Source organism: Numenius arquata, chromosome 3 (assembly GCF_964106895.1).
Source record: "Numenius arquata chromosome 3, bNumArq3.hap1.1, whole genome shotgun sequence".
In the NCBI taxonomy this organism is placed as follows: domain Eukaryota; kingdom Metazoa; phylum Chordata; class Aves; order Charadriiformes; family Scolopacidae; genus Numenius; species Numenius arquata.
In genome coordinates this window covers 29,756,770-29,882,548 of record NC_133578.1, presented here as the reverse complement: position 1 = coordinate 29,882,548, position 125,779 = coordinate 29,756,770, and the positions used below count along the sequence as shown (strand labels likewise).

General features: G+C 46.9%; 1 protein-coding gene across 1 annotated transcript; it reads left to right on the top strand.

The window, feature by feature from the left end:
- Positions 1-64,113: 64,113 nt before the first annotated feature.
- KLF7 (KLF transcription factor 7) lies at positions 64,114-125,118 on the top strand. The gene is made up of 4 exons (XM_074145399.1): positions 64,114-64,215; positions 96,402-97,014; positions 115,468-115,591; positions 123,457-125,118. Exons 1-4 carry the CDS (start codon positions 64,114-64,116, stop codon positions 123,506-123,508), a joined length of 891 nt encoding a protein of 296 aa, XP_074001500.1. The 3' UTR covers positions 123,509-125,118.
- Positions 125,119-125,779: the final 661 nt, after the last annotated feature.

Here is a 125,779-nt window from a genome sequence, read left to right as displayed (position 1 = left end):
CACACAGAAGAAAACTAACCTAACAAAAAAGCATGGTTTTCTCCTGGGTTAGTGATTTCACCTGGCTCATTAGATTTTACATACAATCAACACTACAGCCAACGTAATGGATGGCCAAACACACACAACCAAGGAAGAAGGAACGAAAAAGATGTCTGTCTCTTGACAGCCACATAAAGTTGTATCAGCTCAGATGAAACCAGAGCAACAGATTTCTATTAGTATTATGCTGTGGCATTAGTACACAGTGCCCTTTTTCACATCTTCCCTCCCTTGGTATCTCCTAGAATTTTCCTATCAGCACAAAAGAGAAGAATTTGGATGACTTTCATGAAGAGGGGCAGGGGTCCTACATCTATAGTAACGACCTAGGCTTTTTTTCCCAAGAGAAGCTCTCTGCAATCTACAAAGGCATAAATTTCCAAACCCTGCTCATATTGCATGTCACTTGGAGGAACGGGCAAGCACCAGCAGAGTTTGAGGCTGAGCCAGCTACACAGAGCCAGAGGAAGAGTCATCAGAAAAAGCCAAGAAAATAATGCTTCCCATCCATTATTCCATGCGGTATAAAAGATAAGCTAGATGAGAAGAGATTTTACATTCAAAGCCTAGGAAAGGTGCAAGGGAAAACAAAATCTAACTGATATTGGAATAGCAGTAGTTGAGAACGAGAGAAGATTTAGGGTAGGATCTATCAGAAAAATGCACGTAATATTGGAGCCAAAATGTCGCAGGAGGTTGCAGAGTTGCTGGAGAGATGACTAAGAAGATTGCAGCAAAGAGCTGCAGAGAATGGTGAGGGGAGGTTAGAACAAAACATATGAGAACAGGACTGAGGAAGTGAACATAATAGTTAAAAAAACCCACACACAAAAGGTGTTTAAGCCAAGTAAATAAGTAGCACAACAAACAGTATGAGCTCATGTTCATTTGCTCATATTTAGCACACACAAAAACTTAAACTTGGCTAAATGATCCAGCGCTCCAGCAAGAAGAACCAGAACAGGATCTATGCCATCCAGCTCAGTTATAAACATAGCAATAATTTAAAAATTTTAATGTAGGCTGCATTTCCTCATTTAGCAGCGCTGCTGTTTGAGCGGCCCTTATCTTCCTGCTCATCCAGCCCCATCCCTTCTGCTTATTATGCTGGTATGGATACTGTGCAACTATGCAGCAACCAGGGGAGGGAATGATCCAGGTGAAAAATAATCAGGCTCCCCACCCCTCACCCTGCTGGATCATTTCCCCAGTCAGGTCTACCATGCAGCAGCCCAAACTTCTGTGCCAGAGCAATGAAGAAGATATGAACAGATCACCAGACATGGAAGATGCTTCAGCCAACATTACTGTCAAAAAACGTATGCGGAACTATGGTTTCAATCCATCAGGCAGCAGATAAACTTCAGAAACTCCTGGATTTCTCAGGCCACCTTTTTTTTTTTCTGTCTGCTCAAGAAAAGAACCTGCTCTTTTCTGAGTTTAGAAAGCTATCTGAAAAAGTTTCTGCCAAAAGAGGAAGATACAACTCAGCTTTACAGTTTTTCCAAATGCAGGGAAAAAAGTTTTGGTGATAACCTCATTGACCAAACAAGCTATCGCTGGAACAACACTTAGAGCATCAGAGATTTTTTTTATGTATCACTTGAACTCTCCCCTCCAAAAAGTATAAAAACATCAAGGGTAGACATTTTTGTTTCAGTTTCCCACATGAAGGTAGCTTCAAAAGAGTTCATTACAAGGCTTCCTGCAGCTTTGTCTATAGCTACTGAAGTCTTGTGTCAGAGACCAACTGAAAGGTAATGAAATCCAGAACAGCAATTGGCAGCACTCTCCTATCTTTGGAACTGTTTTTCCATCTTTCACCTAACGGGCTTGATTTACGACAAACATCAAATCTCACAATACTCTCAGGAGAAAAACAGGTATGCTTATTATCTTAAATGGTAACAGAAACCCTGTATCTATGCAGTTTGCCCAAAATCATTAAGAGTACCTAACAATCATCAGTGCTGCTTTAAACTTGCATGTATGCATACGTTTTACATATAAAACATATACATGCATCCAAACAGGAACACACTTCCTCCAAATTCTTTGCCCTCTCCCCTTTAAGTGGCTCTTCCACCACTTAGTTTTCTATTTTCTCCACTTTGCATAGGATATTCTAAATCCAGCACTGCCAGAAAAAAAACAGCAGCAGCATGAAATGAGAAAATCCTTTTATGTCTTCAAATGCTTTTTTGCCTAAAACACCAACTAAACCCTGGCACATCTTCATCTGCACAGCTGACAAGGCCGTTCTAGAAACAGCAGGTGCCACATTTGTTCTCACTCACCTTTTTAATTGTGGTACAACCAAGTGATTTAAAAGTTTTGAAGAATAAAATAGGTATAAATGCCTTCATGTTGAGTGATGTACAAAAATCATTAACTGCAGATTGCTCAGGTTTTCACAAATCACCATGAAATATGACTGCAAATGAGGCAAGACAATTCTTGATTCAGAGAAAAATCTCTGCCTTGTCATGAAACTTCAACTGTACACAGGCAGGGCACCAGAGAGCTCAAATCGAATTCAGAAGGGTTGTTTCTGTAGGTGAGGATTGCTGTCATGTCCCACGAAACTAACTTTAGATTAGTGGCAGAAAGCTAGCATGGCCTTCTCACTGCAGAAGAGCCTTGAGAAGTGCGGCATGAGTAACTGATCTCCGCTTGCTTCCAGAGATCCGAAAATAGAAGTGAAGTGTGAATATCCCATTTGTTTCAAAAGGCTGTCAACAGAAATTCCTAGTCAGTGCCTTGTCTACTATCAAAATCTGTACCTACGGAGCTGTAGCTGCACTTAGGCAAGAAGAGGCTATTTTGCTTCTTACTGCAGCAGAGCAGCTACTTTCCAGAATAAGATTAGCTTCTACAGAATATTTTATATTTGACATCAGTACCAGCAATAGCTACGCTGGTGCAGGCTTCCAGGAAACAGACAGATTGATGACTTGATAGTCTAAATGAGATGTTTCTAAATTTTCTGTATCAGCAGACCCCTCTCCCCTTTCAGACCTTTGGGGTTCTTTTTTTCCACCCAGGGTATCAGACACCCTTTTCAACAAAAGTATGGGAGAAAAAAAAATAATATAGAGATCAGATTCAGACGCAGACAGAAAGCTGAGAGTACTAATCTAAACATTAATGTTCTATCAATGAAATTAAAGCATTAAAAATGATTACACTCTTCTTTCATATGTGCCAATATTTCATTTTAGGTCATCTGTAAGTGATACTTAGCAAATACATAACCACCTCTCTGTTCCTTTTTCTCTCTGATCTGTGAGGATACAAAGCTGGTGAGGATGCAGAGATCTGTGTCAGAAAATACGGATCTGAAAGTCTTTCACTCTATTATGAAATAGAATAAAATAAAATGTTGTGTTTCTAAAGCTACAAAAAACAACAAGCAAGGATTTACTGTCGCATTTTTGTATTTAAAATTAAGTGCATCAAACCAAGAATGAATGAAATACACCAATGACTACATTCTCTTTAATGACTATCAACAGCTACATTGCTTACTGAAGTCCTCAGACGTCTATTAATCAGTTACAACTTTAGAAACCCTCTTATCTTGTTGGTATTATTCAGAGTGAAATGATGTAGAGCACCTTTGCATTCATTTCAAAAGAAGTGGTGGAAGTGACAGAAAACAGAAATTCACATACAAGGAAGGACAAGCCTGTCTACACATGTGAAATACCCATCTTGAATAAAAACTTTTTTCAGTGACTTCACATTTTACTGTAAAAATCCACATTTGTTGATACAGAGAAAGGAAGCAAGCAGAGTCTCAGAATTCCTGCATTCTGAAACTGTTCGGTGGTCACAATGGGACTAAACAAAGACATCTGATATTCCTAAATAAGTCTCTAGTCCTTTATTTAAGAAATAGAAAACTTGTTTCTAGTCCCAGAAAATAAAAAATAATTAATGACGGATGTTATTCCAGAAGCAGATTACGTGCAGGCATTTGAATATTTAAGAGGGAGAAGAAACCAAAAAAAAAAATAAAATTAATGTTTTCAGGAAGCAAAGTCCTATGACCTATAAAAATCTTTTATCATCTTACACGTTTGAGAGGTGTAAAAATCTTTGGTTAAAATACAGGGTTTTTTTTTAAGACGACTGCCAAATCACTTTTGCTTATTACTGTACACAAAACTGCAGATATCCAGGCTTCGAAAGTAGAAATGAAGTCAAAATAATGTCTTCTACTCTAGGCACCAAAATGGGAAAAAAAAAAAAGCCCCACAGCTCCAGCAAGGCAAGGAGGGCGTAAGGTGGAAGAGGCAGCCGAGCTGACATTTGCTATCAAAGCAGGGAGAGGGGTCAAATCCTGCTCCCTGTCCAGCACCTAGGGGTCCGTGGAAAACTGGCAAAAGCAAATCCCAAACCGAGATTCGCCAGCCACGGCCAGGCTCGAGTTCGCTGTGGGTTAAAAATACTTAAGGGAGAAGAAACAACGCAGCGAGGGGGAACCGTATCTCCGTTACGTGATCCGCGCACCGGGCGCGCAGCTCTTCCCGCCGGCATTTCCCCGGCGTTGGGTGACCGAGCGCCGTTCCCCCTTTCGCAGCCTCCCGGGGACGGCCCTGCCCCTCGCTGCGAATAAAAGCCACCACCAAGACCAAGCGCCGGCCCCAGCTTCTGTGCACAGATTTTTATTAAAAACCTCCTCGTTACAGAGCCTGGGAGCGCCCCACGAACTCCCCTCCGCCACGGCAAGAGTTTGTTTATTTATTTATACAGCGCACTCGGGTCACCAGGGAAGCGAAACTCTCGGGGCGCGGGGGGCCGGGACGGCCCCGGCAGGAGGGCTGCCCGCCGGCCCCGCTGCCGCCACCGCTGCCGGCCCCGGAGCTCGGCGGGGCCGGGAGGCCGCGCCCGGGGGCCGCCGCCGACCGAGGCGGGCAGCGCCGAGGGGAGGAAGCGGGACGCGCTGCGGCGGCGGCGGGGGGAAGCGGGGACCGAGGCGCGCACGGAGGGGGCGCCCCGCCGCTGAGGGGGCGCGGGTGGGTGCGCGGCCGCCCCCCTCCTCCGCCGCTCCCCCCTCGTCGTCTTCCTCCGCCGCCTCCTCCTGGGGCCGGGGGGCGCGATCCCCCGTCCCCGCCGCGGTGAGCGCCGCCGCTGGCTGCCGCCAGAGTCGCCGCCGCCGCCCGGCCGTGGCGGCTGCCGCCGCCGCCGCCGGGGCCCGGCTCCCATCCGCCATTATCCTTTGTTCGCGGCGCGGCGGCGGCGGGGATGTTGCAGGGCTCGGCTCCATCTTTAAAGCGGGCGCCCCTCCCGCGGGCGGTGCAAGGCCGGGCCCCCGCGTCCTGCCGCCCGGCGGCTCCCCTGGTCCCCGCCGGGCTCCATTTCCTTCCCTCCCCCCCGCCCCTGTTTGCTGGGCGCCTTCCTCCTCTTACCGGTTACCAGGCTGCTCCGTCACTGCTTTCGTTCGCGCCTAGGATCTCGCCGCAGTTTTATTCTCTCCCCCACGTAACACACCGCGTCAAACTACACCTCCGCCGCGTCACTCACACACACACAGGCGCTCCCAGCCCGGCGACAGGCAGGCAGCGGCCGACTGAGGAGCGCCAGCCAGGGAGCAAGCGCCGAGCGCGCCGCGGCCCGCACGGAAATCGCCGAGCGCTCACGGAAAAAACCGAGCGCCCGGCAGGCGGCGGGAACGGCCGAGCGCGCAGCCGGCCCCCGCGGAAAGAGCCGAGCGACCGCGGAAACGAACGAAGCCGGCCCGGAGGGGGGAGGCGGAAAGAGCCGAGCGGCCGCGGGAAGGCGCGAACGGCGCTTCCGCCCCGGGGCGGCCCGCGCGGAAAGCGCCGAGCAGGGGGAGCGAAGAGGCCGGGACAGCGGGAGCGAGCACAGGGACGGGCTAGCGGCCACCCGTCTCCCCCAGAGACCCCGCTGAGGGCGACGGGCCCACCCGGGTTCGCCACCCATGTCCCCTGGCACACCCTGACGCCCCGGGGGGACCTGCCCACCTTTCCCCCTCGGGCATCCACTGTCTGGGTGCCCTTCTGCTGCCCGGACCCCTTAACTCAGGCCCTGTTTCTCACTCCAAGCCCCTCGTCTTCACAGGCACAACATGGTGGGTGAGGTGCCGTGTCCAGGCCGTGCTGCCCATCCTTGATGCCTCCCGGCTGGCGGGGGTTTCCCGCTGTGGTGAACCGCTCATGTGCCTCGTGTTGCTCCTCTAAACCTTCCTCTGCTGCCTGGTTTTCCCTCGGGGCTGCAACTCCCCGTCCCGCTCCCTGCCCTCTCCGGCCCTGTGGCCAGCCAGCCATGGCGGCCCAAACCCAGGTGCAAGGTGGTAGCTCCTCCGTCGTGACACAAATATCCCCATGAAATCCCCCAGCCCCGAGCAACCGGTCTTCCCCAGCGCTGGAGGGACAAACCTGTTTTGGCAGAGGTGCAGACACCAGGCACTGACGCCGTAAAAAGCGCAAGCCCAGAGAAGGGCAATGAAGCCGGTGAGGGGTTCAGAGAACAAGTGAGGAGCGGCTGAGGGAGGAACTGGAGTTGTTCATCCTGGAGAAAAGGCGGCTGAAGGGAGACTTTATTGCTCTCTACAACTACCTGAAAGGAGGTTGTAGCGAGTTGGGGGTCGGTGTCTTCTCCCAAGTAAGAAGTGATAGGACAAGAGGAAATGGCCTCAAGTTGCACCAGAGGAAGTTTAGATTGGGCATTAGGAAAAAATTTGATAACCCCGAAAGGGTTATCAAGCATTGGAACAGGCTGCCCAGGGAAGTGCTGGAATCACCATCCCTGAAGGTATTTAAAAGATGGGTAGACGTAGTGCTTAGTGACATGGTTTAGTGGTGGTTTTGGCAGTGTTAGGTTGATGGCTGGACTCGATGATCCGAAAGGTCCTTTCCAACCTAGACAATTCTATGATTCTAAAACCCAATTTTCAGAGCAGCTGTGGCCAAGGCAGCAGTTTGCACCCATGGTGCCAGCCCCGTGCCTCAGAAGGGACAGATGTCATGACAGGGCAGGGGATGTGATAAAGGTTTGTGTTTCATTGGAGAAGGGGAGCAGCCGTGTGCTGTGGCCCTCGCCCTCATCTGCAGCACCAGAGTAACGTCCCTCACTAGAGGGTTTAAACGCTGGATAGGTGAACTTCTTCTAGAAAAGGTTTTTCAAAGAGTTGATGCCACCATGGAGCAGGGAACGGGACAGTGGTGCTCCGTCGGGGTGAGTCTGGCCCCATCTTCTCCAGTTCACAAACACAGTTGAATGCACCAGATCATACACCCTGAAGAATGAACTTCTCAAACTACAGCCAGATAAAAGCTATACGTAGCCTTGGAGAAACCACTTTTCGTTTCACAAAACCTCAAGATGGCACTACATAACAAGATTTGGAGCTCCAAACCTGGTTCATTTTTGCAGCTGGCCTGGCTTGGCCGCCCTGTGAGACACCACATCAGACGACACTGGTGTGCAGCATAAATTAGTTTTACTCTTGTGAAGTCTTATTTCTCAAGAAGGTTGAACTGATTTTACTTAGGCTGAATTTCATCTAACTCCATCAAAAATGACAAGAGGCAGTGCAGAGAGTGTTGACAGGTTTACTTTGCCTTTGATTTTGTTGATTACAGTTATTCTAAAATAAACTGAAAAAACCCCACCTTTGGTATTTAAAAAGAAAAAAAGGCAGCACAAGTTAAACAGATAAAACATTGTTTTATTGACAACACATACTATGTCTTGGGCCACGGCTCATTTTCTGTATCTGCCACGTGTTTTCCCTCTGCCCTGCCTGCAGACAAGCTCCAAAGTTGCAGCCCAGTGTGGCCTCCATGACTGCCCTCCCTGTGCCCGCTTCGCCCCCCGGTGTTGTGGACCTGCGCTGTGCCTTTGGCTCATACCCAATCCTGGCTGCAGTGTACAGCTGACATCATTTTTGGAAATGATTTTCTCTTTTTGGAGTCTGCTAGGATATGAAATCTTGATCCACTAAATAAGTCTTTTACAACTGCTATTGGGAGCAGATTTTTTCTGCCATTTAAAGCTTCTGAGACAGGCGAGAAATCTAAAATCAGTGTGTCTAATTTGGTCTATTCATTGACAGTGAATGGAAACACTTCTCACTCCAAATCGCCGGTAGAGGTGTGAAAGGCTTGTCTCACAATCATGTCCTTCTCATTTCACTCCACTAGACACTGAGGTAGAGGGTTGTTTTTGATAGTGTTTTGACTTTTGTCCTCTAGCCCCATTGCATAGAGTTTTAGTATTTTAATATGTGTTTAATAACATATCTTCTGTGCATTTTGTTACCATATACAGATGTAAATTAAACTAGGTAATAAAAATATGCTTTAATTCAGCTAAAACATGGACATTTTGCTGTGTGGATTTTAAAGTTTGCTAGAACTTCTGCCTTTCAAGGAGTGGTTCTAAGATCAAAGTGTAAGGGATCAGCCTTTGTGCTCCTCTTAAGAGGAGTGACGTACTTTCTACGAGAAAATACTTATAATGAGCAGAACAAATGTAGCCATCTGAGTGTCTCTTGTTTGACTCATGCATTTCTTTATCTGTTTTCCCATCCATCTCTTTCCTGTTTGTGTTAATGTTTGTGTTGCATCAGCTTCTCTTGCTCCCCAAAATGACCAAAATCATACACATTCTCCACCTGTGCATGTTTCCCAGAACTGGATTGCTTGCCCTTGCCCAGCAAGCCTGAAGAATTGCAGCAAGAATCGCAGCAATAAACCTCTAAGGGAATAAGCTCTGGTCCTGAAAGGCAACTAAAATGCACTAACCAGGTCTCAGTGAACGGCTCCCATCAGAAACCTGGGCGACACTCTCAACCTGAGTGATGAGAGTGCTGCTGGCGGTCCCCCAGACCAGCCAGGGCTGCCCTTACGGAGCTTGGCAGCTCATTGTGTGGCTCTGATCCCACTGCCCATGTAGGGCATGGCTGGTACCCTGGCACCCTGCTGAAAGCCATGCTTTCACCCACAGCTCTCCAGCCGGCTCCTCAGCACTTCTCCGAAAGTCTGCCAGCTCACTGATGAGTTTGCAAAGGTCGTCTTGCAGTGGCGGCTACTTCTCTGTCAGCCAGTGTAGGCTCCCTGTATAACAGACAACTCAAGAGAGCCGTTTATCTCAAACTAAAACAGATGCCTGGGATAGGCCAGATGCCTGAAGTGATTTGAGATTATGCCCAGTGTTATGCATCTTTGGTATCTTCATCTCTTGCCCCCTGGCTGAGGCTTAGACCATATGTGGATGGGAGCTGGATTCAGCCCTGACTCATACCAGTTCAGTGGCAGGGCTGGGTGAACATCTCATACACAGCTGCTGTGAAACCTTCTGACGGCTCTCTTGAACGTTCCTCCTTCCCTTACAGCTTTTCTGTTGGTCTTTTTTTTTTTTTTTCCCTCTCACCAAAGCTGAGCAAAATCAGGACATTAAGCAAACCACAACTTTTTTGGGAGTGGGAGTGAAAGTCTGAGCTGCAAATCCCCCTTCTCTCACTGACATCTAGGCATTCCTTTCAATGTTTCCTCTTGGGGAATCTGCAGAAAATGGGATAGTAATGATGTGCCAATTACCCACAAAGTCCAACAGGGAGCGGCTGACTGGGGGAGTGAACTGGAAAACTGGACAGTTTTCTTCTTCATCAGCAAAAGTTTGCTTGATGATGAGTAAAACCCAGCAAGATGAATTACTTTTCTTACAATTAAGCCTCAGAGGCAAATTCATTAGCTTTGCAGCTTCCAGGTTGGTTATCCTGGGTAGTGGACTCATTGCCTACAGCGTTGCAGGTTGCTTGCCCACGGTCCAGGGTTCGTAGAGGCTAATGGGTGATCAGGAAAGGTTGGTGCTTGGTTCTAAGGTGTTGCAGAGCCACAATGCGTACATGGCAATCTGGAGCAGTCAACTCTGCTGACACTGGCAGCATGCAAGATAATATTTATTGTGGAAACACAGATACACATGCATTTTCAGTCTACACACACTGTAAAGAGAGCAACACAAAAGTATGTTTTACAGGCCATAGCCACTTCTGGGAGTGATTTATAACAAAATAATCTTTCAGCATCAAATACTCGCTGACAATTTCTGGGGGACCAGTGTGGCCTTGCAGTGCAGGGACAGGGAGAGGGTGTTTTGTACAAGGACGACACTAAGCTCAAGTATTGCTGGGGAGAAGAGGAGCCAGAGTGTGCTCTGGTGCTTCGCAGCTACATTCACTAATGGGTATTCTCCCAAGGAAAGGGAGAAAAGGAGAGTGTTTGCATATGATGAATGTGGAGGGGGACAGATGTTACGTGAGACGGTTAGTAAAGTGTCCAGCACTTTTGAGTGTAAAGAGTATTGTCTTGCACTTTCCAACCTATACAGAGCAACTGATTTTACAGCAGATGTAGGGGGAGGCAGGGGGTGCCACCATACTCCTGTGATGGACGTGGCCATTCAGTAGCACTGACAAAACGCTGAACTGATGATGGCTTTCTGAGGAGAAGATGAAGATAATAAAAAAGGTGTTATTCTGAAACCCAATGGCAAAGAAATGTCAGTCCTCCATTTCGGTCTCTGCATCTGAGATAGATGAAGGCTTAACTTCAAGCTCTGATACAGAGCAGTCTTCTATCATTTCATAGCCTCTCAGGACCAGCTAAAACTGCTTACTCATCAGGATAAGGACAAAACCCTACAGGTTTAGTATCTGCCAGAGAGAACAAGATTCACTGGCCTCCCTGAGCACTTTATTACAGAAGTAGGTCTAAATTCACAGTTAACCCAGAACAAAATACCAAAAATAGAAACGGTTTTTCAACATCATCCCACTTAAAGTTAATGAACTGCAGCTCAGGTCTGCCCTCACTGCTCTTGGACATTCATCATTGCTAAAAGTAATAAATCTTCCTGGCCAAATACAGGCTTCACAAGCAGGCAGATTGCATGCTCAATTAGTCCAAGGAAATTGGTCACTTTGCTTAACCCCTGCCGTTTGAAATATGGAGCCCCGCTGCCGCACCATCCTGCCGGAGCAAGATCATGTCACTTGTACTGACAGAATAACCAGGGAGGGGAAATCCTCCGTCCCGAGTCAGGGACACAGCCGTTTCCCGCTGTGCCTTACCTTGTGTAGAGCAGAGGAGCTTCCCTGGCTCACAGGCTGCTAAAGCGGGATTTGCCTGCTCTGGCTGGTGTAAAAATTGATTTCTGAGCCCCCAACACTTTTGGTTATATTCTCTGCTAAATAACAGCCCATTTCTCAATTCTCAGATATCAACCCCCCCAGGAAGAAGAGGGGATGTTTCAAGGGCAGGAGTGCAGGAACAGATGAGCGGAAGCAGCTTTTCAACGCTTTGACGATGTGCTGTGTTGTCTAGGCACAGACAATAAAATACATCTTCTGGCTCCCCCAGCACACTGCAGCAACCACAGCCTAGCCCACCGTCTGAACCACTCCTGTGTAGACTAGGGAGAAGTCTAGGCTTTTCCTTCAGTTGATGAAAAATGCCTCTTCAAAGTCATTGTTTTCTTGCCCCTATAGCTTCACTTTTCTCTGTCTCCCACATGAAGCTGAATTTCTTCTCACTTTGCTTGACCCCCACTTAACCATTTCTATTTTTGCTTACTTTGTTCTGAGTTAATTGTGAATTTAAACCAAATTCTTCACACAACGTTGTCTCATTGCAGACACATCTTGGCTCATGTAGTCTCAGTGGCTTCTGAGGGCCCTGCTCTTTATCCACAGATAAACGGTGCATTGTGTTCCCACTAAACCCCCTTCCCACCAGGCTGCCTCCTTTGCCCCCATCTCGCTCCCCTCCATGACTTAGCGAAGGTGTGACTTTGCCTTGGCGCTGCGGTGCAAGCTCAGGTACAGCCTTTCAGCCTCCCTCCTCTGTGCTGCTTTCCTTGCCCTGGGATCGGCAGATGATGGCCCTGCAAAAGCTTGGGGTTTTGTCGTTATTTCATCTTATGGCAAGTCCCTCGTGTGCGAGATGTCAGCAAAACTGCTCTGGGCTGAACCTCTAAAGGTCACATAAGCTCTGAAGAACATCTTGTGTTTTCACATGACAGACAGTCACCCAGAAGGAAGAAATAAAATGAATTGCTGGCCAGGGAGGGCCTTAGACATGCTATAAATACCTGTTTATGCTCCAAACAATGATGATGCTTTGCTTGCCTATTAAGCCCTTTTATCTCATACTTCACAGATTGTGGGCCTCCTATACTCAAAAACTTTCTGTTGCTTTAAGAGCTAAAAAAAAAGGATGAATGATATTGTCAGCACTCACTAAAGTACCAGACATGGCAAATGTAATACACATGGGATAGTGACCTGGAGTAGATGGGCACTGCGGGTACAGAGCGTTTCAGACAGCTTTCACCTAGGCATTAGGATAGTTGTAGCAGCACAGGGCTGATTGCAGACTGTGGCACACACCTCAAAAAGTAAATCCTGGATCCATCAGTCCAGGGACAGCATTTAGCTCCCTTGTTCGAAGCTATGTCCACAGTTCCCGCCTTGATTGCCATGAGGATGTTCCCACACTGAAGAGAAGCAATGAATTCCTTCAACAGATACATGGCAAAAGCTTTGGGCAACAGCAGCAGGGTGGCAAAGCTCTGTATTTGCCTTGCTGCAGATGAAGAAGGTGATGAACAAAAACACGGATGGCAGCACCAAAGTGAAAAGTGTGTTTGCTGTCATGGTGTTTGTGGTACCAACATGATGGGAAAACTGACCTGCAGGGAGATGTGACGGATCAAAACGGGGGGGAGCAACCCTGCCACCAAGGGAGCAGGACTGGTGCATGGGCTGGGGACAGATCAGCATCCAGGACCTTGCACGCCATGAAGCAACTGCTGTGATGAGGCAGCATTGGCCCTATGCATGAGGGAGAAAGAGTTTGGGCTTCCCAGTAACTGGCCGGTTGGAGAGATTTTCCTTTCAAATGGGAATGGTATTTCATCTGCCACACATGAAGGAAAAAGCTGTTGGATGAGGCGCAGTGGAAGTCAAAGCTGAAATAAAACCCAACCAAACCCGGTAACTGCTGTCAGAGTGAAATTGGGAGGAGGAGGGGAAATTGTTGGGGAATAATTCTTGGAAATACTATCATCTTTGGCACTGAGTGCCCACATTTTAGCTTAAAGGTGAGTGCTGGGGGTGGTATATTCTACATCGCTCTGCTGGTAAATACCCCATTTCTGTCGGCACAGCCTGCTGGTTTTGAGTCAGTTCCTACTGTATAGAAAATGTTATTTAGACTGACTTTCATACTTCGCAAAAATAAACCTCATACCTCCCTAGCTGCCTTTCTGCCACGTGACAAGCTGGCAAATACTCACTTAGTGAATAATTTCGGTGGTGGCAGGAGGAGGGGAGCCTGCCTGTGGTGCTTGGTTTCAGGATCGCTATCTCACCCTCTCAGTTTAACAAGTGTCTGTGTATGTTGAGCAGCTCCAATTTTTAGCACATTCGTTTACTACAAAGTCAGATTGAAGGAATTGTGGAAAGGAGGGAAAGGTTGTTCAGAAGTGAAAAAAACCAAACAGTAGAAACACTTAAAAAGTGGTGCAGGTCAAGCTGAAGCAAAACATGGGAATAAAAGAGGGTGGGTGGAAGAGAGGAATCATTACCATTAGCCTTCTTCAGTTTCCATTGCAGGCGCGTGCTATCTATTACTAATTTAGCTACAGGAGGGAGCCACAATTTTTTTAAAACTTGCCAGGGCTCCGGTCTGTCTCCCAGCCTGTAGTATCCAAACAACAAATTGGGTCCCAGCTGGGCTGTGTTTGTTGGCTGAAAAGGAACTGATTTTCTTTTCCACAATCAGGAGGAACTGAGATTGACTTCCTCTCTCAAACTCCCTGCAAATGGGCAATTTCAACCATCTGCTTGTCCAGGTACCAATTTTGGCTCTGCTGGCTTTGACTGTGCCCTGTAACTGGTGGCACATCCCCATCATCCACCCCCATCTCCATTGTCCATCCTCATCCCCATCATCCATTCCACCAGCAGGGTCCATCATCCACTTTTATCCACCACTGCCATCTTCTGCACAAGTAATTATGCTTTGACCTCTTTGCCCAGATGCATTGGCTTAAGTGAAAATGACTCTAAGCTGATTTGAATTGCACTTAAACAGGCAAGCAGGAAGCCTTGGCTCAAATAACTAGGTTTAGCCTTTTTTTGTGCTTGTTCTTGCCTATTGTCTTTCAGGTCGATTTTCATGGACTGCTAACTATTAAAGCACGGTGATTTGTACAATACTTCCACTAGTCTTGCTATTATGTGTAGGTAAGAATGAGATACTGTATCTAATCACAAGTATTTATTTATCCTATTATGTAACATATTTACTTGTGTGGCTATATAACATATAATTTAATTTGTTCTATGAAAATAGTGAGCCTTCCATACTAGATTTGTGTCAAACCATCTGAACATAAATTGGAATTCAAATAAAAAATCACATTACTTTAAAGTATTCTTATTTAACTATTGATAAAATAGCTCAGATGGGCACAGTGTAAATGACAGTAAAATTGGCATTTACAACAGACCTATTAGACAGAAGGGAATTGGACTGAGAAAACAAATCGATTTTTTTCTACACTGTGCTTGAAGTAAAAACTGTGCATACAGAAGGGATCTACTCATTTAAAAAATCTCAGTCAGTTATCGGGGGACAAATGTTTGCTTTCTCCCTCCGTCTCTCCCCCTGGGGGTAATCTCCCAGGTGAGAGCTGCGGTGGAAAGTGGCCTCCAGCCCTCCCCAAGGCGCCTGTCTGACCTGGTGTCCCCTTCTTTGGGATGATGGCCCTCAGTCCCACTGATGTGACCCCCACATGCCACTGCTGGGAACACACTCAGCAGCATTTTCAGTGCTGCCCGGGGGGGCTCCCGATGCTGCATCGTGCTCCCTCCTTGTTGGCTGTTCCCAGTGAGCCCCAGTGAGAAGCTGCTGAGGGTTGGGGAAATGGCTCCTGGACCATCTGCATGAGAAACAAGTGTCTGAAGAGCAGCTCCTCGTGCGCGACTTAAATACAAAGCATAATTCTTTTTGGAAAGACCTGTCCTTAACAGTTGTGGAAGCTGTGACAGGCTCCCCTCCTGCTCTGCTCTTCTGCCTAACCCTGAAGGCTACAAATGTTTCATGATTCCAACCCACAGCCATGACCAACAGCCCTGAGATGCTGGTGGTTCCTGGGGAGCTGCAAGTCAGCAACTGACTGCAGAGCGCTCTGCAGGGGGCTGGCTGGCCCACAGGATCCCCTCTCCTTGGGACTGTGTGTCCTGGCCAACTTTTTGGGTTGCAGAGCAGCAAGCTTCATGGCACACTCACCCTGGCCAGGCAGAAGGCAGCCTGTGCCCACGCGAGCTGTCACATCAGCCCTGCTCGCAGAAAAACTGGAGGCTATTGACTTTAGATCCCTTTGGCAAGATAACTATCGATTGCCCCCCCTTCCCCCCTGCCTTAACTGGTAAGATTTGATATAAATGAGTTGCCACACAGAGCTATATACAAAAGGATATTATACAATAGGGAAAAGGCAAAGCCAAGCATTTGGCTGAGTTTAGGCTGTTCTGTGCCTTTCCAAGCACGATAAAATTAACAGTATTATCTCTGTGTGTGTGCTAGCACTTGCGGAAGGCTAATGGTGTCAAAACAGCAAAAGAAAATGAGAACAGGTTTGGGAAGACAGCAGAGTATTATCCCTAGAAGAGAAGATTTGTGGTTTAATTTGAATAATGTCATGTTGGAAAGACTCTGCCCTGGATGGAGGGTAAATTATTCTGAGAGAGGAACTCTCCTGCCCATTTCTATCTGTAGGAAGAGATTAAGGAGGACAGCGGCAAGGATGCTGCTGGAGAGCCGCACACTGGGGACCTGAGGTTGCTTAGTGGAGAATATTTCCTCACGTTTATTTAGCACCGGGGCATGGGTGATCTCTAGCCCTCTGCCCACCACACCTGTCTCAATCTGCCAAATACACTTAGCTCTTCTGTGAGCATAAGCAAACAAATAAAAGATCCATGGCAACAGTTTGGTTTCATTCATGGATGCTTTTAGCAGAGAAAGAACAAATTTGACACTATGTAGGTTTCTTGCTGAAATTTGGATTTTTCAGTGAACCGCATCTGGGTGAATCTTGATTTCTGCAAAATGGAAACACAGTAGAAACATTGTAGGTTGCAAAGCCATCGCCAGGTCTGAGCTCCCTCCTGATGTCTCCCACTGCAGATTCTCATGGTTGACATGAGACCAGCTCCCCCCCTGCCCCAAGTTACAGCAGTTTTTATGCTCTTGAGCACTGACTTTCATCCTCCTCTCATTCTCTGGGTTGACCTTCACCAGCTACATCATGGCTACAACATCAACTACGACACGTCAAACAAGAAGGTGGGATAAATATCCCAAAGCTGCTTTTGGCTTTGAGGCTTGGCAGCCCTTAAAATTACTGTGATTTGTGAGGAACGGGAGGGATCATGAGCTACACAGTGAGAAAACAATGCAGCAGGGTACTATTTCAGTGCCAAATTTTCATGGGTTGGCTGACACAAACATCTCAGCAAGGCAGAAGCATGAGAGCCACAGAAACCTGAAAAACGCAAGAGAAAGCACCATGCTATGGCACTAATTCCTGGGAAATGCAGTTTCTGTAAGCACAGCACCGGAGCTCTATTAGAGCACACTGACCCCAGTCCAAGAGGAATAACCTCAGGTTAAACAGCTGTGAAGTGTAGATAACCTGGGGTTAGCTTCATCTGTGGAGGGTGCTGGTGTTGGATGCAGGTTACTTAACCAAGTTAAAATACAGATGATGGTGTCTGCTCTGTTGGGCTAGCTGACATGAACTACCCCAGGTCAGCCACCTTGGGGGCCAAGTCTTTTTTTCCCCAGTATTGATTTCTTTGTGCTGTATCCCTGCTTGATAAGGACACCTCACACGTGGGCTGCTATGAAGCCATGAACCCTTTGGTGCTTTGGAGCAGTGTCTGCCATGCCTACATTTGGAATGATAGCTCAGCTGCCAAAAATCCTGATAATAATGTTCTTTGATCATTCCTTTCCCCATCATTCCTCTCACGTCATCTCTGTGGGGAGGTATCTCTAGTGATGAAAGCTTTATAGGCAGAGGTGATATTTCTGATCTGAACAAAGGATGCAGTTGGGAAAACCAGGCGAACTCCGGGCCAAGCCCTTCTCCATGCTGCTGTACAGCATGGGGCAGTGGTGACTACTGAGGGGCCTGCGGGAGCCCAGAGGTCCCAAAACTCCTCTGTCTGCTTTAACTGCAGCACCGGGTCCAACCGGGGAGGTATCACCTTTCCCTGCAGATCGGGTCTTGCTTTTGGGAGGCCACGAGTAGGTTTGAAAGACAGAGCCCAAGCAGAGGCAAGACCCAGCTTCCCCCACCCTTCCCGCAGCTGCCCCCATTCCTGGGACTGGAGGAGCCTGGCTGGGGGCGGCTGGAGGGACACCCTCCTGCTGGGGCTCTGTGCCGGGGCACGCTGTCCTGCTCCCCCTCGAATGGCCGTGCCCAGTGCTGAGCGGGATGGGGCTGCCGCCCTGCTGGGGCACCGCTGCAATCTCCCCACCTGGCACCACGACACAGCTTCTGGGAGACCAAGAGTGTTATTTTTTCCCTCGTTTTAAATCTTCCAAGCAAGAACTTATGTGCAGCCTAAGCAAAAAGTCCTGAGGCTGCAACTGGCAGAGAAAAGAGATATAATGACTGCATATGTTTAATGGTAGATCGTAAATGACTGGTGATGTGTCAGCTGGAGGTCTTCAGCAGAGCAAGACTTGATCTCAAAATGGTAGCTGCCACCCGTTATCTGCAATGAAATGAATGGAAATACTTTTGTGTCTTTGCTTGATGCCTTTTTTATGTTCCAAGTTGGGAGATTTTCCTTGTTCCTGTGAAGCAGACTGTGCTGACAAAAAGGAAAATCGCTTGCAGCCGGCTTCTGTGAGGTGACTCCGAGCTGCTCATGCAGCCTGAACGCTCCCAGGCTGCTTTCTGGGGCTTGCTCTCAGCTCGGTGTCTGCTGCCCTGCTTCCACTGCAGCCAGGAAAGGTGAGGGTCTAAAGACAGAGAGGCAAGCTCCTTCATCTCTTGCTCCTTCACGTCTTGCTCCTTCACCTCTTGCTCCTTCCTAACTCCTTGTGTGGACAGTACAGTCACAAGGGGATAGTGCTGGCCGACAGCCTACTTCAGCCAAACGCAGGTACTGGCAATAGCATCTGCTGTAACCTTGGTCAGACCAGGTTATCTCTGTTCCCTTTATTTGCCTGCCTACCTTTGACCTTATCCACCTAGATTAGTGCTCGTAAAGAAAAGAGTGATTTCTTACTGTGTGTTTTCTTTTCTGCAGTCTGTGGAGTCATACAGACAGTGCATTTTCTGACCAAGTCAGGGAAAAAGATGTAGTTTAGATCAATCCACATTGTTTTGGCTGGGACTACCCCTCATGGCTTGGAGTTATTTCACCCTTTCTAAAAAAAAATTACCCTTTCCAAAAAATTCCTGCTATATCCAATGCAACGACAACAACAAAAATGCTTTGAAGAAAAATCAAAATAATTTGATGCTTTCCCATTTGCTCTGTCACTATAAATGCTCTATAAGCGTAATTCAAACATCTTGGGACTTTAGACACTTTTTTCTCGGGTGCTGATTGTGGGCTGGTGTCTCTCCGGTGCAGGTCCCTGGCTCGGCAGCCAATGCCTGCTCCCGGCACAGGATGGGGTGCAGCCAGGATGGGGTCTGCCTGCAGGAGGCTTTGTGGGGGTGGGGGTTACCCCAGCAGGGCTGCCCCTGCGCAGCCCTGCTGCACATGCATTATCAGGGCAGAGCTGAAGATGGCAGCAGGAATTTGGTTTCCCTCACCGCGTTTTGTCTCCTTGGGGAGCTCCGCCGCACGAGGGGCGGCTGCCAAGTGCAAATGGGGCTGTGATAAGGCCTTAATGACGTTGCTCCTGGGGTCACCGCAGAGAAAGACAAACTTTTTTCCCCTTGTATTTAACCCTATTTCATGCACAAAGAACACTGAAGAAATACAGAAATCTCCATGTGGGTCTTGAACTGAGGTGACTGCCTTTTCTAGGGATCCTTCATCTGGTGCAGGGACCACAGGCTGTACCCCCAGGCCTACAAGCTGCCTGCTCACCCGCGCTCCCGAACGGAGTGACGTCTCCATGCTACCTCCCATGGCCTTCAGGAACAGGCACCACGTGGTTTTGCAGTGCACAGCTAGAAAAAGAAAAAAATAATCAAGATAGATATCACTTTGCATGCTGGACACCTTGCTTACAGGGACTGATTGCCAAGGGGATGGCTGTAGGTGGCTGGGGAGAGGGCACTGCCAAGAGCCCTGGGCGCTGGGGTTTTGCTGCTCTACCGAAGGGGAATCATGGCATGAGATTTGCCCATTTTATAGCAGTAGGCAAAGAAGAGATGGCTGGTGCTCTGCCAAGTATGCAGTTGTGAGCACTGGACTCTCGAGCCAATGAGAGAGAGGCCAAGGAAGACAGCAGGAACTTTATTCTGCATCTTAATTTATAGATGTTTCCTTAATCCTCTCACAGACCTCATCTGTTTGAGAAATCAGGTTCATATGTCATCTGTAATGTCTCCTTCCAGACAAATAGCACCACAGGATCTGCAATTTCCATAAGTGTGTTGCACTTTGAAGGCGGAGATACATGGGACACTTCAGCATAGCTTGCTTTTAAGCGCCGCAGGATTTGCCTCATCAACATGAAGGTCTATTTGCCATTCAGTGCATGCTGGTATTAGTTTCAAGTTGCTCAGATGCATCAAGAGCAGAAGAGCACATTGCTCCAGGAAGGCACTGTCAGCTGATGCATTGCCCAGATCCTCATTTAGGAGGCAGAAATTGAGAGGAGGCCTCAAAAAAGGGAAAAAAAAAAAAAAAACTAAGCAAAAAAAAAAAGCAACCCCCTAAACTTTACATAATTTCCTGGGTTTCATTCATTTTGCTGTAATTTTACACGTCTTCACATTAAGTGCTTATATTGTCAGAGAAGCACTCAGGATAAGTAATGTCACTCAGCGAGTCACAAATGGAAGCCATGTCAGCCGGCATTGCAAAATGGATCTCTAACTGGCTTTTTGTCCCTCAATTTGAGATGATCTAATTCGATTTCCGTGATTTATGGCTAGGAGGAGGACGCTCACCATCCTCCTGCTCCCTCCATGCGCCCGGGCTCGATGTCTTCCCCTCTTCTGAATATCCCAGGTTTTGGAGGTAATTAGTCTCTGAAAGGGGAGTGCACATATTTCCTGCCTAAACCGATTTGTGTACCAGTAACTGGAAGAGTGAATTTTTTTTACCTGTCCATGCTGACATCCCAGGATAACAAGTATCACTCATGCCAGCCCTGAATTTGGAGATCATGGTGAAACTGCATTTGTAAGAAAAACGAGCGAGGTGTTTGGGGTGAGTTATGGAGACCTGCAAGAATTTACCGCCGCAACATGGAGGCGCCAGTGACGGCAGCGGCACCCGGTGCCAGCCCAGGCGGCTGCTGCCTGAAAGCCTCCTCTCCATGTGTTTATTTACTCCCTGTAGCTCTGACACAAAACCTCCTGCATCACTGGGTTTCCGTGGGTTTCAGCAGGCTTCGGATCAAAGCTGTGACGTATCAAAATAAACCGTCTATAAAATCTCACAAGCTACTACTCTGGCAAAGAAAGAATCATCGCTTGATGTGCTGTGTCTGGTTTAGCAAAAGAGGTGTTGCATCTCAGTATCAAATACGACTGATACTCCGATAACCATGGACACATGGCAGAAGGCCAACACATTCATCTTTGTGGTCGCAGTGTTGAGGTCCCCGGAATGAATGAGCTATCCCGAGGCTCCGGCTCCTGGGCTGCGAGGCCAGCGCTGGCCGTGCCGTGGTTGCCTGTAGGCTCTGTGGTGACCTTGTGAACCAGGATTTTAGGAAAGAAGCATGCACCCTGTGTCCCAGCCACCCACCAGGCCCCCACGCTACGCTCCCCTAAAATTTGGGCAAAATTTGCTGCTGGCTGTCAGCAGTGGTAGGACAGACAGACTCCTGCCACAACCCTGGCGGGTCACTCACGGCTTCCTGGCACCCTCTTCCCTCGCTGCATCATGCTCGAGTCATGAATATATGTATTAACTACAGAATAGTCTTAAGCAAACATTTATCTTTCAGAGCAATGGCCGTTGATAAAGACTGCGGGGATGGATATTTAGGAAAACAAGCCCATTCGAGCGCAGTGCTGGAAATGAGGATGTTCTTACAATAATTTTTTCCTTGGGTTAACAGTTTCCAAATAAGCAGGTGAAATGGTCTGAGGTGATTAAAGCAATAGAGAAGATTAGTTTTGTTATATATAATCACCTTTGCTTCTCTTTTATGTGTGGAGTGATTTTCTCAGCAGGATGCCTTATCTATTTTAGGGAATGCTAGACTTTTTTTTCTTCTCTTTTTTTTTTTTCTTTTTTAAATGTAAATCAGGTTTTAATCTTTTTGTGTCAATTTGATGGACTGTAATAGCAATTCTGTTTGGTAGTAGTTTGCCCCGCTCCCCAAGCACTTCTTTGCCTTTAATTGCCTTAATTGTTCTAATTTAAATAAATCCAGGATCACACCTTGGCTTGTGGAAACTTGCTGAGGATCTGCAGTGTTCAGCGTGGTGCTGATCCTTCAGACCTTTCTGTCAGCTCGCTTGGGTTGCGGTGTGAGGTGTGGGGGGTAGGTGAGAAACCCAGGCGGTGTCTGATCTCAGCAGAAAGAGGATACAAATGCTGGAGCTCCTCTAGGATGGGTTACGGCTTCATCTCAACTCTATTTCACTTCTGCTTCTACAGGGAGCAGACACCTCCTTCCTCCTGGCTGCCCCCATCTTCTCAAAGAGATGAAGTTTTGGGTTAAAAGAAGGCAACTCTCAAAATTCACATGTGCTTTTTTTGACCATTGCAACTTTTTCTAGCGGCACAGTGCTGGGGCACTCGCTTCTGCAGGTTTTCCTCTCCCCGTGCCTCAGAGGAAGGCTCCAATTTTAAATGCTGACTGGCGCAAAGCAGCAGCAGCCTTCTTCAATGGAGCTCGGCTCTGCTGCCCCCAGCCTTCTCCTCATTTTGGGGGGAGGACACGGCTGCCCCTAAGGGGATGTTCCCATCCAAACCCCGTGCTGCTCGCTGCCTCGGGGAGCTGAAGACCCTCAGCTGCCTCTCTGCTTCGGATTACTGCCAGAAAGAAGGGAAAGGTGTAATCCCCATGCATTTTATTGGTGAGCCGAGATAATTTTCACCCTGGTGAAATACATCCCTCTCTCGGTCCCTGGGCCTTGGTGGGGCATCCTTGCCGAAAGATGCAACGTGGAGAAATGCCTCCATCAGTACAGGATGTATTCGTGACGGCGCGTGAGCCGATACAGCCTGTCAGGTATACGACAGGGTGCAGAAGAGCCTGAGAAATTATTTCATATACACCACTTGGAAAACAGTCCCCGGAGCAGCCTGGATGAGAAAGGCTCCCTCGGGAGTGCTGGGAAATGAGCCTTCATCTGTCAGCGGTGTCTTTAGGAGAAGGTGGAGATGGTTGTGGGCTGCCTCCTGTGCTCTCTGGCCCTGATGGGGGGACCTGCGGATGGGGACAGGTCCCTGTGTTTGGGATGCTGCCCACACTGTGAAGCTCTGAAATCAAGGAGATGGTAGAGAGGGTATTTATTTCCAAGGAAATTGTGTCCATAAGGCACAGGGCAGCCCAGAAAGTCAGTCCTCCTCCTTCAGTCCTTCTCCCCATGGTCCCCAACCCAAAAGCTGTCAAGATGAGGGGGAAGATGTCTTTTGATTAAGCCACCACGGGAGCACTCGCTAGCTCTAGGGTCACCACCTGCTTTTATAGAATAGTTTAGTGTTATTGGGAAATAAAGAAGGAAAATGCTAGATGATTATCAAGGAGGAAAAAAGGTTACAATAAAAAAAGGAATTAAGAGAAAAATAAAAAGTTGACTGTTATTAGGGAGGGAGATGCAAAGAGATAAGGGGCGGGGGGGGACACACAAACATCTAGTACAGTATATTAGACTTCCGTGCGGATGTAAGTATAAAATGCTCCACAAGTCCTGTAATTGAGAAAATCCATCAAATGTCCTGACAGCTGTTCCAGCATTTCCAGAAGCGATAAAACTTGAATTTATTTCACTTCTGGAAAGGGGGCAGTATCACCTTCTGGCGGCTTTAATGAAATGCCATAAAATTCGAGGAAAAACTGTTCTGTAAAGTAATAAAAAAGGGCAGTTGGCAGTGGGTTGTTTGCTGAAACACTGTTGGAGGGGATGTGCGGACATGCTCCTGATAGCCACGGCACCCAACCCACGGGCCCCAAGGGGATGCTTTGTGCCCCAGACCCACTCCCCGCAGTCAGTGTGCCTGCAAGTGACCGGATGGGAGTCAAGCACAGCTGAGCCTTGGCCCTGGCTGGGATGTACAGAGGTCATGGAATAACCAGCCAAGGCTCAAGCAGGACTGCAGAGGACTTGGGACAGGCATGTGTGGCTTCCACCCACTGCCAGCCAGCCCGGCGCCTGGGCCAGCTCAGAGCAGAGGGCTGCGAGTGTGGGCACCAAGGAAATTGTAATTTTGTTTTATTGGTTTTTTGGTAACTGTGTTATTTGGTGACAGCAGAAAAGGTCATTGCTGCAAAACACCTCCCCTTGTGTGATAGCTGCTAGGCAGTGTGCTTGTTTTCCTATTTAATTTGTTAATTGAAACTGAATTTGTAATACAACGTTTAACTTATTTGAAGACTCCTGGACTCTGTGATTTAGCCTAATTTGTTGGCAGGGAAGCACACCTTTTGCATACATTTTTCTTTTTGGCTCACCATCATCTCTCACATAATTGCTGAGATGGTTTCCTTCCATTGCCTAATTTTGTGTAAATGCCGCAGGCACCTTGGGAGCCAGCATTACTACCCCCAGCTGGCAAATATTATGGATCTAGGTAATATGTTTAAACAAGAGTGGGAGGAGACATCTAAAAATAGAAAAGAGGGAAGGAGTGGTGCTGGCCGGGTGGAGGAAGCCCCCTCCTCCTCCCCGCCACTGGCAGGGGTCAGGCACAGGAGTTACTGGTCACACCTTGCCTTCCCCAGGTGACACAAGGGGAAAGTGGCCAGGAAAGCAGAGCAAGAGTCATAGACTTGCTCCCAATTAGGGCTTAGTAACATAAAATCCTCCATGCCAAACAAAAAGCTTGGGGTGAGGCCATAAGAACGATCTGGCTAACATGCACCCCAGTTGTTATGAGCAGTAAAACACTGTGTGATGCTGGCTTCTGCCCCGGGACCTGCCGTGGCCGCGGCCACTGCTGTGTTTCTGCCAGCATCTCTCACTCTTAGACACCTCCTGTGGTTGGTGAACCTATGGGGAGTAACTGGGGCAGCTGTATGGGATGAGAAGTCTGTACTTTGGTCAGACTGTGGCTTCCAGTAGCTTGGCTGGAGGACGAACTGTGGGAATTGTGTGGGAGCAGGAGTCTGCTGGAGGGGCTCAAATCGAGGGGAGCATCTCATTGCCAGTGTGCCTGAGGTGGGGCTACTTGTGCACCCCAGCACGCCGAGCACTTTCCACCACAAACCAGAAAATAATGAAAGACAAAGAAGGCGGTCTATGAAAGGACTATGAAATTTCTAAATGGAGTTGCCTTTTTACATGCACCGGTGTCTGTTGGTCAAATCAGAGAGGCTGAGCCCCGCTGACAACCCCCGTGCTGTTTATTCTGTGTTCCCAGCCCATGTCCCTGCTGCTCGCAAGGGTGTTGAAACGAGCAAGGGAATGATCGCCTTCAACCGGCGACGAGAATTCAGAGCCCTTTCTTCCCCGATGGGTGAAAGGCAGCTCGTAGCTTCAGCTCTTACCACAGGCTGAAAACCCGGCAGCGTGTGCAGGGGAGGCAGGGCCAGCCCGTGGCGTCCAACCGGGCGTCACAGCTGTTTCCTAGACTGCTCGTGGAAAAAAGCTTTTCCCACAATAAATACTCCGAGGCACCCCATGACTTCCAGTAGGAATTATTTGAGTGTCAGGGAGGCGATTTCCCAAGACTTCGGTGACAGCCTTTCAGGGGCTGATGCTCATGACCCTTGGGCATGAGCAGGGCAGAGCTAACCCCCTTGTCGAGGGATAGCACCGGGCTGGCACCGCACCGGGGGAAAATCCGGCTACTGCCCAGCCGTGGGAAGGATCCTTCCGAGTAACCCAAAGTCCAGATTTCTGCCTGAAGGTTCCCATGGCAACCGGGCTGCAAAGATTAAATATTTAAAAATATGGAAGCGATGCCGGCATGCGAGGCGAATGCAAGAACTTCGGAGCAAGCAGCGTCTCCCTGCTCCATCCTCGTGGCCAGGTCCACACTGGTGTCCTGCAGCCCTGCCGCTGCCGCTGCCCTGCCCATCACCCTGCCCACTGGCATCACTGCCCACAGCCTCCATGGGGCATGTCCCCCCTCTCCACACAATTTCCCACAACAGAAACTGGCATGAGGCCAGCCCCCTTTCAGCAGTTGCTCCCGTTGCTACCAGCACTCCTTAGCAAAGGAGGGGGGAAAATGCAATTTAAATGAAGACCAAACCTTCCCCAGGCCTCTGCCCAGTGAAACCTCATTTGTGGAGAACTTCAAAGTTGTTCCTGGTAATTTGGGGTGTGGGGAGCAGACTAAAGAGGACTGCTGATTTGTCTTCATTTTACAGTGCTGCTGTTGGAAAGCACTGCTAAGTGAAAAGCAAATGCTCTGTGGGAAGTCATCAGTTTAATGATATTTTGATGGAAAGTTTCTAATCCACTAGAAATGAGTAATCTGTTTTGACTTCCTTGTTTTGTTTCTGATGTACTGCTTTACTCGAAGTGCATCACTCTGGTGGTGGTGCTGCTGCTCACTGGGGTAAGACCGTTCTTCCAACTCGATAGTATCCATCCAACAGTAAACCAAAAAATACCACTTACAGCAGTGCAGAATCTTCACTGGGAGTTGCACATTTCAAGCTTAAGATAGTTGCCTCTTTTCCTATCAGTCAACATTAATTTATTGATATAGCGATTGAATAATCATGGCAATACTAAAGGAAGGTGGTGCCAGCATCCGTGCTTCCTCAGAGAGGTACAGGTGGCCTCTCCAGATACAGTGGAGCTTTAACAACACCACAGTTTCAGCTCCCATCTCTGGAAAAGAGATATCTCATTTCTGAAATCACTGGAAAGTTAGGGAAGTTGAGTTTTTAATGGTACCCACCATACCTATATCCTCATTTAACATTTCAGCCTTGTCTCTAAGGTAAGGAAAAGTGAGGCTCATTAGAGCCCTTTTTCTAATTAGCTGCTGCAAACAGATTTTCTTTTATAAATGCCTGAATGTAAAGTTATTTGTGTACCTAATTTCTTTTTTATGTTACATTTATTTTTAAGTGTAATTCACTAAGGCTTAACATTTGTAATTCTTGCAGGGGCATTACAACCAACGATGCACATTTATTACAACCCCTTAAATTGCCACTTTTTATTTCCATATGCTTTTGAATTGCTATTGAGCTTGTTTTGTGCTCTTCCCATCGTTAAAGTGTATTTTTTTATTGTACATAAATGGTAAATAATTGATACCTGCCATCTGGTGCTAATCATCCTGCCAGCCCTATGTCTCCACCCTGTCCTTTCATTCCTTAGTAGCTCTCCCCCATCAGCTCTTCTCCTTTCTTTCCCAGTTTTTTCCATGTTTTCACCCCTTTGCTCCCTGGAGGTGCTTGTGGTGATGTGGTGCTGAGAAATGCACTGCCCTTCACCTCTGCTCAGCCCAAACCCTCTTCTTCCTCCCTGATGCCTTTCAGGGGAGGCGATTCCCCTGGGGATGCTCATCCTACCCTCTCTGCCCAAGCTCTCCTCATCCCGTCGTCTGGCCAGTCCCATCACCCAGGGACCACTGGAGACTCCCTGGCCGGAGCTGCTCTGCCCTGACACCTCTGGGCTTTGCTGTGTGATTCCTATGGTGCCCATGTGCCTTGTTACTCTTCCAGAGGAGGCATCCTTGTCAGCATTTTCTCCTGCATTAGCAGCCATGTGTACAGACCCACATGAGATACCAACACCCAACTGCAGCTCTGGGTTTCTAGCAGTACAGACTGTGCTGGAAAAAAGCAGCCAGGCATTACGGTGCTTAATGGCAGCAAACCCCAAGTGCTGGCAGCTCCAGAGAGAAGCAACAAGCCAGAAGCCACAGTGACAAGGTGCAGTGATGGCCTCCTGCCCTGTCAAGGAACAACACGAAGTCCCTCCAACCCCTGAGGTTGCTCAGCGGTGAGTTACGTGGGCTATGTACACTAAAAACCACATTTGCAAAGTATCCAGTTGCCAAAGTTAAAGTAGGAAAAGCCCAGAGCTGCCTACAACCAGAGTGCACTTTCCATGAGTGAAGCAATTCCGCCTCTTAGCCTGAATTAAATATTTCCAGACACAACACCCCCTCCTTGGAGACAAATTCTTGGGATGGAGAATTTCTTCCTAAATGGATAAAAATTTGACAACACTGTGAGTGACCAAAAGCAAGGTTTTATAATGGGAAATGCTGGGGAAAAATTAGTAGCTAGCATTATTATTGGCCCAGCCGATAATAACAGCTTGTGCTGAGCAGATATGTGACCATCCGCGCTGAGCTAATTGTTGATAAAATCCTAGGAGTTATAATTAGCCCCAGTGGGACTCCTCGTGCTGCTAAGCTGAGGTTCGTGCCTCCCTGTTTGCAGGTGGGAGCTGCAGGGCAGGGCTGTGGCCCAGCACCCCGGTGGTGCAGGATGCCACCCGGTGGTGCAGACCCCGCCGGGCAGCGCCAGCCCTGGAAGAGGGGAGGACAGGGGCACTTGGGAATAAATGAGCCAGTGCTTCACCCCGTCCCCTCTTTCCCACCTTTCCACGTGATGGCTGAAATGGGCTGTTAATGAAAATTTTCCATTCTGCCCGTGCCAGAGCACAAGACGTCCTGCTGCCTTTACTGCCTGTGGGACAAGGAGGTTTCAGGATGCTGTACCTGCCCATCTGTCTGTCTTTCCATCCTGAGCACTGTATGCTGGGCACAGATGTGCAACTGCTCCTCTTTGTCCTGGGCAGCATTGTGGGTGAGGTGTGTAGCTGCACATGGTACTTGGCCACTCCAGCAGCCCCCAACACAGTGTCCCTGGGGATGGGGCAGAGGTGGCCTTGGTCCCCTGGCAAAGCAGGTAGAAATGGCACCTCTGCAGGCGATGGGTTTTTTGCCTCTCCCTTAGTGCACAAGCGTGGGTAAGCCAGGTTGATCCTCCTATGAAACCAAAGTCTCTGCGTAGCTGTGGTGGGTGCCAGCTTGTGGGGACCACCAGGGGATGAGGCTCCGTGGCAGAAAAGGAGCTGTGGGTGGGAGGGAGGAGATGCGAGGAGAGCGGCAGGAGGTGGCAGAAGAAGGAGAGAAAAGTGGGGAAAGTCTGTGTACCAGCGCTGGGGCTCAGGTAGCCCGAGCTCTGCGAAAGGCAGGTCGCTGCTGGCCGTGGGTCAGAAGTAGTAATCTTTGCCTCTGAATATTGATGACCAACAGTCCTAGGAGACGGGAAATATGCTGAAGGCTAAAGGCATCCCTCCTGACGGACTGATGCCTGCAGTGTGTTTAGTAATGAACTCAGCTCCTTTCCATACTGCCTGTATTTTAGTGCACAGGGAACAGCCCTACCAAATGTGCCTCAAGCAACCAGCTCCCGGAGAGGTGCAGATGGGCTTTACTCTGTCCTGAAACCGCCTTTTTGGCAATCTTGTTTCACTACTGGAGCAATCGATCAATAATTAAAACATGGGATAATTAAAATCTCATTAAAACCTTCTCCGAGTCCTCACAGTGAAATATATCAGCTTCTCCATTAGCTACACCGCTTGTCCTCATTTTGTGACACCCCACAAGCATGGTGATCTAACCATGGCATCTTGCTGCTGCAGAGAGCTGGAGATGACAGCCTCCAGGAGCACCAGTTGCCCGCAGCTCCCTTTGGGGCCCTGATGCATTTCCAGCATCGGTTGCATCATTTGCAGCATGGCTGTGTGCGGAGACGTGCTCACGTGTGTGCGTGCTGGCTTTTGTTTGGAAAACAGGGCAGTTCTAGCTACTTACAACCACCAGAAACTGAAAGCCCCAGGTCCCCTCACAGTGGGGGGACCGATGCACCACCAGATACGAGCAAGAGTCACCATGAGAGTTCAAAAGCCAGTGAAATCCCACCACAACAGAGGAAGACTAAAGGCATTTTATCAGTTTGCTGCCAGGTAAAATGGCGTTGTAAGAGTTGAATCTGCAAGCTGGGCCCGTTTTTGTGTGTTTGTAAATCTAGTGATGACAGTAAAATGGCAGTTTTCCTATGGAAAACACAGACTTTTTTTCCAGGCATCTATACGTTAAAACACATCAAGCAGACTTTGCACCGAGAGTGTCCCCCTCCCCGCTCCCTCTGGAAGAGCAGAGCCACCCTGCACAGGGATGCTTTCCTGGGTGCATTCAGGCCTCTAAAACACTTTAGCTAAATGGCATTCATTAGTTCAGAGGAATTTCTTTAGAGAAAAAAACCCTGTACCGGAGCCAGGCGCCACCAACGTGTGATTAATAGCAAGTGGTGGGCTCTGCACTCGCCAGTGGGGGGGTGGCAGAAATGCTCTTTCACTCCCAAATGTCTTTGGCACAAGCCTTGGCAGCTCTTTCTAAGCTTTTCCTGAAAACTAGCTGTCTTGCGGGATTAAAAAATGCTGCTGTGTCAACAGCTGTGCTTACGGGAGCAGGTGAGACGCAGCCCTGAGGTTTCCAGGTTGTCCAAGCAAGACAGTTCCTGACTGATGCTAATGTTGGCTGTCGGACCACATCCCCGGCATCCCCCAGGGATGCAGGGGAGCAAGCTGTAAGGCGGGGGGCTGCCACCCTCCTCCAGCTGCCCAGCCACTAGTCCATCTATGTGGCCCCCCCTATGGAAGCCTGGGTTCCTGGGGGCTTGTCTGCGCCGCCGTGCAGCCTCTGCATCCCTGCGGTCCACGAGCATCCAAAGAAACGGCTGCTGCTGCCAAGCCTGCCAGTGCCCAGAGCTGGCACCGAGGCCATGGACGCGTCCAATTCCTCCCACACCCCTAGCGAGGTGTCGAGGCTGGCAGCGGTACCCGCCGGCTTTGCAGCGCGCCGTGGCGGTGTTCACGGGGGGGGAAGCGTGGTGGCTCCCAGGCCTGAATCTTCTCACTCGCGTCTGATGGGCTAATTATTATTGATTGACATTTTTTGAGTTTTCGGGGCACTTTGGTGGAAGAGCAGAGTGTGGGAAGAGGAATATGTTGACAACTTTTTCACATAATCCTTTCCAGCCCCCTCATTTTTCAGTCAGCCGTGGAACGTGTCCAAATATCTGGGATCTTAATGAAATTAAAAGCAAGCGGACCCAAACTCCCTTGAAAAATACAAGAAAAAACACAAATGTCTGTTTCCCTCCTCTCCAGCTCCTGTGCCGCATGGCTGGGATGGGTGTCCAAGGGGGTCTGGTGGTGATGTCGGGAGGTTGGCCTGGCCCTTGCTCCTGGCCCCACGCCAGGGCAGCTCTCCTGACCCTGTGGTGTGGTGTGGCCACCCTGCTTGGGTGCTCAGGTAGTGTTTGGTGTGAGCATCTTCCCCTCTCTCCACAGCCACCAGGTCCTGTGATAAGGAGTATTTATATGACCATCCTCTGTCCACATGAAGAGCCACATGGCATCCTCAGTGCTTTTCCAAGGGAGGGAACCGGTGGGTTTGGTGCAGCCCTTCTGTGTGCTGAGCTGCCTTAAGCAACGCTTTGAGAGACATCGCTGCTGCTGTGTATTTATCCTAAGCCCCGAGTGAAACCCCACCGGGAGCTACACCTCACCACACGCTGCTCAGGATCCCCAAGGGGCTTCAAGCAGGTTTGTCAAAGGAAAAAAAAAAAAAAAAGCTCTTTGTATTAATAAGCCACAATCTACTTTAGCTTAACTGAACTGAAGCAAGCAATTTGTATTGCGTATGCTATAAAGATGCAGTTAAAGGTGGTTACAAGGGACAGATGATTGCATACTGGATACATGAGCATCAACACGTGCAACATCTACCTCAGCTGCACAAGTTTAACCACTGCTGCTGGAGGTAACTGTCATATTACCTTATATATTATGTAAACTAGTGTACAGTAAATACTTAAGTAGCCAGCTGGATTTTAAACCGGCATCAAATTTTCCTTGGAAATGGCAACTCCAACTGCCTGCATGGCTGGGAGGCATCACTGCATCCTCACTGCCACGGCTGCTGGCACCGGGCAGAGCCGGCACGGCGACGTCTCCGAAAGGCACTCCTTTTGCGTGCTAATACTGCAAAGGTACAATCCAGACACAGCTAGAGCTCTGGCTCCTATGAGATATTCAAACCTCAGCCTGCAAACACATACTCTTTGTGTTTTCCCCGGGCAGCTTGCTTAGCCTTTAGGCTTCCTGGGTTTTGAATTGAGTCTGCCTTTTGAGTGGGAGTTTTAAGAAAAAAACCCTAGCAGGTTGAAAGCAAAGGAGCCGGCTGTGCTGACTAACCATTTTGATTTAAGGCGAATGTGGGAAACACCGAGGAGAGAAGCAAAGCCTCTGCTTTGTGAGCAGCGCATCGGCAGTCAGCAGCAGCACGTGCTTAAAATGGATCCTGATACCTGCCGTTCTCAGTTCAAGATTATTAATGTTACTTAACCTAAACAAGACCGGATGGGAGGATTTTCCCCCAGCATGGATTAGTGAGTCAGGAGAAAAACGAAATTCAGCAAAAATCCTCTTAGTCATTTTTATCGGGGGTAGATTTTCACATCTGAATCTCAGCTGCCAATTTGCATGGATAATCTCAGATTAGCTTTAGTGCGCAGTTTATTGTTTCCTCCCCTCCTAAATAAATGCACTTTTGCAGTGACAAAGGAGACGAACAATTCTTTAGGAGAACGGCTGTGACATCTAAATAACAATGATAAAAAAAGTCCATCTAAAAGCGAGCAGCCCGGTGCTTTTGGCTCCCCCCTTCTCACTATGCATTATTCATAGTAGACAACAGGACCAAATGTGTATGCTCCCTGTGCAATTACCAGGAGAACATATTCAAAGACATATGCTAGTGCCTCTTAGTGAAAAGAGATGTGCAAGTACCCATTATTTACTAGGCACTGTTATAAAATCTGCAAGTTTGACTCCAAGGTTGCAGCTTAATTGACTCCCCCTGGTAGCTCTTGTCATCCATCTAATTCAAGCCATGCGAAAGCCTGGTTGTTGTTTTGTGTGCGTACAATACGCTGGCTGCTTTGGCACATGCTGGTGGAAAAAATGTGGTTTGCATCAATTAGCCTTTTTTATAGCAAGAAGAGTGGCTGAATGACAGGGCATCTGAGAAGTATGTAAAACTTCAGCGCTTCACTCAAAGCAAATCATCACTGAGGTCATCCCTGTTATCATCATGGCTGCCTTTGGCCCTGCTCCTCCCCAGCACAGAAGCCTCGATAAGGATCATCTGCTCAGTTTATTGCCTTCTTGATCCAATAAATATATTTCCTGTGAGAAAACCCTTCTGTGGGATTTGTTTAAATCACCCTCCCCAAATCCATCTCTGCAAACTTCCTTCCTCTTCCTCCCACACCGGTTCTCTGCATGCATAAGCTGCAAGGATCTCTGCACTGATTCCTTTCCGTATCCCCTTCCCAGGCAGGCAGTAACCTCTGTGCACGTGGAAATAATTTTCCTCCAGTCATCCAGACCAGTCCACACTCATTTTCTTCCCAAACTGCATGCCCCAGAGATGCATGCCCTTTTAGAAACGATGTACTGACTGTTGGTGACATAGAGGCACCACCAAAAGCACCAGAGAAGGATGCTTTCCTCCATCCCCTTTCACAGTTGAGTCCTGGAAAAAAGCAGCAGCAGACGTGCTGAGGATGCGCAGGTGTGGAAAGGTGACACCTCTTTGTTTTTAAAGTGGGAATGCCCTAAAAAAAGGAGGTCAACAGTTAAACCATGTTTTGGGATGACAGTATCGTACTGTTCCTTAGCCAGTCAGATAAATGTAAGAATCTGTATGGAAGTGCTGATCCTCATTTTGAATAAGAACAAATTCAATTAAATGGGCATATTTTGGAGAATTCGTGTGAAACGCGCACACTTTTTTTTTAAGCAGCCCTGCTCTCTGCAGTGGGAGGTGAAGCATCACTTCCAGCTTGCCTAGACTGGGAGGAGCAACAGAAGCAGCGATCTGGTGTGCTTTCCACGCGAATCCTTAATGTAGACATGCTGCAGCACCGCAAAAGGGAATTGACTTCACTGCAAATGAAGCAAGGCCTTAAGTGCTTTGTTGAACAGCAGCCGAGCTCTTTGGTAATGAACAACAGTGACAAAAGAAATAAAGAAGCAAGCTGTGATAGCCTGATGTGGTTGCAGCGGAGTAGCTGTTCCGATGGTTGCTGGTGTGTGAGATGACATGTGAATACAATCTATCTCCACACGTTGCTGCAGTCTTTCACCAGAGGCTAGTTTAAAAACCTTGAAGACTTGGCAATTAAGAGGACCTCTAATTGAAACAGAACAACAGTAGCATTTTAATTGCCATGCAACTCCCCTCCAGAGCATCGTGGTCTAGCAGAAACCCAAGGTTTCTACAAGCAGGTTTTTTTAAATCATACAGAAACCATGTCATGCATGTGCTTTGCTTCAAGAGTGTTTTGCATCTGTGGGGAAGGGATTAGTTACTCCACAACACCAGGGCCACACATAGGGGTAGAAAAGACATGCTGCTTCAATGGGTGACACTTGCACTGGAAACCACCGTGTTGGATCACAGGGAAACCAACTGCAAGCACCGGGCAATTTAAAATGCATTAAAACATGCTCTGGAGCCCAGAGTTGAGCCTCCTTAAAACAAACCATTGGCTGCTAATGATTAGCAGCTGGACAGGGACAGGGAAAACCCACCGGCGCAAACTGGGATAGTGGTGTTCTGGTGTGCCCTAAGGCGATGCTGCAGAACTTCAAGTCGCATCAAAGAGACAAACAGAATCAGAGGTCAGGATATTCCTTCCCATTACCCAGGTTACCCTTTGGTTTTGTGGCATTCACGTGGAGCTCTTCAAGGAAGGGACATTCATTCTTCCTATAGCTGGGAAGAGAAACATTCCAAGTAATAAAAGCTTAGAGTGATAATAAATGGGATTAAAGCAGCAGTCTCACCCCAGCACAGAGAAACTGTAAAGCTGCCTGGACGTGGACACTTCAGGGAAGGAGGGAGATGCTGGAGACACTGGGAGCAGTGCCAGTGTCCCCTGTGGCGGGTGCCAGGGCCCGTGCTGGGCAGGAGCTGCTGGCAAATATATGTTGTAATATATTAATATACTTTTATAATTCCTTTCATTTCCAAGAGCCCCAAGACATGCCACAACAGATAATCCTGCTGATTAGCCAAATCAAAGCTTTCAGCAAAAACTGCTCACTATTTAGGGACCTGCGCAATATGAAATCAATGTACTGAAAGAGTGCTCTCCACAGCAAGCGCTGCTGTTTCACAGCCCCCGTCTGCTTCCCATTTCAAGGTAAGTGGCATCCAAAGAACGGTTGCGGTGTTGTTTTCCGCTGCTAATTATCTCCTCGTCCTGGGCTGGATGGCACTCGAGACATAAAAGACACCATCCATTCCCCAGGGAGATGAGGACCAATGCACGGAAGGAAAACTAAGGCCGGGAGAGCAGGTTTCTGCTGCATAGTCTGTGCAAGACACCGAACCCGGGCTGAATCCACAAACGCATTTTAGGAACAAGTCTGCAAAAAATAGTAGAGCAGGTGCCTGGCACAAGGGGGAGAGGAAATACAGAACAATGGATGAAGAATAAAGATCTCTTCTATCCAAAAGCTGTACCAGGAATCTTAATCTAAAACCAGCTGAAGCCAAACCCCTCACTGGGACCTTGGGATTGGCCCCTTATTTCTGAAGAAAATCCCAGTGTTACATGCTCCCGGCTGCAGCTGGTTTCTGCTGTATGTTTCAAAACAAGGTCTTGGTCCTCCTCAAGGGGAAGCAGATGGCAACGGTGGTGTTGGGGGGAGCAGCACCCCACAGGACCCCCGACACAGCCCCCCCTTTGCAGCACCCATGTTGGGGCAGCATCAGCACCCTTGTTTACATCCCCTCTAGCCCCAGTGGCTCTGTGGCAGCCTGATGCTCTGCCGCGGGAAGGACCTATTAGATAATTGCCTGTATCCCTGCCAAGGCAGGAGGTAGTCTCCTGACAGAGGCTGTAACAGATATTAAACATACTGCTCTTGATCTCAGCAAAAAAAGGCCACTGGAGTAATTTTTTTTTTTAACCCGCTAAGTAAAGGCTTTCTAGCTAATATTAATAGGTTTTATCTGATGAAAACAGTACATTCATCAGAGAAGGGCTTTTCTTTTTTTTCTCCCCCATTAAACTATCGAAGAAATGTTTTAATTTTTTTAAGCTGTCATTGATTTTTTTGTAAGCAAAAATGGACATGTTCAAGAAGAAAAAAAATCCATTTCATTGTAAACCAAATTTCATTTAGGAAAACATTTCAACGTACAATTTCCAGTTTGGTCTTGTCGCATCCTCCTTGTCCTATTAGATACACGGCTCAAAACGTCACTGGAGATTAATAAAAGTGCAAAAAAGTGATCTTGTTTCAGCAGTAATCAGAACTTTTATATTTGCTTCCAGACAGTTTCGTCATGCTGCTTTCCTCTTTTTCCATCAGCCCAAGAGACTAATGCCCTCAGGTAGCTGCATGTTGGTGCCAAACTCGCCACAGCGAGTACTGCACCTTTTAGCCCTATGCCCCTTCTGGCCTCATTAGCCCCAAATTATGTACAGCCAGGGCCATGTATGAACCAGTCTCCAGCAGCCAGGGCTTCCTGCTGGCAGCTCGGCACCTCTGTCTGCAGCCTCGGGTGTATTTTGCAGTTGTCTCCGTTTGTTACCAACTGAAGGAAAAGAGGGAAAAGGTGAAAAGCAAGGAAGCGGGCTCCCACATTGTTCGTCTCCGAAGGAGGGAGGGAAGCTGCTGCCACAGCCCGCAGGGGCAACGTCTGCCGTGAGTCAGCAACCAGCCAGATTTACTGCCGATTGATTAAATTAACATTTGTTATAAGCCAGGGAAGGGAGGATGCAAGAGGGGGGGGGCGGGGAGAAATCCTCTGCACGGCTCTTGAATTATTTATGCCCTGGAAGCCTCCACGCCGTGCTTGGGGCAGGCAGCAGCGACACAAGCTGCAAGTCCCCACGCCCGGGGACAGGCTGGGCTCCTGCAGGACCTCCTGTCCCCTGACAAATTATAGCAACACGGGCTGGTACAGGGTGTGCAAGATGCGCTGCTCCAGAGGGCATTTTCCTCCCGTTATTTTGGCAAGGAGCTCTGTTTTCCCAATCACGGTGTGACGGATGGTAGTAAAGCACTGCTGTGTTTCTAACGCCCTCCACTAAGTCTTCGCTGACTGGCACAAGAGGGAGGGCAGGTTTGTGTGGGCAGGGGCAGGCAGGGCTGGCTTTGCTCTGCTCCCCTGGCAGGGAGCCAGGAGCGGGAAAAAAACCCCAAGCTGAATTCCCACCAATTCGATGTGGTATTTTTTTTTTCCTGGGTGCTGATAATGAATCTGGATGGAGTCAGCTGGATGCTCTTAGATACCGGTGGAAGCTGCCTCCGTGTGCAGCGCGTGCGACGCGAGGTGCTGATTTCGGGACCAGGCTCCTGTCACTCTGTGGGGGCTGTCTGGGCTCGGTGCATGCCTGCTGGGGAGGGGGAGAAAACGTGGTGGTACTGCCGAGACACATGTTACATGGGCAATGCCTGAGCAGGCTGGACCTGCTGTGAGGGAACATCCATGCAAATCCGGGTGCTCAAGCCACCGAGCCAGCAAGGAGCGGGAACCACGGGTCTTTTGCATTCCTGGCTCATGCTGGGTTTCAGAGCCAACCAGCCCCGACACAAGACCATACCCCTGACCACAGTGGCCATCTATCTGCAGAGTTGGCGGCCAACTTGAGTGAGAAATAAGGCAACTCTTCCCTTTCTCCTACAGACTAACATCCTCTATGCAAACACCATCAGGATGTGTTTCCTTGCCACCACCCACCATACGGCAATGGTGCTGTGAGCCCCTTGTCTCCCTAGAGGGTGACAGGCAAGAAGCACGTTCCCCGCAGGGATGGGGACACATGAGGGGGACACAGGAGAGTGAAAGAAGAAAAGGAAGAGCCACCAAGGTGCAAGGGCAGCAGCAAGGGTGGCTCCGGGAGTGGTGCCATCTCCTGTCCCTACCAAGCCTTCCCAAAGCCCAGCCACTGCACCTTTGCAGGGTCTCACCCCACAGCCCATGCTGGCCTGTGGAGGCTCCCTGGCCACCTGTAGCCCTGTGCAGCTCTCCCAGCCCTGCTGAGCCCCAGGCTGTTGTGCAGCTCCCTGGCATCAGCAGGGCAGCCAGCACGCTTGTACTGGAGAAGAAATTTAGGTATTTAAGCTTCTCGTTAAGCCATCAAATATTCATAGTAACAGATAAACGAGGAGAGGAGGGGTGAGCCTATTGCACAAGGGCTGAAATGGGAAATAACTTTTTACAACCAGCCAATTAAGTTATAAATCTGGATACATCCAGGATTTATTTAACGTGCTCTCTAGATGTAAGCATGCTGTAGTCACCAGGGGAAGCCGCAGCCACAAGTGAGGGCAGGAGGTGTGTGGTTCGTCCAGTCCCGGGACGAGAGTTGGAGGGGGTGGTATGATGAGGGGGGGTGTCAAGGAGGAGAGAAGCCTGGTGTTGGGAGTACGTGCAGAACTCTCTGAGGAAACTGAGGAAAGACCCTCTGCACAGCCCGCAAGGGGATACGGGGGTGCATGGCAGTGGGGGGTGGCAGCTGGGCTGATGCCCAGTGAGCTGGGGACACTAGGCAGCTCTCTCCCCTCTCACTTCCCAGCTTCATCCAGCCTGCAGGACGCTATAATTCTACCTGCTGGGATTTAAGCTGAGAGCTCTGGTTGCTACTGCAGCACAAGATAAAGAAGGTTGCAAAAGCTGAGAGGTGGGCTCAGGCCTCCGAGCCCCTTCCCACAGGTGCTGTAAGGGCCATTGCCTAAGGACTGTTTCCCACCACCACCAGCTGGGAGGCAAAAAGACATCTCTCCCCAACTCCGGCTGCGAGAAACAGCGCTGCCATTCTGTTTTGCAATGTTGTGGCTTGAAATATTGCAGAGAAAAAGCCACGTCCTTAACGTGAAGGGATGAGACATAGCACTAAGGAGAGACCACATCTGCTGGCACCAGCCAGAAGATGCCCAGGCAGCCCCTAGGGACCCGACTGCACTGCAGGGGTGGTTTGGACTTCCCTTCCCCTCTGAGCAGCTGCTCAGCCTAAGCTCAACCTCCAGCGCCTGGAGAGACACCGGCAAGAAGCTGTTTCAGCAGATTTTCAGTTACCGGAGAGAGGGCGGCGCAGAGAGGGAGCTGCTTGCTGCCCTGCTCGCTGAACTGCTGGCAGTCACCGGCACCCGGCAGGTACGCAGCGGCCCCAGAGGTCATCAGCTGATTTTCCTCCACCACTGATAGGAGAAGGTGTGGGTGGTGTGGAAATATTGTTCTCTCACTGCACACCCCTTCTCCAGAGCCGTCTCCCCAGCACTGCTTTCCCCCGGTGGCTGTGGCCGCTGCGGGGGCACTGGCTGGTGCAGGAGCCCTGCAGCGAGGGGGGACCTTTGCAAAGCTTATTTCTGCACAAGGATTTTCCCTCAGCCAGGCCAGGATTTTCCTAACCCCCAAAGGCCCGGCGTTGTAAAGGTCAGGTCATATCTCAGCAGTGCAGTGCATCCGGCAGGACAAGCGGATGCCTGGACCCCTCTCCCAGTGACTGGTGCAGATTCCAGGACAACATGACTTCGTGAAGCTCCAGGTTTTCTGCGTCTCAGGGAGCAGAGCCGGCAGGGAGGGTCGGAGGCATGCCAAGGAGAGTTCAGTCGCTGATGAAGTTTCCAGTCATATTCTATTTTAATGTTGAGATCCTCCATTTGTTCAATTCTTAAAGGTGACCCACAAAGGAAAGTACAATTTGGGCTCATGCCCAGTGTTCGCTTCCCGGTGCTGAATAAAAAGACCTGGAAGTAGGTATTTTTATAAAGCCACTTTTTGGCATTAGAAATGTGGATCCTTGCTTTACCTTAAGACTCTGGGGAGGCAAAAGGACTCACATATGGTGCAGTTACACAAATGATAACAATGTGAGCTGAGCGTCTGAGAGGTGACCGGAGCAGGCTGTTTGCTGTCCGGTGTTTGTTTTGTTATTAGCATCACTTAATTTCAACAGCTAACTGACATTTTGGATAAAAAGCCTTTGTTAAAGCCTCGGCATCCTTCCCTCTACTATGGTACGCTTTCCACAGTCTCATCCTCCATCTGCTTCAGCAAAACATATCGACTATCACTTCCATCAGCTAAAATAGCAAACAGGAAAAATCTTTAATAGCTTTTCCCCTCCATGATGTTTGTCATTCAGAAAAGACACCTATAAGACAGCAACACACATGAAAAAAACCCAGTCCCAGGCCCCAGGTGCCCCCAGGGCTGCCCTGGCTGCGCTTTCTGCTCTTCCATGAGTCACCGGCAAAGGTGAGTGCTGTCCTCCTGTGAACACATCCTTTCCTCGGCACAGGCACCCCCCACATCCTGTTTTGGGGCAGAATTTTTAGCTTTCCTCCCATCAGAGGTCACTGATATGAAGCCTGTACATCCTTGTGCAGGCCTTTGTCTCCATTTGTGTGCATGTCCTTGGAGCTGTACCCCTGTCACCCCTGCACAGACACCCCCAACCCCTCTCCTCTTGCCTTTCTCTTATTTCCAGAGCCGCTGTGAAGAGCCGGGGTCATTTCTGACGCTGGGTGTATGCCTACACAATTGACAGTAAAAACTCTGAGGGAATTTAATCACTAATAGAAATCCACTCCCCATGGGGCTGACACTGCTCTTTGGTGTCTTGAGGTTTTCCTTGTGATGGCCCCATCTTTTCTATTCTTTGCTGCTGGACCAAGGCTACTGCCAGCCCTGAAGTGCTTGCCCCTGGGTGGAGCGTGCCAGGCGTGCTGGCAGGCAGGAGGAGGGCAGTGGCGCAGGGCTGGGGACGCTGCTGCAGCTCTGCCTGTGCTGACTCACGCCTGCCGGACGCTCCTGCAAATCCCTCCGTTTCCTACGCCACTGGAAAGGTACCAAGAGCATTAGCATTGCAAGCCCAATCTCTGCAAAATAAGACAGCCTGATCCTTGCAGTAGCTCATGCTACAGCTCATGGCTCCCTTCCCTGTGTTCTCCAGCCACCCGTCTCACCCGGGTCAGGCTGCCTCCCTTCAGTGTGTGCTGGGTGCCCAATGTTCAAAGCAATATCCTCGGGCCTTCTCCATAAAAAGGCCTGGTAAGCTGCTTCCATAGCTTGTTTGCAGCCTGTTGCTCCCCCTCCTGTGCTCGTGTCCTCCAGCAAGCACGATAATGGCTCCTGCCTGTTTGTTTGTCCCATCCTGTGGCACTGTCTGGCCATGGACATCACTATGTCCATACAAGGACCAGACAGATGCCAAAGTGGCCTTCAGCAACACTAGAAACTCAGATGATGGCCTTTTGTTGACACTTGCAAGCATGGGGGAGGCAAAGGCTGGCCTGTCCTGTGCCCTGGAAGGCTCACATCCCATGAGCTCCCCTTTCCTTCAGCCACAGGCAAGTGATTTATGGCCTCTGTGCCTCTGTTTCCCTGCCTGGGACCTAGACACGCATCCCTTCCTCTCCAGGCTCCGGTGACGATGGCTGTGTTTAAAGTCTGAGGTTCCTGGACACTATGGCAACGGGGCCATACAAATACTTAGGGCTGAGCCACCCTTTGTTTGGGGTTTCTGGAGCTCTGGTGTGACTGATGAGCTCTCACCAGACCAAAACCATCTTGAGCAGGCTCTGCTGGGGCCAGGCTCCTCTTGACGTCAGTAGGATTTGGACTGGGGCCCATCTTTCAGAGGAGATGAAGCCAAAGCTGCTTCTAAACCGCACTGCTTCTGCTGACAGCCGTGAGGACAGAGCAGGGTGCAGGTCCACAGTGGCCCTGGCAGTGTCCTCCAGCTTGACAAAATCAACTTGCTTCAGCTGGCAGGCCCCATCCAGCATGACAGATGCCTGCTGGTACTACCACCTTGCCTCTGAGACCCCAGGGCTCCTGGAGTGGACAGCGGACCTGAAATGCTCCCTGGCCTGTGAGCCCCATCTGTTGCTTGGGAAAATGAGGCTTCCTCTGTCCAGCTCCTCAAGCATCACCCATCATCCCTCCACGTCTTCCTTTCCAGCAAGGTTTCCTGAAGCAACAAGGTTACTGCTACCAGGCCCTGCTGACACCTGGGGACTGTGGGGGACCGAGAGGCTACGGGACCAGCTCCAGTCAGCATTCACACTGTGGGAGACACCGGAGAGACCAACCGCAAGACCCCATGGTCCTGAAGAGGTCTCTGAGGTAATACTGCAAATGCCAAATAACCAGCAGTTCAGGCTGTCCCAGGGGGTCTCCCCTTCCTGTTGGGCATCTAAGCATCTCCCTCCCAGTCTCAGTCCTTCCTACTGTGTCAGAGACAAGCTGAAGGTCTGTGGACAGAAAGCAATTCCTTCATTGCCCAATGCATCTCCTCCCCGGCTTGCCCTCCCCATGCCCCAGGGCTGAGCTGCTCCTGGGTCTGGCCCCTGTTCTCCAGTGTTTGGTTTATACTGGAGCCTCTCTGGGTCCTCCCTCGCCCAGAGGCTCCTGGGGCTGCCAGGCCACCAGCCCATCCCTTGGGCTGCCAGAGGGGCAGCGGGTGGCCGGGAAGGGCCCCGTCTTGCAGTGGGGAGCCCAGCATTGGTGTGTCATGGGAACGAAGCACCCCTCTCCCAGCAAGGCAGCGTCCCCTGAGAGGCAAGTGTCCACATGCCTGGTGCTCGCTTTTGCTGTCCCCCAGCAGCAGGACTGCCCAGTGCGCCCCAGTCCCCTGCTGCCCGGGCAGAGACCACGCCAGCTGGTGTCCAGCAGTCAGGATCCAGCCAGGACAGGCGGTCCCCATGCCCTGGGAAAGGCAGAGCCTTTGCTGGTGCTCCGGCCCCGCTGCTCCAGGTGCTCGGCATGAACCGGTGTTTGCCAACGGTGCTGGTCCAGGCACGGCTTCCCAGCACCCGCTCCACTGGCAGCTGGCTTTGGCTCTGGGCTTGCCACGTGCCTGGGGTCCTGCTCCAGGCTGGAGGTTCCTGGGCAGGACAGCAACGTAATTAACTGCTAATCTTCTTCCTCCCTGGATTTGTTCAGCTTCGCTAGGTTTCCCTGCTGCTGCTTCCAGGCGTTTCATTGTCTCCGGGCTCCTTCCTGCTCACCCTCTTCTATCCCAGGGCTGCTCTCCAAATCCACCAAAGCTGCTTCTTGGGTCTTACACTAATTTTAACAAAGGATCTTCCTTACCCTGGGGATTTTGCTAGTGTCTCTGTCAAAGCTGCCTTTGAAAGCTTTGCTACTCACGCTCACTAATAATTTAGTGTTTGGCTTCTGCATGGCTTCCTACTGTTCTCCTGGCTCCACCGGTCTCCCTCCTGCTTCACTCGTCTTCCTCCTCAAGCAGGTTGGGAGCAGGAACCAGTTAATATTTGATTTCCCCCATGACTGCTGTGTCTGGGAGGCATCGGGGATCAGCGACAGCCGCCGAAGGAGGGAGCATGAGCCCCCCTAGAGCTATTCACAACCCTCCCAGATGTCTCACTTCACCGTCTTTGTGCCTTATGATGCCCTGTCCCCTCATCCCTCCCCACATCCACCCCCCCCCAAGGTCTGTTCTCCCTGTTGATAATCCATTATCTACATTTAATGCCTCGCTGACGTCCTCCCCTTTGTCTGATGGTGAAACCCTGACCAGATGTGAAGCTTCTTCTGTTACTAATGGCAAATCCTTTTGCAATAGCTGGTTGGAAAATGGGGAAACTGTTTTCATTAAATAAAAATTGAAACACCGGACTCATTTTAATTCTGCAGGCCTCACAAAGGAACAGGTTTCGTTTGGCATTATTTCTATCTTTTTACAGAAAATCACTCTTTGGAACTGTGGCTCAGGAGATGGGTTTGTATTGTCAGTACTTGCGCTGCTAAATGTTTCCTTTGTTGTCCTGGTCTAGTTACTATTGCTCTCATGGACCACTTTGCCTCTGAAAAAAAAAGGGGAGCTAGAGAGGGAAGAAAAATATGCAAATGCTCTGTTATCTGTTCAGACCTGAGAAAACTGAGGTCACCGGTAACATTTCCAGAAACACAATTTCCCTCTGTGCTGAGCACACCTGGGGGATGCGTCGATGGGCTCCAGGAAGGGGGTGAAGTGCGACAGAGAGGAAGGTCTCCGGTTAAGCCTCAAACTGTGTTTTTATCATTTGGCATCATTTCCAGAGTGCTTCTGCAAACTTCCTTGCTGCTATAATAAGGTGTTAGGTTGTCCCATAGTGCCACCCCCACTCAAAGTCACCCTCGGCCAAATTATTGTTAAAATACAGCAGTGCCGGCTGCTGCTCAGCGGCAGAGCTTTACAGCAGCAGCCGAGCTGCAGTACCCAAACAAAGCCCTTGAGAGCCTGCAGACGGAGCCATGCCACACCGAGCCAGCATTTGAATGGAGATGCCCGAGCTGGAGGGATGCAGATAAGGTGTCAGCACGTGCCCCTTTCTGGCGAGCCACCACTAGCACAGACAGCACTTTGGTCTTGCATTTGGGCCATGTGTGCTGGGATCTGCACCATCTTTTTTGCTGAGGCAGGTGGTAAGAGGAGATCCTGGACTGCAGGAACCACAAGCACTGTCCTCCTGACCAAATGCTTATTCCCATCACTACAGATGTACTTATCTATGTTTTTCCTTCAGATGCAAGCATTCATTTTTGCAGTTAGAAATTCACTGACAAATGCCAGCCAGAAACGTTTAATCTCCTGTTCAATGAACTGTCACTGAACCAAAAAAAAAGATCTGCAAGGACATGCCTGGACTCCTGGTGGATCTGCCCAGAGCCAGGATTTGAGGGGCCTCCCAGACTTAGTCGTGACATTCTTCCAGTTGAGGGGAAATCCATCTATTTTTTAAGTTTTGGTCTAATTCAGAAGGAGTTTTGCTTTTAATTTCTGGATACGATGGCATATTCTGTGAACTGGAAAGTCTGTGCACCAGCAAAGCTGTGCATTAGACCTGTGGAGGTTCTTCTGTCCTGTCACTTGCGATGAAAAAATTGAGGAACTTACTCAATACCCCAAAGAGTTGAAACAATAAGCTGAATACGCAAACTGTGGCCACACAAGGCATCATGAACACCTGCACTGCCCAAGAGATTCCATGGGAGCTGGTGCAGCAAGGGCACTGCGTTACTGCCATGAGATGGTCTGGGGCAGGAAGAGCAGGCAGATAGAAAAGCTATGAGGGACGGCTGTGGGGAAGCACGAGAGCAAGTGTCTGAAGGAGGCTGAGGAGAAGAGAAGAGACGGCGAGGCACGGGACCATGCACCAGCAAAAACAGCCCTGGAGTCATGAGCAAAGACATTTTTCCCCCCACTTTTTCCAGATGCAAGGAAACGTTTCTTTGTGAAGGTGAAGGCTGGCGGCAGAGGCGCTTCCTTTTTTTCTCCCTTTGCCACTGTTTTGTCTTTTGAAGGCCTAGAGCCTGCCAGGCACTGCCTTTTCTGCCCACCACCATCACCAAGGAGAGGCAGCCATACAAGGTGTGACTGACCTCAATGAAGCTGTGGTTCATTGAACTGCATGGCTCAAGACTTTTCACCTGGGAGGAAAAAAGCTCTGGGAACAGCGACAGCATCTTTTCCTAGCTTTTACCCTGAAGCTGAAGGCAGCAGCAATGAACATGGTGATGGGAACAACCAGGGCAGCCCCTCCTGGGCCTGCCATCCTTCAGTCCCCCCCACCTTGGCTCACAGCTGTATTTTGCCCTTGAGAGCAGGGCTGGTGGGTCTTACAGGGTGAGACAGGCTCTGTTGAGTGCCTGGTGTCAGCAGGGGATGCTCTTTGCTCCTCTCTTTTTTTTTCCTTCCCATGTTTTGGTTGTTTTTTTTTTTTTCCTGGAAGCTTTTGCTGCTGAGGTGCCATCCCAGTCATCAGAGGCAGAGCCGTCCTGTATGCAGAGGTGCCCCCGGCACAGGACATGTGCCAGGCATTGCTCCACCACTGTGGAGTGAAATAAAAGTAGGTCAGGAAACTAGGTTTGGCAGAGCTGAGGAATGGACTGTCACCTCACTTGCCACTGGCGTGGGAACGGAAAACTGCCAGCGCCAGCCAGCGAGTGGGCAGGGTGCCGGGGAGAGTGGGCAGCCCCTGCCCTCCCGAAAGCCACAGCACCGTACACGGCCCCGTTGCTGCACCTGCCTCTGGCAAAGGCTGGAGATCTCCTCAAGGATGCTTCGGGTCTTACAGGTTCCCCAGCCACCAGCTGCATTCACCTGATTGATAACTGAAGCAAACTCCCGAGTCCAGGGTGAAGACGCTAATTGCAAGTACCCACTGCCTCCACCGGCGTGGCAAGACAGTGCTCCGCCAGCCAGCCTCTTCACCGGAGGGGTCTGCCACCCGTCATGGATAGGGGAACAGAAATGACCACACGAGGCCCACAAACACTTGACTTTGCCCTGTTAGTGAGCCAGAAAATCACCCATGATGCTGTTGCCTACTGCAGTAGGAGGAGTGCTCCTTTGTTTAAGGCTCTTTCTAATGGATGTGCTGCAGAGCCACCACGTGCATTTCTGTGATGCCACTCCAAAAGTCCTCTGAATATTTGGGGCCTCAGTATGCTGGGCTCCAGGATGGGACTGGACTTTACAGGTCAGGGAAGCAGAGAGGACTTCTACCTGCCGAGGATTTTCATCCGGGATCTGCAGGCAGAAGGGCTGGTGTTGGCACATGGCGGCTTTCTGGGAAGAGAAGTTACCTGTGATAAACCCCTCATAGGGGAGGGAAGATTCAGAGCTTGTGACCTGCAAATCAACTCAACCCTTGGAGACCCTGGCTGTATTTTGGCAAGTGGGGCTCTTCTGTGTCAAGTGGGGGTGGCAGTGGCTGGGCAGGGAGCAGCAGGACAAAGCCAGCGCTCCCCACAGCACCTGGGGCGGGCAGCCAGAGAAACACGGACATGGTCGGCACCTATTGAAAACCTTGTCACCAGCTGCCCCCTTACCCGTGACTCCCCCCGCTCAGCTGCCCGTGCAACTTTTCAGGGGCTAAAACTGGTGCCGCTCCCTCCTCGCTCCCGGCTAATTGCTTTAATGCATCCCGAGGCGCCCGCCCTGCCTCCCTCCCACCAGCGGCTCATCATTTATTCACAGGGCTGAAACCCCCCGAGCGGCATCCCGCTGGCCGTCACGCTGCGGGGGGCTGATGCGGGGCGGCTGGCCGGCCATGGAGAAGGATGACATCATTTTTGTGCCGGGAGCGAGGTGCGCGGGGCCGGGGGAAAGGCTTAGCCCACTTATCTTCCGACATACACCTACAATTTTCCCTTTCAATCTCCTTCCAATCTGGCTACTCCCACGTGAGTTACTAATATAGGACACGCAACGGGGCTTCTCCCCGCCTGGCCTATCCTCATCTATTTGACTAATTAGCTCAGTTTCGCTTGGGGGGGCGTGGGGGTAGAGGGGGGGAGAGGGGAAGAAAGGGGAGGAGGGGGATTTTGTCCAAAATCCACCCTTCTGCTCCATCTTCCCTAAGCCCAGGCTGGTGGACCTGAGCACAGCTCTGCTGATGCCAGCCAGTAGGACCCGCTGTGGGGCTGGTGCTTGGTGGCTTTAATGACATATCTAATGCCCTGCAAAACCGAGGGGCACATTGGCCACTTCCTGCCCACACTGCCAAAACACCTGCCCACAGGAGCAGCCCTGCAGGCGCTGGGGCAATACTGCCCTTGACCCAGGGAAATTATAGACCCTGGCCAGCCGGTGAAGCAGGGCAGGAGGGGAGCAAACAGCAGGAGGATACTAATTTGTTTCCCTCCTGCCCCCTCCTGCAGCCTGTCCCAAAGGTGGACCAGGGACAGACAGGGAGTTTTGGGGGATGTGCTCCCCTGGGAGGAAGTCCCTGACCTCCCGGCGCCAGGACCCACCAGCACCAAAACTACCCGTGGCACGTGAGAAGCTTTACAAGTTGTTCGGTAGTGAACGAGTGGTTAATTACCATGTGCCACCGCTGTTAACCTCTGCAAATAAGTCTAATTATCACAGATTAATGAACACAGCGCAGGCACATCCAAGCAGCCGTCGCTGAGGGTCTTTCCAGGGCCACATTTCATTATCTTTCTGAGTGCTGCCGTCCTGCCTCCCCCTCTTGTCCCCCTCAGCCATGCGCCCTACTGATGCTCCAGCTGGTCCCTGAGAAATGTGGCCCCACAGCTGCTACTGCAGCAGTGGAGAGACCCCCAGGGTTTTGCCAGGGATGGCACAAAATCAGTGTCACTGACGGCTCCTGGAGCAAGTCCCACGGATGTCAGCGTGGACCTACAAGGATGCTCACATATCAGGGCCATCTCCTCACACAGTGTTATGGGGAGCCCCATGATGTTTGGGTTGTGGCTATCCCAGAGGCCCTAGCTCTTGCAGGTAAATAATCATCAGATGAGATCCTCCTATCTCATCCGGGAAAGAAAAAAAAAAATAGTAAAAAGCCTAAAGTATGTCATTAGCTCTTGTGGTCGCAGGGAAAAGCTCAAGCGAATCTCACAAGCTGAGAAAGCAGACAAAGGAAAAAGAGACCACGGTTATTACGGTTATTGATTTTTATTTTTTTTTTAAAGCCTACTCCTTCCCCACCACCACTTTATGAGAGCCCGTGGCTGGGCAGAGGGGAGTCCTGGCACCCGCCGTGGGATGGGCAGTGGTGCGGGCAGCCACCCTGCAGGGCACAGCTGCAGGACCAGGCCCAAGATGGCAGGAATGGCAGAAGGCTGGGGCTGGTATGGGATGCAGCCTTTAAGCGAGAAGCATTAATAAATGATAAGATTTTACAATCATGTCAGGAAAGCTTACACTTCCAGCATTAAAATAAATAATGAAACATATTTTTTTAGCTATTCTGGCTTATTTTCAGCACTTGCTGAATGGCTGATGCTTTGTTATAGTTGCTTACCCAGCACTCAAGAGCATCCTTTCAGATTTGAACCAATTAGCCCACGCTCACCTCGACGAGCACCGCTACAACACATGCACACAAACGCCGTACTGGGGCTCCAACGTCAGCAAATCAATGGAGCCTTTTCTCGTTACCCTGCCTGAATTTAAGAAATTGCTAGCCCCATCTTCATATGGTCTGACGCCAGGAGGGGTTTGCCAGCAGAGAAAGGAAATCCGCACATGGGGATGTGCTGCCTTTGCAGTCAGCATCTTATTGCCCCATAGAAGAGCCCACTGGCCTCGGCCACGTTGGGATCAAGCATGTCCCACTGCCTTCCTCGTGGTGGCTTTGCTGCTGAGCAGCACAAATGCGTCCCCAGCCTCGACATGCTCTCGCAGGGAGGAAACCAGCAGATGCAGAGGAAGCTGAATGGGCAAATGAATGTTAAAATAATTGGAGCTACCATTTCAGACTTGATGAATATGTTGCTCAAATTACAGCTCTGCCTTGAAAACAAAACAAAACAAAAGCCCCAATGAATGTAACATTAATTTAATAATAGTGAAACTTGTAAATAATGTAACACTCATTTAAATGGTTGCTCATGCAAGATCTCTTGAGACGAGAGTAAGGGACTTTATAATTTTGGGGCTGGGATGACACATGTTCTGAAAAACGTTATGTTTTATTCATCGGGTCCCCCAAGAGCTGATGGGGTGGTGGGGCTGGTGGGGCCAGAGCAGTTGCAGGCAGCCCCCAACCCTGCCACCAGCCACGCATGAGCCCCCTCCTCCTCGCCGGTCCCTTGGGTTTCCCCAGCACTGTCCCTCCTCTTGCCCAGGTGCTGGTGGCTCCTCTGGGGGTCCCCCAGACCCAGTCCCATCTCCTCCATCCCACGGACAGCTGAGCTGCGATACCCACACATCTCAGACGTCTCTCCTCCTTTCGCTGCAGCATTTATTTAAATGTTTCTCTTATCCTTGACCCTCCACCACGAGGTGGAATTAAATTCACAGAAAACAAGAAACGCAGTCCAGGGCCAAGCTAGTAATTACCATCAAACCCAGAGAAAACCAGAGCAGAGATACTCAATTCAACTCTTTGTCCCTTCCATTTTTTTAAGTTGCCTTTTTTTTTTTTTTTCTTTTACTGCTGTGAGAGCCCATTACCAGCATCTACAACTTCCTTTCACAAGGACCTCTGGGTTTTTCCCTGCCTGCTTCCTCTGCTTTATTTATTGACATATTCAATAATTCAGAGAAATCTTATTTTAAATGCAGAGGGCAGAACTCACCCCCAGGTTTAAAAAACAAATCCTGTCACGTTTTGCAAACAGCTACACACAGAAGGCAGACATCAAACATATATATCCAAATATGTAAATTCAAAGAATCAATAGATACGCCATATTCCTTATTTTCATTTTTCATCTGGAAATAAAAGCTCATGCGTAACATTATCATAATATTGCTGTATTGATTTCCTTGTGGTAAGGAGCATCCTACAAAATGTGCCCCAGGAGTAAGCTTTCCTCCCAGAGTGAAGGTCAGCCTGCTGCCATGAGGACTGTTCTTACACAACCAAAAATGCTTGACAGAGAGCTGATTTGCCCGGCTGGGCTCTAACCTAGTGAAAGCAGTTTTCCTCTTCCTCCTCTACCCAGGAGGCACCTAAGTGCCAGCTAAGGGAAGCCCTTAGGCACAGGGCCTTCAGTGCGAGTCCCATGGTATCTAAGTGCTTCCCCAGCAAAGACCTGGTGACACAGGGGCTGAAGCCTGCAGATCGGCACCAAGCATTCATTTGCCCCCTAGTCTATATTGATCCTGTGCACTAAATTTAATCTGCTCCAATATGCTATTCAGAAGGTTACCTCTCCTCTTTCATAGCCTGTAGTATACTTATTTTTCACTTCTCCAGTGCCCACCACATTACACGACCTCACAGTTGACCAGCACTCTCCAGCCATCACCTGCCATGTAACTGCCCAGGTTTGTTTGTAGGTAATTGAGAAAGAAATGTAAAAGCGCCGAGATGATTAAGATATACACAGCTGGTGTCACCGCAAACAGGAAAAAGGAGTGAGCACTGAGTACGTATGAGAGAGCAGCCCGTGCTGTTTCATACTGACTCACTCAGGATCGTTTGCCTCCAGATGATGCCAAAGGCAAAGAGGCTGCACTGCAAAACCGCCGAGCTGTGCCTGTGGGATTTGTTCATGCATTATCATTTTCATCTTGCTGCTGTCGGTTATAAAATAAATGTGTACATCGATACAGTAGTGGCGAGCAAGCGTCTGTTTTGAAGAGATGTTGGCATTGTCTTATAAATGTCAGCAGCTGAACAGCAGCGGGCTCCATCACCTGCTACCGCTTCTATCGCTTCCCTTTTATTAAAAATACATATTGACAATAAAAGCTCTGGCTTAAAAAAAAAACGAAAAAGCTCCTCCCTCCCCAGAAGAAAGACCTTGCTCTGCTCTTCTTGGAAAATCTTTAAACATGTGCCCTGCAAAATGACCTGACACATCTTCTCCTCTCCTGTGAATGCCATTGAAGTAGGCTTTTAAAACCAGGCAGTAAAAAGTGAGGCTCCTGTAAGCAGTTTAATAGCGGTGCTTCTCACAGCTGCCGCAGCAGCAAATGTTTGAGCTTTCTAAAATATTGCATTTTTTCCAAGCTGCCCCGCTCCCGGCCAGGCAGTGCCGTGCTGTGCCATGCCATGCCATGCCATGCCATGCCGTGCACATGGCCCCTGCCCTGTCCCTGCAAGCACTGCAGTGGCACTGGGCACACACGGGGCTTGTACCACAGGTGGCAGGGATGGACGCAGCCTGACAGCAACGCCTGATGCTTCTTGCCAAAATTCAGGGACACTGAGTGCGGAGGACCTTGCTACCCCTGGCAGACAGGGGCCAGGCTGGAGCTGCTCCTGCAAGGCTTTTGCTCACTTCTCTGGGTGCGTGTGGTAAGAAGAGGTTGGAAGCTGGGCAAATCTGGAGGGGATTTATCACAGCTGACCAAAGCTGTTACAGTTTTACTATTATATCAGTTTAAATTATTGTTTCCTTTTTGGTAGGTGGATTAATTTTTAATTGAAAATTATTTTAAAAGTGGGAATCCCTTTCTAAGTAATACAGGAGAGAGAATTTAGAAAAGCATCCCACGAAAGCAAATGGTCTTTATTTCAACAATCCCTGCCTAAAACCTCACTATTTGAGTTTCTGTCTCTTTTTTTTTCTGCTTTCCTTCACCAGGCGTCTCAAGGAAAGAAGGCCAGTGATGTTTTAGGAGGGCGTCTTACTGTACACAGCCCACCGGGCGCTTCAGAATCTCACACGTATCTCAGGCTTGCACTGGAGTTGCTGTTGAACAGACAATGGTCATGCCTGCAGTTTGCATCCCTCTACACCTCTCTATCAGGGAACCAGGAAGCTGCAAGCCCCAACACCTTCACAGAAGCCCCAAAGAAAATACATTGCTCAGGAACACGAGCACATGAACACTGCCACATAAATGTCAATCACTTTGAATCCTAAACATCAGACATTTGTAAACTATCTGACTGCAAGTCAAATTGTTTTATGGTTAGAGGAGCATTTAACATACTATGAACCGTTTAAGGTTAGCGTTTCGTATTCAGGGTGATTAATGGCACCATATTGTATTTCAATTACTATGAGATACTTCCCCGTAATAAACGATGACAATAATATTCACATTAAGTCAATAAAAAGCATCTTGAAAGTGTGATGTATAAGTGCCATTATCACAGCTCAATGTGAAAGCATCATACAACAAGTTAGCAACACTGATAACAGAAACCCCAGCACCCAAAGGCAGACGTTTGTGCAAGGCAGAGGTATTGCCCTCTAGCTCAGGAAGCCACACCAACTTGCCCACTGCTTCTAGATACAACTTCATAAACTCCAGCCCGGGAGCTGATGAGATGGGGACTGCAAGCATGGACATCCTACTGTCATTTCCTAGGCACTTAGGGCTTGTAAGAGCAACAGGTCACTCCAAAGGCTTTCATTCTCTCTTTCTTCCACGTGAAACCTCATTAGCTGAAAAGAGAAATTATTTTTGCTCATACTATTTTAACCTGCTTGCTTGCTTTTTAATTACTAGAACTTGATTTAACTTGAGTGCCCAAGAGCACACCGACTGGAAACAGCTGCTTTCCACAGCCTCACACCTAGAATACGGTTGCATTCCCAATCAAGAAGTGGAAAACTGAATAAATAAATAAATTCAAAAACAAGAAAATATTTCATTTCAATAAACAGTGAATTGCTTTTGTCTTGGCATCTTAATTTGTTTCATTTGACTAAAATAAAGACACTTGGCTTAGATGTCAAAACACAACATTATATCAAAAATTAGATACAGCATTAAATATCTAGAAAAAGATAATGATAAATTAATAACTGTTATGAACAGTGTATTTATAGAGTAAAATGAGACAGTGGAAGTAAAACATTTTTGCACCATAGAAATGACAATTCTGTCTCTGTCAAAACAAGACATTTCACCGTTATCAAACAAAACAGAAAAGCCCAAATGATTCACTTTGACTTTCCTGTTGAAAACTATGTCCAGATTGGCACATTCTCATGAAATGCCTCAATTTCAAAAAAAGCTGCATGTTCTTCAGATGAAAATTCACTTTCTGCTGGAGACCTTTGCAGCTACTCCTGCTGAAGGGTGTGGGAGAGCAGTTGCCTCTGGTCACGCTTGGCACCTCTGTCCCTCTGTTTAAGGATTCGGACCCCCTGCCTGAGACCCACACACTCCCTGAACTCAGTGGAGGCTGGACTCAACAGTCCCCCTGTTTCTAAGGTAAAATATAAGCAAGTTTGTCTCCCACTCCACAAAAAGCAAGACCCACTTTTTGGTGCTACCACTAAGAAGCAAGGAGCAATGCACCAATAACAGTAGGTATTTCATAAAACTCTACAGGGACTTTTTCTTTAAAAAAAAAAAAAAAAAAAAAGACAAGAGAGAGAGAAAATAAAACATTTTTCTTTGCAGGTCAGCTTTAATGCACCCGGTGTGGGGATTGGAGGAGAGCACAGAAATCTCGGAGGGAGCCATTATCTGTAGATCACTGCCCGGGCAGACCATAACAGCCTCTCCCGAGCTATTAGAGGCAATTGTTTCAATAAGCATTCCTCCTGCAATCAATGGCAAGACAAATGGCGATGCCCCTCCGGACTCCCGCCAGTATAGGGGAGGACATGGCCCTCGGGTTGCAGGTCTTGAGGGGATGGGAGCCCCTGGCCTCGCTGCAGTGGAGGAGGACTGTGCCATTGCTTGCCATGCAGGTGGGGGCTTGCCTAGCAGTGTGCTTCCCATGCAGCTGGACCCACGGTGGCTTGTGCCCTTCTGAGGCCAGGCAGCTGTAGCTGCCCACTCCAGGCATGGGTGCACTGCTTCTGCATGGAGATGCCTCCACCAACATGCTCTGCAAAGCACTGCTGAACTACCCAGTACCCTGCACCACGACCACACAGCTGCAGCCCTGCACTACAGACTGCCTCTTGACTGTTTCATAAATCCCTGGCGTTATGACCAGTGGCTTTTATTAAAACAAACGCTTAGACAACCTAGACCTGGCTAGAGACCCCAGCACTGCCTCCTGCTTCCACAGCAAACAAGGACTGCTTTGGTCCTGCACAGACACATGGGCTTACCACATGGGCTAAGCTGAGGACCACGTTGTATTGAAACCCTCCCATGGTGCCTGCTCATTTTAGGGTTTGGGGGATCTTCAGCCAGTTTCCTCCAGCCAGCGAGCACTACACCTGGGGACGTGCACTGTGTCAGCCATAAGGATCAACTCACTGCAGTGACATCAATGTAATTTTATTAACTGTCTACTCTGCTTTGAATGAGAAAATACCAGCTGCTTCAACAAGCCTGTATTTAGTTTTCTTTCCAAAGACGGCTTTATTTTGTATTCCTAGACTTTTCTACCAGCCTGTCCAAAGCAGTGACAAAACATGCATGACAAATACAGGGGCCGTGTGCCCTGACAAACACCCTGTCCAAGCCCAATTTAAAATGGAAATTACCGGTAGAAAGCAAAGAAACTTCCATAGTTTATCAGTCCTAATCCAATCAATGCTAATAATGTAGGTTACTAATAATAGTACATTGCTTTCTTCAACACAAATGAAACTTGTACTGCTTACTGTACAGCTGAGAGATGGAGGCCGACGTAGCAGTGAAATACAAGTTGGGTCTCCAGGTCAAGCCAGGCCATGCCCTGATCATACTGCTCCTTGCTTTTCAAATTTCATATTATTCATTTCTTGAAACACATGCTCTTACTTAAGCCAATGGGAAATTTGCCATTGACTTCAAAGGGACCTGGAGCGAGCTCCTGCAGCAGTCGCTCTCTTTAAGGAGAAGGATAGTGCATCCCCAGTTTTGGCACAGCAAGAGCAATCCCGCCGGCTTATAAAGTCAGGGTCACACTTAACACCACAAATGCTGGGTGAAAGTTTTTGCAGGATTACTCTGCTAACCTTTATCATGGCAACTTATGAAAAACATGCAGGAATTTGTGCAGAATTTAGTGAACAGATTCGTATTAAAAATTACTAAAAAAAAAGCAGCATGCTGTAGTGGCTCTGGCTAGAAAGGGATGTCACGGTTTCTTGGGGCAGTCTCTGCAGCAGGACTACATGCTTGAAAAATTCAAGAGAGGTTCAGCCCCCACAGTCGGTTTCCCCAGTGGCCCCTGGTGAACCAGGGCCTACCCAGGGTGGAGGAGCTGAAGGGTGGGGAGCTTGCAGCCAGGGCTTTTCCTTCTCATCCAAAGAGGGGAGGGTTCATTCCCCAGCAGAGCCGTACTGACAGCAAGGGCAAGGCAGTGTTGTACGTCACCCGTCCAACCCATGCAAGCCCTTGTGACTCCCTTGTCAAAAACCCAGTGATGTCTTTGTGCATTGCCATGGAGAAAAAGTTATGTCATAGAGAGAGGAGGCCACTGAGCCCACTTGCCTGCTTCTAAGAATCTGCAAGAGTTTCTGGAGAGACATGCATCTCCCTCTTCCTTCACCCCTCCAAGGCTCTGCCTCTCTGTCTCTCAGCTCCTGGTTTCAGAAATCAGCATGGATCCACCAGGCATGGCAGACATCTGTCTTCTGCATGGCAAAACTCTGGCAGGAATGATGACATCCAGCATCTCTACCCTTGGCCACCCACAAACCAGGTCTTAAGGCAGGGGGTTGCAGAACAAGATCTCCTTGCCTGCCACTTATCACCCATATGACCTCTTCATTTCTTTCCCCAGAAAGAACAACCACTCAGCTCACCACCTGCAGGTGTTTACCTCCTGTTAAAGAGGAGAAAGGAGGCTGTGCCGGTGACCTCCACTTTATAAAATTATTTCCCCCACCCCTTATAAAATAATCTCATAACATTTCCCTTGAGTTTAATAGTAATAGCCAATTACTCACTGGTGGCAGGAATTGCTACGAGTAGAAAAGGCAGGGATAACAAACTGCTGGCTGTCCAGCTGAGCACTGCCCCAGAGGAAAGGACAGCTCAGCCGAACTCCTTCAAGTCAGCCAGGAGTCTTCTCCAGCCATGGAGGGCTCTCAGAGAGCAGGTATGATAGCCACAGGCCAGTCCCTGTGCACTAATCTGCAATCTGAGAGGATACGGGGTTTATTCTGTGTTCTGAATTGCTTTGTGACTTTAGGCTACACTTTGTTTCTCTTACATTTAACCTGTGAGCTCTTGTGTTGTGCAACCAACACCCACGGACAAATGGAGCACTCTTGGTGCTACTGCCTTTCTACCAGAAACCAGGTATCCATCTGACCCAGCAATGCAGCGTGCAACATGGGCTGCACGCATACGAGATGCTCTGCTGAGTGCTGCTCACACTATAGATAGAGCCATGTAGACCCTGAAGGGAAATCAAGGCCAAGGAACAAAGACTGTGGTGGAAGAAAGGCCCAAAGATCAACTCTACCTCTCAAACAACATTTTCCTTTCAGCAGGCCACAGCTGCCCAGCAGACAAGGGCTGAGTCCCCAGAAGAGCTTGGTTGTGAGCGATTTTTTTTACAGAGTATGTCTGCAGGACCTTGTTCAAAGGTCTGTCTTCAAGCAGAGTGAGGGCTGAGAGAGGGAGAAGCCCTGGAGGTGCAGCTGGAGCTGGGATGGGAAGGGGCTGCCCAAGGGAAAAGCTGTTTCCATCTTTTTTTGTACAACAGCTGTCCCTGAAGAGATGCTCTTTAGAAGGGGAAATGCTGCGATACCCAGGTGATGTCCATGTGTGTCACACGAACAGAGCCCAGATAAACCAGAGCAGGGACCCCAGCCAGGGGCTGAGTTTGGCTCCAGTCTCTTTGTATGAAGCCTGGCCACTGCTGTGGGGTATGTGTGTGCTTGTGCCAAACCAGGTATTTTATTTTTCATGCACCTCTGTTGGGGACCATGAAAAGCAGCAGGTGAGCACCACCAAGACGGTGCATGCACCCAGCACAACTCATTCTGGCAGGCGAGCTCAGAGCCTCAGCTTGCTTCCCTGCACTCCAGCATTTCCTTATTAATTCCCACATCTGTATTTGACTGTGAAAGACACATCTTCAGCAGCTTCTTGTAAGGAACACAACTGAGAGAAACCCCAAGAGGATGTGAAAACAGCACAGTAAGAGAGTCTTGCAGCTTCCAGCCAAAGACAGGCTTTGCTTCAATGCACTGCATTTCCTTCATCTGGGAAAAAATCTAGGGGAAAAAATCTAGGGAAAAAAATCCAGCGACACTGCTCTAACTCCTGCTTTCTGGAGAGCCCTCTCCTTCCCGCAGGCACCAATTGTTGTGGGTGTTTGCTGCGGTGCTGCAGAAGAACTGTGCACCACAAACCTCCCCTGTTGTGTGTCCTACCTGTGATGCAATGCCAGCTCTTCTTAAAAGGGTTCTTGCTGGCTAAAGCCAAGACAAACCAAAGGTTTGTCCAGAGTAATGCGTGTAACAACACAAGCCAGTCCCCAGTGACCATCTGCTGAACCATGCCAGTATCTTCCTACTCTATTGTAAGGTTTCCTATAAATTACCCGAGTACAATCCAACTTGGTCATTAAAAGGCCACCAACTCAGAGATGCGACACAGAAACATGGCTTTCTCATGTCTGCTGACAGCCGCACCGCATCTCCCAAGGCTCCTGGGACCCCATTCTGGGGCCACTCTCTCCAGCAGAGTTGCTGCACTGCCAGCAGCAGCAGGCCAGGAGGGTCTACAAAGTGGACACCTCGGGTGGAAGCTGCAAGAGGCCAGCCTGAGCCCGAGACTCAAAGTCTTCTTTGCAGCTCATTATTATTTATTATTTGTACTGTAAGAAGTACCTGAGAGCCTACTAATATGATCAGAGACTGTTTATGTCAGATGCTGAACACTGACAGAATAGCAATGATAACTGCCCTTGCCAAGAGGTTCAGAAACATACAGTTCACTTCGGGCAGAAGTGAGGAACTCGAAAGACAGCAGAGGGACAATTAGATCCAGATGAGTTCAGGGCTCTCGGTGGGACCCAAAGGAGATCTGGTTTCCCATCAGTAACACTGGGGTTGCACCTATCTGTCTCTGGAAGCTTTGACCCATCACCATACTGCTCTGAGTGTAGCTGCAGTGCTCTCCTGGACAGCACTGCTTTGCATTCTGGCTTTGAAAACTAGGAGACAGAGACCAATCCTAATGTGAACAGCCACAGCCGCAAGACAAAAATGATTACAAGAAATATGAAAACCCTAGAGCATGTGAACAAACCACAGCTGATGAAGACTCCTTCCCCAAAGTGGAAACTCAATCCTGTTATGTGCTGTGCTTGTGTGAGAAATTGGACATGCCTCTTCAGGATGAGGGGTCAAAAGCCTCCAGGCCAGACCCCAATCAGGGTCCTTCAGCTATGATTTCTAACCTTCCCTTGAAGCATCAGGCTTTGTTTTCTGTCTCAGTCCAGAGGACTGAGCTGAATAACATTTATGCTGCAGGATGGCACGTCCTGCTTTCCCACCAAAAATCTTCTGCATCTGGCCAGCGATCAGCTTGCACAGTCCACTGAGACTTTCTGCCCTGAACTATCATTATGGGTTAAACCCATTCCTCCCTAATCCTGAAAAGTGCTCGTTAGCTGCTCTGCAATTAAACCCATTGCAATGTCTGCAGGGCACTGATTTGAAAGGGAAGGGGAGCCAAATGGTGCCTGTTTTTAGGAAGGAGGGGAGGCACGGGAACTTGCTGTGCCACACTGGTCCCCCTTTCCGTTGCTGCAGATTTGGGGAGTGGCTTGTGGCTCACTGGAGGCCAGAAGGCACCTCCACCCAGGCAGGCCCACCATGGAGATGCCCCTACCCTGCTTCACAGCATGTCCCACCCAGGCAGAGCCAAGCACTGTCAAGGGTGATGGCTGCAAGATATGGCAGGATGCTAGCAGCCATGCTGCTCCCCAAGTTGGGGATGGGAAGGGAAGCCACCTCCACATCCTATGCCCTTGAGATGATGTTTCTGGACTGTACCTGCCAGAACGAGGCATGAAATGCTGAACTACCCTCCAGGTCACTGAAACGCTGCTGTGCAGGTATGGGAGAAGGATGTGGGGCCAACAGTATAGGCCTTTCTCCAGGAAACTGAGGTGTGAGGAGGCAGGAGGTTGGGAGGCACTCAACTGCAGAGGGAACTGGGGATGTCCGGTGCCTGCATGGAGATGCTTCATGCTGGGAAAGGAAGTTGCCTCTCTTTTGGCTGCTAGATGTTAATCGGGATTTTGGTTATCATCAGCTGTGGACATGGACACAGATGCACAGACACATTCGAGTATGGGGAAGTGGCAACTCTGAACAGCAGGGTGACTTCTGAGCTTTCCTGCTGCGCCCCTGGCAGCCTCTTTCCAGCCACACTCTCCTGGCAATAGCTTTCTGCATCCACTCCCAGAGAGGGTGCAGCTGCAAAGCCAAGCATGCTGCAGTGGGCTTCTCAGTGCCCTTCCTCCCCTTTGCTCTTTGCAAGGCTTTACAACCAGTGGCAACCTCAAACCTACCAACCCGCAGGCACAGCCTCCTCCTCTCCAGGAGGGACACTGACTGAAGAATTGACACCTCTGAACATTCCTGTCACAGGTTTTAAGCACAGGAAAGTTATATTGACTCTTGATTTGAGATGGGGAAAGGAAGAGATGCAGCTGGCAGCCTAACATGCATATGTGATGGTAGAAGAAACTGATAGCTTAAATCCCTGGAGAAAGTGGTTTAGCACTTTTGTTGACTATGGAGACGACCATGGGCTTTAATACGAGTTGCATACAGGGAATCTCAGTGTAGCTGTTTCGCTGGTACCAAAGCGAGCGTATCCAATGAAATGTTTAAACTATAAATTGATACACCACTTGATGACTTTACAGCACCTTGTCACTACCCAAACCAGAGCAATGAACAAACCCAACACCCTAAAGTCTCCTGCAAATCAGCCTTCCCTTTTGGGTCCCCCCTATGCGCCCCGGCCATTGATCCTGGGGGCAGCAGGGCTGGAAGTATCACAAGGGCAAGCAGAGTGACCAAAATTGTGATTCTGCACACACCAGTGGCTTGCAGAGACCCAGCCAAGCACAAGGGGCAATTCTGTGCTCCCAACTTGGAGAGTGCAGAAGAGGTTGCTGCCAGAGGTCCTGGGGCAGGCAATGAGAAATTCAAGCTCTTCCCAGAAAACAGTGAAGTCACCTCTTCTCTTTCTCTAGAGGAGCAGAAGGAACAAGGAAATGTTTCACTAGGACTAACCACTCTCATTGCCCCTTGATGCCAGAAATATAACTCCTTTTTCCCAGGTGCCAAGACCCATTGGCGCTACTGCACAACCAGCCATACTACCTCCCTGCATCTTCCTGACATTTCAGCAAGTCACAGGAATGAAGAAGTTTGTGGCTGGCCTAAAAAATCCTCTCCCCATCCAGGCTCTTCTCTTTACCCATTATGGGAAAAACCTGTGCTATGGCTGAAATGCCCATCCCTGCGGGTCCAGCTTGCACCCTTTGCCTGAATTTTTGTGTAGTCCTTTGTGCCCTTGAGCCCAGCTGTGTAGCAGTGGGGAGGTATTGCTCCTCCTCCATGCCTGATTGCATTGCTCTCTGTGATGGGTGGTGTGGTTGGGCCGGAGCAGGGAAAGTGGCTATCTGCCAAGGGTAAGGTCAGTACAGCCCGGGAAACAAAAGGGAGCTGGGTAGAAAGTCCCTTCCCTTACCTCTGGGTTAGCATAGGTAGATGCTACCTCAGGTGCTGGACTGATAGCATTATACCCAGCATATCATCATGTTCATTTTTTTGCCTAGACTCTTCTACTTCTGCCAAGTGACAACCCAATTCTGCTTTCTCGACTGACCTCCAAAGCAGAATATCCAAGGCAATAAAAATGCAATGTCTGCCTGGAAACCACCCAGGCAAGCGGCCAGATCTGTAGCCTAGCTCTTCACCTCAAGGCTCACAGCCAAAATCCTACCCTTAGACACAATTCCTCCTGAAGCCAGCCAGAGCAGCAGACCAGCATCTGCTCACTGGATCTGGCCGTCAGTTACAGATGGGCACAGACTGGGCTCTTTGCTCGTGTAAAGCAACTGAGCTCCACCACTGAGGACAATCTTCACCCTGAAGGTGGAAGAGTGGCTGTTCCTACAGGACATGCATTCAGCAGAAAGTTCAAGATAAGATAGATAAGCAGAAAGACTTTAACTGACTCAAATGAGAGTTACTCAACAGCAAGCACAGGTGACTATCACAGCCAAGGGGACTCCTGGGCAGCCTGTATACACCGAGCTTTGGAATAAACTAGAGCGTGAGCAATCCACAGCTTCTACAGGCCAGGTCTCCTCTTACACCAGTGTTAGAGAGGAGCTCGGACATCAGAGCACTAAACTTTCTACACATTAAAACGGTAGTTATGCTAATCAAGACCAGAAGCATAGCACCAAAATGTTTTTCAGCCACAGGAATTACAGAATTTGTAGAGAAAAATTTGTTTAATCAGCTTGCACCACAGACTTTCCTGTGTTTGTCCTCTGTTTCCTTGCCTAGGTCAGAAAAAGCCTCTGCATATGCATATGGCCTTGTTCTGACAAGCTCTTCAGGATAAATGCTTATCGAAAGCTTTTTCTGAAACAGGTATTTCTTTCATAACTCTCTCGGTACAGGAGCTGTGTTATGATATCCAAGTGCTGCTTCTTTCCAGATCTGACCACCTTAGTCCAGCTTTCTCCTCTCCCACCTTTAAGTTTTCCCTTCCCAAGGTGACCAGGAAAGGTGTTGCTTTGCCAGATCAAGGCATGCCTGGAATTGGTAACAATGGTCTGCAAGACCTCTCCAGCAGTGCTCACTGCGCTAAACCTTCCCTCTCATCTTCCCACTAACACATACATTTACAGGTACGTTTATGAGAAAGAGCAGTTTATTATTCACATCCAGTCTCACACCTGGCTTTTCTGCTAAGCTAAAGGTGCCAGAGATGGCCCTGTTTGAGGCAGCCCACAGTTCCCTAGGTGAAAGCTGGGAGACAGGCATGGTTTTCACAAGCAGCTCACAGGAGACATCCATCTTCAAGTGAGCTGGCCCCAGACAGTCCAGATCTGCAGCCTCAGGGTCAAAGCCTGAGCAACAGCTCCCACAAGCCATCCTGCTGCTTCTGCAATGCAAGCACCCAAACTAAAAGTGTTTTTGCAGAGGTGAGACCATTTATTTGAGAAAATTGTCGATGTTCAGTGTCTCCCAATTACTGCAGCTCCTTCAGCAACAGCTTCATTTCTCCCTTTCCCTCTAGATTTTGACTCCTCAAGCTAGAGTATGGCATTTACTCTGCTTTATTCTAAACTTATGGCAGTGTTGCTTGCCAACACCTACAAAAATTTGGGGCTGGAGCAGCCATCATCTGGGCTTTCTTTAGAGGTTTATTCTGATCAGCTTTCTTCAAAATGGCTTTCAAAATTGTTTTGATGGAAAAAGCAATTTGTCTTCATCACCCAGAAAGAAAACATACCACGGACTAATTAGCACTGATGAGTTTTGCTGCCTCATACTTTCACATCAGAGCGGGACACCTGGGATGAAACTTGTGTGTCCTAGTGGCATCACACCAATTTACACCAGCTGAGGCCTGGCCCAGGCACTCTCATATGGTTGCAGAAGGAAGACAATAGTGAGTGAAGACATCTTAGTCACTTAAGGCAAGAAAAGTGTGATGCAACTGCTCTAAAACCAGATAGCTTAACAACCTCTGGCAGCATCTGCTTGCCCCGATACTCAATCCCACTCACACAGCTGACAACCCACCACAGAAGGTCACTGGGAAGATGTTTGTCCAGCAGTCTGGTGGCTAGATATGGCCCTGGCAGTGCAACCGATGGGACTACAGTGCCTTCCAAATTTGAGAGCCACAGAGAACACATTTCTTCTATTACTGGACACCCCCAACGCCCATCATCTTTAAATGAGAACACTCAGTTCTGCAGTCCTTCCAAAAGCAGAAATGCAACTGTGCCCAGTGCCAGAGCAATTTTGGAGAAGCTCTGCACCACACTAACCATTTAAGGTCAAACAGCTCATTAGCCAACCCAAACTAGCACTCAAAGACAGCTCAGCTCACAGTTAAGCCTGGTTTAACACCACAATAGAGGTCTTATTAAGCACACAAGCATTTCTGGAGATAGCCTGGCTGGATTAACACTCAGCACTGCCTCAGAAGCTGGGTTGCTGCCGTCTCCAGGCACAGGCACCAGCCACCATGTGCTCCTCACACCACCTGCTCCTGCTCAGGTTATATTCCCAGTCTCCCTCCTTTCAACGCCCCCATCAGCTGCGCCTTTTCTCCTAGCCATCTGTGACTGCGGGGGGAAAAAGCGTTTTCCCTGTTTGGCCACCCTCAGCCCATTGGGACTCGAGAGCTAATGGCTGCTCAGTAGGAGCCGAGGACGCAGCCCCTTCCATCTCAACTCCATCCCCTACAGTGCCGGCGGCGGGTAGAGGGGCAGCCCCCATTCGACACCCAGCCCCTCGCCAGTTGCGGTTTAACGGCCGGGCCGGAGCGCAGCGCCACCCTCACCACCTCTCAGCGCGCTGCGCTCTGCCGCTGCCGCGCGCCTCACCGCCCCCTTATATAGCGCCCTAAAAATAGCTCGCCGCGCACCGCCCCGCGGGCCGCGGGGAGGAAGGCGGGAGCCGCCCCGCCGGCCAATCGAGCGCCGCCGCCGGCGGTCCGGCCCCGCCCCCGCGCCCCGAGCGGCGCCGCCATTCGGCGACAGTGACTTCAGGCGTGCCGCGGGCCCGCCCTCTCCGCCCCGCCGTTTACCCTACATGGTCACGCGCTGCCTGAGTGGGCCACGCGGCTGCGTTGGGGGGGGGCGGCCGTGAGGCGGCAGCAGCAGCGGCGGCGGTGGCGGGGGGGGCCGGGCCGGGTTTGCCGAGGGAGGGTGAGAGGAAAACGGGGCGGGGGGGGGGGAGGGATGTGGTCTCCCGAAAATAAAGAGGGGAGGGGGCGGGGGGGGCGGGCGCGAACGCGCATGGCCGCGGCGCGGTGCGCGGCGGCGGGGACGTGCCCCGGTGCGACGGCCGCGGGGTGCTCGGTGCGCGCCGGCGCCGCTCGTCCTCCTCGGCCCGGCCCCCGGCCCTCGCCGTCCCTCCGCGCTGATCCTCTCTCTCTCTTTCTCTCTTTTTTTAAAGTGTGACTGAAACAAAACAAAGCCAAAGGGACGCTGGATCTATCATTGGTTGATTTTCCTCCTTTTTTTTTTTTTTTATGATCAAAAACAACCCCCTACCCGAGCAAACAAACACACACAAAAGCAGAAAGGGTCTTGCTCAGCAGCAGCATGGATGTCTTGGCTAGTTATAGTATATTCCAGGAACTCCAGCTTGTCCACGACACCGGCTACTTCTCAGCTTTGCCATCCTTGGAGGAAAACTGGCAGCAGGTGAATCATTTAAATTACTCCTGTAAATCTCTTAAGCGCAGACAGGCGATGCATTGGGGCTGCGTTTCTGACTTTATTTTATTTTTGTTCTTTAATTCAGGGTTGGTTTTTTCTTGTGGTTCTTTTTTTATTTCCGCATGGGTAGACCTTTAAATCTGTGTATTTTTTACCATGACAAACTGAGCAGTCCATTCAAATCTGTCTGCCTTCAGTCCTTTCTGAGCACACCCGGCAGCACCTGAGATCCGGTGGCATTCTTTAGGGTTTTGTTTTTATGGTGACTACTATTTTTATTTTATTTTTGAGCTCAGATTTTTTTGTTGTTGTTGTTCCTTTAAACAAGGCTGATCACTTCCAGCCAGTGCTGACAACTGGCAGCTGGTGGAAACGGAATAGATCGTTCTTATTTTCAGGTAATTAGTGTATGTCAATAAAAATTGTAGTTTAAATCAGAGATGGGGGGTGGGCAGGTGCGTAGAAGCACTAGCAAAAGCTTTTAGGCTAAATTTTGTAACTAGGGATGTGACTTATTTTTCATTCTTTTTTTTTCCTTTTTTTTTTTTTTTTTTTAGAAGGTGGGGAGAAGCACATACTTCTTGCTGTATCTTAAAACAATGACGCCTTAGGCTGGTTCCAGTAAACCAGTGTGTTTTGAGGCACTGTAGGGTTAATATGCAGACAGAATTAGGGTACTTTGAAAGATGAAAATCAAGTATAATGAATACATTAAAATGATGACTGGTGGCATGAATAAATAAGACCAAGGAGAAGAGTAGGTTACAGAGAAGAGAGTTGTATAAAATGAACTATGAGCCCAAATGCATAGATCTATAAATAGTTATCAGCTGGGATGCTGAGGGAAAAGGAAAGACAGGATTCCTCTTTATGGCAGGACATTGTGAGACAATCCTGTTTCTTGATGTGATTTTCTGGCAGAGCTGATACGCCAGGTGAAATTCTGGAAACTAGTCTCTCTTTAAAAGAAAAAAAAATCCGCTGGTGTGTAGGAATAGTGGAGTGTGGCTGGGATGACATGTGGTGCTAATGCAGTGCACAGACCCGTGGCACTATTGGTGTGAGAATAACAACCCACTGGATTTCATCCTGCCAGCACTCACCTTAGCCTTGGCTAGCATAAGGGTAGTGTGTGTTAGGTTTCCAGTAAGTGACAGCTTGGGACGTTCATATAATTTTTCCTTAGAAGTGTGTGTGTGGAGAAATGTGGATGGAAAAGCTTCAGGGAAGCACTTGAGCTGTAGCTTTGTCATCTAGCTGGACTGGGGCTGGATCTTTAAAGGTTTACCCTAGTAAAACTGTTTTGGCTTCAGCTTGTGTGGGTATGTGCACACACACGAGAGGTTTATTGACAGCTACAGAGCGAACACATTCAGGTTTTAATTTGCAAAATGACCGATCCAACTTTGCTTTATCCTCTGAGGGGGAGGGGATGGTTTTTGTTATTAATAATCAGCTCGCACATCCATGATGGTCACATCTGCTTTCCTTTTATATTTTTAACATGCTAATTAAACTGAAGAGGTTAATATAATTTCATTAAAGAAAAATAATTTCATAGCATCGTTGTTGTTGGATCAGTTGCCTATTCAGTTGCATATTAGTAACAGTCCAGACAGTCCAAAGCGAGATAATCTGTTGACATAGCCAGCATGCTTTAGGCAGTACTGTGTGTGATACTCTGTCTCCTGCTGCTGCCTTTTATGCGTGGAAGAGCAGCAGTTTGTTTTATACAGTACAATGTATCTACTCAAGCTCACTGTTGCTATTGCGAAATTTAAACTCGCGCTCTCCTGGTTAAACCCCACTGATTCTCTACATATGTTTGAAAACAGAAGTTGAAAATAATTTATTACATTTTCCCTTATTTCCTCTCAAATTCTCCAGCCAGTGCATGATGTTTCATAAGACATCCTGTATTTACAGTTTGTTTTTATTCCCCTGTTGCTGCCTGCATTCTCCTTGCAAACAACGGGGAGCAAAACCGATGTATCAGTGGTGGAAGCAGCTGAAGCTGGCTGTACAGAGCATGCTGTCACGCAGGCTTGGCAGACCCACTGACACAGAGACCCCAATTTTATTCTTCTGAGTCACTTGCAAATGTAGCCAGGTCTTGGGGATTTATTTATTTTAGGCATACTAAGTTGTAGCAACTTTGGGACAAAGGATGTGTGTGCATGTGTTTGTGTTTCTAAAGGTATACCTTTAGAAAGGTCAGGCTGCAGTCCAAGACCCCAGGGAAGATAGCTGACAGGGCAGTGACTATTCCTGCAGGAATCGTCAGGATTGGGAAGCAGCAGCTTTAATTTTGAGTGAGAACACTTGACTGGTCTTGCCTCTGCTCCCATGAAGAGCTCCAGTGCCGTACCCGAGCTCCACAGAGCAGGGGTGCTTCTCCCAGCAGCAAAGCAGAGTTCTGGGAGATTACTTCAGTCTCTTAAAACGGGGGAAGTAGTTGTGTGGGTCAAGAGCAGGCTTCCTTACCATGTTGTGAGCTCCATTTGTTTTGTCATTAGCAGCTACTAATGCTTGATGTGGAGAGGTTAGTCCGTGCCAGTTCCTGCTCCTGGAATGGTGTCTACTGTGATACTCTAAAAGATGCACTTGGAGCGCGCCTCGGGTGAAAGTCTTGACACAAGTCCTCTCCTCCTTTTCTCCTGAGTCTTGACCACACTTTTGTAGCTGCTGTCTGAGGACTACGTAGCTGGGGCAGTTGCTCATATTTCTGATTGTGAAACCCTCATCACTCACGGAGGGCACCGACAGTGCAGGTTGCTAAACGATTGCACGCAGTCAGCTGATCTTCTCTCCCTTTTTTCCTTCCAACTGTGAGAGAAATGTGAGCAAGTTTGTTATCTGTGCTTTTGACAATTAGCATTGGAGTTGAATGAGAGCAACCCAGCAATATGTACAAAACAAGCAGATTTTGTGTAGGAAGAGATTGTCATCTCTTGTGTAGGTTTCTTTTTTAGGAGGAAAAAATACAAACAAAAAAACCCCCACTCCGCCCTGAACATAGTTTACATTGTGAAAGTGGAAGTACCTGAAATGGAAGCTGGAACTGAATCCATGATGTGTTTCATGTTATTTTAAAACATGTTGGGAAGGGAGGGCTTGGGTTTTAGGCAGCAAAAGCTTAGCTTCACTATGTCAGCTTTGGGTGCATTCCTTCAGGCAAAACCACTTTTGAGGTTAGGAAGGTTTTTTTCTTGGAGTGGGGAGGTCAGGATCTAATGAGTAATTCATAGCACAACTTCATCAGGAGAGAGAACTTTGTTTCGTCTTTGTTTAGCTTTGCCAGCAGCATTGAGCAGCCATGGCACTGAGAGAGATTAAAGAAGAGGTGGGCTTTGTGGATTGGAAAATGAGGCATTTGCTGTACTCAGCTGGCTGGTATCTCAGCATCTGTATGTTTCTGCCCGGCACTTCCTTCTAGCTGTGACTGAGCTGTCCTAGTTGCTCTCTGTCCCTGCGAGCTGACTCTGCAGTTCAGGACCAGGGTGGGGGGAGATTTCAGCACCTGCGTGGCTGCTGCGGTGCAGTGGGAGGACCTCTGGCCACATGCCGTTCCTTGGGGGGTAGCTGTCTGATGTGGCATCCCCAAGATTGGAACCAGACTACTGGGAGAGACAACACGAGGCTGAAGAGTGCCTCGTTACTCTGCAGAGGAAGGAAGTGGGTAGGAGGCTGCTTTTCAGGGAGGCGACTGAGGAGCGTAGCTTGTGCAGCTGCACGTGGTCCCACTCTGTGTATCAGGCTGCAAAGAGGGGGAGAGCAATGCTGAGAACTGGGAAGGGCTGGACGTGGGGTTTCAGTCTGTTCTTTCTGGGCCTTCTCAATGTCATTTGGGGGCTCATTAAAAGATTAGTGTGCAGAAGGCATCTTTTGTAGTCAGATATGTCCCTTCCTAGGGGTGACGTTTCAAACCACCCCTATTATCCTTCTCCATGGGCCCCATGGAGGGCTCGACTCACTATCCTTGTGTGGAGAAGGGGTATGATCAGGAGACATTTTGAGGCTCTCTTTGTATTCTGCGTGGGCCATAGGGCAGCCTCCAGCATGGCAATTCCCGTAATGTCAGAGCACAGGAGCACAAAGAGCAGATAGATGCACAGGGTCACCATGTGTGTAGCTGATGCAGGTATATAAAATCAGCAGGACTTAGGTGCCAAACCCTGGTTTATTCTAAAAGAGCCGGCCTTTCCCACATGTGTCATCGGGCAGAACAGGTCTAATTGGCTGGCAGAAGTGGAAATAGCATTATATCGTTTGCCTGATAACCATTGCCTGATAACATTTCCTCTTGCCTTGTCTGACCCTGTTGCTCTCAGCTGCAGCAAACAATGATCATTCCAAGAGATGCACATTTCCTGTAAAACATAGGATCAAGGAAGCCTTTGTTTCACTCTTGACTCTGCCGTAGAGCCTTCTTTGCATATTTTTAATCAAGTCTACAAGCCTCAGTTTCCCCCTTTCTGAAGTGACTGATGACAACGATGCTAAAGCATGGTCTTTGCAGGGCTGGGGGGTTGAGTTTTGACGCATTCTGGCCAAGGGCTTTGAGATCCCTGTGCTTTGTGAGAGCAGAGAATCCCAAGGTGACTAATCTAGCAGAACTCTTACATCTTAATGCTGACTTCTGTTTGGCAGATAGGGTCATTTTCAGGCCTATAGAAAAAATTTCCACTGCTACTGGAAAGGAATAAATCACACTGGAGAACATTCCTACCTGCACATCATCTCCATTGTTCTAGTTTAATGGCATAGTTGGCCACTACATAAACTAAACCATCTCTTCTAATATTGCTATTTCATCTTGGTTCCAGTCACAGTGTAACACATTTCTTAAGTGCTTATAGTACATCATACCTCTTGAGAATAACTTGCAGAAATGGTTGACTTCCAAGAACAGCCACATGTGTAATGCAGTGTATTTCAGACTCTGAGCACTGGTCCATTTATACCTACAGGCTCTCTTCTCACTCCATATGCTGAAAGCATGGTCCTATCACCTTACAGAAAAAGAGGGAGAAAGAGAGGAAAGACAAACTTGAAGCAGCTGTCTCTATTGTTTCATGATTCCTTAATTACAGAATCTGTTGTTGTAAGTGATTATTTATTGGCATTATTAAAGTGTAGAGCCCTGCAATCCACGTTACGTGTCTTAAATACCTGATTATATGTGTGACTTGTGTCAAGTGATTTTGAAATGAGGTAAATACCTTTAAGCAATGCACAATCATAATGTGGATACTCAACTAGAAAATATTTTCTCTTATTTGTTTGGGACGCTTTAACCTCCCCTCCCTCAAGCTCACACATTTCTGTATACCTATTGACTAGGCAATCCATAGGTTAGAGTAGGCTACATAAAAATCATGATATATAGCTAGTCTGCAATGTGGTATTTCCATGTGGAAATGGCATAAGGTCTTCAATTCCAGGCAGTAATTTCACACTTAAGCTCTTCAGGGTGGAGGCAAATGGTATCTTCTGGGTATTGTCGTATTTTTTGAGGCCTTGTCAAATGACTCTCCACTGAGAAACATTCAGTGTGTTGCTTCTTCATTCTGCTCTGGGAAAAATGTTATAGGGAAATGAGAAGGAAGTTGCTTCTGTTTGACTCTGTAGCTGCATATGAACAACCTTGATTGCAGTTGTCCTTATAAAAAAAAGGGATTTTACTCGCTGTCTGAGCAGCATCGGTGTTCAGTACATTAAGCAGTGGGGTAACAGTATACCTTGTCTCCTATAAGGTTTGTGACTTTCTGTAGAGGGCAAAAAAATTGTAGGCTTTTGATCACCACACTCAAAACCTCATAAAAAGTTATTCACAGGCATATTGGTGGCAGTTTTCTCTTTTGGTGGTAAACTTGAATTCTGGAGAGTTAATAAAGGTGTTTTAAAGAATGGTGCTGAGTCCCTCTTACTTTCCTTTCTGGTTTGCTGGACTCTGAAGTGCCTCCTGCCCATTCCCTTATGTGTTCCTCTACAATGCCCTCACCGCTTCCAAACTCCCAGCAACACTCAGGAGCTGGGAGTGCCATCTTTGGGGTGTCTTCCAGGCTCAAGTTGCAGGAATCACCCACCGGATTGCCAAATTTCCTCTTCCTACAGGTTCTCTTTGTACTGTGGGTGCTTCTGCCTTGGTCCAAATGAATTTGGATTCACTTGAACTGCTGGGTTCAGCTGATTCTGTAGCAAACAAAACAAAACTGCCAGTGAAAGAGCCTCCCCTCCTCCCAAATTTTCCTGGGTAGAGAACAGGTTTGGAGTATAGATGTTACACAGGAATATTCCCCAGCCTGATGCTGTTATATTTGAGCCCATCCCAGTTTTCCTCCATCAGCTTCAGTCTTGATAAGTACTACATGTGTCTTGACTGTCTGAGTTTGGTGTTCTCTTGGCTGTGTCTCCTTCCCAGCATTGCCACTTTGAGTTAAAAAATCATGTGGCTGATTCCCAAAACGCTGAGATTGTCTTTAAAGTCACAGACTTTTTATTTTTTAATTTGATGTTCTTTTTGCTTCCTTCTGAGACACTGATGATTTGTTTTATTGTCTTTTATTCTCAAAAATAAAAAAGCTGGGATTTCCAACAGTTACTTGATTCCAGCAGCATTAAGAAAATGCCACTATTGTGGCATTTTGAGAGCTGGCAGTACAGAGGTAGGTGTGTATGTCAGAAATAGCTCGCGTATCGCTGTGTTCACCAGGCTGTATTTGCCATCCCTGCTCTGGCAGCAGCTGGCAAGGAAGGCTGCCTGCCTGTTCAGGTTGTTAGGCTGCCTGTGAGAGCAGGGTTCATGTCTCTTTTCCCTTCTTAGAAGAAATCATTTCAGCCTTTACACTCAAAGATAGTTAGACATCTTGGATTTCATCAGGACACCACTTTGCCTCTCAGTTCTCCAGTTACAAGATGAGTTGGCAGCTCTTTCATTCTCATAGGGCTGCGGCGAGGATTCGTATTGGGGGTTTGTGGTGCTCGGGCACAGGAGTTGGGGCAGGAGGGGGTTGTGCTGGGCTATGGGGAGCCGGGCCCCCAGCCCCTCTGAAGCTGCTGGCCCGAATCCTGCCAGGGCAGCTGGCAGGTGCTGAAAGGGCAGGACAGCTCCTGTGCAGGGAGCCCTCGGCAGGTGCAGCATCGCCTCTCTGAAAAATTAACATAAGGATCTGAAAGGTATGCTTAAATCTCCCTTCCCAGAGCTCTGTGTTGCCTTTGAGACAACCTGTGCGCAGCACTGATTTGACATCTAGGTTTTTAACACCTCTGGGTGTTGGGTGTCGGAAGCTCGGACAGGAAGGCATGAAATTTTTTTGTTCAAAAGGTTTAAGATATCAGCTCTGATATATTAAGCTGCTCTGATGCTCTTAATCTTTTAAAACCTGTCCTCTCCCTGTTCTTACACATGAAGGATCCTTTCAAATCCAGAGCATTTCCGCTCAGTGCAACTGTGTATTCATTACATGTGTTATTGTTTGGAGAGCTATTAAGATGCATGTGGTATACTTTACAACGTACGCTAAAGAGTCTGAGTCATTTATGCACAGATTGCGTATTAATACCTGCTGAAGGTCCAGCAGGCATACTCATTTAAGTGTCATAACAGTTTTGAACATGGTGCTTGTAGACCGTGTCTCATATGTCCTAATCCTCTTGGTTATTTCCCAGCATTGTGGACCCGAGTGCAAAGCTGGCATTTAAATCATACGTGGGGGTCAACAGCTCCTACTCTGCAAGGGTTAGGGAAGTAGGCAGTGACACAGGCGAGCCTGGGAGACAGGGTGATTGATGGAGAGGGTTGTGAAGGAGGAGGACGCTGGCTTGTGAGAGGCTCTTCTGAGACATTCCAATTAGTGTCCTGATTTACAAATACTGCCCTTAAACCTGCAGCCTCCCAAGGTCGGTTTTAAAGGGACACTGGCATAGGGCTGACGTTTGACCATGATGGACTTTTGTAAATGAACATGTTCTGACAGAGACGGTGTTCAATGGAAGCATCTCCATCTATATAATTAAAAAAACCCTGGAAGTGGGGTTTGTGTTTTTTGGACAGGATTGTCTTGCCCGCCTGCTGCCTTTGCAGCTCTCATGCTGCAGTGTTCTTCCTGTGTAACTGAAGTGAAGTGACTGGAAATCAAAGTGAAAATGACTGTTTGTTTGGATTGTGCAGTGAGGAAAAATGCATGCGGCATGACAAGTAAATTAGATTTTTAAAATGCTTTCACTACTAATAGGCTACTATGCTGTTAGGCATTTGGTTTTAATCCTGACTCTGGAGTGGCCAAAGTTCGTTTTCAAGCATGAGGAAAGTTATTGGGTTTGTAAACATTTGTAATTTCTGCTGACTAGTCTTCACTCCAGCCCAGGAGGGGAATCAGCATTGTGCTGAATTGCTTTGTGCTGGTGGGGGTGAAGTAGAGGACTGCCTTTAATCGCCTGCCTTTATTCTCCACCAGGGCTGTATGGAAAACAAAGGTTCCAGTGAGCAAAGGCCATGGTGAAAAATGTTCAGTGGGTGGAAGGGTAGAAGGGGTGAGAGGTGTCCCTGTCTGCTTGCTTTTTACACTCAAAATGGACATTGGCCACATCGCAGCACTTAGCTGTGATTTTATAGACGCACATTTTACTCGCCGCTTTGCTTGATTCAGGTCTGCCCTTCCAGATTACATCTTGCATGTGTGAAATTTGAATGGATGATGTGGTGGCTCCAAAACCATATATTCCAATAAAACAGTTTAGATTGAATAACAATTTCTAGAAGTTTTCCTGAGGGCCTAGCTCTGTGTTCGGTGTGAGAGACTTGGTTTGGCTAACATCTTCAGCTTTGTTGTCAATTCTAGCCTTCTGATTCAGAGCTTGTGCCCCTAAAACTCCATTCGTTTTTCCCAGCTATTAGAAATTTGGCTAGTAAAAGGTGTCCAGACTCTGTATCCTGTGACTCTCTTGCATCTTTTGAGAACTGCAGGCACAACACTATGTGATGCTGTAAGGAATGTCTGGTCTCTGACCTGGACGCCTGCTCTCCCTCCCTCTGGGCAAGGTTCTGGCAAGATGTGTTGGTGCATGAGATGCAAAAGAGTGGTACAGTCATATGTTTTCCTAGGCTCCTTGCAACTGATGGTCACTCTTCTCTCTCTTCTGCTCAGCTGCTGCTGTCAAGATGCTGTGCCAGTTTGCAATTGAGGAATCAGTGCACTCACACTCCCTTGGCACCTCTGGCTCACCGCTGGGTCTGAGGTGCCCCACATCCCAGGGTGCAGGGCGAGGTGAGCGGCTCAGGGGCTTTGTTCTTTTCCTGTGGCTGCACAGCGGTTTGAAGGGTGCCAGCCCTGCAGAGCTTGCTGCCTGCTTTGAACTGGTGAGAAGTATTAAATAATCCTGGTTTGGGGTTTGTTTTTTTTCTTTTCTTTCTTTTGGCTTCCACCATCAGCCTAGAAAATTTATGCTGCTCTGAAGAAAACATTCCACTCATCTGCAACCTACTACAGCTGCCGTGTGAGTAATAAAGTATGGAAAGGAAGGGAGAAGGGAGAAGAAAGATGGGAGCTGGTGTTTCATATGGAAAGCATCAGCCCAGAAGTGGCTTTGTTTCTGACACGTGGACAGTGGAGAGGCTGCGTTTGCTGCTCAATGGAAAATCTGTGCTGGTTAAAAAAAACCTCCCTCATTAGTAACTAGATCAGATAGGGAGGGACTTTGGTGTCTCTTGCTTTTATTATTAAATTTGTCTGCATTTTAAAATAATGCAGACAAATAAGGTAGAAGCAGACAAAATGCAGGTAGAAGCAAAGGGCACTGGACTGAGATTATTTGAGAATGCAGATTATTAGGCAAAATAGCTCTTTTCTGTTTCCATCTGACGCTGCAGTCCTAGTTCATTCTGGTGGTGTCACAGCCCTCCCCCAGCTGTTCATAAACTGTGCCAGCACCTCAGAGTGGCTGTGAACATCTGAAGGTTGCTGTACATCAGGCTTTTAGCAAGGTGCATGTTCCTTCCATTTGTTTTTGGTTTCTGATCTTTCAGGATAGTATAAAGTCATATTTGTAGCCTTTCCTGCACAGTCGAGGAAACCAGGAGCTTGGTTTTGGTCCTGAGAAGGGTGCTTCTGATATAACCAGAAGTCTCTGAGAGTTGTGGCTGTAAGAAACATGTGAGGGTTGCAGTCAAATAGTGAGAGTCAGGGGTATTTCTGTCTGATCAGACCATGCACAGGTGAAGGAAGCACACACAGTTTTGGAGGTCTCCAGTATCTTGGAGGAAAAGACAGACTGCTGTAAGGGCTGATATGACCCAGTGAAAGAGCTTGTAAGGTGCTTCTCTTGCAGGTTTGAGAATTTCAGGGTAAATGGATTCCACCTGGGGTAGTTTCCTACTGTCTACTGCAGGAAAACAACATAGGTTTCTTTTATTAGCACATCCCTTCACTCTCCTGTGATTTTAAAGTGAAAAGAAAGATTGTAGTGTACAACGTTTGAAAACAGTAGGGCCTGGTTTAATCTGTAAGTTTTTTTTTTCCTAGAGGGAATGAGTCTTTTGGTGTTTGATTATATAGTTAAGGTCAGGAGACACTTTGCTGTTTCCTTCACTGATTACGGGATGAAACCTTACAGACACAGGCTGAAATCTCTTTCTCCAGTGCTTCCCTGGATGAAGATGTTTGCTTAAATTAGTGCCTCAGGAGCCGGGGTGATTTTGGGGTTAAAGAAGGTAATGTGGGGGCCTTGCTCTGCTCAGTTCACATGCCTCCAGGACAGCCTGGTCCCACAGCACCACACTGTACTTCTGGGTTGGCTGTAAAACTCATGCTCTCTCTTCAGGCAGCCCTGATTTTCTGCTCACTTGAGACAGTTTTGTGTTTTCTGAGAGTGACTCCTTTATTAATCTTTCTTGAATGTTGGCAAATGAGTTTCAGGGTATCCAGTTTAAATACTCTTTACTGAGTGTGCCTAGCTTGTCTTGGGCTTTCTGAGCTTTGGTGGTTTATTTAAAACATTAATAAGCCCCAGTTGTTTGAGGGAGAACTGAAGAATACCAGTGCAGAGTTACTTTCTGGTGTGAACGACTTGGTAAACTGGTGACTTCCCAGCATAGTTTCTCAGTGCCGAGAAGAATACCAGTAGGTGGTATTGGCTACATTGGGATTTCTTTTTCTGACACAAGAAATTCATGTTACATTTCTTTGAAGAACACACTTGAGGGAGAGCAACGGAAGGAAGACATGGGTTGTGTCTTACTCCCTAATACCTCCAGTGCATGTGACTTTCTGAAAACACTGAATACCCATCTTCCAAGTCTTGAGTGCCTGTCAAGTTGGACACATGGAGTGGATATCCTAGGTTGAAGACTCCTCCTCACTGGGATGGGCTCACATGGAGTATCTTCATGCAGTGAGAGCTGTACCAGCTGCAGGGCCTGGTAATTCAGTCAGTGTTTTGTTTGAGCAAGCTGCATCTCTGGTCAGATGTGGTTGCACCATGGTATAAGATGGGAATTTCTGTCTCCTTTCCATTTCTTTATGTTTAAGTAGGAAAGGTAAAGGAAACCTTTGACATTCAGTTCTGAATGCTTTTTCTTTTTGTAAATGGGAAGAATAGTACCCACATCACATTGGGGATTTCACATCAGTCAGTGAGTCAGATCCTGAGCTGATACAAACTGATGCAGATCTGCCGAAGTCACAGTGGTGATACGTAGATTTACACTGGCCCAGCGTCCACGAAGTCATTTGACACCTTGCCTGAGAATGGTCTATACAAATCCCAGGTCTTGTCAGGATGTGGAATAAATATCAGGATGTGGGCAAAAAACAGCACACCCAATTTAATGCTTTGATTAAAACAATATTGCTGCTCTATGGCTCTCATAAATGTATTTCCACTGGTGTCAGGGCGAGGAGATATTCTCAAGTCCCATAATGAGAGAGTACATTTTTTAAAATGTTGCACAATAGGCCACTAAGTTGTGCTCTAGCTATATTGGTTTATTTCAGTTTTATAGTGAGCATGGCCTTAGGCATTCTATAAATATAATTTCTCCCCCCACCTTTAGCTAATAAATAATGGAAACTGTACCGGAAAGAAATTTTCTTTCTGTGAAAGAGTGGGAGGTCCCGAGCTGCCCTCTATAAAACAAAGAATGTAGCGTGATTTGTTTTCTTTGATTTTTCAAATGAAGAAAATGTGGGGGTGGGAGGGAAAGAGAAGATGTTTCTAAGTGCTAAACGTGCTCCCCCCAATACTGCAAGGTAGGATGATGTCTGGTGTGGGCATTGCTTCCCCCAGGACAGTAATACCCATCTGTGAAATGAAGACAGATGACAGAGGTTTCTGAACAGTCTCAGTGCAGAGGAAGAAGGAAGGATCCCATTCTGATTTACCCTCGGGCTTTCATATCCAGCAGCGGAAACCAACCTGAAAGGGGGTATAAATAAGTGTCTAAAGGAGCCCTTTGTGTAATTCAGTGGGCTGTGTTGTCCAGGGGTCAGACTAAATTATCAGAATGGCCCTTTTTGACCTTAAAATCCACTTCCGTAGTCTGTTCTCTTCAAGACTTTTTTGCTCTGTTTTAATTATCTCAAAAGCTGTAGTGTAAATGTGAGTCATGAAGGGTCCCTGCATGTGCACGTATGGGCGGCCAGAAATGTTTGATTTCGAGGATCCATCACACGTGTAACGTGTCAGGTTGAAAATGTGTCTGTCTCAGAGGAGAGACCAGGTTTGCAGAGGTGGGTGCTTCCTCCTGCGCTGACTAGAATCAAAAGTGAGCCCATGTCATGTCATGTACTGTCATATCATGTTATGTCATGTCATGTAATGTCATGGAGGGGGTGTGTGGCTGCATTCTGACTGCAGCTTGGCCTCTAAGGTTAGAGGCGGGTCACGGAAGATCTTGTGTTCAGCCAGGGGGACTTGCTGGCTAATTTTGAAGGCAAATGAGGTTCAAGAGCAGGGTGCACATGATGGAAAGGCATTTTCAGTCAGTGCCTTCATCCAGCAACAATAAACTGTGCATATAAGCAGATCTTGTCCAGAAACAAATAAGCTTGGTAATCAGCCCTGTTAGATCATGAAATTCTTCTGCCCAGGTGCTGTTTCTTATTGTATGCCTCAGCGGTGCTCTCCAGTCTCATTTGAAATCTACCTAGCATGAGGCCCTGCTTTCCTTGGAAGCGTATGCTAAAACCTAATTTAGGGGAGGAATGTCTAACAGCCTGTTCTCCCTCCTACTGGGGTCTAATTCCTCCCCCTCTCATATTCTCTCTCTTCTTCATTAACAAGTCCATTGATTTATTTGGGTTCACCTGTTCATAACTGCACAGTCAGTGACACTTTCTCCCATCTTCATCTATTTTAACTCTTTCCAGGATTTTTATCTGAATATGAAATGAGACCCCTGCTCATTGACTCGAGATTATAACACTGACTGTGGAGCAGTGATAAATAGTAATAAATGTGCATGTCCCTTTCAATTTTGTCATACTTTCCATCTCTGTGTTCCTTCCAATTTTTCTGTATATCAGATGCTAGGAATGTTATATTGGTCTTCTCTGTTTCTTATCTGTTCTAGGTCTCTTTTCAGCCTTACTGGATCTCTGCTTTGTATTGAGTTTGCATGTTGTGTTGCTGTTTCTTCCATAAATGCATTAATGTGTCTTTTTCCAAACTCAATCTCAAGGATTTACTTCCTGCCCCTGTGTGGGTTTCTTTATATACTGCCCCTCTCTGCTGGCATCACAGAAAATTTCCTCCTTAAGCCCTTTTCCCTGCTTTTCTTCACAGTGAAAGCTTTTTATCAGTTTCCTTAGTTTTCCGATTTGTTTTTATTAAGCATGTTTTTCTAGTGAGGGCTGCGATCCATCAAAGTAAATGGGAACAAAAAAAATGATGCCAAATTTTTGTTTGTTTGTTTAACGAAACAGATCAGACTTTAAACAGGATAAGTCAAATCGATGCTGATGACTTGACTTGATGGTAGCTGGTTCCAAGTGCTGGCTATTGACAGTGAGTCATGGAAGATCTCAGCATTCTGAAGAGCCTAAAAACACAAATACAACCGTGGGGTTGCAAATCATGTGGCAGGGTTGCTGTGAGTTGCTGCCCTTTGTTTGGGAAATAGTATCCACAGGCTGGTTAGTTAGTTGAAGACCACTGTTTTTGTGGTCGATGGGTGTGAGGTGGGTGTTTAACCTGTATCATGGTTAAAGGGTAAAGGCCCCTTGAATTTCACTGCCCACCCAGTGTATCTCCACTTCCCTTCAGCAAAGGGAGCCACTCTGATGCGGGCAGGGAGCAGGCCTGCCCAAAACGTGGTGGGGTCAGCAGCAGCGTCCCACCACTGTCCCTCTGGAGGGTTTCCCCTTCTGCTACCACCCACTGGGGTGGGTAGCTATGGTGGCTTCGAGCAGGGTGCTCCCCTGCCACTCTGGCCCCACTGCCTTAAAGGAGGATTTGCCAAAGTGGCTAGTGTAAGGCAAAGGAGCTTGCCTGAGCCGGGGGGGGGGAGCATTAGTCACTCTGGACTGCAAGGCACTCTTTAGTTGGCTTGATGTGTCACCCTGGGCGCTGGAACTTCCTGCTGTGTTTGTCCTCTGTGCTGCTTTTAACCATCTCCGCTCCTTTGAGTCAACTTGGGCTGCTCACATGGCAAACCTGGTGTTTCAGAAGACGGGTGATTCCCTTTCCTTCCTGTGCAGGAGGAAAGCTGCTCGCCCCACACAGGGTCTGCTGGGGTTATAACAAAACAGTGGGGCCTCACCAGATAGCAGTGAGGTGCACAGCTGGCTGTGGGCAGTGGCGCTGTGCTGGGTTTTGCTTGGTTCTGCCTCTGTGAAAACTTCTCACAGGAACTGTCTTCTTTCTGCCTTTTTTTCAGTATGTTCTTAGGCTGTGGGTATCCCTGAGGGGTTTTTGTTTGGAACACAAGGGCTGTGAAGAAACAGGTCTTAAACCATGTGCTATTGCTAATGATCCTGGAGACCAGCATCTAAAAAGCCAAACATTTTAACAGAAATTAAGGAGTGAAAACAAAGAAGGGAGTTGCTACAATGAGGCACCACATGGTACCATCCTTATGACTTGATGGTGTGATTGCACTGGTCTGCATCCTGGGTGTATTCTTCCATCTAGTGACTTCCTGGAAGAGTTGAAAACAGAGGGGTATGCAGAAAATCCACTGTCCACCCAGTTGATAATCAGTGCAAAAGTCAAAGTCCAGAAATAGAATATTAATGAGAAAATTGTGGGAAAGCAGCACTGTCTTTGCCTACCTTTATTTCAGTACCAGGGACTGTGCCACCAAATTTATGCAATCTGGAGCAGCAAAAATCCTTAGCAGTACCCCTGTTAAGTCAGAGGACCTGGTAGCTATAGTCCTGAAGGCATAACTTAAATCCTTAGCAGTACCCCGTTAAGTCAGAGGACTTGGTAGCTACAGTCCTGGAGGCATAACTTGCAGGCTGCCTTTTTGCGGCTCAAATTTTTCAAGAGCAATGACAAAGTGGTTTCAGCAGAGAAAAATTTCATCCATCCTTCATCCAAGATCCAGAAGTTCAGAGCATTCAAATGTCTGTTTGATTTGATGGTTGGGCTTTGAACAGGTAAGATACTTCACAGCCATTGCCCTTAGAGAGCAGGGAAGCAGTAGCATTCCCATTTTACAGGCTGGGAAACTGGGACACCCAAGCGTTCAGTTGTTGGAGAGAGGAAGTCAAGAGCAGAGCTTGAAAAGGATACCAGCTCCCTGATCTCCATTTTAATTAAATTCTTTTTGCAATTGTCTTCGCTGGCAGTTTAACTGGTGGAATGTGGTCTAGCAGAGGAATTTTTGGCTGCAAACTTGACAGGAATACTTTTTGGGGCCAGATCCTTGCTTCGTGTAAATTAAGATGACTCCACTAGCTACAATTACAGCGCTAGTGATTTACTCCTCCCTCTGAGAATCTGGCCCTGGTTTGCAGACAGTGGGCAGTGTCATATAATTTGTTCTTTTTAATTTTAGTCTGTCTAGACACCTTTGCAGCACCCCTTTCCGGGGGGGGACTTTGTGCCAGCAGCTCTGGAGCAGCACCACACTTCTCTGGTGTGAAACGCTTAGCAGACACAGTGTGGAGGTGGCCTGGTGTGCTCAAACTCAGCATTTCACCTCCCTGGTGACAGGTGTGGTTTTGATAGTCTTGATGTTTTTTGGTGGAGAGGTGGCAGAGGGGATTCAAGGCGGGATTTCTTTCCTGTGGAGAGGGAGAGTCTTTTTCCTTGTTTTTGACAATGTGTTGTCCCAGCTGAGTGCTGGAGAAAGGTGGCTGGTGCTGATGCAGCATTTCTGTGATAGTTTTTCTTTCCAGCAATGGATGACGCACCTCTCTCTGTGGGTAAGAAGGTCTTTCTCCTGGTTTTAAAGGCCAGTTGCTGGTCTTGTGTTTATTATTGCAGTCAATCTTTCCTCCCATGCCATCAGTATTTACCACTCAGCCTTTAGCTTCTCTGCTATGTTTTCTTCAACGCTAAGTCACCTGACATAGGGGTCATACCTCTCTAGCCTTCTTCAAGCTCATCACAAGGCACACACAGGACCTGGTTTTTACAAAACCCTCAGATTTGCTGGCTGTGGTTAAGCAGGTGGTTAGTGAGGACTGTTTTTCTTCCTCTTCCATTGTCTTGCCAATTCCCGAGTTACTCACCAGGATTGTCTGTAACTGTTTGTCAAGAGCCAAACACAGAAAGGCCGTGACTCTGGCTGGGGCTCAGGAGCAGCAGTGATATATGCCCTTTTACTACCATTACTTCTGCTTGAATCTGAATGCACTTAGCTCAACCCCTAATCCTCCTAATCATTTTACAAAATTTGTGAATATAAAGTCCTGCCTTCTGCTGTTAACCACTTACATTTATGTATCTGTACCCAGCCCTCAAAAGGTAGGGTCTTCACGGCTGCAGAAAAAAGCCTGGGGATAGGGATCCTAACGTTGTTAAAAGCAAAATTTCTGTTTGAGAAAACCATAAAGCACACACTATTTCTGGGATTCCACCTGAGCCTGATCAATACTAATGAAGCAGAGCTCTCCCAAAAAAGCAGCTTGCATGAAATGGGTAAGAGATTCTTTGTGCAATCTTAATGATTTTGAGAGAGACATTTCCCTTGTGAATTGCTGTAGGAGTTTGCACCCCTTCCCCCACACTCAGCAGAAGCAAGAACATATGACTATCCTCATGTAAGGTAGTGCAGTGTTAATAATGCTGCTGTATTGATCAAATTGGTCTGCTTTGTCACCAGGGACATCTGGGAGGATTTATTCTGACTCCTAAGGCTGTGCCTCCTAAAGTGCATTTTCCAGTCCTTTCAGTAGGCAAAGGGTGTGTTGTGCTTTTTGTCTCAGTCTGCAGGAGCGATGCTTTCAAAAGATTTCATGGTGTCCCAACCATCCGCTGCCTCTATCATTTCAGCTCTCAGGGCTCCCACCTCACTCCCACTCAGAGCTGGATGTGTCTCAAGTTCAAAAACGTGTTGCAGCGAGATCCAGTTGTTTGCCCTTGGAGAGTGCCTGGAGGAGCAGCCGCTGGCTGCTGGAATGTGGATAAACACAGGGTGACGGGAACAGGAGAGGCTTCCTCTTTGCTTAGAAAGTGAGCAAAACATCAGTAAGAAAGCAGCATAGAAGGAAAAACATGTGCAGGGTGGTTTTGCTCCCTCCCCCCCCCCCAGGCTGATATTCATGACCTTGTTAAAAAGATCAGTCTGCTTCAGAGACTGCACGTGGTCATGTTTAAATGTACGGAGAAACTGAATGTGGCTTTTATTTTTCCATCTGATAAATTGCCAATTGCAGGTTTTACTTACAGAACGCTCTGAGTAGTCTAAGGAGAACACGATCACCTTTATATTATATTTATGAGTAAAAATGGTATAAGGCAAAGAAAGCTTTTAGCTCGCATGTAAAAAAGACTTTTAATGCAGTTTTTGCTTCCAGGAATGCACTGTTACTTGTGGTGGGGCAGTGACACATTAGCAGGCTTGACAGGAGGACTGAAATGGCCAGGGTCACTCAGGGGCTCACAGGGGCAATTTGACATCATGCTTCTTTGACAGGTGTCATGATCTCACTGCTGGGTAGTGACAGGACATCTGCAGAGCAGGGAACGGGTAGAGACATTTGAAATGGAGGAAAACCCCTGAACCTTGCTCTGGTGATGGTGGGAGCACCCCTGGAGTGCCCTTAACAGAGTCCATGTGTTCAGAAGTGCTGCGTTGTCTTCTGCAAGGGCTCAGTGTGGCAACTGAGTCACGAGTCGTGCCTGGAAAATTGTGTCCTGAACGTGTAGACTGCCAGTAGCGCTGGCTATAGCTAAAGCAGCACGCTTTGAGTGCATTTCTCTCCCTTTCTGAGTCCCAGTTTGTGGACTGCTGGGAATGAAGCAGCCCTGGCCACCGCAAGGCATTTTGGCTTTCGCTTCAGCTCTGATATCATGCAACCGCTTGTGAAGCACAACTGCTTGGGAAGCATAACCACTTGGGAAGCGGAGCCGGCTGGAGGCAAAGCAGCAAAGTGCTCCCAGGAATGTTCCCTGTGGAGCAGAGACTTAGCCTGTGGTCTCTTTTGTGGCTCCTCCTCTCCCAGCATAAAGGTTACCTTTGTATGTTTATAACCAAAATAAAATTGCAGCTCCTGAAAGCTATAATTTTTACTTGGGGGAACATAATGTTTGTGTTTAGCTATTGCAGGGATTGTACCGAAGCACGGTGACAGAGGTCTGGAAGTGTTTGGGATGATGATAGGTGGCAACACACTCTGCTTTGGCGGCTACTGAAAACAGCTTTAGTTAAGCAGTATCAATGATAAACAAAATGCCAGGGAGGATTGGTTGTACTGTGAGGAAGAGGACCCCTCTCCTGCAGAGGGAGAGGCTGTCCTTCCTCAGTTCCTGCTCTTCCCCTTCCCACAAACTGAGCCAAGAGAGCCTGGCTGCGGTCTTCCAAGCCGTGACATTGGAGACTTCCATCCCATCTCAGAAAAGACAATAGAGGGAAGAAGTGGTATACAGCCAACCCACAAAGGCAGGCTTATCTTGGGAGATGCTATATAGGCTTAAATAGATGTGGAAAAGGGAAATCGGGGAAAATGGGACACTTAAGGTAAACTAACTACATTTTTTAAATGTCAGAGTTGGAAATATGCCAGATAACATGTCCACTGTTGGGATTATAATGACTACAATATGTTTCCTCTTTTCCTTGTTGGTAAGTGGGTTTCTGTTTCCTTTCTGGAGAGTGGTGAGGGACTGCAGTTCCCTGCAGTGCACATCCAGTAGTGAGCTGGAGCTGTTTATGGCAGTTTCATGGCTGAGGCTGCACTGCTGTGAATGTGACATCTTCCAATTCCCGGCATCATCATTTGGGTCTTTTCATTTCAGGAAAAGATGCATTGTTCAGTTTCATTTGGTTTACTCAAAGAGGATACTTAGGGATGGGGCCGGAAAGCCTAAGACCTCACAGAGAGCCTCTCAGCAACATGGGTGCAGGCAGATGGGATGCTAAAAGCCTTGCCAGCAGAGAGATGCCTTCACCTGGTATCATCTCCACAAGCTGGTGCTGAGTGTTGTGTTCGGTGATGAACCAATTAATTTTAGGGGGAAAGGTGCCAACATAAACTTAAGACAGGGTTGGGCAGTTTTGCACAGTATTCTCCAATGCGTTTCCAGGGTTATTTTGCCAGGAGAAAAGAAGGTTTAAGAGAGAGTGTGAAAAGGGGCAGTGACTCGCCTTGACTGCAAGGCTCCTGCCCAGGTAAAGAGTGTTGCTGAGGAGATGCAGCATGAAGAAACAAGGGATGGAGAGGGTGCTCATAGGGAAGAGAAGCTGAAAAGAAGAGTCTCTCTAAGGTCCTGGAGCCAGACAGATTTCTGATCAGGGCTCAAACAGGTCCTATCCCATCGTCCCCCTTCAGGAAGAGTAGAGCTTCTCCTGACCTTTGTTTGTGCTGATGCTTCATCACAGTGCCCAGCCTCTGCTTTTCACCAGCCTGTTTATAGAGTAACGGAGTATCACTTTTTGGGCCTTTCTGCGTTGTCGTCTCTGCAGACTTGGGAGTCTGCAGGTACCCGTACAGGGCATTTCTATGAAGACATGGCTTATCATATAGTTAGCTACTCTAACAAAAGAGAGTCTTGTGCACAGAAACATCCTTGAATTAACCATGGTGGCTGTTTGGATGCTGGGAAGTCGCCGTATCTTCCAGGAATACCAAAACATCGCATTCCTTCTAGGCTATTTTCTGGCTGCTCTGCTATTAATAACTTTGTCCTGAAATAGCACTTTCATATTGCAGCATATTAAAATCCATAACAACTGGGTGGGTGTCCACAGTCAACAGACTGAAGAAAGTGAGCCAGCATGAGAGCCATGGTTCTGTAAATTGGCTCACAGAGGTGTGCCGACCCTGACCAGCTGGTGATCTGACCTGCAGAGCTTTCTCAAGTCAATCAGTGGCAGGGCTCCTAATGGGATCTCTCAGTTTCCCATGCCATGCTGCAGCCGGTAGCCGTACAGCCCGCTAGAAACTGCGCTGACACAAGACTGATCTTGTGATCCTTTCATGAGGATCGAGCAGTGCCTCAGACAGGTCTGACAGCACACCCTTGAGATACTAATGATACCCACAAAAGGGGCTGCCAGATCTCCTTTTTGTTTGATCTAATGCATTTTGGGGATACAGGTCTCCTCAGATGCCTGTGGGCAGCTGCCTGTGTTGCTGCTGAACAGCTGGGCCAATACTGGCAGGTGCTTTACGAATGTACTCTAGCAAATTGCTTTTAAAGAAGACCATGCTGCTTTTATCAGAGTGCGTAGCAGCTCAAGTGCTCTGCCTGTGAGATTTGAGGCTGATCAAAATCCCTGGTGGTCAGAGTTTTGGAACAAGTACCTTGGCAGAGCAGCGTATAAAAGAAAAGCAATGGAAAAACACCCTTGGCTATAATGGAGCATCCTTTGGAGGGCATCAGCTTTTGAGTAAGAGGCAAGTTTATTTGCAGTGGGATGTTCAAGTGTGATGGTTGTTTCTGTCCATAAATGATGAACAGTCTGGCCTAGAAGTGGCAGAAACCAGTTTGTGAATACCTCCATATGAACGGCCCAAATTAAAAAAAAAAAAAAAGAAAAAAGAAACAAATCCAAGTATCAGGATGTCTGAAGATGATGTTGTTTTTAAATTCTTCCAATTTTTCCATTTGGGTCACATTGTTCCTAATAAAACAGACAGGATTTGTAATACAGAATAACCATCTCCAGTCGTCAAAGAACATGTCAAATTCTGCTTCACGTAAGCCACAGAGTTAAATGGTGCTAATCAAGAGCAGAATTTCATGGAGTTTGTGTGTTGGCAAGGCCCTCAGCTGATGTAAACAGGAACCATGAAATCAGAGCTGCTCTGTGCTGATTTACCCCAGCTGAGAATCCGGTTGTGCTTCCCATCACTTTGTTTCTAGTCTGAGGTTTTTTTTCTCAGTGCGACGGTGAAACTGAAGTCTGTTGTCTTCTCTTTTCCTTGCCCAGGCTGGTGTATTTATCACAGTGGCACATGCATCTTCTTGCTCATGTAAGATAACAAATTGCCCAAATGATTAAAAAAAAAAAAAAAAGAAAAAAACAGCAAATGTCTTTTTGTAAATGTGCTTGAACAGTTGCTGTGTTCACATTAAAGTGTAAACTTCAGCCAAACAGCCCACTGCTCCCTACGTGGCTGGAGGCAGGCTTTGGTCCTATATGTTTATTATCATTTAGAAATGGTATAAATGCTCTTTTATTCTTTTTTGTTCTGACCTTATTCTACAACACATTCCCCTCCTTCCTCCTGCTTCCTGTTTCCCAGACAGGTCCCCACCTCTTCCTCCCCACAGCCAAAAATAATACAAAAGGGAACATACAAAAGGTTTTTTGAGCCATGAGATGTGATAATGAATGGGCATCATGTACAGGGTAGATACAGTAGTCCCACTGCAAAGATGTTGAACACGCAAAGTCTACATGAGGAAATGCATGTTTTTGGGTTAGAAATTCAGTGTTATGCATCCTCTTGTTTAATATGTTTTTAGGTCAGAGCAGAAGAGATGACTCACAACCCAGGACTCTTACGAAATGTAGCATATATTGAGTGTATTGATCACATCTCTTCTCCAGGTTTGATTTAATAAGCTAATGGTGAAGAATTGTGCTAATGAATATACTGTTGCCTGCGAGTGTGAGAGCACAACTGGTGTATACGTCTGTGTCAGCTGCTGAGGAGGAAATGTTAAGCTATCTCTGGATGTTAATGAAACATCTCTAAAGAGTACATTTTTTCATTCATGATCCTATCCAGAGTAATTACAAGGAATCCAATTCTGCTGTGTAACCCCACTGCAATAGTTCGTAAGGATGAATCTTAATTGAGGATCGAGACCTAAAATATTGCTCTGCTTTGTACGTTCCACAGCCGTCAGCATTTGCTCTTGCATATCCATTTCCTGTGAGAAGTTTACCACACTCTGGGGCATGCTTTGAACCTGATCCTTTGATTTCAGTGGGAGCTAGGGCTGGCAATTCAAGGAGCTAATTGTGCCTTTTTGCTATTTATAATACTAAATTAAAGCTGCTTCCAAACCGGATGGCAACAGGTTAAATACACACTTGATGAAGTTTGGAGTAAAGTTTGCAGTGAGAGCCTCTAGCCAGTTCACTCAAAGCCATGCAATGCTGCTATATAAATAAATGCTCTCTTCAGAAAGATTTTGAAACACACATACGTTGCATATATATTATTTCTCAAATGGTCATTTTATAGCTCTTTGCTGTCTGGATTGCATGGCAGCATAAAGGGCACGTGCTGGTGTACAAGCACACATGGGTTTTATCATATTTTGATACTAGGACAATGGGCTGCCTGCACTTTTGAATTCGTGATTTGGCTATCCTTAATCCTTTGCTGACACTGATGCTATTTTTTGTTGTTTTGACTGGTTGCAGATATTTTTTCTGTCTTTATTAAACAGTAAAAAAACCACAAAAGGCCTCCAAAGCCCTGGTTCAGTGTTTGCAGATTTCTTTCATCCCCTTTTTTTTTTTTTTAATCTAGATGCCTATCAAATTCAGCAACGCTTAGCTGCAGTCCTTTGTTAAATATCTCACAACCAGTGCATTGAAATTATCTATGCTTAGAGGCCAAATACCACAGATTTTTAGTGAACAAATTTGGCTTGTCCATTTAAAAGAATATTTGTTAGATAAGATATATTTCATTATCACCATGTTCGGGAACAAATCGTCATTTTGACTTCATGGTTAGAGCTATAGGTTCGGACTTTTTTTCTGATTGCATTATTTGTTTTACCACCAGTTTCTGCTGGTGAAAATTGCTAATTTATGGCAAAAATGGCTTTGATCCTTTGAGCTTTAGAGGCTGATCAAAGTCTTTGATAACCCTGGTTACATCATGCCTCAGAGCAACAAGAAAGTGGCCTATGATTCTGTCCTTTAAGTAAATCCGCATAACTTTTTACATTAAAATGTGTCTTTGCTGGATGTGGTTGAGGCTTCTGATTTCAACATCTTTTACACTCTGAAGAAAAATGCCGTGAAGAATATCCAGGGAGAAAGCTGTCCGGGTCATGGTGGGAGAGTTTTCGTTGAGAGTGATGTGCATGAATAACAGTGGATGGCTGGTTTGACTAAATACATTTCTTTAAAGGTTCGTTCTTTGGGTTGAGATCAAGGGGGAAAATGGGCACAGGCCATTATTATACTGAAGAAATTTGCAAACAGAGGCTTGTGTAGTGTAGTTAAGAGTTAATAGACTTGTCCATTGTGGACTCTGGTGGCTGGTGAAACTCATTCAGCTGGTGTTAGACTAGCCTGGCGGCTCAGGCGTATGGTGAAGTTACCACAGGAAAACAAGCCTTTGCGTATCAAATGATCTTTGCTGACTATGTGTGTGCCTGCTTTTTGCTCTTGGCAAAAGCCTGTTTGTTGAGTCTGCAGTTAATTTGATTTGCTTCATATATACAAGGGATTAAGAACATGCATGCAGATATTTACCATGAGTTAGCTGTCATTGTCTTCTTGTTGTACCTGAAAAGTGGGTTCAGCTGTCTTTTTTTTCAATGAACTTTATAACACATAGGCAAAATGTGCTGGCACATACATTGCACACATTTTTAAAAAGGGTAGAAAGGAGGATCCTGGGAACTAGCGAACTGTCAGCCTCACCTCTCTGCCTAGGAAGATCATGGAACAGATCCTCGTAGAAGCTATGCTAAGGCACATGGAGGACAGGGAGGTGATTCGAGACAGCCAGTGTGGCTTCACTAGCTGCAAGTCCTGCCTGACCAACTGTCCTGGTTTGAGCAACACAGGATTAATTTCAGGAATTTTACTTTTCAGTAAGGTGTCTTCTAATGCTTGGGAAAACTGCATTTCTAGAAGACTCTAGTGTCTGAATTTGTGGAAAATATTCACTTTATAGCCAGCTATGGTATGCAGGTTTCAAGGTCTCAGTGTTTTCAAGCTAGCCAGGTGGGGGGACGAGGAGGAGTGAGATCCAGGCATTTGACCCAAGCTGGCCAACAGGATTATTTCATACCATGAATGTCACATTCAATATAAATTAGAAAGTTTGCTGAGGAGTTTTTCTCTACTATGACGGCTGCAATGCTGAGAACTTCTTGCCCCAGTGCCGAACCCCTGAGGCCTTCCCTTCTCCCTGAAGCCGTAGCGCTTGCAGTGTCTGACATTTGCTGTCCACTGCTGGGAGTGCACAGCTTCCTGCTGATACAATTGGCTGAGTATAATCCTTGTATATCTTATATTGGTGTCGGGATCAATATTGTTTCTTTAGTGTTATTAATGTTAATTATTTAGTATTATTCTATTAAATCTATTTATATTTCAGCCCTCGCGTTTCCTTGTTTCTCCGATTCCCCTCCCCAGGTGGGGAGGGGTCATTGGATGATAAAATAATTGTCTAAATGACAGTAAATTGTTGTGGGTTCTTCAAACCATAACACCAACCTAGTGGCCTCCTATGGTGGGAAGAGTTATGGATGTTGTCTGTCTAGACTTCTGTAAGGCCTATGACATGATCCCCCCCCCCAACATCCTTCTGTCTAAATTGGAGAGGTGTGGATTTGATGGGTGGACTCTTTGGTGAATGACAAATTGGTTGGATGGTTGCATCCAGAGGGTAGTGGTCAGCAGCTCAATGTCCAGATGGAGATCAGTGAAAAGTGGTGTCCCTCAGGGGTCCGTACTGGGGCCAGTAGCATTTAATATCTTCATCAGTGACATAGACAGTGGAATAAAGTGCACCCACAGCAAGTCTGCGGATGACACCAAGCTGACTGATGCAGTTGACACACCTGAGGGACAGGATGCCATCCAGAGGGACCTGGACAGGCTCAAGAAGTAGGCCCCTGTGAACCTCATGAGGTTCAACAAGGCCAAGTGCAGGGTCCTGCACCTGGGTCAGAGCAACCCCCGGTATCAATACAGGCTGGGGGATGAAGGGATTGAGAGCAGCTCTGCTGACTTGGGGGTACTGGTGGGTGAAAAACTAGACATGAGTTGACAATGTGTGCTGGCAGCCCAGAAAGCTAACAGCATCCTGGTCTGCATCAAAAGAAGCATGACCAGCAGGTTGAGGGAGGTGATTCTCTCCCTCTACTCCTCCCTGGTGAGACCCCACCTGGAGTACTGTGTCCAGCTCTGGAGCCTTCAGCACCCAAAAGACATGGACCTGCTGGAACAGGTCCAGAGGAGGGCAACAAAAATGATCAGAGGATTGGAGCACCTCTCCTGTGAAGACAGGCAGAGAAAGTTGGGGTGGTTCAGCCTGGAGAAGAGAAGGCTCCAGGGAGACCTTATTGTGGCTTTTCAGTACTTTTTAGTAGGGCCTGTTGCAACAGGAGAAGGGGTAATGGTTTTAAATTAAAAGAGGAAGATTTATGTTATATGCAAGGAAGATTTTTTTTAAAATGAGGGTGGTGAAACACTGGCAGAGGTTGCCCAGAGAGGTGGTGGATGCCTCGTCCCTGGTTCAGGGTGAGGTTGTACAGGCTTCTGAGCAACCTGACCTAGTTGGAGATGTCCTTGCTTATTGCAGGGGGTTTGGACTAGACAACCTTTAAAGGTCCTTTCCAACCCAAACTCTTTTATGATTCTGTGACTAGGAGTTTTGTCTTAAACCCTTTGCAATAGACATGAATTGCTATTGCCTGAAACTTTTTCTTACTTTTTGTTCATTTCAGGCTGTGGTTTTCCCATTTTCCCAAGGCTATTTTGCAAAACTACTTATTTTAATAGTAAAATTCTGTTTATTTTATGCTGCCCCAAATGTTAAGCTTCTGATGTGCTGCAGCTTTTTGACAACTAGCAACTGCCCAGTAGAGGTTGCCAAGAGGAAAAGCTGGAGGATTTGGCAGCTGGGTGGGAACAGATGACAATCTTGGAATAGATGGCCAAGAGTATTGGGTTTTGTTGTCGTTCAGGAAGCGATGAAGGCTTTTGGCAGTGGGAAGAAGATGCACCTTTCAAACCTTGTTTTAGTGCTAAGGACAAAAGTAGCATGGCATTGCAGGGAAGGCAGGTGAGTTTTGAATCTCTTATTCCTCTTAACTTCAGGGCTGCCCCGTAACATCCAGTTCAATATCTGCCTCTGGCATCAGCCATACAAGTGCTACAATAGCTCAAAGCTTTTGCTGTTCTGCTGAAGAATGAAATACTGACACCAGGCACTGGACCTGGAGCTGCTGTTTTTTCTGAGCTTGAGTGAAATGACGTAGCACTGACCTTAGAAATATTGTTTTGGATTGCCTTCAGGTTGAGGATGCTTTCTGTTCCTTTGCAGTTTTGAGACTTTCATGATTATTTAAAATTAGAGATGAGACCCCTTTTTTGTGTGCCAGTGGAGAGCAATGGGGTCATGATGGTCGTTGGAATTTGACCTTGACTACTGCATGTATAATTCTGCTTTGCTCATATAAATTATGCTGCAAAGAAAATCCTTTCAAGTATTGTAAACAGAACTGGTAGATCTAGGTGCTTGTCAACCACATTTGACATTTTCATTCTCTGTCACAGCCTGATCTAAGTATCCAACTTCTTAATTAGGTTTTGAATCACTTCCAAGAGCAGTGCTTGATGTCCAATTATATCTGCAGTAAAATGGTACTTAGAAGTAACTAGCACTTCCAGATAAGAACTTCTCATGATATGCTAGAAAAATTCAAAATCAAGGTGTTATTAAATACTTCAGCATCAATAAAACAAAGGAACCCAATGAACATGTTGATAAGGTGTCTTCCCAGACTTCTTGTCCTCAAATAATTTTAAGCGTTTGGACTTTGTTTTACCCCTGACAGAACTTCACTGTTGCCACATTGTCCTGTCTTTAGCTGTGCAAAATGCCCAGGAGTTTGAGTGCTGTAAAGACTTCCCAGCATAGGCAGAAGCTTCTGAAGGGTCCTGTGATTTTTTGAGAGCCTGTATGTACGGGTCAAATTCTGAGAAACAGCATGGCTGCCAATTGAAACCAGTTGTTTGCAATTCATTGAAGCAAGTTTAGATTTATACCCTGGGAACTGAGAATTCATTCTGGGTTGTGAGTTGGAATTGGTTTTCTAGAGCTGTCTGGACCTGAACGCAGATGCCAAACTTATGTCCCTGCAGAGGCCCCTGGCCAATGGGCACATCTTCCCCATCATTCTTTAAAGAGGAGACAGAGATATTGGGTATCTACACTGCCTTGAGGCTTGGCACATTGATGACAGTAGTGGTCCCAGCTAGAGCCTTCCTGCTGGTTGCTCTCAGGGGCAGAGTGATGAAGGAAAACATCAGCATCATGAGTGGTGACTTCAGCTCCTTCATATCTGGATTTTGAATGTTCTGGATTGCACTTTAACCTGGACAGCTGACAAGCACCCTAAAACTTAGGCTGTCTGAGCCAAACCGAGTATCTGCAAGTCTCAGGGGGATTGGAAAGTCCGGGGTTTGTCTTGTTGTTGTTGCAGTTAGTAGGAAAACTGTCTTGATTTCTGCTGGCTGCAGCATTAGGTGAATGCCAAACTCTGCTGAAAATGGTACACGTGTATCACACCTCTACTATCAGAGGCACATGCTGAGTTTCTCTTGCATTGTACTTCATAGTGGTGAGCATACTCAACGTGTTTGGTAAATAATCTTTACCAGTAGATGAGCTTTAGGTGAGCTCCAGAGGTAAGAATACAGGTAGATTAGAGGTCATACCTTTCTGAATTGATGGACATACTGAACACTGAATTTCCCTGGATTAGTTCTACTACAAATTCTGAAAGGACTAACAAGAAGCAGATCCTTACAAGGCATAGGACAGCACAACAGTGGCTGTCTTGTACAGTCTGAAGGATCTGCATGTGGAAGTGTCATGGTGCGCAGTTTACGTGTATTCTACTGCTATATGTGCCCCAGAGGCTGAGGTCATAGTATAATGTGGGGAGTGAAGACATGTTATGAGTTACTGGTGTGTAGGCAGGAAACGGCATTTCTTGCAGGTGATGGAAATGTGCCTCTGTGGGGAAAGTGAGCCTTTTTGCAGTTGTATCCAAAATTGAAAAATCAGACTGAGGCCTTGTTAGGATTGTCCACATGCCAGGCTGCCACCCTGTTCTAGCTGGCTTTCTGCAAGTAAATGGGGTCTTGTGAAGTCACATCCTATTATTTGTTAGCCATGAATCATCATTTGTTTTAACTGGCTAAATTGAGGAGCAAGGTGCAAGGAGAATGATTCTTGTTAGTCAGGGCAGATGGGTTGAAGTAGTGGGTCACTTTTTATCCCTAGCCTCCAAAACTGGCTTGACAGCAAACATCAATCTCATGGATCTTCTTCTTGTGTTCCTGAAGGGAGCCATCTTCCTCTTCCCATTGCAATTTTTGAAATCTTCATTGCTATAAATCCTATAGGCATGGGGTAAGAAAGTTCAATACCCACTAAGTTGCCTGCAATGTAGCAACCAAAGGATAGTCAGACTTTATGTCACCTGTGACATGTATTACATCCGTTATACAAAGCTCCCCTTCTCTTGCATAAGTGGCTAGGGAGAAGCTGGACATCCAACAGAACTATGCCAAGAGCACAACAAGAGCAGCTCACTCCTGTCTTAGGTATCCTTGGACCATTTTCCTACCAGGCTGGTAGTGGAAGTAGGAGATCTACAGTGGTTCGCTGTCATTTGAATCCAGCAGTTTGGGTTCATATCTCTGTGGATAGCAGTCAATATCCTGCTGCTTCCCCACAAAATCGGTGGGTTTTGATGCTTTCACTGGCAAATGACTTTGTGGAATGGAGACCAAAGAACTCTGCTGCCCCTTCTGATGGTCCGCTGGGCTGAGTGGGGACCTTGGTGGTCTCAGCCTGACTGGTTTTTCCAGGTCAGAGCTCAAGATGAGGAGGTGGGCTTAGTTGGCTTAAAAATTGTCTTGACGAAAGCAGGCTGGTTTCAAAACCCTGCTTCACCACTCCCTGGGTGATTTGGGCCAGGAGGAAGGAAGGTCGCATAAGGTACTTGGCAGAAGCTGGGAAGTGCATATGGGGGAAGACGCTTTGTTTCTGCCGGCGACTGCCTGCTCTGTCACATGCAGCAGCAGGTAGGGCCCTGACAGGGGGTAAAGGAAGGGCTGCGGCTCTGTAACCCCTCGACAGGCTTTGTCTGCCATGCAGATTAGGTGGAGGGCTTTTCTGGCTCAGCGTTGCTAGGCTCTTCCCCCCTATTGACTTGGTGGAGAGGCTGAGGGGGGCAGGAGGGAGGGACTGCATTATATTGTTTCTTTGAGTTGTTTTTTTTTCCCCCCTCTATGGGGAGATGGGCTTGATCCACTGGTTTTGGATTTCAGAGGCAGAAGGCAAGACATGACCAGCTGGTGTCTTGAAATGGCACAGGTGCAATGGCTGCGGGAGGGGGGAGCCAGGAATAATTACAGGTTTCTGAAGCATCAGGCTTTGCCTGAAAAGGCCTCATCGAGAAACTGCTCTTTATGGAAAATTAATGGTGAAGCTGGAAAAAACTGTCAGGCCCACTATTGTTGTCATGGGGTAGTGATGCCTTAAAGGAGCAGCACCTCCCGCTTGCCTCCACTCCACAGGCAGCCTGGAGCCGGCGCACAGCTTTCTGATCCCGCAGCAATTCAAATTTCATGTCACTGTCATCAGATTTAATGGCCTTGAGTCCCTGTCTCTTTTGTTTTTTGGTGGTTTTTCCCCCCCCTTTCCATCCCTAATTTGTGATGACACTTGCTCTTTCCCTTGGAAGCCTTTTATTTATTCAGTCCCTAAACCTGTTTCTGCCCCACTGGGTGAAGGCTAAGTGGGCCAGAAAGCCCAAATTACACGATATGGGGAATTCAAAAGCATCGCCTCTTTTGGTGAGGAGGGTTATTCCTGAAAGACTGTGGAGCACATTTGGAGCCCCCAAAACCTGTTAGGATTTATCTGGGGAGAGACCAGATCCCCAGCTAGAGCCATTTCTCACTGTCCCGGAAATGCACTGTAAAAAGAAAATGGAAAGGTTGCTTAAGGCAAGAGTACTAACTGGTAAGTGTCCCACCTCCAGGTCTGTGTTCAGACACATCACATAGACAGTGTCATACCTCTGAAAATAACCCACGCGCTAAAGTGTAGCATGTCTCTGTTGCCACTTCATTGCTTTTTGTCCAAGACCATCTCTACAGCTCAGGTCTGTTTATAAAGAGCTATTATTTTAAAAAGAAACAACAGGTAACTGTCTGACAAATTCAGTTCTGAATTCTGAAAGTCATCCTAGCAAATTGTATCTGCAACCAGCAGTGCTACATTGAAAGTAATAATTTTGACTTACGTGGTAGCCCCTAGAGAGCTGAGTGGGGCCTCTTTAGACCCCTGTTGATGGGACCTTTGTAACCAGAAGGCAGGAGTGTTTGTCTCTTTTCCGGTCATATGAAGCTCTTATTCCTTGGTCAGATGCTGGACTCTCCAGGTTGAGATGTAGTTGGGTTGTCAGCTCTCATAGGCTGAAAATTTTTGCCTAAAGTCCCTTTCTTACTATCTCTATTGAGGAGTAGTTTTTAGAGTCTTCTAAAATGTATTAGTTAGAATGTCTCTTTCTCCAAGTCCTGTAAAATTGCAGTGGTGATATTAAACCAGCTAGCCTTTCAGGCAGCAAGAAATGAAAAACTCCATTAAAAGCTCCTCACACTACAGCAAATGGTTTTCTATAAACAATAGAAGTTTATAATGTTGGTTATGGAGAACACTGGGCAGCGTGATTATGCCTGGAGGCTTTATTGGGGCTAGCTCAGGGCATCTCATAATAAGGTACATTCAAGTAGGAGGCTCACCACATCCTTGTGGTGATGATCACTGCTGTGGACGTGCAGGAACATGTTTTTTATGTGGCAGCCTCTTTGATTGTATCTTCACCTACTTTTTAATAAAGTGTGTGTGTTTGTGTGCAAGTCCGGTGTCCTCTACACAGGAAGCTCAATTTGACCAGATGTGCCAAAACCCCTCTAAAACTGACAGTACGTCCCCTTTTTCTGCCGTATCTTTCCTTCTGTGAGGCCCTTTAAACAAGCTGTGGTGTCACTGGAAGTTTTTGTCTCCTATCTTAAAATGCTATGCTTCAGAATTGTGCTGTTTTAGGAAGAGATTGGGCCCCAGCTAACTATGCTGAGTTAAATTTGGAGTGTAAGTTAACATTTGTGAAGGAAGAGGAGACAGTTCTTTGGAGAGGTGACTTTTTGTTTGTATGTGGCCAGACGGTGGGGCCATTAGGATAGTTTCATATGGAAGTGACTGCTGGCCAGATTACACTTAAAATTGGGAGGGGACCAGTATCCATGGGACAATGTGCAGACTTTCATGAAAATGTAGTGGATGCTTTTGGTTGTTGTATCTTCACTTCTACTGTAATATCCACTACTGTACATGGATACTCTCATACTCTGTCTTGGAGCAGTGTCAAACAAGTGCCAAATCCTCATGTCTCCCAATATGTGACCATCTCACAAGAAGGTGCTGGTGTGCATGAGTGCTGTCTCTGAATGGCTCTGGATCACGTTGTTCTGCCCTAGGTGGGCGTTATGCTGTAATCTCTTTTTAACAGTGGTTTCTCTCCCTCCCCTCTTCCTTCCCCTCCTGCAGACATGCCTGGAATTAGAGCGATACCTTCAGACCGAACCACGGAAGATCTCTGAGACCTTTGGTGAGGATTTGGACTGCTTCCTTCATGCCTCCTCAGCCCCAGATGCAGAGGACAATATCCGACGGCTGGACCCCATCCTTTTACCAGTGGAGACAAGTACATGTGACAAAAGCGCCAACATGGACATTATCCTCTCACGGGACAAGCTGCTGTCTGAGACATGCCTCAACTTGCAGTCCACCAGCTCTTCCACAGAAGGCTACACAGCCGTCAACCAGGCCCAACTCAATGCAGTAACCTCATTAACACCCCCTTCCTCTCCGGAGCTCAGCCGCCACCTTGTAAAAACCTCACAAACTCTCTCAGCAGTGGATGGCACTGTGACGTTGAAATTGGTGGCCAAGAAAACTTCACTCAGCTCTGTGAAAGTGGGTGTAGCAACAGCAACCGCGGGGACAATAAAAAGCGGGCAAAGTGACAGTGAACAAGGAGGTACAGGGGCAGAAGCATCCCCAGAAAACAAGAAGAGGGTTCATCGCTGTCAATTTAATGGGTGCCGGAAGGTTTATACAAAGAGTTCCCACTTAAAGGCTCACCAGAGGACTCATACAGGTACTTGTGTAGGATGCTTCTCTCATCTTGCCCTCCTGCCACATAACTGTAACCATCTCCTTTTATTCTCATTTAGAAAAGAAAAAAAAAATCTCTTCTGAAAGTCCAAGCTTCTATCTATGAAACAGGGCAATGGAAAAATATGGTGGGCCAGCAAATGTATCCATTATTCAATAGAATGGAGGAGTTCACCATCTACCATTAACCTGTTGGGGTTTCATATGTCTTATGGGGCTTGATGCAGAATAATTTTAGGATACCTAAGGGATGTAGATGTATCATTCATATTAAAACTGTGGGCATGCCAGTTTGGGTTTTCGGCACTCAGTTCCTCAAGACAACTTTAAAAATATTAATTTTAGTCAAGTGTTAATTGCTTCAAATAGAAAATAGGATGAGTAGGTTTTTGTTGCCTTTTGTGGGGGGGAAAGAGAAAAATGTATTTCAGACCTGAGATATGCAGTTTAGGGATAATGTGTGCATGAGAGAGCATGTATGGAGATGCAGGTGTGTAGATGCAGATGTTTAGGTACATAGCTGCACATGCCCTTAAGATACTCACGATCTTGGACCTCTCTGATGATAAAATACAGTGAGAACAAATGAAAGAACAACATGGAGTTTGAATGGAGTAGTATAGGTAGAGAGGGAATAGGATGCATGGGAAGATGTCAGGCTGTTATTGTGGTTAATATTTACTAATGTTGCATATAAGCTCCACTGCATAAGCTTCTTGAAGCATACCAGATTGGCTTAGGTTTGGCTGTTCAGGATCCCCACTCTTCTGTCAGTTGTTCATAGTCCCCAGTAGCATTTCGGCTGCTATTCATTGGCGGTAATAGCTGTGCAGTTCGCTCGCATTGCTGCTTTGTTCTAAGCTTCACATGTGATGAGAGATGATAAATTCCCATTAGCACTGCCTTATCATGTGATTATTCTTGTTTCCAGAGGGATTGCTGTAATCAGTTTTCTCAATTTTACTGTAAAATGTGTGGTCTCTTACGATAACTGCACATTTAATTCACGATCTTATCATGCAGGCAGATTCCTAGAAACGAGGTTGTTCTTGCAAGGTAGAAAATAACATGTTGGACCGGTGCAGTAAATCAAACAAATGTGTGAATTGTTAAGAGAGCTGCATCCATCAAATAGTAGGCAGCCCCGTAAAAGTTACATGGTCTGAAGTATAAATCATATTAGGACATAAAAGGCATTGGTTTTGATCTTTTTATATGGGCTTTCTAGTGCTTTTACTGGGGATAGCCACCTTGCCAGGAGTGACCTCACTTGTGATCCAGTGATTTGAAAGCCAGTGAAAGTAGTGCAGTCGTTTTAAAATCGCAGCAACGTGGTCAGGAGGCTCCTTGTAGCGCTGCTGCTGCTGTGTGGCTGGCCCCCACTGGGGCTGTGCAGGGGATGTCCCCGCCAAGGTGATAGGTGGCAGGGCAGCTGGTGGCAGGGCAGCAGGTGACAGGGCTCCCATGAAGGCACAAATGCAGAGCGTGAGGGCCGTTGATGCAGTGGTCTCGTCTGTTCAGGTGTGACCTCTGCATTCCTCCTTGAGCTGGAGGTGGTGGGTCTTGTACGGCTCTTCCTGAAGTTAGTCAGGGATGTGCCACGATCATCTGGAAAGCGTGAGTGAACTAGTGGAGTTTTTCTGGTTTTGTCACCCAGCAGGTGGGGATGTGAATAAGGAGTCCTGAAAGCGCACTTGCAAAAACCGCTACTCTTTCAACACCTTCACCCTTTAGAGTCAAAATCTTGCATGATTTTGCATGCCTTTGAACCCAGCCTTAGGTCTGATTGAATTTTGTATCTGAGGTCAAAACCTTTCCCCTTGTAACATCAGTGTGTGAAATCTTATGTTTTACAATTATTCCATGACAAGAAATATTTCTCACTGGCCTTGTGATACTTCTGTTGAATAGCCTTAGCCTGTGCATAGTGCCATTGATGTGTATGTGTCTGCCCATCCACAGCAGTGCTCAACATCATGAGAAAGGCAAGTCCACCTTTGCTGGCAGATTGGGAAGACCTGTATCAGATGGTGAGACTGCAGCTGCCAGAGTGCAGTGCCCACACCTCCCACTCCCAGCATCCCACCTAGTGGATTCAGCTACCCCTCTGATCTTGCCAGTTAAACCATTAGTGGTTTAGCCAGCAGCTAAACCATTTACTAGTTTATGGCAGTGTCCCTGTTTCCATCCACCAAGTCCTAAGCAGATAGCATAGGTTGTTAGGAAAGCAGGAAGGCAAAAGATAAGAGGGAATAAAACCTGGATGAGGAACTCTCCTGTCTTTGCAGCCATATAACCACCCTCTACCCGACCACATCCTAGCTGTGCATAACTGTGTAGAAAGCATGGTTTCATTTTGCAATGAGGAGTGGATGCACCCTTGTTGTTAAAATACATCTTTGATGCAGAACCTGGGAGCAGGTAGGCTGCTGGCTCCCATTTTTCTCCATAGAAAGCAGATTGTCTAAATACCTTTGCACATGTACGTCTTGTGAGCAGTCTGAGTGAATTGAGAAGGGTGTGATAGGCGTATCTTACTGGTTTACTTGAGTCTGTAGCACAAAGTCTTTCCTACCCCTTCATCCTGCTTAAGTGCTCTGTTCCCTTAAAAATCACTGACCATTGGATATCTTCAATCAGAGCTGGCATAATCAAGACATTAAATCTGTTCACACTGACCTCTGGAGGGGGGTTTCCCTGCAGGGAGCTCCTGCCTCTGGTAAAAGAGAGGGAAAGAGAGGAATAGCTATGGAAATTTGGGACTGAATTATAAATGGCAGGCTTGCCTCCTTTCCCATGCACGCCTTCAGGTCTAGGAACAAGGAGTCCTTTTCTCCATCGGTGCTCTGTTTTTTTCATGCCATGAGCTGAGTGTGCTGTGGGTTGCGAATGCACCCAGCAGTGCCAATGGCTAGTAGCCACTTGGCTTAGTCAGTGGCTGAGCCAGAGGGTCTGAAATGATTGCGAGATATTTTCCTTTGGCTGGTAGCTTGTTAGTATGTCATGCAAGAACAGTCTGCCAGTGCGGGCTCTGTGTAAAAGGGTGTGAGCACCCTGACAGACAAAGAGCTCTCAGTGTGGGGTTCACAGGCAGGGAGGCAGATGCAGACTGGTCACCCAACTTGCACGTGCAAAGTCCACTTGCTGGATCAAAGGGATTTACTGCAGTGCGTGAAAACAAGAAAACCATGGGCTGGGGAGCTGGGGGGTGGAAGGCGACGGAAGGAGGTTGCATTCCTTTCGTTCATATGTAAGGCTGACCAGACCAGACACTGGCTGGCGTTCCTCACTGCTGTGTGATGAGCCAGGCTGGGCTGGAGGCAATACAGACTGATAGCAGCTTGCTAGATTGCAGCTGATCTTCTCTTAAGGCTTTGCTTCACCGATGGAGCCCAGAGACAGTCAGCCCCCACATTGTACTTGGTGCTTTGCAAGCTTCTCATGTTACTCTCCTGCATCTCACTTGTAGGAGAATCAAGGCAGTGCTGTAAGGCCCATCAATGGTTGAACTGGTTATGAAACCACCTTCTGGATGACCTTTGGAGAGGGAAAAACAATCATCTGTGTGGGAGAGAATTTAATCTGGAAGTGAAAGGGAAAAACATTGTCTGGATGGAAAGGGAAATGAAAATATTTGACTGAATTCAAAGTAAGCTGGGGCATCTAAAGCAAAGGGTGTGTAAAGGAGCTAAGAACAGTGGTGGGGCTGACTGTCAGAGGGCAGCAAAGAAGCCACTCAGGGGAGAAATAGCGGCTGGAACTGTGAACAGGAGAAAAAGGTGAGCTGTAGGTTTGGAAAGACCATGCTGTCAATGAGGTAAAAATGTCTAAAGAAAGAGCCACCAGGACTGGCATGGTAATCCAGCCCTAGCACATTCTCTCACACTTACTCATGGAACAGGCATCAATGCAAACAATGACATTTTGTCTCTTTTGAGAGACAGACATTTTCATCCAGCCTTCACACATATATGGAGATGAATCGCCAGTGTAATGGAGAGTGGCGAGAGAAGGGATTAGAATGAGTCAAAACCCAGGTATAGTCATTAGTACTTCCTAAATTAGGAAACAGGATATTGCTGGTGAATGTCTGGATGCAAATAAGTCTAAGGGTGAGCTGGCCTGTGACCTATGGAAAGATTAATCATGGGATATCACTGCATCTCCCAGATCAAAGACCTCTGGAGGAGATTTCTATCTCCTGACAAAGCCATTCATATCAGCCTTCCTTGCAGTAATGTACAGGGGAAGGTATGAGATGGTGTGGGTGCTTTCTGGCTAGAGATAAAGCATCAGATATAAACGGACCAGGAAATCCTTAAGATTGCGATAGTGATAAAAAATTACCCTTAGGGGTTTCTGCTGGGGTTTGCATTTTATGAGTATCAGAAGGTTTGGGGTTTTTTTCTTTATCCATCTAAAACCAGGATCAGATACAACCTAAGCTCATGTCTGAGAAACAGCAGTTGGGCACCTCACGTCTATACTTAGTTTTCTAAAGCCTAAAACAAGTGAGAAATACTGGTGTAAATAGATGTTACAAGTCTACACGTGATCTTAAGATAGCACTTATTTAAGTGGAGTTTGTTTCACATTGTCAGGACATCTTATTTTAAATTATATAGTTCTTTGATCCAAAGTGCTGGGTGAGAGTAACTAAAACAAACAAATCCACCCTGCAGGAAAACAAATTACTACATTTGCAAGAAAAAGATGAGAGACTCAAGAGTATTAGAAAGAGCATTAATGAACAGGGAGGTTTTTAAAACAACAGAGAAAAGCTTTCCCAAAGTGTTGGAGATAGAAGAGGAAACATCCAGAATTTGGAAACAATCAGAAAAGACCAAACTAAGGAGAGTAGACTGGATGATAGATAAGGAAGATTAATACAAAATAAAGGAATAATAGACTATCTGTGTCAGTGATACCACATGAATGGGAAGCTGCATTGCTGTATTGTGTTTGTGCGGTAGCACCTGTGAACAGAAAGCCAATGAAGAGAAAGAAAAAGCAAATAGCACAGCACCAATTCTGCAGGATGCAAGATACTGAATAATGACTGAGGGGAAAGCATTTGGGAGAACAGTATAGGTAGCACAGGAGAAATGAAAGCCAAAGCCCAAGATTTTTTGTTGTACAGAGATGCAAGGCTTTGTAGTGAGTCCCCAGCTCTGTCTGCAGGGCTGCAACCCAGCAAGGGGACACAGAAGGACATGGAGGATGCTGAAGCGTCCGTGGCAGCAACAGAAGGAACGGGTGAATTTGCCTCTGGAAATGAGAGCAAGGGAATTGAGGGAGGAGGGGTGTGTGAGGAAGACCTTCATTCAGGCTGGATTTGTTTTGGGGTACAGCTGCATTGCCAATTTGGAAAGATGTGTTTCGTGTGGGGTTGGGGTTTTTTGAAGTTTTTTAGGTAAAAGCATAACAAGAGTTTATCAAAGCTGATTAAAATAAGCCAAACCCGATCATGAGCTCTTTAAAACTTTCTGGTTTTGAAGCCTGTTAGCTATTTGGCAAGTTTGGAGGGGAGCGTTGTGATTTCACTGTGGATGGCCGGAGCCTCACTTCATTATTACAGCGAGAGCTTATGCCTAGGAAACGAGTTTTGTGAACCTCCCAGGCGGCAGGAGGACAGGCCCTGCCAAAAGCAGCCCTTGCCATTTAAAACATCGGTGGTGTTCATCCGTTGCTTAGTTGCCAGTACCTGAATCCTCAGTCCGGTGTTTCTACTCCATCATTTGCCAAATCAATAGCACAGGACAGCCTTTCTGTTTGAGTTTGAAAATATAAATAGGTATTGTTTGTTTGTTTGTTTTGCCATGTGAGATGATTTTTGGCACAAGGGAGGTCTAGAAAGTGATGTTTGCTGTGTGTTCAGCAGCTGCAGGAGGGAGAGTGCAGGCACCTCCAAGTGTTATGGCAGGCTGCCTTGGTAAGGCACAGAGGAGCCATCTCTAGATTGTCATCTAGTGTTTTCTTTACACCCATCCACCTCCTGAGCCCCCATGAGGCACTCAGCAAGGGGGCGAATGATGGAGGTCACAGAGAAAGACTCAAACCCCCTCAACTTCTCTTCTACCGATTTCCCTTTGTGTTGCTGCTGTCCCACACTGGATACAAATGGCAGGTTAATTACAAGAAGCTATGATTTCCTTGTCCATTTGTCCAAAACACCGGCACTTCTGAAGTACTGGAGGTCACACCAGGCCTGAATCAGAGATGTGTGCTCAGAGATGCTGGTTTAGGCTAGGTGGGCTCGCTGGACGAGAAGGGCATGAAAGGCTTAGAGAGCTGAAGCGCCCTGGGCAGGAAAAGCCAAGTGTGTTACCTCTCGTCTCAAAAGCAGGTGCCAAGTTTAGGCTTTCCCTAAGCACAGTGTGGGCATCTGAGTCTGGGTCGCATCTGGCCAAGCAGCCAGGAGCCTGGATGGACCTCTCCTAATCCAGAGCCTGCCTTTCACACCCCATGCGGATACAATCCCGCACCCCTACATACCAGCAGCAGCAACTTGCAAGCAGGAGCAGATGAACTGCAAGGCTTCGTGGAAGCTGACCTAAAAGCAGCAGACCTAAATACAGCATCCATGCTTCTGCCAAGGGTGGTGGTGTCCCAAACAAAACCATGGGCACCATGGCGTAGGTGGTGCCCAGGTATAGCAGAGACCAGCTGCGGGTAGGGAGACCAGCTAGGCCTGCGTTAGCACTAGGAATAATGGCTGAAAAAATGTACTTAAAGATAGCTAAAGGGCAAGTTTATGATGCAGAGAATGCAGAGTGGATTTAAAGAATAAAACTGCCTCTTTCTGTTTTGCTAGAATTTAGGAGAACATGTATTTGTGTCTTCAGAAAACTTCTGCCTAAGACCACTCTCAAAAACCAGTTGTTTACCACATATCAAGCAGTGAATGGTAATGTGCTGCAGTAGATTGAAATGAATGAGAGACAAGGACATCAAATAAGAACAGTTTAAAGACTAGTTCAGCCATTTTGGAAAGGGGAGGACAAAATACCATGTGGGACCTGCTTTATCCACAGGTCTCTGAGAGTGTCCAAAACCTTTGTGTCACTGCAGAATGCAAATCTTTCCATAGGTCAGCTTTATACATGATAAAAAGGCTTACTAAGAATGAAAAGCCTTTAAAACATTGCAGGCCAGTTCACAATCCCAGCAGTCCGCATTTGTAGATCGGGACCCAAATGTTGTGTTGGGCGGATTTGCTCCTGAAGGTGTCTGGCCTTCAAAACCTGGGACTGAAAGCTGGGCCTGCAAAAACCGAATGCTGAAAAAACATTTGTGGGCAGGCTAGCTAAGCTAAGGAGGAGGAGCATGTGTTTCAAGATAAAAGCTGATCCCCAGCTGAGTTCTGAAAGAAAGGTGTCCTCAGTGTATGGCAGTGCACATTTAGAGGCTTAGAGGGGATTTATTCCTTCTTCTTGTATGTCTGGATTCTTACCACCGACAGAGAGAACTTAATAGATTAGTTGGACAATTTTGCAATGTCATTCGAGCTTTTTATGATGACCATAAGTCACCATTAGTGCACTAGAAGCTTGTATTAGTTCTTGGAAATGAATGTTATAAAATACAGGGATGCACATCTTTTGTTCAATATGTAATTGCATGGAACTGTATTATGGTTAATTTTGCATAAACTTCCATTTGGACGTCTTCTTGTTGGTCACCTGTAACTTTGCAAAGCTTTTCCTTCTTCAGAGTGAAATTTTCCACATTTGGTCTTTTTCCAGCATGGTTACTGTTTGTTATTTTAGAAGTTGAAGAAAAAAATATTTGGTTTTGAGGAGAATGTGGCATGTGTGTTGGGGAGGGGCAGGGAGAAAAGAGCTGTCTTCAGTGTAAGAAGTTTAGCTAAAAACTTGGCCTATGTAATGGAAAATAGTCTTCAAGTAGAAGACTTCGATCTGTGAAAAACTGGGTGAAAATTAACTTGAATGTACTAAGCTATGATCTGTCGTAAACTGACTTTAATATGAGTGTGGTACATGTGATACAATTTTTTCATTAATTCTTTGCAAAATCCATAGAATCCCAAAGATGATTCTTTTCCTGGGCTTTGTTTGGCTTTGAATGTGTGTTAGGAAACATGTTTCATACAGAAAACCTCTTTGTTTTTTAAAATTTTCTCCCTGAAGATGGAGCGTCACCCAGCAATGGAATTTCATAGTACATTTGTGTCCTTCTTTAGTTACACTGATCTGGCAGCATGAATGACCTGGGTGATTTCCAACCGGGTGCTTGTTACCTCCCTTACAGCTAAGGACGGGTAGTCATCTGTGCCTTTTCCAAAATCCAAATGAGTAAACTTCCAGCCGGTAAAATTAATTGTCTTTATTTGCTGCCTTGTGCTCTTGAGACCAGGCAGCTTGGTTCACCAAGGTTTGCCCACCAGCGTTGCCAAGACCTTTTTACCAAGCCCTGCTCAGCATAAGGCAGCAAGGAGCTCCTGCACCGCTGGGCACAGCCTGCAACCTCCACCCCCAGGAGAGGGAGAAAGCACCAGGGAGGATGGGGTCTTACTCGGAAACATCGCCTGCCTGCCGTGTAGGTAGCCCTGCCCTGACACGAGGGCAACCTTCACTGTGAGAACTTGGCAGTGTGTTTTTTAAACCCGAGCACAGTTTCCCTTCCACCTCCACCCCCAAATCAAATCCAATATCTGAATGAATGCAAGCATCCTGGGTCTTCTTCCATTTTTTTTTTGTTGTTGACAAAACTGGGAAACAGAAAGGAATGTATTCTCTTTTTGTCTTGTGTTTTATTCCTGTGTTGTCTCTGCCAGTATGCATCTTTTTTTTTTTTTTTGTCACCTTTCTCCAATTTTTCAGTGACAAAAGGGAGAAAATTAAGTGACACGTAGGTGGTGAAAAACATCAGCACTGTAATAGTTTAAATAAGCAAAAACCCCATGATCATTAGCAAAAATATTGTGCAAAACCATTTAAAATGTTAGCATTTGGAAGAGGCAGTGTCCATTCCTCTTAAATTTTTTTTCACCGGTTCTAGTCTCTGATACATGTTTCTTATGTTTTGTCTGGAATATTTGCCTTTATATTTTGCCTGGAATTTCTCAAAAACTCTTAGCCTGAAACACAGGTGTCCAAAGAGCACATCTTTGGTGCACTGCGCCGGATTATGTAAATATGTGCCATGTCCCATAAAGGGCTGTCTTCATTGTTCACCCTCCAGGATAACTTACAAAAAAAACAAAGGGGAAAAATATATTTCAGGGTCCTGGAAAAATCTGACCCAGTGAACTGCTGAATTTTTCTCCTTCTTCATCTGTTACTTCTGCCGCTGCTACCTTGCCTTGCATCTTTGAGCTCACAGAGCGGCACTGAATCTGAAACTAAAAGCCCTTATTAGAGGAGATTTTTTTTAAAGTTCTTACCTCTCCTCTGGGGACTGAAGTAATGGCAGCTTGAAGCAGCAGAGAATGTGTAATTAGGGCAAACAGCGATGCCTCGCATGATGGGGAGAAACAGGAGGAGAGGAGGGGAAATGCGCAACAGCCCGGCGTGCACAGGCTGTTACTAGGAGACCCCGGCACGAAATGCATGAGATGCAGGGTGCTAATGGGCCAGCCCGCCGCCTGGGTACCAGCCCGACCTGCTGCACAGCTGCTTCTGCCCTCCTGTTGCCAAGCAACTCCATCCTTATTTTTTTCTTCTTTTTTTTTCCCCCCCCTTTTTTTTTTTTTTTTTTTTTTTTTTTTTTTTTTCCTCCCCTCCTCACTCACTCATTCTGGAGGCTTAATTGGGTAGTTTTGCTGCTGGTGTTGCTCCCGGGCCCCTGCCTGGGCCTGCTGCTCAGCTGCTGTCCCCAGGGCCTGGGCCGGGGGAGGATGTGCCGGCAATTAATGGGGCAGAAGCATGGGTTGCACGCCCAGGCTGGCGCCAGCATCCGTCCCCCAGCCCTGCTCCCTGTCAGCCGGGAGCTTCCTTTGGAGAGGAGCTGTGGAGAAGAGTTTTGAAAGGGGGGCGGTGTTTCAAAGGCTTTATCACTCTCAATGGGAGTCTTGCATAGAGCCAGGGAGATAAAGTGTGCCACATTCCTCCCTACCTTCAGTGCTCGGTGTGTATGGCAACGGGCATTTGTTAAACGTAGAGTAGAAAATGGAAAATTTCCATTTCTTTGAATGTTGCTACATGCTTTGCTTTTCGCTGCTTTTCAGCTAGGCAAGTGGGCTTTGTGGATGCGAGTTAGGTGCTTGTGTGTGTGTAAGACATAATGCTGCAAAAATTCATTTCTTTTTGTGTACTGAATGGCTACATACCGCAGGCTGCTGCTGGCTCAGTAGACAAGCTTTGGCAAGGCCCTTAGGGACTAATCTGGAGCTTTGAAGTTTGTAGAAAGACTGATCGGACATTGGGTCTGGTTCTTAACCTCTTTTCTCCTATCTCTAATATAGACATAATCAGAGCCATCTCTCTGTAAGGGCACTGCTGACCTTTTTGTATGAAAGGAGCTGTACATCGTTCATGGAAATGTACTGCTTTTACACTTGATCATCCCTGCCCATCTAAAAATAGGTACAACCTTCTCACATTGTGTATTTCACAATCCTGTCACATTCCTCTTCTGCCCTATACTGTCTCCTGCCAGCTTTTCTCTTGTGCTTTGTCACCCTTTCAAAGGCTTTTCCATCCTTCCAGCAGGTGGCAAAACTGTGAATAAAATGCCTTTTTTATTTTCTCTTTTTTCTCTTTTGCGTAGAAAGCATTGGTGAGCCACTTAAGCACTGACCACTGCCCCCCCCTTACATTCCTTTGTAATAATAAAAATAATAATTAGGCTTTCCATTCTCCAACAAAAATCAATTAGGAGTATATTGAGGAATGAAAGGCTCAGAAAAGTATCTGAAATTGATTTTTGTAATTAGTTTTACTGGTTGATGGGTTGCACGCACATACGCTTAGATGTTAGCATTGATCTCCAGAGGATGTGTGTATTAAATAGCTTGCTCTTCCTTTTTGCTGAAGAAATGAACTTATTAATCTTAGAAAGAGGGTGATGTGGTTGTGTGCTGAACTGCAGCTGCTCACTAGCTTTTCAGTAACCTCACCAGTGGAGCAGCTGCCTGAACCATGTGATGGTAACTCGCTGAATCTAGTGTGAAAGTGGGGGTATTTAACAAGCAGCAGGTCTTGAGCTACTCCTCTTCTGTGTCTCCTATTTGACAAAGTGTGTGTATGTAATGGGGGAGCACAGGCATGGGTGTTAAGGAGACCTGTCTGGTTAGATTTCATTTTTTCAGGAGTCCTTAAAACCGAATGTCCTTCTGCAGCATGCTTCTATTAAATGTCACGTAGCTCTTTCCATAGGAGGAGAGGAGTGACCGGTAACATTTTCTGTTGTGCCATGTGTTGATGTTCAGCTAATTAGAAGAATTATGGCTCGGCTTCATTGGTATGCCATGTATGTAGCTTGTAAAGCTCTCAGGGACCCTTGGAGATGAAGAGTGCTACATAAATATAAAATATTGTTAATGTGATGTTCCACATTAGGCATCCCATTGTGCTGTGGCAGACTTTCGTAATAAAACGCAAAGCAAATACAAATGCCTGTCTGGCGTTTCTGTGCAAAGTGATCTGGGGGGGCTGCTTCTCACCAAAAACCGCACCGGCTTTTGGCATGTCTGAGTGACTTGTGTCTGCACCAGTGTCACCCCTGTGGGCACTGGCCTCTGAAGGATGCCTTGGGTCATCCCACAGTGGCACTGCTGCTTGCTGCAATGGCATGGTCCCAGTCACCAGCCCAGGAACAGCAGGTCCCAAAAGGATTTATCAGAAAGGGTGGTGAGCAAAGTTATTAAAGTACTCTCTTAAAAAGCCAGTGGGACTACTTGATTCGTCACACATTTCTTTGCATGGATCAGGCCCCCAGAGCTTTCTTATAGAAGAAATTGAGGTGAGAAGTCTTGCATTTAATTCCTTTTTCAGTTGTAATTTGCAGTTTGTCTGATTCTCCAGGAACACCAGTCTTGGAGCAAGCATAGCTAAAGCTGTCTTTCAATACATATTTTAAGACATTGAGTCTTTTAGAACTAGTTTCATTTTGAATAATTTTTAAATCACAGATTTTAAAAAGGAAGGAAATGTTTTGGTTTTCTTTCATAAACCTTTTTTTTGGATCCTGAAACTGTATGTAAATAATTCATGGTGGATTAGAACACATGGTGATTTTTCAGGGGGTGTTTCTCTTGTTTTCTTGAAGACACTTTTGCTTGCTAGTTTTGTGTAGTTACGTAACACAATATTAAGGAGCTCTTAAAACATAGTACAACAAATGTCTTTTTTGAATGGCCTTCAAAATGTGTATACAGACAGCATTTGGGTTTTTTTTGCCCTCAGTTCTTTAAGCATTTTTTGGCTAAAACGGTCACGCTGACAAAAAGAGTCCCATGACTGTACCACATTTTAGCATGGAGAGATACCAGCAAGGATTTTGGCTGTGATTCTCCTCTTTACTTTCTAGGGTTGGTCTGTCTTACTGAAGTTTATTGCAGGACTGGAAATTTAAACTACTTGATTGTTTTACTAAGTGTACTGTAATCAACATATGTTTGTGCTGTGGTGTTTAAGGTGGGGTGCAGCGGAGGAATAAGGAAATAGATACAGATGGATAATCATAATATCTTTGTTTACTTTTAATTCTGCAAAGATACAGGGTGAAACTCAAGCCTTAATGGGCATTTTTCCAATTACTTTGATGGAGCCAGGATTTCACCCCACATCATTGCCAACTTGTGTGATCTTATCATGCGCATCCCAAAATCTGGAGGGTTTTCTTCTTAAAGTCCCCGCTTTTGAAATCCAGGGAGTAGAGAGCAAACTCCTTTCTCTGTGTTTCGTAATAAATGTTTCTAGCCTGCAGGGCTGCAAAGAGAAGTTTAAAATCATAACCCTAGGTTATCTACAAAGCAGAAGGCAAATGATCTCTAAATATTATTGTTTTCTTCTTTAAAATCTCGTTATTTCTATGGGAGACTAGACTTGTGACTTTTTAACCCTTGGGGTTGGCAATAAATAATGCAGATATAAGATGTATAATATGCCCAGCGTCCATTGTGTGCTGTAGTTTTGTGATCATGACAGTGTCCTCAGCTGATCTCAGTTATGTACCTCTGTGTCCTGTAACTTAATGTTTCTACTAATCGCTCTGTTGAAACTGCCACTGTGAGATGTCTGTAGTGAAGCTGCCTTACTCCTCGTACAAAAGAAATATCCCTGGGACCTAGAGGGTGCCTGCAGGATGTAGGTGGCAAGGACAGGAGGTCTCTGGATTTTGAGACCCCCTGTGTTTTGTCAGGGAATATTTTTTGTGAGGGCTTGTATAGGGTTTGCAATCTAAGTATATGTTGGAGAGAAAACCTGATGTTCTCTGTTTTGTGCCTAGAGAGCAAAGATAAGAGCTTCCTGCAGCTGAGCTGCTTGCCTAACCCCTTGTACCATCAAAGGAGAGAAATTCACCTCCAATTCCAGTCTAACTGGGGTCTGATGTGTCACTCTCTGCACGTACGTTTGCCCCTTCATTAACTTGAAAAAGAGCCATAGGTGGCTATTTCAGACCGTGGCTTTCGAATTGCATGAGATGAAGCTCACCAAGAGGGCCCAAGGCTGGAAAATGGAGGGAGAAGTCCCAAGTACCAGTGCAATCAGTCATGTTTTGCTGAGAGCCTGGTATGTGTTTACCATAGTAGTGTTGCTGGGATTGTATGCCTGGTTCTTTCATATTTTCAAATGATAAATTTTTGGCTTTGAAGAGAAAGCTATACCAATTATTTGTTTATTTTTATAACTAGGTGCCTAATATTTAGAGTCTTGCATTTGTCTTAGTCACTAAAGGAATAGTGACCCGATTTCAGGGCTGCCAAAGTCTGATGCATTTTTATTATGACTCATAAATTCTAGTTTCACTATTGCATGTTTCCCATAAATTTGCGAAGGTCTGTGTCCTCCAGTTACCAGATTGGACCAAGCTGGATGAAATAAAGAGGATGGAGGGCCAGACTGTACTGAAGTGTGCTTTGGAGGTACTTTTAGAAGAAGAGCTAGGTTGTATGAGGTGCCATAAACAGAAGTGGAACAGAGAGCCTATTCCACAAGCATCCCAGTCTCAGGGTATGAAAATACACTCCAGGAAGGTTAAAAGATGGGCTGTGGACTGCAGGACAGAGCCACAATGAAGAGAGCTGCTTCACAGAAGTACGCAGTCATGGTGGACTGAAACCCTAAAGCTTATCTGAAGGGCTAATAAGTGTTGCTGTACCACTAACTTTTCTGATGGTAAGGTCCTTCTAGATCAGTAGGTTTCAGCACAGCTCTGTGTGCTTGCAGGCATGTGCAGGCTGCTTCTTGAGGATCCTCAGCAGGCAGCCAAGGATGTGTCTATGTGAGCATTTTCTGGTGGTCAGGAGTCCCCTTTTGAGGTGAGCCTTCTGGTTGCGCCCATTCACTGTGCTTTGGTTCAGGCTGGCTGGAATGCACACATGGTTTTGGGTGGCCTGTCCTGGGAGGTGCTCTGCAAGTGCACTGCTGGCACGCTTCACCTACAAACGGGTTCAGGCCACCGGGCCAGGCTGTGGCTAGCCAGAAATAACACCCTTCAAATGCATGCGATGTGGATGTTGGGTCCTGTGTACCCACTGTTTCACAAATCAGCTGGCCCTTACTGTGCTGCAGTGCTCTCTGATCCACGTCTGCCCAAGGAAAGGAGTGTGGTCAGAAAGCCTGAAATCACTAGGTAGCAGTCTCCACCTCCCAGGGAAAAAATTAGAAAGAAAGGCACTGTTCTGGGTTGGTTCTAGAAGATTTTCCGTAAGCAAATGGTACATTGTTTTAACACTAGTGCTCATCTCAGAAAATTGCATAATTTATTGCTTGGATATATGTCTGCATTGCTGGCTGCCTGCCTTTCCAGGTGCATTTGTGGATGTGTGAAAGCTGAACCGACCGCATGGTGTGGAGCACGTTCTGAACTGAAACAGCTGAGTATTTAACAGCTGCCTATATGGGTATCGGCTTCTTTTCGGATGTGCATTGGCTCCTCGGTTGAGTGCATTTGTATAAATGTGGGTGTATGGGTTTGTTTAAGCACTGCACAGATCCTTGTGTTGAATAAAGGTGACTTAAGGAGTAGAGCCTCCTTCCTTGGGAGTGGCTCACAGGCACAAGTTTTAAGTGCAGTTATTAATTTTTAGGAATTAGAGCCTGAAAAAAGTCAGTGTGGCACAGCTCTGTGATGTTCCTATTTTTAATTGGATTTTGAAGCTCATAATTAATTTGTTAAAAAGGGAGAGATGCTAGCCCTGTAGAAGTGAGTGGGAGTTTTGCCATTGCCTTCAGCAGAGGAGGATTTCACCATCTATCTTTTTATTCTCACTAATCCTCTGCAACAACAGAAGAGCAGCCTGGCACGTGGAAAGGATCCTTCCCGTTTCTTCTCCCTGCCATTGCCAGTAGTGAGGTAGGAGGACCTTCCCCCTTTCTCCATGCCCGTGCTTCCTACGTATGTGCATCTCGGCAAGATAAGCTTTCATTTCATCTTTGGGTAAGGTGAAAGCAGCCATTAAAGAAGCAATTTGTTCTTAGTCTTCACTAGGAGAGATACAGAGGTCTCTCTCCTCCAGCCCTCTCATGTTTTTGGGCAGGAAATCTAACCTCTTTGAGGTCTCTGGGTCAAGGAGCCATCTGACATGGTTTTAAAGGTCACCATGCTCCTTTGCATTTATCTTGTGCCACGCGGAGCACTGTACGCCAGCGTGCTGTCTGGAGCACAAAGAGGTACTGTCTGACATTTTGTGGAAGAGGGCTTGGGTTACATAGGAAAAGCATCTGAAAACAAAACTCAGCTCAGGGCTGTGCAAGGCCGGACCAGGAGCACTTGAGAGAGGAGCCCCTGCAGCAAGTAATGATATGTGGCATCCCATGGGTTTACCAGTAATCATGCTTGGCATTTCTGTCTCTCATAACCTATATATAGCACTATACATTTTCAAAGTTCTTGATGAATGTTAACAAACCAAACTCAGCTTCAGTCCTAATAGCCCTCGTTCCACAGAAAACCCAGGATGTTTTTCCTTCACCCTTTTGCTCTGTAGGCAACTGTATCCTTCAGACTGGCTGTACCTGCCAGATTTGGCTGAGCAGTCATCTTCTGCGTTTGCTTTGCAGCGTGTGTAGCAACGTGCACTGCAAGGCAGTTTGTCTGCCTTGCTGTCTCCACTCTGAGGTAGGCACTAGAGAGCGTCAGAGAACCAAGGAAGCTGAATTATCATCGAGGCTTGTTTACTGACAGCTTTTAAAAATAATGCATGAACTGTTCAGACAAAAACGGTGTGCTATCATAGACATGACCAGGGCTGGGGAAAATCCCTTTCCTCTGAGGGGGGAGAGCAGATGCGGTATGCCAGGTAGGATGATAAGGGCTGGGAGGGGGAGAGCACTGCAGCAACTGCAACTCTAGCATCTAGGGCCAGCACTGGTGATGGTGCTTGGATTACACTTGAGTAACCAGCACAGAAACAGGACACCAGCACTTGGCTCACTAACAAGAAGTTTCTTGCCTTTTTTTTTTTTTTTCCTGAAAAAGTCCTATTAAAAGGAAAAAAGAACAAAAGGCAAGTCCGCAGACATGACCAGGCAGGCACAATCCACAAGTGGGGTGGTGTTATTGTTGGCTCAGTCCATGGCCCTGCTGGGCATTTTCCCGTGGTGTACTGTGGCACACGACAGAGACATCCAGGCTGCCCTTTCTGCATTCAGGGACTGAGGGACAAATGGGTATTTTGGCGAAGTCTTGCCGGCTCCTGCCCCCTCTTCATTGCTTCACCCCAGTGTATCCTTTAATTGAGCTACTGAGCCAAAGAAACTTCTCAGAGGCCAGTAAAATGGTTCGACTCCAGTTAACATCTCAGCCCACTCTGCTGGTCTGTCTGGGGCGGATGACCACCATGCAGCAGATCTGCCTGTGCAATAAGAAGTCCACAGAAACTCACTCACCAGAGAACACCTTTTTTCCATGTATCTTGATGCAATTCCCTTGCCCTCTTCACTTTTCTTGCTCTTTTGGCCTCTCCAGTTTGTCACCTTGAAATACATAGGTCTCCCATAAGCACATCTCACTCCTTTACTTGCTGAATAGACATGCTAAATATAGAAACCTGCATCTCTACACTGAGAAATTTGCTGTGGCCAAGTGATTGTTTCACGTGACTGGTGTAGAGAGGTCATACAGCCTGAAACTTCAGTTTGGTCAGTGGTGGGATTTTTAACATCACCTTCTTAGCAATTTTAAGAACAAGTAAATAAGTAATAATCCCTTCTCTGTTTATAATTCCCAGCTTAGAAGCTTGGTAGTGAAAGTGATTTCTTGTCAGTGTTTTATCTTAACTCCCTCCTCTTCTAATGCATCCATACAGTGCTGACTGCGTGGGGAATAGTGACATGCAGTTTATATCAGAGGAGATGCACTGGAGCATTTGCTCTGGGGGGAGATGATAAATTTGCATGCACACGAATACATGTGCACTGCATAAGGAAAGGGGAGGCATGAGACCTTGTAATTCTCCATCAGAAGGCGTTAATGACTCCACAGATGTTACACCATGGCAGACTTTGATCCACAGAGACTGGTGTGCATTAGAAGATAGGTAAATGCGAACACAGCAGACCAGAATCTCTCCTGTCTTATCACTGCACTATTTCACTGCCTTCAGTGGTATGGTTAATATTTCAGGGCAGAGTAATAGCCAATAAAGGTGTAGTGCAAAAAGCCTGAAGGACCAGCTGATTTCTAGAAGAAAACATTTCTCCTTTTATACTCACTGTCCTGATGTATAATTTCTTGAACCAAGGAACAGTTTTTCTTGTCAGAAGCAACTAAAGAAGGTGCAGTCCTCAGGGGCAGTGGGCATGAAAGTTTGAGGGGAACAGATGTGAGTCTTGCCATGTGAGGGGTAAATGGCAGCTGGGATAAAGCATGTGATGTAGTGGTGGTGGTTGCTCTGGAGTGATGCACACCTGCTATGTGTTAAGGTGTTAGTACAGCCACTCACAGCTACCACAGTAATTCATCTGGCAAGGGTAGAGTGACCTGAAAAGCTGCCTGAAAATCAGACACGCATCAGGACAGGCATTTGGGATGTTCTGAGGGCTTCTTTGAAGAGTAGTCAACTGGTTTAGTTAGAAATGGGAAATAAGGTTGTGGAAGAATTTTAGCAGTAAAATTTGGGCTGGATCCATCCTCAGTACAATGCATCCTAAGCCCTAAGTTGTCTCCATGCCACACTGGCCATGAATTGTGTGATGGGCTAACCTGCCCAAGTGGGACAGAGGCAAGGTGGGAGGACACAGGGCTTGCAAGTTGAGTGCTCAGTAATCCTGATGCCACGTTGACTGTTCTCTCCTCCCCTCTGCAGGTGAGAAGCCTTACAAGTGCTCGTGGGAAGGGTGCGAGTGGCGTTTTGCACGGAGTGACGAGCTCACGAGGCATTACAGAAAGCACACGGGTGCAAAGCCCTTTAAATGCAACCATTGTGACAGGTAACGCAGCCTCCTAACACTATGTTCAAGTAACATGTGGACTTTGTGAGTGGCATGGAGCCACTGGCTACCCAAGACAGGAGACCTGGCTCCCAGCAGAGTGGCCCCTTCTGGCCTCCTGTCCCACTGCTTCGATCTCCAAGCCAAGGAGGGACCCTCCACTCTGCCCCTGTCCTCTCTGCCTCAGTGGCCCGGCAGAGGGGAAATACTTCCTAACAGCCTAAGCTGTTTCCAACCCATAGCACACAGAAAGATGTGGGACCAGGTGTAGGTCTGACTGAAAGCTGCTGGTGTCTGTTGTGGGCACAGACATTGGTCCATAGAGCAGCTGTTCTTAATACTCTTGAAGCAGAGAAGTCCAGAGGGCCCTAGACCACTTCACTGATGGACTTCTCAACAAAGCTTCTCCAGAGCTTTCCATCTCCTGGTTGTATGAGCCTAGCGCCCTCACAATGGCAGAGCTCCCTATACATGCTCTGCTTTGGGGACTACCCCAAGCACCACCTGTGGCTCCCACCTTTTCAGCAGGCTGGTCAACAGACGCTGATGTGCCCCACATGGGTGTACAATTGGGGGGGTGGGGACTGTGTGTGGCTGTTGTGTCACAAATCTATAGGAAATGTCTAGGAGAAAAGCACTTAATTTCTGTTTGTTCATTGTCTTCTCTTACCAATGAGTCCAGGGCTCCATTCTTCCCCAGATGAAACAGGGGAGAGTCAATGAAAGACAGCAAAGGGCTTCATTTTCAAAAGCACAGGAGTGATTTAGGCAAATCTGACAATTCATGTTCATAGGGTTGTTTTGTGTAGGATCAGTGATCTCTGCACATTCCTGCTAATTAGTGAATCTTTTCCTACAGTTTTAAATCTCACCCTTGACATCTATTTGATGTGGGAAATACTCTGCGCTTTCATTTGTGTGGGCCCAGATTTAAAAGCTTGACAGATGCCCAGAGCCAGGGTTCCTGAAGAGCCAATCATGCAACAGTCTTCCGCTGGGTACTCAGAAATGAGGGGCCAGTTTTGCCTGGTGAGCTGAGCACCCAGCAGCTCCCAGTGGCAGCCAAGATTGCTGCCGTTCTCTGCTGATTCTTTTTTGCAGTCCTCACCGCTTTAGCTGCTTGAATGAATGATGAACTCGTCTGAAAAATCTGGTCATCCTTGCTTGGTGCTGAGCGATTTTGAAAGCCAGGTTCTTTGAATTTAGAAACAAAACCAAAAGAAAACCCTCCTCCCTGTCCCCAATCCCAACTGATAAGAAATTAGGGTGGAGCAAAAGCAATTACCCCTGTAATGACTCTTGACAGCACTGACAGGATCGAACAATGAGCACTTTTCCCCCTCGCACCCCCCCAGCTGGAGATTGGCAGTGCCCTGGGTGAAACCTGGATCCACTATTGAGTAATCAAATAATGTGCTTGCATCTGAACATGTTATCCAGCTAATCCTATTTATATGTATTTTTAAAAGAGGCTTAAGAAAATTACCCATCTTTTGAATGCAGCAGTAAGGTTCTCTGCTCTGATAAGGAAACGTTTTGTAATACAATAAAGGCTCTAGGAAGCCTCTGGGTACACCAGACCAGCAGAGAACATGCGTGGAGAGAGGATGTGTGGGACATAAACAAGGGACCCCATCCTTTTATGGGAAGGAAATTCGATCATTTTCGCATCCTGCCTTTTCAAGAGCTTCATCTCCTTGAGTGCTTTTCTCCCCTTGTCTCCCCTCTTTCCGTCCCCCTTCCCCCACAGAGGGCTTCCTCTTGGATTATCTTTTGTTTTATCCCTGGATTATCTTTTGTTTCCTCAGAATGAGGGACAGGATAAACCAAGTAGGGACCTCTGGAGTTCTGCTTTTGTATAAGCACATCTGTGAAGGAGAAAGGTTATGTTCCCTGTTTTAAATGTAAGGCATTGCCTTTCTCTTTCCTCTGAAGATCAAACTAACCATCCTGGCCTCGCAAACACACACATACACACAAAGCCCCAGGGTTTCTGTGTCAGGACGGACAATATTTTTAGCAGACATACAAAGAAATACAGTCAGTATTTTGGACTCCTCAGTCTCTTTCAGCTCTTTGTTAAGTATTCATTCTTTTCTCTCTATGTATTATCCCTTCCTACCTAGGTTTTTTTTTTGGCAGCCAACTCAAGTCACTGAAGTTGAAAGACATGTTCCTACAATCATCTAATGCATTTTCTGCTCTTCAGCTGAATCTGTAGATGAAGGGAAAATATTTATTAGTAAGTTAAGAGTGTTGGGGGTTGTGCACTGTTGAACTCCATTCACATAACATCTGTGTGTGGTGGTAGGAAACAGATATGTCTTTAGTCTCCCAGTCACTTGTTGCAAGCTTGTGGAGTGATGGTGCCTGTTCTTCTTTTGGCCTGCTCTGCTATACCACTATTTTTCTTTCTTTTCTCATTCATAGATCTCTCTACTACCACTTATTACAGATGTCACCTCAAGCAAGCACTGAAACATGTGCCTAAATCTGTCCTTAGCTATTTAGGCAGACTTTTAATGTTAAAAATGCTTCTTCCTGAGCTCAGGTTCCCAGCTGGCAAGTTTCTCCGTATTTGAACTGCTACCCTTTATTGCATTCACCATTATTGACAGGAGTTTTGGTCACTCACTCAAGATAGCCTGGCTGCTAAACTTTAAGTAGCCTTTTGAGCTACTTTTAACAACACTGATGTAGCACAAAACATGTCTGCTGTTGTTTAGAGGTGAGGGCCATACCTGGGCAATCAGAACATGAAAGTGGTGTTTCAAATAGCAAAGAAGAGGAATGTTGTGCATACAGTCTGGCTGCAGTTTTCTTTTCAGGCTGTTTTCAGATGTGTTTGTCTCTGACCTTTTGGCCGACATCAAAGGGATATTAATGTCCTCTGTGTACAGGTCAATTTTAAAACAAAAGAGATAAGAAGACATTATTCTCCTCTCCTGCTGTCCCAGTCTTATCCCAATACCACACAGCCCACAGATCACATTGCTGCTTATAGCTGGCAAACTACCACTGGTTTGAATAGCACCATATGTACTGCAAATGGTGTGTGGTTTGGTGGCAGCAGGGGAGAAAGGAGAATCAGCTAAAGTGGTGCGGAAGGCAGTATACAAGTCCCTAGTGCCTTCCAGACTCCAGGGATGTGCTGGTTATTGGCATTCCCCAGGAATTATGCTCTTCAGAAACACAGGCTAAGGTTATGTTCCTCAGACAGTGCAAGCCCCCAGCACTCCAAGGGGAAGAGGATGACAGAGTAGTGGCATTCACTTAGCAGCTTAGTGCCAGACTATTGGGGTATATATTCCTCTGTATGTGTGGGCGCGTGTGCACATGTGGTTTCCTTTCTGACAGCAAGCTAAGAGCACACTTAGCTGGAATGAACACATCCCACAGTGGAGAATCCACAGCTGGTAAGAAAGATGGCTGAGCAATATATTCTGTTCTCATCGTAGTTACCTTCCCTCTTTCTCTTGCAGAGGCTTCAGTGCTGAGCAGTGCTGTGTTGCTAAGGAGATAGAGCAAAAAGAGAAAGGAAAGAATCGTGTTTGGGAGCAGGGAATTTATGCAACAGGCATCACTGTATGGCTTTCAAAATTAGAGTATCTTACTCTAGCATAAACTGTCCTTTCTAGGAAGAGCTGGACTGGGGGAGGGATGATGGGGAAGATTGTGATGGGCCTACCTACAGTGTGCAGAGCTGGTCTGGAACTGGAAGAGGTGTAGAGCCAGAGGTGTGAAGCAAGGTCTTATCTCATGGGCAGGACTAGAGACCACTAAGCTGCTGTTTCTTAATTTGTGAGGGAAGGAGTTTCCCAATGGAGCCTCTTCCACTGCTGCCTCTAGATCCAGACAGGAAAAAAATTTGTCTGCTATCAATGGCTTTTTTTGGCAGCGTGATTTAGCTGCAAAATTTTGTAGGGTCTGTTTTACTGTTGAAAATAAATGTCCCCATCCACCAGTCTTACCAAGAGATAGAACTAACAAAATTAGTCAGCAGGAGAATGTGAAGAATTAGTATTGTACCATTTTATTAGCTATAAATTAGTAAATATGGTACCATTTTATTAGCTATAAAAATATTCTAGGGCTGAAAAATATACTAGATGCTAATACTGTGGTTATTGATGTGAAACAATGTCTGCAATCCATATTTTTAACAGACCTTGCTGTGCTGTGACTCAGCACACTTTTTCCTGTGTTGCATCTATAATAGAGACAATCGGAGAGGAAAAGCCATGCTTGGGTGGTGGTCTTATGACTAGTCCTAGACTGAAGTGCCAGCTGGTGCATGTCTTTTTGGCAGCCACTCAAGCTGTTGTTTTCTTTTGGCAGCCCTTGTAGCCAGCGCATGCTGCTTTCTCAGTTTAGACTGACAAGAGAGATCTTGGTCCAAGGGTACATTTTGGCACCCCAGGGCTAGAAAATTCTAGCTGTGCTGAGCCTGCTGTGTTGAAAGCCGAGTGTCCATTGTCAGATTTGCGTCTGTGTCGCTGTGCTTCATGTAGGAGCTCGGAGGAATGCAACCTCCATCCTAGTTTGAAGTCTTTCTTCTTAATTTTTGCTACTTTGAAGGTATTAAATCCCTTGTAAGCTGCTACAAATCAGTAGAGAACAGCTGACGAGCAGAGCTATGCTCATCCACTGAAGATGAGTATCTAGCTTTTCTTGCAAAGTTCCCTTCTTATGAAGTTTCTTTGTCTTAAAAATTCACCTCTCGGTCACTCATCTCTGCATGATGATCTAGATAAGGGGATTGAGTGCACCCTCAGTAAGTTTGCAGATGACACCAAGCTAGGTGGGAGTGTTGATCTGCTTGAGGGTCAGAAGGCTCTACAGAGGGACCTGGACAGGTTGGATCAATGGGCCAAGGCCAATGGGATGAGGTTTAATAAGGCCAAGTGCCGGGTCCTGCATTTCGGTCACAACAACCCCAGGCAACGCTACAGGCTTGGGGAAGAGTGGCTGGAAAGCTGCCCGGCAGAAAAGGAGCTGGGTGTGTTGGTGGACAGCCAGCTTAACATGAGCCAGCAGTGTGCCCAGGTGGCCAAGAAGGCCAACGGCATCCTGGCCTGTATCAGGAATAGCATGGCCAGCAGGAATAGGGAAGTGATGGTGCCTCTGTACTCAGCCCTGGTGAGGCCTCACCTCGAGTACTGTGTGCAGTTTTGGGCCCCTCACTACAGGAAGGACATTGAGCTGCTGCAGTGTGTCCAGAAGAGAGCCACCAAGCTGGTGAGGGGTCTAGAGAACAAGTCATATGAGGAGAGGCTGAGGGAACTGGGCATGTTTAGTTTGGAGAAGAGGAGGCTGAGGGGAGACCTCATTGCCCTCTACAACTACCTGAAAGGAGGTTGTAGAGAGGTGGGTGCTGGCCTCTTCTCCCAAGGGAATAATGACAGGACCAGAGGAAATGGTCTGAAGTTGCGGCAGGGGAGGTTTAGATTAGATATTAGGAAGAATTACTTTATTGAGAGTGGTCAGGCACTGGAACAGCCTGCCCAGGGAGGTGGTGGGGTCGCCATCCCTGGAGGCATTTAAGGAACGTGTAGACGTGGCACTTCAGGGCATGCTCTAGTGCCTGAGACTGTTGGTTTGCGTCTGTTTGTGGGTGGGTGTGGTGTGGGGTTGTGGGTGTTTGTTTTGGTTTGGTTTTGGTGTTGTGGTTTTTTTGGTTTTGTGTTGGGTTTATTTTGGTTTGGTTTGGTTTGGTTTTTTGTGGTTTTTTTTGTTGGTTGGACTTGGTGATCTCAAAGGTCCCTTCCAACCAAGAAGATTCTGTGATTCTGTGATGTAGATGCAGATAGATTGCTCATGTAGGGGAATACTGCCAACAGGACAGAAAAGATCCCCTAACTATTTAAAATCTCTTCATTTTTATAGTTCTTATCTTTCTCGGCCTTGCTCTGTTTAGGGTGTTTGTCCTCTGGGTGTTTGCCTTCAGATTGAGTGTTCTTTTTTTATCTTTAGTTTTTGGCTTTTTTTACTGAATAGTTCAATTTGTTCTTTTACCTTCTGTCTGAAAAATACGAAATACTCAACTACTGCTTTTTTGGAAATACGTTCAGTGCCCATGTATGAGCTATCCAGATTCTCACAATAACCCATTTGGACATTCTTCAGACCACTATTGGTGGCTCTTTTATACCCTAAATCTGTGGAGCAGGCAAGTCAGTTCTGGAAGTAGCTTTTCATGGTGCCCTTGGAGCCTACAAAAACAGTTTACTCAAAAGCCACAGATACGTGGGAATTGTGTGATATTTATAATAGATGGGTTTTGCTATTAGTAAAAATAATTAAGCCATTGTCTTATGGCTCTGAGTGGAAAGAAGGCCAGCCAAGATTTGCAGGGAACTTGGAAACCTTCTGCTTTTTAGTGCTCAATTTGAAGTATCTAGTAGAAGTTTAATTTTTGAGAGTGTCTGAATCCTACCGCTCTAACAATCAGGCTCCATTTTAGGACTTTGAGCTAGGCAGCCAGAACCACTGCCTGCTTGTCCTGTGGTTTGCTCGCTGGTGCCATACATATCTTTAATGACACTGTGATGGTGGATGTGAAGTGGGTTGGTGCTTTCAATCCCATTTCTAATGGGTATGAAGTCTAAAAAATTTCCTTGCTTACTGGCAGTCTTGATAAAATGGGGCTTTATTGAATGACAGGGAAGAAAAGCACTTGTCCTACTGAGAACTTATTCCCCTGATCACTCTGACAATATCTTGGTGGTGTAAAGTGCCTGAATTTGGGCTGCTGTTTCTGCTGCTGAGAGTGCCCTGGAGCATGTCTACTACAAGGCAACTGTTCTAGAATAGTAATTCCTGATTAACTCTTTGTGGGGTTGCTCTTCTCCTGGAGTAAGTGTGTTTGAGTATCTTAACCCACTTCCCAAGTGGATTAAGTCATTTCAGAAGGCAGCAGTCATAAGCCTTTAGAGAGGGAGTTAATCAAGAATAGATGCTTCATTTCAAATTCATGCCCTACCTTATTCTCAATTAACTGCATGTTTAGACCAGCCCTTAGACTCAACTAGTTCTCTAGGGCTGCCACTCTAAGTCCGTCTCATCAGCATCCATCTGCATGTTCAGAATGTCAAAACATTACATTTTCTTATGAGATGGAGAAAAATGGCTTTGTCATGAAAGAACAGAAGTTGAAAACTGAAGTCCTGGCATTTTTTTCCTGGTTTTACCACACTTCTTCCTTGCCTTCTCTGTCTCTCAATTTTCACTCTTACAAAATAGGCATAATACCTTATCCTCTCTCAACATCCTTCAGAGACATCATGTTCATCAATAGCCACATATTACCACACAGACTCCCAGCAGAGAGAAAGGGACAGATATGTAGCCTGACAGATGTCAGTCTCCAAACTCTGACCCAGCTTTCCTTCCAGTTTGGAGTTAGAAATGAGAATTCAGCTTTCAAAACTAGCATCATACTTTGCTGCTTGTTGCAGGTACTGGGCACTTGAGAAAGCTGGTGTTTTTTTAAACAGATGTTGCTGAGTACTTGAGCAAAACTGACTTGGTTTATTTTATTTTTTTATATGCACACACATGCTTATACTAAATATTTGATTTTGTACTATAGGTGCATAGATGATCACTCTTCTGTCTCTGATGTTTGACTCTGAAAGAAGAGAAAGGAGACGAGTAGTGTACTTAGCTACCAAAGAGCCAGGATAGTTGGCTGTCTGTGGTCACAGCGGTCAATCACACAGGGTTTGGTAGAGAACCATGGATAATCTAAGGAATGTCTCTAAATCTGGATATATATTTCCTCCTGTACATAAGGAGGAAGGAGCAGGAGTCCTGTTTTCCCAAATGCTATATTTATTTCATTTCCCAATTGCTTTATTTTGCAGGTGTTTTTCCAGGTCTGATCACCTTGCCCTCCACATGAAGAGACACATCTAAATATCAGTCATGGCATGGATGTCGGCTGAGCTAAGTGTTGTGAGATGAAAGTGGAACTCAAGTTACAATGCGCTGCCTTGCAGGAGAAGAGAACTTGATCACGTGTAATCCTCTGTACAGAGACCACACGCTCACACTGTCATGCACCCAGTTATACTTCAATGCGTACGTTGGTTCTTTATGCCTTGCCCCAGCTGGATGGGAGAAGATGCAGGCGAGGAAATGGTATAGAGGTGAAGTCAATGAGAAGGAACATTTGCTTACAGTACTTCGTCCCTCTTGGATTTGTTTCCTGGTTTTGCCAGTGAAAATCAAAGAAAACGGAGGAGGCTTCCCTGCAGGTGGACGGCAGTAGGAGGGGCTTATTTAACTTGCTTCTCAGTGCAACTCAATAGGATAATATGTCGTCTTGAAGTTGCATATTTGTAGCACTAACTTTCTTTTTAAATAGATGGGGGGAAACAATGACCTAGAAAACCAAATCCCAGTTTGGTAGCCAAAATTAACCTCTTGGTTCATTTGTTCTTTGTCTGAGAATTCCTAATGTTCAGTGCATCAGACTTCTCACAGACACTTTGACCTGTCTTGGTTTTGGTTCTTCTTCTTAGAACTGAGCTACTGAGATCCTTCTAAGTCAATACCAGTGGCCTTAATGGCAGTAGACTGTGGAGTGACACTTGTGACACAAATACCCTCTTTTTGGCCTGAGTTTATGTAGACTTAACGGAGGACTATATTTTTGTTGGTTGTTTTTATTTTAATTTTTGTTTTGGCTATTGCACAACATATGCACTAGGGACTCTGGAAGCTGCTGCCATGATGGCTAAGTGGCCAAGGGAAAAACCCCCGAGAAACAGCACCTAATATCTCTATAGGCCTCACCGTATTGCCATAGCTAGGACTTCTTGTTTATTTGTTGAACAAAAAACTTTAAAAGCTTACTTGGAAGCTTAAACATTTTTTTCTCTTTTCTCCATGAACAAGTGATCTTCAGAACTCCTTGTCTTCACCTGGATATCAGTCTGGGACTGGCCACACAGGCATGACTACAGGATTCCTTCCACATCATGTGAGCATGTTAGCCACAACCCACAGCGACTTAGTGATGAATTATGTTGCTTTTTCTTGCTGTTCTTCTATTAACCAATTTAAAACATTAGACTTTTGTTTGTGTAAAGAGCACCTGCAGACATTTTAATTTAAAGCCAATGTTTGTTGAGCATCTTACACACAAAAAAAAAAAGCCAAGCCAAAAATCCTGCTCCAGTCTTTTAGCGGGAAATCAAGAACCTCTTCCAAGTACAATGGCTTCATTCAGCATTAGCCTTTTAAAGAAATTATCAAAGTCCTCCTTTTCCATTCATCAAGTTGATGCTGTAGCCCACTCCTATATGAAAAAAAAGTAACAGTGTGAACAGTGAAGGAGGGGTTGGATTTTACATCCAGCAGTGAGGCTTTTCCAAATGATTGGCCTAAAGTATTACTAACCTAGAGGTCCATTTTGGCTTACTGAGTGAAACATCAAGGAGAAGTGGAGGTCTCATGCTCACCCTTCAGTCCTATTGATAATTTGATTTTGTTGGCTCAAAGTGGATTAAAGTCTTGATTACAAAAGAAAAACAAAAAAATGTATCTTATCATAACTTGCATTTGAAACTATTTGGCACTGGCCCTGACTCCAAAGACTGCATTTAGGACCATAAAAATGGCCTATGCAAGCAGGCAGGTGGTCATTAGTTTGTATATTTGTATATTCTGGGACCATCCCTACAAGATGTGTCTAGAAATGAAACAAAAGGGCGTGTGGTCCACAAATGGTTGCTGCTCTTTTATACTGTATTAGCCAACTGCCCTTCTTTGACTGTTTTGACTCATTGACTGTTAAATGTTTCCCTTAATTTATGTTTTGAGAGGTAAAACTGTACTCTTAGGGGAAAAAAGAACAAACAAGAAACTCAATAGGTATTTAAGAGCCGTCACCGGGATCCTTGGCACTTGAATTCTTAGCCTTTTGCAACCTTTGATTCCAGTGAGAGAGTGAATTTACTCGAAAGATGCTGTTTTTCCTCACAGTTTTCACAAAACACTGTGACTGTCAACTGAACACTTTGGGGACAGGGGGGAAATACGATGTCTGGCCCATATGGCATGAAATATGGACCAAAATCCAACGATCTTTTAGGGACAATGATATAACATTTGTGGAAAAAGCATGAGAGAGAGCAAGAGAGAGAGAAAGAAAAGAAAGAAAGACAGAGAGAGAGAGAGAAG

Bases quoted from the DNA above. Each gene is read 5' to 3' on its own strand.
- KLF7 (XM_074145399.1), top strand. From the start codon at position 64,114: ATGGATGTCTTGGCTAGTTATAGTATATTCCAGGAACTCCAGCTTGTC. The intron at 97,015-115,467 runs GTACTTGTGTAG...TCCCCTCTGCAG, and splicing joins TCACCAGAGGACTCATACAG to GTGAGAAGCCTTACAAGTGC. The intron at 115,592-123,456 runs GTAACGCAGCCT...TTTATTTTGCAG, and splicing joins AAATGCAACCATTGTGACAG to GTGTTTTTCCAGGTCTGATC.